The sequence below is a fragment of the Ornithorhynchus anatinus genome, chromosome X1 (genome assembly GCF_004115215.2).
Source record: "Ornithorhynchus anatinus isolate Pmale09 chromosome X1, mOrnAna1.pri.v4, whole genome shotgun sequence".
Lineage (NCBI taxonomy): Eukaryota > Metazoa > Chordata > Mammalia > Monotremata > Ornithorhynchidae > Ornithorhynchus > Ornithorhynchus anatinus.
In genome coordinates, this window is record NC_041749.1 from 75179595 (window position 1) to 75294402 (window position 114808).

The 114808-nt window shown below is 42.0% G+C and overlaps 1 protein-coding gene and 1 non-coding gene across 2 annotated transcripts; one reads left to right on the forward strand and one right to left on the reverse strand.

Annotated features, from left to right (window-relative positions):
* Positions 1–3675: 3675 nt before the first annotated feature.
* DCP1A (decapping mRNA 1A) lies at positions 3676–97120 on the forward strand. Its single transcript, XM_029051095.2, has 9 exons — positions 3676–3803; positions 48223–48363; positions 54962–55002; positions 56142–56269; positions 69756–69822; positions 74831–74972; positions 79708–79842; positions 91490–91711; positions 93781–97120. Exons 1-9 carry the CDS (start codon positions 3696–3698, stop codon positions 93859–93861), a joined length of 1065 nt encoding a protein of 354 aa, XP_028906928.2. The 5' UTR covers positions 3676–3695; the 3' UTR covers positions 93862–97120.
* On the reverse strand, positions 93242–93379 carry LOC114806867. The gene has a single exon (XR_003754923.1). It is a non-coding gene; the product is annotated as a small nucleolar RNA SNORA7 (small nucleolar RNA).
* Positions 97121–114808: the final 17688 nt, after the last annotated feature.

Here is a 114808-nt window from a genome sequence, read left to right on the forward strand (position 1 = left end):
TCTACGCAGATGACACGCAGATCTACATCTCCGCCCCTGTCCTCTCCCCCTCCCTTCAGGGTCGCATCTCCTCCTGCCTCCGGGACGTCTCCACCTGGATGTCGGCCCGCCACCTAAAACTCAACGTGAGCAAGACTGAGCTCCTCATCTTCCCTCCCAAACCCGGTCCGCTCCCAGACTTCTCCATCACCGTGGATGGCACGACCATCCTTCCCGTCCCGCAGGCCCGCAATCTCGGTGTCATCCTTGACTCGTCCCTCTCGTTCACCCCACACATCCTATCCGTTACCAAGACCTGCCGGTTTCACCTCTACAATATCGCCAAGATCCGCCCTTTCCTCTCCACCCAAACGGCTACCTTACTATTACGGGCTCTCGTTATATCCCGGCTAGACTACTGTGTCAGCCTTCTCTCTGACCTCCCTTCCTCCTCTCTCGCCCCGCTCCGGTCTATTCTTCACTCCGCTGCCCGGCTCATCTTCCTGCAGAAACGATCTGGGCATGTCACTCCCCTTCTTAAACAACTCCAGTGGTTGCCTATCGACCTCCGCTCCAAACAAAAACTCCTCACTCTAGGCTTCAAGGCTCTCCATCACCTTGCCCCTTCCTACCTCTCCTCCCTTCTCTCTTTCTACCGCCCACCCCGCATGCTCCGCTCCTCTGCCGCCCACCTCCTCGCCGTCCCTCGGTCTCGCCTATCCCGCCGTCGACCCCTGGGTCACGTCCTCCCATGGTCCTGGAACGCCCTCCCTCCTCACCTCCGCCAAACTGATTCTCTTTCCCTCTTCAAAACCTTACTTAAAAATCACCTCCTCCAAGAGGCCTTCCCAGACTGAGCTCCTCTTCCCCCTCTACTCCCTCTGCCATCCCCCTTTACCTCTCCGCAGCTAAAGCCTCATTTTCCCCTTTTCCCTCTGCTCCTCCACCTCTCCCTTCCCATCCCCACAGCACTGTACCCGTCCGCTCAACTGTATATATTTTCGTTACCCTATTTATTTTGTTAATGAATTGTACATCGCCTTGATTCTATTTAGTTGCCATTGTTTTTACAAGATGTTCTTCCCCTTGACGCTGTTTAGTGCCATTGTTCTTGTCTGTCCGTCTCCCCCGATTAGACTGTAAGCCCGTCAAACGGCAGGGACTGTCTCTATCTGTTGCCGACTTGTTCATCCCAAGCGCTTAGTACAGTGCTCTGCACATAGTAAGCGCTCAATAAATACTATTGAATGAATGAATACAGTGCTCTGCACACAGAAAATGCTCAATAAGTAAGATTGATTGATTGATTTACGTAAGTACTGCGGGCCTGGGGTAAGTCCCAGATACATTGTACACATAAAAAGGTTGTCCCTTATAATGTTTAATATTTGCAGCACCTGGTGCTGTTTTCTCTCTTGCCTCCTTATCGTTTGATTGTTACAAACTTCATCTCATCCTCTACTACTGGGAACCCCCAAGCCCAACACTGGGCTTGGCTAAGGAAAGGATTTTTTGAAGAAACATAAGGCATCTCACCCAAAGTTCTACCCCATAAGTTTCCCCAATCCATGATTTGCCAGGGTCAGGTGACTTAAGATTGTATCTCAGCTTGAATGTTTCCTTTGAAACTATTTGCTTTGAGTTTCACAAACCACAGTTATATTAAAACCATAAGTATTTTCTAAAAACTTAAATGGCAGTTTTATTAAAAGCTCCATGAAAACAAATTCAGTGCAGTATCTATAGTGAATTTTTATGAAAAGTGTCATGTTCCATAAAGAAATGTGTATTGCTTCTCATATAACATTAATATTCACAGCTTTATTGCTTTTTAAAAATTTGTAGTTGGCCCAGAGGCACCTTCCACTAGCAACCTGGCTTTGAAACCCCAGAAAGTTCAAATAGAAATTCCCCTTTCCTTTTTGTGTCTTTGGGAAAAGAGAATTATATCTAGTGAAGAAACACACCTAATGTACCCTGCCACCTTTTCAGGCCTCCAGCCTGCTCGATGGTGAGAAATGCTGACACTTTGGAGAAGTGATGGCTTAGCATTTCATTTTGCTAATATGACAGATGGCACACTGACATAAACTTAATGAATGGATGAGCAATGAGGAACTCACTTCTGGTTATGTCAACAGGAGTGCTTCCAGTAGTTCTGTCTAAGAGATTGAGCTTTTTATCTCTTTGCTAGATTTGCTCGTTTGGTTTATCACTGCACAGCTGGTAGGAGAGTTTCTATTTGGAAAATACATTCATGAAAAGAAGTGATGCAGAAGTCTCCCTGTCCACTTGTTTACTCACCACTCAGCAAGAGTGAGGGCCAGGAAAGGGAGTTATATTTAAGTCGGCTGAACAAATCTTCAAATATGATAGTTCAGAAAATATCAGCTTAAGCCTTCTTTGCCTCTGGCAGAGCTACAGTTTGGGTGACGGTGCCTAGGGAAGGGATTAGAGAGTGCAGGAGACTCAGCCATCTTAGCATTAGGTTCAGAATCACGAGATGCAGGCATTGGGTTGTCTGGTCTATGTCCAAAGTTCTCTCAAAAAAATAAATTCATCTCTGGGGCGCAGTTGCATTACCTATGGAGTGGAATTTCCTCCCCACAAATGCACGAAAGCCTAAATCAAGAAAGGAATAAACTTGTAAAGCGAGAAAAAGAGACAAAGTGTCTATGTGTGTATGCGCACGTGTGCACGCATGTGAGTGCTGTGTAAATTTGCTTGCCATGAGCATGTGCAATTGGAGCCTGAATAGAGATAAAATGTACTCTCTCAGCAGCTTTTCTCTTGGGTGTTCAAAAATCAGCTCTGTGATTTTGACCTTGAAGTCCACAAAATTACAAATCACAGTAAGCACCAAGCATAGGCTGATGCAAAGCAGAAATAAGGGAAAGAACAATATGTCAGAGGAGATTCAGGAACCTTTGAACTTTGAAATACTAATAAATGACAAGCTCAGTTTGATGTGGGAAGAGGATGACTTTGACAGGCCTGTTTCATACATGCACAGCATGTATGCTCAATAAGTAAAAAAGTGAAAGAATAATCAGTGCCCTGTTACTAATGATGATGAAAGGAAGGCATGGTAAGGTAAAGACATTGAATAATGAGAGCTTTGGTAAATCAATCAGTGGTATTTAATGAGCACCTACTTTGTACAGAGTATTATATTAACACAATAGAGTTGATAGACAAATCCCTGCCCTCGAGGAGCTTACAATTTAGTGGAGAGATTGCCACTCAACTTATAGGTGTGCTTGTAAAGTCTTAGAGAGAAAAGAAGTGAAGGCCAAAAGATAGAAGAAGGCAAGTTGACTCCACACCACATCTAAGCCAATAGAGAGAATCATTCTTCCTAAGGTAATGAGCCTGATAATGCATGTTCTGTTGAAACACATCTAAGTGTTTATCCATAAATATCCTAATACAAATACACTGAGAGCAAACAGAATTCCAAATAGGGTAGCTTCACTGAGCCCAACAGCAGGAGAGCTAGCTGTTTTGAAGAAATAAGTAATGGGAGCTGCCAGGCTCACTAACTAGATGTGGCTTTGACCTTTATTTAGAAGTCTGAACTGAATGAGGGCAAAAGGGAGTCATAAAAGGGGCTAAATTACCTTTGAATAATAAATTATTTTTCAAGTGTGCAATATCAGGGAGACTAATATAACTCACTTTTATATGTGATAGAGGGTGCCGAAGAAGAAAAGAAAATGGCAGAAGCCACCCCGGAATCTGCTGGACTTCTGCAGGATGAGCCTCCCATGATGCCGGTGGAAACGGACAATGCAAAATCAATTCGCAAGAAGTCAAGAAGGAGGGTAAGCCATGTTTTTGCATCCACTTTCATGTCTTTCCACACTTGCTTAGCTCTGGGAAAGGGGTTTTCTGAACAAGTGTGAATCCCTGTTCTTATGTTTCCTGACTCCCATGGAGGAGTGTGACTAGCCAGTTCCAAATAATTTAATTGACTTTTCCTTTCTCACTACAACCAGCACTACTACTTGTGAACTTCTAATTGCCAGTACCTTGTATATTCGTAGTACGTCTCATTCAAAAGTAGTCCATGAACACTGGAGCAAGGCCAAAAGAGGGAGGTAATCAGGGTAAGCCAGTTCTCTTTTTGATGTGTTCTTCCATTGGCCTGCCCCAGAATACACTTCTTTGTGGGCTCCTCCTCTGCCTCCCAACCCCTATCTGTAGGGGTCCCTTAAGATTCAGTTCTGAGTCCCCTTCTATTCTCCATCTACACCCACTTCCTTGGAGAACTCATTCGCTCCCATGGCTTCATCACTTCTATGTGGATGATACCCGAATCTACTTCTACATCTACTGGCCACCTACTTCATCACTAAAATTAACACAGTCAGGCCTGAGCTCCCCAAAGTCACCCCTCCCCCTTCTGCCTCCCCCCCGCCACACACAACCCTCTCCCCTACTTTCCCATCTTTCCCTGCAGTATCCTCAAAGGAGATCTCCTCCCTCCTCGCAAGTGCCACCCCCTCCACCTGTGCCTCAGACCCCATTCCCGCTCACCTTATAAAAACCATCGCCCCTTCCCTCCTCCCCTCCTTAACTTCTATTTTTAACCACTCACTCTCCAAGGGCTTCTTCCCCTCTGCCTTCAAACATGCCCATATCTCCCCCATCCTAAAAAAACCCCTCTTTCGACCCCACTTCCCCTTCCAGTTATCGCCCTATCTCCCTCCTACCCTTCCTTTCCAAGCTCCTAGAATGAGTTGTCTACACTTGCTGCCTAGAATTCCTCAACTCCCATTCTCTCCTGGACCCCCTCCAATCTGGCTTCTGTCCCCTCCACTCTACCGAGACTGCTCTCTCAAAGGTCACCCGTGACCTCCTTCTTGCCAAATCCAATGGCTCCTACTCTATCCTAATCCTCCTTGACCACTCAGCTGCCTTTGACACTGTTGACCATCCCCTTCTCCTCCACACCTTATCTCACCTTGGCTTCACGGACTCCGTCCTCTCCTGGTTCTCCTCTTATCTTTCTGGCCATTCATTCTCGGTCTCCTTCGCAGGCTCCTCCTCCCCCTACCATCCTCTAACTGTTGGAGTTCCTCAAGGGTCAGTTCTTGGCCCTCTTCTGTTCTCCATATACACTCACTCCCTTGGTGAACTCATTCGCTCTCACGGCTTCAACTATCATCTCTATGCAGATGACACACACATCTACATCTCTGCCCCATCCTCTCCCCCTCCCTTCAGGCTCGTATCTCCTCCTGCCTCCAGGACATCTCTACCTGGATGTTTGCCCACCACCTAAAACTCAACATGTCCAAAACTGAGCTCCTTATCTTCCCTCCCAAGCCCTGTGCTCTTCCTGACTTCCCGTCTCTCAAGCCCGCAACCTCAGTGTCATCTTTGACTCGGCTCTCTCGTTCACCCCACACATCCAATCCGTCACCAAGACCTGCCGGTCTCACCTTTATAATATCGCCAAGATCCGTCCTTTCCTCTCCACCCAAATGGCTATCTTACTGGTACAGGCTTTCATAATATCCCGGCTGGATTATTGTGTCAGTCGTCTTTCTGATCTCCCTTCCTCCTGTCTCTCCCCGCTCCAGTCTATTCTTCACTCTGCTGCCCGGCTCATCTTCCTGCAGAAACGCTCTGGGCATGTCACTCCCCTTCTTAAAAACCTCCAGTGGTTGCCTATCAACCTCCGCATGAAACAGAAACTTCTCCCTCTAGGCTACAAGGCTCTCCATCACCTTGCCCCCTCCTACCTCTCCTTCCTTCTCTCTTTCTACTGCCCACCCCGCACGCTCCACTCCTCTGCCGCCCACCTCCTCACCGTCCCCCCGTTCTCACCTATCCTGCCGTCGACCCCTGGGCCACGTCCTCCCGCTGTCCTGGAATGCCCTCCCTCCTCACCTCCGCCAAACTAATTCTCTTCCCCTCTTCAAAGCCCTACTGAGAGTTCACCTCCTCCAAGAGGCCTTCCCAGACTGAGCTTCCCCTTTTCCCTCTGCTCCCACTGCTGCCCCTCTATCCCCCCCTTCACCTCCCCTCAGCTAAGCCCCCTTTTCCCCCCCTTTCCCTCTGCTCCTCCCCCTCTTCCTTCCCCTCCCCTCAGCACTGTGCTCGTCTGCTCATTTGTATATATTTTTTATTACCCTATTTATTTTGTTAATGAGATGTAAATCACCTTGATTCTATTTATTGCTATTGTTTTAATGAGATGTACATCCCCTTGATTCTATTTATTGCTATTGTTTTTGTCTGTCTCCCCGGATTAAACTGTAAGCCCCTCATTGGGCAGGGCCTGTCTCTGTCTTTTGCCGATTTGTACATTCCAAGTGCTTAGTACAGTGTTCTGCACATAGTAAGCGCTCAATAAATACTATTGAATGAAAGAATGAATGAATGAATCTCTAGCCCTGATCTCTCTCCCTCTCTCCAATCTTGCATTTCCTCCTGCCTTCAAGACATCTCTACTTGGATGTCTTCCCTTCACCTCAAACTTAACAAGTCCAAAACAGTGCTCCTTATCTTCTCACCCAAACTCTGACCTCCCCTTGACTTTCCCATCACTGTAGATGGCATCACCATCCTTCCTGTCTCATAAACCCATTACCTTGGCCTTATCTTTAACTCCTCTCTGTCATTCAATCCACATGTTCAATCCATCACTAAATCCTGTCAGTCCCACCTTCACAGCATCACTAAAATCAGCCTTTTCCTCTCAATCCAAACTGCTACCATGTAAATACAGTCACCAATCCTATCCCTCCTGGATAACTGCATCAGCCTCTTTGCTGACCTCCCAGCCTCCTGTCTCTCCCCACTCCAGTTCATACTTCACTCACTCTGCTGACTGGATCATTTTTCTACAAAAACTTTCAGAACATGTCACCCCACTCCTCAGAAGACTCCAGTGGTTGCCCCTTCACCTCCACATCAAACAAAAACTCCTCACCATTGAGTTTAAAGCACTCAGTCACCTTGCCCCTCCTACCTCACCTTGCCTCTCTCCTTCTACAACCCAGCCCACACACTTCGCTCCTCTAGTGCTAAGTTTCTCACTGTGCCTCGGTGTCGCCTGTCTCACTGCCAACTCCTAGCCCATATCCTGCCTCTGGCCTGGAATGCCCTCCCTCTTCGAATCTGACAGTTACTCTACCTCCCTTCAAAGCCTTGTTGAAGGCACATCTTCTCCAAGAGGCCTTCCCAGATTAAGCCCAACTTTTCCTCATCTCCCACTCCCTTCTGCATCACCCTAACTTGCTCCCTTTGCTCTTCCCCCCTCCCAGCCCCACAGCACCTATGTACATATCTGTAAGTTTATTTGCTTGTATTGAAGTCTGTCTCCCTCCCTCTAAACTGTAAGCTCATTGTGGGGCAGGGAATGCAACTGTTTATTATTGTAGTGTACTCTCTCAAGCGCTTAGTACAGTGCTCTGCACACAGTAAGCACTCAATAAATATGATAGAATGGATGAATGAATGAATACGCATCCTCAAGAAACAGTGGCTTCACTTGGAGCAAATGGACCCGTCAGCTATAGTGATGGTATCACAAGCACTGGGCAAGGCTGCATGGCCACGTGAAGGATGGTTTACAGAGTCCGGTGCTGATTGCACCCTCTATTGGAAAGGTATTTACTCATCCTTTTGGTGGTTGTACAGTAAGCAACTCCTGAAAACAGGACTTCCAAATGTTGCTAGTAGTAGAATTAACTGTGGGGTGATGCTGCCTTGTCCTCTGAAACAATTATCTTTTCTTGCATAAGCCATGCTCTGGTGCTCCTGCTGTTTGCCTGCTCTTGTTTGTCCAGTTGTGCAGCTGAAAACTGCCTATAAAGAGCAGTGGCACCTAGTTGAAAGAGCATGGGCCTGGGAGTCAGAGGACTTGGGTTCTAATTCTGTCTCTGCCACTTACCTGCTGTGTGACCTTGGGCAAGTCACTTCACTTCTCAGAGCTTCACTTTCCTCATCTACACAATGGGAATTCAATTACCTGTACTCTGTCCAACTTAAATGAGGAACCTCATGAGGGACAAGGACTGTATCCGACCGATTAGCTTGTATCTTCCCCAGCGTTTAGAACAATGTTTGACACATAGTAAGTGCTTAACATATACCATTTTTATACAATTTCTTTGTTACATTTGTTATTCTTTCAGAAGTGGTTTGTTTCCTGTTTTTTGCTTTTTCCCTGACTTTCGTGAAAAAGTGGTAAAGGCTCCCCTGGCTCTTTCTATGACACTCAGCGTGTCTTACACAGAGTTGACTTGTGAAATGGGTCAGGGCCCAGTGATATCTGTTGCTGTTGCAGTCTCAGAGATATTCTGTTCTGTGACCACCAACGCTTTCATTCTTCCCACCAGTCATCTTGCAATGAACACCTCTGGGCGTGGGACGATTGGGCAAGAGAGTGTGGATGGCTCAGTGCAAACCATCATTATTGAAAAAGCAACTCAAGCCCATGTCTTAGAGAAAGAGTGTGGCTCAGCGGTTAAAGTACAGAGCCGGGAGTCAGATGACTTGGGTTCTAATCCAAGCTCTGCCACTTGTCTCCTGTTTAACCTTGGGTAAGTCACTTAAATTCTCTGTTCCTCAGTGACCTCATCTGTCAAATGGGGATTAAGACGGCGAGCCTTCTGTGGCGTAGGGACTGGGTCCAACCTAATTAGCCTTTATCCACCCCAGCACTTAATACAGTGCCTGTTACATAGTAAGCACTTAACTAACACCATAAAAAAGTCCTCTTGGCAATAGGTTATACCTTTCCCGACCTAAACACAGATGTTTGAGGTATGCACACTCATTGTGGGCTGGGATTCCCACTGTTTATTGTTGTATTGTACTTTCCCAAGCACTTAGTCCAGTGGTCTGCACACAGTAAGCGCTCAATAAATATGATTGAATGAATGAATTGAATGAATGAATGAGTAGAAATAGGGCCCTACTGTATTTTCATGGACATAGTGTGCAAGAAATTCTGTCAACTGATATATTCAAATGCATGAATGGAATCTCTCCATCAGCTACATAACCTTCAAACCGAGGACCCACTCTAACCCTTTCTGTCTCCTTTTCATCCTCTCCCACTCTGCCGTCCAATGGTGGGGTTGTCTACCCATTCTTTCCATTTCCTTCTGTTTGTTGTTATTCTTTTCATTTCTTTTTTTTCTCATTCCTAACCCTTTGATCTGATCTTTTTAAATTTTTAGCTAAATTATATTCAGTGCTCTAACAGGTGTCCTCTTTGAGTTCCCCAAAAGAGCCATTGAAAAATGGCTAACTCTCTGTAGCACACAAAACAAAAAGAATTGTCACATTCCTTTTCTCTTATTGTTCATATGTACCATATGTGTGTGTGTCCAACTATGATGCTATAACAAAGACACTATCCATCCCTGAAACCCTCTGGAAACTCAGATATGAGCAGTAATAATGCTCCTCTTTTCCCTGTAAAAAAAAAAAACAACAGTCTGAGCTTTTTCTTCAATTTATTTTGCGCTTGCAAAAATCAGTACTGCTTGCAGTGTTCAGAAATTCTTTCTCCATACACCCAACCACTGTGCTATTATAAATCCAGGCTGTACCACATGCCCTCATCTTGTGATCCACAACGTACCTACTCAGGCTGCTAAGTAATGCAAGGCAGGGTGATAAATCCATCACTGTTCAATATTCAGTTTAGAAAATAAACCTGCTTGAAGAGCAAGAGACAAAGGAGACATCAGCCACTCTAATATAATAGATATGCAAACTAGAATTTAACAAGCTGGAAATCTGGATCACTTCTGACACTCTAATGCCTCATAGAGTGCCTCAGCATTCTTTTTGTATAGTGACACATTTTTCAAGAGTGTCTCATCCAGGCCCAGGCTTTGTAGCTCCAATTTTTAGTTTTGCAGACCTTGGCATATATCTGTCTTGCATGGAAGACAAATGTTTGTGGTTTTTCTCCCTATAATTTGAGTGTATTTTGGTAAAAGATCAAGCGATTGTTTTTCTCCTTCCCACTGAACAATTAAGCAAGCAGTTGCTTAATGACTGCCTCAGAAAATATCATAGGCTTGGAAGAGACTTTAACAGAAGTCAAGTTTGTGGAAATACCCCATTCATTGATGGCATGATATATAGACTCTACCTGAGGTTTTCTCTACAGAAGTGATTGGTCAGTGGATCCTATAGGGCAATCAATAGCCCATCATATTGGAATGGGAAGGAATCTAAAATTGAAAACACCATTTCACACAAATTGTGACTTTCTTCCTTTTTCCAGTTTAGAATGAAATGTCTTAAAATGAATTCACTGTAACTTTCATGTGATGTCAAGGGATATATTGGATGTTATTTTGACCTTTTGCATTAAATGGCAGATTGTTGTATTTTTCTGGAAAATGTTTTTAAAAGAATTCCCTATCAATAAAAAAATTTTCCCTTATAGTACTGTTACTACCTGAACCTTAAAAATGGAAGCTGTCACTACACATTTCTGTTTCCTTTTTTTTCCACAATGAGAAAAACAGTTCTTTTAAAAGCAAGTTGTATTTTTTAAAAGGAACCAGAAATGATTGTCTTGTTCTGGGAAGGAGCATGGCCTAGTGGAAGGAGCATGGGCTTGGGAGTCAGAGGACCTAGGTTCTAATCCTGGCTCCACCTATGGGGTAGGGTGTGGGGTGGTGGGGTGGGGTTTAGCTCCCTATCGCCGACTGACTAAACTGAGTTCTCATGAGGAGATCTCAGGGAAGAAGTCCTGAAACTATGACATCTAACTAGCTCTGCCTGAGGAAGATTTTTCTGCCACTCTAGGGACTGACAGTAGGATCAGGATCTTTGCCAACCGCATGGCAGCTGCTGCTGCTAACCAGGGGGACCCCGTATCGATGTGAACCCACCCTCTAGAATTGTGCCTCTGACCCCACCCCCTCACATGGCTTAAAAACACCAACTCCCACTTGCCTCCTCTACCTTCCTGCCATCTTCAGCATCTCACTCCCGGATGGCTCCTTCCTCTCTGTCTTCATACATGCTCAAATCTCCCCCATGCTAAAAAATCCTTCCCTGGATTCCACAGCCGCTGTCATTCATGCCTGACCAAACTCCTGAAACAAACTGTGTACATTAGCTGCCTTCATTTCTTCTCTGTCAACTCAATCAGCCCCCCATCAGCTTTCCCCCTCATACCTTACCTTGCTGATTTCTTATTTTTTATGGCATTCATTAAGTGCTTACCATGTGCCGGGCACTGTACTAAGCACTGGGGTAGATACAAGCTAATCAGGTCGGATCCAATCCATGTCCCATATGAGGTTCACAGTCTTATTCCCCATTTTGCAGATGAGGTAACTGAGGCACAGAGAAGTAAAGTGACTTGCCCAAGGTCACACAGCAGATACATGGTGGAGCTGGAATTGGAGCCCAGGTCCTCTGACTCCTAGGCCCATGTTGTTTCCACTAGACCACACTGCTTCCCACTAGTGTAGACTAGTGTGTGAGCATCTCCTCACTGGTCCCTCTTCCTCCTTCAGCCTATACTCTATGTTGCTGCCTGGATCATCTTCCTGAAACATCACTGGACACGCATCCCTCCACTCCTCAAAAATCGCTAATGATTGTCCAATTGCTCAGCATAAAGCAAAAATTCCTGACCAGTGGCTTCGAAGCTCTCCACCAGCTTTTTCCATTATACCTATCAGCTCTCTTCACCCATTATTCCTCAACTCTTATGCTTTGTTCATCCCAAGCTCAGTTTCTCACCCTAATACTTTTTTTTCAAATCTACTGCTTCTGACACCTTAGCCTGTTCTCCTGACCTGGAACTTCCTCAGCTATTTGGCTATTTCATCCAGACGTATTCGGATTTTACTGTATCCTTGTTCTTCCTACTGTGTCAACTCCTTGTAAATCATTTTTTTTGTCCTTCTCTTCTATTACATTGTAACCTCTGTGAGGGCAGGAAACGTTTGTCTCGTTTCTGTTGTATTCCCCCAAGCACTTAACAGTGCTACTTTTGCACTCATTAGATACTCAATAAATGCCATTAATTGGTGGATTGATTCCTGGTTAGAGAGTTAGAGAATAACTGACGTATTATCTGGGGAACTTGGGTGATTAGCTTTTGGGATCCTACAGAGTTTCAGTAAACCGTCTTTATCTCATGCTTGGGTATGGACATGCCCATTAAGGACTCTTAATAACAGTTGTTGTCCTAAATTTCTAGGGCGGGGTTTGGGCCAAGTGTTGGGAGGAACCTCTAGAATATTGAATCCAATCATTTTTTGCCAAAGAAGGTGATTCTAGCTGCTAAGGAAAAATATTTTAATGAGGGAAGTCCAAAAGCTGATCTCACTGTGTGCTTGTGCACAGAGTCTGCAGGAACTCCAAGGGGTGGCAATAGAGTAATTGCTTAATCCTTGATAATCATCTTTTTTATAAATTAAATGTTCCATTTAGAAAATGGGTTTGCACATTTATAATGCCAAAGGGATGATAGGGAAAAAAATCGCAAGTACTGGCATTTACCTGTGTTGATGAGCATCCATTTTCCCAAATATCTGAAGCAAAATTCTTTAAGAAGTTGGAGATATGACCTAAGTTTCTTTCATGGGCCAGGCCTGGTCAATAGGTCCCAGGGGTCCTGAGTCTCTGAGCCAGGTTGAGCCAGCACCAAAGCAAACCCAGTATGTTTGGGTGAGTTTAGACAGTCTCCTAGTTCCCTACAGACTCTGGCCCCCTTTTGGGAGTTTCAAGTTGGACTAGCCAGGAATCCACTTTCCCTTCCTGAGTTGCTAGGACTACAACACCCAGCACTTCCAGGAGTAAGTTATTCATTTATATTAATATCTGTCTCCTGCTCTAGTGAAGGCATTGTGAGAAGGAATGTGTCTGTGGTTATATTGTACTCTCCCAAGTGCTTAGTACAGTGCTTTGCACACAGTAAGTGCTCAGTAAATATGAATGAATGAATGAACTGACCATACAGTACTGGCCCAGATGTTTAGCCAGATCCATCACCGATTTGGCCTGGACTTGCTTCTAGTCTAGCTCCAAACCCAAGCACTGGGGACCAGAGCCATAGTGGGCTGGTTCTAGGATGGAAGTGGATCAAGTACTGAGCAGGACTCTAGCAGGAACATCCCCACATTAATCAGATCCCCTTCCAAAGGATTAACAAGAATGCCAGTCACTCAATTTGCCAGGAGGTCCTCTCCTATGCTTCTCACCCAGGGGATCCAGTTCTAATCAGCTCAAAACACACATCTAATAGAGCTTTTCCATCCCTCTAATTAGCTTAATATGGTTATTCATCTCCAGAAATCCAGCTGTTGAATGCTTCACGAATTTCCTAAAGTGCTCCAAGAATCAGTGAAATCTTAATAGACAATGAAAGTTTGGCAGGTTCTGCCAGGGACCAGCATCCAAATCCTATATTGTTATATTGGGTATCTTGTCTTTGTGTGTTCAAAGTTATCCAGACACCACACTTCCACCACTGATTTCTGAGACTAAGGCAATGCCTTATCATAAACTGTTTCCTCCTTCCTTCTTCTCTTTGCCCCCAGCCACCTGACCCTTGGAGTATGGAAGTTCTGAAGTCAAAGTTTTCCAAGGAATCACTACATGTATGCTAATATACAGTCCACAAATATAGCCACTCATTTCTTAGACCAAAGGACATACATACATCTCCTTCCCACTCCCACCCTCCAGGAACAGAACCCTGAGATAGGCCATATTTTGCTTCTCTTGGGGAGCATTTATATTTATTCCACCAGTATTCAAGGGGATGTATTAGGCCAGGGTTGGAGTGAAAAACAGCCTTGCTAAATTGTAAACTCCTTGAGGGCAGGGATCATGTCTATTTATTGTATTCCCCAACACACTTAGTAAGTGCTCAGTAAATACAATGGATTGGGGAATTGATTGATTAATTTGTTGTGCAGATTCATGGATTTCTAAATGTGGAAAGGATGATGAACTTGAAAATGGTTAGCAGTTTCCAAGATATTCGTAATGCCATTTCTAGCTTGTTGATTTTGCCACTTTGGCAGAGCTATTTGGGCAGTTGTCATTCCAAACATAGTATATCAAAACTCTCTAAGTGTTTTAGGCTTTCTCCTTGTTGGTTGGCATTACATTTTAAATCACTTCTATTGTTTGTTTTTAGCAAGTGGAAGCATTCAAGTCAGTTTTCCAGTCTGCGCTCCATTCCATGGCAGCCCCCTGGGTTGGAAACCTGGTGGGTGCTTTCACACTTGATGATTTTGAGGAATGTCTGGACCAAAAATAATCTGTCCATTCTTGTTTGGCATTTCTATCATAAAATCAATTTCCCCCACCTCCCAGAATGGAGGGACAGTCAGAGCCAGCCTCATAGAAGGACATCACTGCTGGAAGCTGAATGACACTGTGGGAATTTGAAAAGGAGGTATGGAGGCTAAGGTTCCTAGCCAAGAATGTCTAATAGCTCTGTCCTATAAACCTTACATGTCTGCAGTCACTGGGATATGTTGACACTAATCCAGCCTGAACTTCAGGAATAAAAGCAGAAAAATATATTCTAGGGAGAATCCTTAGTCAGTTGTATTTATTGAGCATTTACTGCGGGCAGAGCAGTGTAGTGAGCACTTCGGAGCGTACAATATGACAACAAACAGACACATTCCCTGCCCACAATGAGCTTACAGTCTTGACCAGGATGCAAAAAGAGGCAATTTTAGGCCATCTGTGTTCTGTTTGGGTGCCTCTTTGGGAGAATGATTTGGGGAGAGTGGATTCCACTTAGACTGTGAGTGCCATGTGGGACAGGGACTGTGTCCAATCTGAATATTCCATATTTATTCTAGTGCTTAGTACCTTGCTTGTCACATTGTAAACACTTAACAAGTACCCCATTATTATTATTTATGAGCATTATCATTATTATTATTCCACTGCAAGTGCCAGATTGGGATGCAGCTAGAACATTTTCCAGATGACAAGCTGCCAATGGCACTAATATTGCCTTTGATAGAAGAAAATCCAAGCCCCCTTTTAGAGGTGTTCTATTTGGATGAATCCCAGAAAAGGGTGTGGCTGACATTTCTTTATTATAAAGAATATAGAGAAGCAGCATTACCTAGTGGATACAGCACAGGCTTGGGAGTCAGAGGACCTCAGTTCTAATCCTGGATCCACCACTCATCTGCTGTGTGACCTTGGGCAAGTCAGTTCACTTCTCTGTGCCTCAGTTACCTCATCGGTAAAATGGGGATTGAGACTGTGAGCCCCATGTGGGACAGGGACTGTGTCCAACCCGGTTAGGTCATATCTACCCCAGTGCTCAGCACAGTGCCTGGCACAGAGTAAGCACTTAATGAATACCATAAAAAACATAAAGCACTTTCTCCCCATGGAATCTAGGTATTTGATCTAGGAACCATCCTACTACCTTGATTTGGAATTTGTGATTGTGAGACTTTTTACAGGCACTTTAAGAGGAGATTGGATAAATTAATGGCTGGGAGTTTCATAATGGATTTTTGATAGAAAGTGTGGATTGTGAAGGAGCAGCAGCGTAGCAGCAGCATGATTATGAGAAGCAGCGTGGCTCAGTGGAAAGAGCATGGGCTTTGGAGTCAGGGCTCATGAGTTCGAATCCCAGCTCTGCCACTTGTCAGCTGTGTGACTGTGGGCAAGTCACTTACCTTCTCTGTGCCTCAGTTCCCTCATCTGTAAAATGGGGATTAAGACTGTGAGCCCCACGTGGGACAACCTGATTCCCCTGTGTTTACCCCAGCGCTTAGAACAGTGCTCTGCACATAGTAAGCGCTTAACAAATACCAACATTATTATTATAGAGAAGCAGCGTGGCGCAGTGGAAAGAGCACGGGCTTTGGAGTCAAGGCTCATGAATTCGAATCCCAGCTCTGCCACTTGTCAGCTGTGTGACTGTGGGCAAGTCACTTAACTTCTCTGTGCCTCAGTTCCCTCATCTGTAAAATGGGGATTAAGACTGTGAGCCCCACGTGGGACAACCTGATTCCCCTGTGTTTACCCCAGCGCTTAGAACAGTGCTCTGCACATAGTAAGCGCTTAACAAATACCAACATTATTATTATAGAGAAGCAGCGTGGCGCAGTGGAAAGAGCACGGGCTTTGGAGTCAAGGCTCATGAATTCGAATCCCAGCTCTGCCACTTGTCAGCTGTGTGACTGTGGGCAAGTCACTTAACTTCTCTGTGCCTCAGTTCCCTCATCTGTAAAATGGGGATTAAGACTGTGAGCCCCACGTGGGACAACCTGATTCCCCTGTGTTTACCCCAGCACTTAGAACAGTGCTCTGCACATAGTAAGCGCTTAACAAATACCAACATTATTAAGGAGGGCAACCATCAACTGTCTATCCATGGCACCCTTTGCTGCCACTGACAGAGACAGATCATTGGACTAGATGGACCATTGGATTGACCCAGCATGACCTTTCTCATGTTCTTCTGTTCTTATGGACTTTGGGATTTTGTCCACATGGCTCAATCACTGGCATATCAGGTATTTCTTATTAGGCTTGTACTCTTCAGATTCAGGAAAGAAAATGATATTTTCTATTAAAAATTGTTCTTCTCAAGCATGCTTGACTCATGGAGACATGAGCTCTGGCTTCAGTTAGTTTATGCTTCTGTTAGATGACCGAATTTCAATTTCATTGTCCAAGCATATTTTGGAGGCAAGCTACGGCTGAAATAGAAAACAATTATTTGCCAAGAGCATGCTTAAATCTTCCCTGTTTTCTCAACTGTTGACAAGCATCACTGAAGTCCGAGAGGGTGGGAAAAAGAGGAAGAGAAGGCGACAGCCTCTTTGGAGCTGATTTTCCAACTTCAGAGGACCTGCTGCTGAGCATTTGCAATGTGTAGGAGAAAGATCCTTTGCCTTGAATCCCTGCATGTTTTCCCTGCTAATTTGCATTCTGTCCACTGAGGCTGCAATTGTACCATTTGTTCCATCCCAGAGCTCAGACCTTGACAGGGACAGCAGCAGAAGTCAGGAAATGGGAGAAGCCTGGATGTGCTAGAGCTGATGGTAAAATGGGGACCTGGGTGAGCACCCCATATGCTCTCCTTTAATGTGATCTTCCTGAAGCAAATTCTGAGAGGTTGAAATTGTTTTTTATTTTTTCCTTTTAGCATTAATTGTAATATTGTAAATATTGCAACGGGTAAATATTTACAATTGTAAATATTAAAACGGGTGAGGTTTGAGGGTGTTGGTTCCCTCCCCAGCACACACCATTTGGGGCTCTGTTTTTCAGATTGGGTTTATGTAAAAAAAAATCAGGTCGAAATCCTAGAGCAGTTAGGTTAACTGATTCCTATATCTGTTCTTATTCATCTTTAAATTACATGGAAATTGTTATTGTTTTGCTGACTGGAATGTCTGAAATTGCTCATCCTGCCCCTTTGTTTGATTTTCTAAGCTAGGAACAACCTCAGAAACCAGGTTCTTCCTTCATAATGGATTGTTTTCCTGAGAAAATATTTTAATTAACTAGAGTACAGAAGGCTTTTTCCTCCCTGTTGTGTGCATTTGTTTTGGATTGTGGAGAGTAGTCAAATAAGTGTGTCTACCCCATCTGCTCACTACTCCTGTAGGCCCTTAGAAGACCACCTAGGCAATTGTATTTTTAAAAATTAATTTCGCTCGAGGCTGGAGCCCTGTGATTGCCGAACATGCACTTGTCCTTGGCTGGCACTTTTTAATAACTGTCCTCCTTTGCCACAGCGGGCCTCTGCTCAGGATTTTTCCATTCTAAATAGCTATATCCCTCAATCAGCTCAGCTGGTTTGTAGCCAGTGAATCCTGGTCAGCCCTCCCTGGCTTATTGATGTGAATGGCCAAGAAGAAGCAGCGTGGCCTAGTGGAAAGTGCACAGGCTTGGGAGTCAGAGGACCTTGGTTCTAATCACAGCTCTGCCAGTTGCTTGCAGTGTGACCTTGGCAAGTCACTTTGCTTCTCTGTGCCTCCATTCTCCTATTTTCCCTCCTATGTAGAACACGAGCCCCATTCTTTCATTCAGTCAATCATATTTGAGTGCTTACTGTGTGCAGAGCACTGTACTAAGCACTTGGAAAGTATAATTTGGCAACAGATAGAGACAATCCCTACCCAACCACAAGATCACAGTCTAGAAGTGGGTGAGACAGGCAACAAAACAAAATAAGTAGACAGACCTCAATAGGATCAATATAAATAAATAGAATTGTAGATATATACACATCATTAATAAAATAAACAGAATAATAAATATGTACATATATATAAGCGCTGTGGGGCGGGGAGGGGGTTAGAGCAGAGGGAACGAGTAGGGGCAATGGGGGGGAGGAAGAGGAGCAGAGGAGGGGAGGTAGAACAGAGACTATGTCCAACCCAACCCACTTGTATCTACCCCAGCACTTAGTTCAGTGTTTGACACATAGTAAGCACTTGGAAGCATGCTTGGCAGAACTGTTATTTTTCACTCGATCAATTATTGGTGTTTATCAAGCATTTACTATGTGCAGACTGTACTAAGTGCTTGGAAAAGTACAATACAATAGAGTTGGTAGATGTGGCCCCTGCCCATAAGGAGCTCACAGTCTAGTGGGGGAGCAGACATTAAAATAAATTACAGATATGGGAAATGGCAGAATGTAAGGATTGTATTGTGAGGCTGGGGGTGGGATGTGTATCAGAGTTCTTAAGAAGTACACACCCAAGTGCATAGGTGACACAGAAGGGAGGGCGAATAGGGTGAGGAAATAAGGGGTTAGTCAAGGAAGGCCGCTTGGAAGAGATATGAGTTTATTAAGGCTTTAAAGATGGGGAGCATGGTAGTCTGTCAGATGTGAAGGGGGAGGAAGTTCCAGGCGAGAGGGAGGTAACCAATTCTCTGGGAGGTCGGTTTGGTTCTCCAGAATACCTGACCCTCCTTGCTCAAATTCCTTTCCAAACTCCTCAAAAGGGTTGTATACACCCTATTGTCTCACTTCTTCCACACCAACTCTCTTCTTGACCCGCTCCAATCAGTTCCTCCACTATGACTCCGCTCTCCAAAGTCACTGGTGACCTCCTCATTTCCAACTTCAGTGGACTATCTACGCTGCCCTAAACCTCCTTGACCCCTTAGCTGCTTTTAACACTGTGGACGTCTCTTTTCACTTGAAAAACCTTTAGACCTTCATCTCACTGATATAGTATTCACCTGATTATCCTTCTACCTCTCCAATCACTCCTTTTCAAGGTCATTCTCTGGCTATTCTTCCACCTCTCATCCCCTGACTTCGGGTGTCCAGCAAAGCTCTGTTTTGGGTCCCTTACTCTTCTCGCTCAGTGCTCACTCTGAGAGAGCTCATTCACCCAAATGGCTTCAGCTACCACCCCTGTTCAGATGACTCCCAAATTTACCTCTCAAACTCCCCAACTCACACCTACTCTACAATCCTACATTTCCTTTTGCATTGGGGCATATCCACATGGATGTCCCACCAACTCCTCATAAACATAGCTAAAACTGGACTTATCTTCCCTTCTAAAACCACTTCTCCTCCTACCCATCCCATCTCTAGTAATAACACTACCATCTTCCCTTTCCCCAAAAACCTGCAACCTTGGTGACATCCTCAACTCCACTCAGTCTTTCAGCTCTCAAGTCATTCAACTGCTAAATCTTGCCAGGCCTTTCACCAGGATTTCCTGGATCCATCCAAACAGTGACCACCCTGATCCACCCTCCTAACATATCATAGTTAGACTACTGTATCAGCCTCTTCACTGCTAATCCCCAGCCTCCAGCCTCTCCCCATTTCAGTCTCTTCTCTGTGATGCTGCCCAGATCATCTTCATGGAACATTGCTCAAGACACGTCTTTCCACTGCCTCTAAACCTCCAATGACTATCCATTTCCCTCTGCTTCAAGCAAAAATTCCTTACAGTTGGCTTAATGGCTCTACACTACTTTTCCCATCTTCCATATGAGCTCTTTTCACCCACTAATCTCCAGCCTGCACTTGTGCTGTTGTCCCAGCCTGGAACTTCCTCCCCCAAATCCACCAGTTCCTGTCTCTCCCCTCCTTTAAAGCCCTCCTAAAATCCCACTTCCTCCATGAAGCCTCATAATATGCCAAGTTGCTTCAACCCACCAGCCATTCTTTGCACTTATGCATTTCATCCCCATCCTCAGCACGTGTACATATGCATATTCACTTATTTTATCATGACATACGCATTCTTCCTCCTCTCACTTTTCATAAAAATGTTTTATCTGTCTCTCCTATTAAATTGTTATCTCTTTAAGGACAAGAAGCATGTGCCTTGCTTCTGTTGCACCATCCTAAGGTAATTTGTACAATCTTACTTTGCACTCAGTAGCTGCTGAGTAGATATCTTTGATTGATTGAATCCTCTACAGTATTGTAGACTGTAAGCTCCTCCTCTGGACTGTAAACTCCTCCTCTAAACTGTAATCGCCTTATGGGCAGGGAACTTGTCTACCAACTCCGTTATACTGTACTCTCCCAAGCGCTTGGTTCAGTGCTCTGCACGCAGTAATAATAATGTTGGTATTTGTTAAGCGCTTACTATGTGCCGAGCACTGTTCTAAGCGCTGGGGTAGACATAGGGGAATCAGGTTGTCCCACGTGGGGCTCACAGTCTTAATCCCCATTTTACAGATGAGGGAACTGAGGCACAGAGAAGTTAAGTGATTTGCCCACAGTCACACAGCCAACAAGTGGCAGAGCTGGGATTCGAACTCATGAGCCCTGACTCCAAAGCCCGTGCTCTTTCCACTGAGCCACGCTGCTTCTCTGCTCAATAAGTATGATTGATTGATTGAATGACCCAAACACCAAAGTCCATTCCTCTGGCCCCAAGACTCAATTGATGTCAATAATTTTCTACACAGAACCAGTATTTACACTAGCTGTTTCCCTTTCAACAAATGCTCTTCCAGGCTCTTGTTTGGCATATAAAAGGTGAGAGATATAGAATCTGTCTAATCATCATGCCGATGGCGCATGAGTTAACATCTGCCATCTGTTTCTACCTGACTTATCAACATTTATCCATGAGGGGCAATTTTACAGGGGCCGATTTCTCTGGACTCGGCAGTAATGAACCGTCAAACCGAAAAAAAAAATGTGAAAGCTAGGCACCTACTCTTCTTTCTCTAATTGTGATTCATTTCTATTACGTAAACATCCCTGTACTGCCAAACGGCACTGGGGAAGGGGCTGTGCTTTTGTGCATGTTTTGCAACTGAATTGGGCAAGATGGGACTGTTGGATTGAAGTATCCCAGCTGTATTTGCAGGCACCAGAACAGGTCAATGACTCCCTCCTTGAGTTGCATTTGGTTACTGTCCCAAGTTTGGTGGTTTTTGTAGGGCATGTTGAACAGCGGCTGGGACCCGCTATCGGGGAGCAGTGCTAGGATCCAGAGGCAACGCTTATGATCCAGGGGCTGTGGTGCTGGAACGGGGCTTGGCCTGGTGGCTCCGGGAGAGTTGGGATGTGAAGTGGGGGATCCAGAGCCAGGGATCAGACCCCCGAGCGGCAGGGGAAGCCACATGGGCAGGGCCCATTATGCTGCTCTCTCCCAGAGAGATGACCTCACCCTGCTGGTTCCTGCAGAGTCACATGGGAGGTCCTGGGCTTTCACAATTGGACTATGATGTGGTTGGTCATTGGTTCTCTTGCTACGTACTTCATTAATAAAATTGAAACCATCTAGTGTGATCCCCCCAAAAAATTACCCCTGCTCCTCCCCCCTTTGACTCTCCCATCTTTCCCAGCAGTATCTCAAGAGGCAATCTCCTACCTCCTCTCAAAACTTACCCCTTCCACCAGCGCCTCTGATCCCATCCCTTGCACCTTGTCAAAACACTCACCCCTGTCTCTTCTTCCCTCCCTCCTGACTGCCTGCTTCAACCATTCATTTTCCAATGGCCCCTTCTCCATTGCTTTCTAAGAGGCTCATGTATCCCCTATCCTAAAAAAAACACACCACCTTCCTTGACCCCACAGCTCCCTCTTACCATTCCTCTCCAAGCCCCTTAAGTGAGTTGTCTACACCCACTGCCTCCACTTCTTCTCCTCTGATTTTCTCTTTGACCCCTCTCCAGTCTGGCTTCTGGCACCTTCGCTCCACAGAAACTTCCTTCTCTAAGGTCACCAGTGACTTTTCTCTCACCAAATCCAGCAGCCTCTACTCCATCTCCAGCCCCTACCTCTCTCCTTCTCTGCAGTCTCACATTTCCTTTTGTCTTGAGGACATCTCTACTTGGATGTTCTGCTGACACCTCAAACTTAACATGTCCAAACCAGAACTCATTTTCCCACCAAAACACTGCCCTCCCCACCTTTCCTATCACTGTAGACATAAGTGTAGACACCAGTATCCTCCCTGTCTGACAAGCCAGAAACCATGGCTTCAACTCATCTCTCTCATTCAACACACATATTCAATCTGCCACCAAATTTTCTCAATTCTACCTTCACAATATCACTAAAATCCACCCTTTCCTCTCTATCCAAACTGCTACTATAATGAGCCAAGCTCTTATCCTCTTCTAACTTGATTACTGCACCAGCCTCTTCAGTGACCTCTCTGCATCCTGCCTCTCCCTACTCCTGTGCATACTTCACTTGGATGTCTAGGTCATTTTTCTAAAAAAAATTCTGTATCTTCCCACTCCTCAAAAACTTCCAATGACTACCCATCTACCTCCACATCAATCAGAAACTCCTTACCATTGGCTTTAAAGCACTCAGCTCTGCCCCTCCTACCTAACCTCACTGGATTACTACAACCCAACCTGCACACTCCACTCCTCAAACACAAATCTACTCACTGTACCTCAACCTTTTATATCTTGTTGCTGACCCTCTGCCCATGCCCTCCCTCTGGCCTGGAACTCCCTGCCCTGACAAACCACCACTTTCCCCACCTTCAAAGACTTATTAAAAAATCACATCTCCCCCAAGCAGTTTTCCTCAACAAAGCTGTCATTTCCCCTACACCCTCTTCCTTCTGCATCGCCTATGCACTTGGTTGTGTACCCTTTGAGCACATAATATTCACCTCACTCTCAGTCCCACAGCACTTATGTACATATCCATAATTTATTCTAATGTGTGTCTCTCCTTCTATAATGTAAACTCATTGTGGGCAGGGAACATATCTATCAATTCTTCTGTATTTTTCCAAGCACAGTGCTCTGCACAGAGTAAGCACTCAGTAAATGTCATTGATTGATAATGGTTTCTCTTTATCTCACATGATCCAACTTTGAGACCAGGACTCTCCAGTCTTCAGTAGTAAAATAGGTAGAGGCAGAAGAAGGAAGAATATTCTCCTTTAGTGTAAACTCCTGGCCATCCCAGCACTCTTCTCCCCCTTCAAAGCCTTATTGAAGGGACATCTCATCCAAGAGGCCTTCCCAGACTAACCCAACTTTTCTTCATCTCCCACTCCCTTCTGTGTTGCCCTAACTTGCTCTCTTTGCTTCCCCCCCGCATCCCCTGCCCCGCCAGCCCCATAGCATTTATGTATATATTTGTAATTTTATTTATTTGTATTGATGTCTGTCTCCCCATCTCTAGACTGTGAGCTTGTTGTGGGCAGGGATTTTCAATGTATATTGTTGTATTGTTCTTTCCCAAGTGCTTAATACAGTGCTGTGCATGCAGTAAGTGTTTAATAAAGCGCATCACACCCCACCTAGCCTCCATACCTAATCTACGTACTCTTGAAGACCAAATAGATGCTCTCAATACCACCCTCTCTATTCAACTCAACTTGCTCTCTCCCCTATCCCTTCGTCGCTCTCACACCACTAACCGACAGCCCTGGATCACCCGCACTGTCCACTTCCTTCGCTCTTATGCTCGAGCTGCCTAATGCTGCTGGCAGAAAATCTAAATGTCAGGCTGACCCTGTCCACTTCAAGTTTGCTCTTTCTTGCCTTAACTTCTGCCCTCTCGTCTGCCCGGCAAAACTATTTCTTTTCCCTTATTGACACCCATGCCCATCACCCTCGTCAGTTGTTCTGAACATTTAACTCCCTCCTCAGGCCCCTGTCCCCCTGCCCCCAACCCTTACCCCCAACAGTCTGGCAATCTATTTCATTAAGAAAATTAACACCATCAGGTGTGAGCTCCCCAAAATCACCCCGCCCTCTCCTCCCTCCCCCCTCCTCTCGGCCCCCTTTTCAACTTTCCCATCCTTCCCAACAGCATCTTCAGAGGAGATCTCCTAACTCCTCTCAAGTGCCACCCCTTCCACATGAGCATCGGACCCCATTCCTTCATATCCCATAAAAACTCTCACCCCTTCCCTTCTTCCCTCCTTAGCTACCATCTTCAACCGCTCACTCTCCAATGGCTTCTTCCCCACTGCCTTCAAACTTGTCCACGTCTCCCCCATCCTAAAAAAACCTCCCTTGACCCCACAGCCCCCTCCAGTTATCGCCCCATCTCCTTCCTACCCTTCCTCTCCAAACTCCTTGAGCAAATTGTCTATATTCACTGCCTCGAATTCCTCTCCTCCAACTTTCTCCTGGACCCCCTCCAATCTTGCTTCTGCCCCTTCCATTCCACTGAAACCTCCCTCTCAAAGGTTACCAGTGACCTCCTTCTTGACAAATCCAACGGCCCCTACTCCATCCTAATCCTCCTCGATCTCTCAGCTGCCTTTGACACTGTGGACCATCCCTTTCTCCTGAATACGTTACCCAACCTTGGCTTCACTGACTCCGTCGTCTCCTGGATCTCCTCTTATCTCTCTGGCCACTCATTCTCAGCCTCCTTGATGTTCCCCTTCTCCCCCTCCCATCCCCTAACTGTAGAGGTCCCTCAGGGTTCAGTTCTTGGTCTCCTTCTATTCTCCATCTACACTCACTTCCTTGGAGACCTCATTCGCTCCCACGGCTTCAAGTATCATCTCTATGCAGATGACACCCAAATCTTTATCTCCTCCCCTGTTCTCTCTCCCTTCCTCCATGCTCCCATCTCCTCCTGCCTTCAGGACATCTCTACTTGGATGTCCTCCCGCAACCTAAAACTCAACATGTCCAAGACAGAGCTCTGTATCTTCCCTCCCAAATCCTGTCCTCTCCCTAACTTTCCCATCACAGTGGACAGCCCAACCATCCTTCCCTCTCGCAAGCCCACAACCTTGGTGTCATCCTTAATAATAATAATAATCATGGTATTTGTTAAGCTCTTACTATGTGCCAAGCACTGTTCTAAGCACTGGGGTAGATACAATGTAATCAAGTTGTCTCATGTGGGGCTCACAGTCTTCATCCCCATTTTCCAAATGAGGTAACTATGGCACAGAGAAGTTAAGTGACTTGCCCAAAATCATACAGCTGATAAGTGGTGGAGCCGGGATTAGAACCCACAGCCTCTGACTCCCAAGCCCATGTTCTTTCCACCAAGCCACGCTGTTCCTTGACTCTGCTCTCTCATTCACCCCACATATCCAATCCATCACCAAATCCTGCCGGTCTTACCTCCACAACATCGCCAAGATCCGTCCTTTCCTCTCCATCCAAACTACTACCACGTTAGTACAATCACTCGTCCTGTCCCAACTGGACTATTGCATCACCCTTCTTTCTGACCTCCCAACCTCCTGACTCTCCCCACTTCAGTCTATACTTCACTCTGCTGCTCGGATTATTCATTCATTCAGTCACATTTATTGAGCACTTACTGTGTGCAGAGCACTGTACTAAGCGTTTGGAAGGTACAGTTCGGCAACAAAGACAACCCCTACCCAACAATGGGCTCACAGTCTATAAAGGGGAAACTGACAACAAAACAAAACAAGTAGACAGACATCACTACCATCAAAATAGTTAAATAGAACCATAGATGAATGCACATCATTAGTAACATAAATAGAGCAATCAATATGTACAAATATATACAAGTGCTGTGGGGAGGGAGTAGGAGCAATGGGGAGGGGAGGAGGAGCAGAGGGAAAGGGAGGTCTCAGTCTGGGAAGGCCTCCTGGAGGAGGTGAGCTCTCAGTAGGGCTTTGACGAAGGGAAGAGAGTTAGTTTGGCGGATGTGAGGAGGGAGGGCATTCCAGGTCAGAGGTAGGACGTTGGCCAGGGGTTGACGACGGGACAGGTGGGAACGAGGCACAGTGCGGAGGATAGTGGCAGAGGAGCGGAGTGTGCGTGCTGGGCTGTAGGAGGAGAGGAGGGAGGTGAGGTGGGGGGGCAAGGTGATGGAGAGCTTTGAAGCAATAATGAGTTTTTGCTTCATGTGAAGGTTGATAGGCAACCACTGGAGATATTGGAGATTATCTTTCTACAAAAACGTTCCGGGCGTGTCACCCCGCTCCTCAAAAGTCTCCCTCCTCAAATCCGCCAAACAATCACTCTTCCCCACTTCAAAGCCCTACTGAAGGCTCACCTCCTCCAAGAGCCCTTTCCAGACTAATCCCCACTTTTCCTCACCTCCCCCTCGCTTCCCTATCCCCTTGACTCACTCCCTTTGCTCCTCTCCTCCTCCCCACCCCAAGGCACTCGTGTATATGTATATATCTATAATTCTATTTATTTAAATTGATGCCTGTTTACTTGTTTTGATGTGTATATATTTGAGAAGCAGTATGGCTTAGTGGAAAGAGCACAGGCTTGAGAGTCAGAGGACATGGGTTCTAATCCCTGGGTCTGCCACTTGTCTGCTGTGTGACCTTGGGCAAGTTACTTAACTTTTCTGTGCCTCAGTTACCTCATCTGTAAAATGGGGATTAGGACTTTGAGTCCCATGTAGGACAGCCTGATTACCTTGTATGTACCCCAGTGCTTAGAACAGTGCTTGGCACATAGTAAGTGCTTAACAAATACCATCATTATAATTCTATTTATTTATATTGATGCCTGTTTACTTGTTTTGATGCCTGTCTCCCCCTTCTAGACTGTAAGCCTGGAGTGGGCAGGGATTGTTTCTCTTATTGCTGAATTGTACTTTCCAAACGCTTAGTACAGTGCTCTGCACACAATAAGCTCTCAATAAATACGATCGATGACTGTATGAATTGTTTAGTCCAGACAAAAAGACTTCCTTAGAAAAAGAGTGTGGCATCTTCCCTTGCACAGCTATGATATCTGACTCCAGTTGGAGCTCCAGAGTGAGAGTGCTCCATAGTCTAGGACTCAAATAGCACATTGGAGTTCAGTGGCGTAGTGGATAGAGCAAGGTCCTGGGAGTCAGAAGGTCATGGGTTCTAATCCCACCTCTGCCACTTGTCCGCTATGTAACCTTGGGCTAGTCACTTCACTTCTCTGGACCTCAGTTACCTCATCTGTAAAATGGGGTTGGAGACTGTGAGCCCCATATGGTACAGGGACTGTGTCCAACCCGATTAGCTTGTATCCATCCCAGTGCTTAGTACAGTGCCTGGCACATATTAAGTGCTTAACAAATACCATAATTATTATCAATTATTATTATAGTTAAAAATCCATTACCCCTGAGGGACTGATACTAGGATGGCCATTTGTCCAGTTTTATAGTGGACAGACTGATTTTTCAGCTTGATTTATCCCCTTCCTGGTAAGGATACCACACCAGATGGCCACTATTTTTATTTTAAGAATTCAGCCTCCCTCTGCTTCAGCTCCTCCACTGCATTTACCAACTCATACTTGAAACAAGTTTTTACAGGATCCTGGAAAGGGAATTCCATTGCTCTGGAGCAATGGAGGAAGTTTGGGCTCCTGGAGAAATACTCTAAGTTTGGATGAAATTGGTGGAGTCCCCCAAAATGGGGCATATGACATCATTAAATTGTGCTGTGTGCATGACACACCTCCTGAGTTGTCATGTACATTTCAGTGTCCATTATCTGTGACGGCCATCACTAGCCAGCTTCATTTTCTTCGTTGACGTTTGTCAGTGCTAGGGTTTATGCAGTTATGATTGTGGGAAAGCACTTTCATTTTAGGAATAGGCATAGCCTTATTAGTTGGTCAGTTCTACCTCTGGGGAGATTTGAAGGGCCTGATATCAGTGATTGTCCGATTGTAAATCCAACTCCTGATAGTCATCTTTCAGAAGAGTGAAGGCCTCTCCAAGAGAAGGTGTATCCAGTGCCTACCTGTGTGAGCTTTCTTTCATCTGGAAGTCTGGTCTTGCTTAGAGCAATGAGATCTGTTCCACTGCTAGCCAGTTCATGCACTATCTGAGCTGTTCTACTTACAGGGCAATGACCATTTCCATTATCACGTAGCAAGCCAATATTCCATGGTGCGAGAGTTATTTTTTAGAGTAAGCCCTTTTTCTATCAGTTTTTGCACTGCAATTTGGTCCCTCCTCCTTGAAGCCTGCCTCCCCAGAGTGGACACCACATCCCCTTGAAGTTGCACCTCCTCAAAACTGCCACCCCAAACTTGCCCCTCACATGCAAAATACAACCTTGGCAACCTTGCCCCCCAAGAAGGAAAGATGAGCCTTGTGATTAGTAGCAAAGTGGATTCAGTTTTTATGCCTTGCTGTCATATAGCAGAGGTCTGAGATGCCCCTTCATGGTGATTTATGCTGTAGGCATTATTTTCATGGACAGAAGTGTGCAAGTGATTCTCTCACAGGGACACTAACTCATTACTTATAATAATAATAGTAATAATAACAATAATTAACAATAACAATAAAAACAATATTTTTAAACAAAAATTTAACACTTTCTATGTGCCAAGCACTATACTAAACACTGGAGTACATACAAGATAATCACGTCAGACATAATACCTGTCACAAAAGAGGCTCACAGTCTGAATAGGAGGGAGAACAGGAATTTAATCCCATTTTGCAGGTGAGGCAACTGAAGCACAGAGAAGTGAAGAGACTTGTCAAAGGAAACACAGAAGGCAGGTGGCAAAGCCAAGATTAGAACCCAGGTCGCCTAATTCTTCTGCCTGTGCCCTTTTCACTAGGCCATGCTGCTCCCCAGTCTTGAATGCAGTCTCGCAGGAGATCTTTGGTGATCTTTGAGAGGGCAGTTATGTGGAGTGAAGGTAATGGAAGCCAGTTTGGAGGGGGTCAAGGAGAGAATTGGAGGAGAGGAAGTGGAGAGAGCTGGTGTAGACAGCTTGCTCAAGGAGTTTGGAGAGGATTGGTAGGAGGGAGATGGGGCAATAACTGGAGAGAGCAGAGGAGTCAAGGGAGGGTTTTTTTTAGGAAAGGGGAAACATGGTCATCCTTGAAAACAGTGGGGAAGAAACCACTGTAAACAGTTGAAGATGGCAGTTAAGGAGGGAAGAAGAGAGGAGACAAGCGTTTTGATAAGGGGCGAAGGAAGGGGGTCGGATGCACAGGTGGAGAGGGTGGATTTTTTGAGAAGGCAGGAGATCTCCTGTAGAGATACTGCTGGGAAAGATGGGAGAGTTGAAGAAGGGGCAGGAGGAGGGAGGAACTGGGAAAGAGCAGGAGAGATTTTAGGGAGATCATGCCTGGTAGTGTCAATTTTCTCAATAAAGTAGGTGGCCAGGTCATTAGGGGAAAGGGGTGAGGGAAGTGGGGGCCGGACATGGGGTTTGAGGAGGGGGTTGAATGTCTGGAACAACTAGTGAAAGCAATGGGCATATGTGTCAATAAGGATGGAGCTTGAGCTGCCCCAGCCACTCTGCAACATAGGTCTGCAGGGACATCCCGAACTCTGGACCCTGTGGACCTGGCTCACTAAGCTACCATGACAGCCCAAGTATGAACTTCACAGGCCTGGCCTGGCTCACTGAGTCTCCCCTGCTCCCCAAATTCCTCTCCAGTTAATGAGAGCCTTGATCTGCTTCCATCCCCCACCATGTTGAAGTGGACATAACAATGTTGGTATTTGTTAAGCGCTTACTATGTGCAGAGCACTGTTTTAAGTGCTGGGGGAGATACAGGGTAATCAGGTTGTCCCACGTGAGGCTCACAGTTAATCCCCATTTTACAGATGAGGTAACTGAGGCACAGAGAAGTGAAGTGACTTGCCCACAGTCACACACTGACAAGTGGCAGAGCCGGGAGTCAAACTCATGACCTCTGACTCCGAAGCCCAGGCTCTTTCCACTGAGCCACGCTGCTTCCCAACATGCTTCTCCAACCCTCCATCACCTTTTCCAACCACTAAGATGTACAAACATTTAAGCCGGCCTTTTTGTTTTTCCTAATAGGTGATGGTTTTTGAGGACTTTACTTTTACTTTTGGTTAGTACAGGAGAAGAGATTGGGTATAAACTGAGAGTCTGTCCCTTTCCCTGCTTCCCTGCTATCCACATGAGAAGGGCTGGGCTGCTTGCATATTGATAGTTTTTTTTATTTTTAACCTAACTCCAGGTCTAGTAAAGTGGTAACTACTGAGCCAATATTGATTTTTCCTATAGCTGAAAATCAATTAAGAAAACCTACTTATGTAACGATTTACATGTCACATTATAATAAACTCTTCAGAATCCATATGGTGAATAGTGAATAAATAAGACCCCTCCCCCCAGCAGAAAAATCAAAAGGCAAACTATATTTAAGTACACAAAAAAATCAGCTCTGGCTAGTATTTCCAATAGAGATCATATGAAAATAAAGTAAAATTGAATAGATGTTTTAAAAGATTAATCCCACATGTTTTAGCCACATTTTCTTATTTTCGTTTATTAGCATGAAATGATTCCCAGGTGAAAAGAAATATTTCAATAATGCTACAGCTATGAAAATCCCACAGGACAGAAGAGCCACTCCTGTGGGGCTCTTCCCTATAATAGTAGAGTTGTCCTTGCATGTCCAGTTCCTCCTTCCTCCTGCCCCTTCTTCAACTCTCCCATCTTTCCCAGCAGTATCTCTAGAGATGTCCCTTCTCTAAAAATCCACCCTCTCCACCTGTGCATCCAACCCCCTTCCTTTGCTCCTTATCAAAACACTTGTCCCCTCTCTTCTTCCCTCCTTAACTGCCATCTTCAACTGTTTGCTCTACAGTAGCTTCTTCCCCACTGTTTTCAAACATGACTCCAGTTAATGCCCAATCTCCCTCCTACCATTCATCTCCAAACTCCTTGAGCAAGTTGTCTACACCTGTTCTGTCCACTTCATCTCCTTCAGTTCTCTCCTTTGACCCTCTCCAAACTGGTCTCCGTCCCCTTCACTCCACAGAAATTGCCCTCTCAAAGATCACTAATGATATTGCCAAATCCAGTGACCTCTACTCCATCGTAATCATCCTCGACTTCCCAGCTGCCTTCGACACTGTTGACCACCCTCTTCTCCTGGAAACGTTATCCAACTTTGGCTTCACTGACACTGTCCTCTCCTGGTACTCTTTCTATCTCTCTGGCCTCTCATTCTCAGTCTATTTCACGGGCTCCTCCTCTGCTTCCCACCCCCTCACAGTGGGCGTTTCTTAAGGTTCAGTTCTGGGTCCTCTTTTATTTTCCATCTACACCCACTCCCTTGGAGAACTCATTTGCTCCCGTGGCTTCATATACCACCTCTTGGAGGATGATACCAAAATCTACATCTCCAGCCCAGATCTCTCTCTTTTACTGAAGTCTTGCATTTCCTCCTGCCTTCAAGACATCTCTACTTGGTTTTCTGCTCATCAACTCAAATTTAACATGTCTAAAATAGAACATCTTATCTTCCCACCCAAAACCCTGCCCTCCCTCTGGCTTTCCCATCCTTCCTGTTTCACAAGCCTGTACCTTGGTGTTATCCTTGACTCCTCTCTCTCATTCAACCCACATATTCAATCCATGGTTAAATCCTGTAGATTCAACCTTCACAACATCATTAAAATCTGCCCTTTCTTCTCCATCCAGACTACTATCACATTTATCCAATCACTTATCCTATCCCACCTTGATTACTGTATCAGCCTCCTTACTGACCTCCCAGCCTCCTCTTTCCCCACTCTAGTCCATACTTCGCTTGGCTGCCCAGATCATTTTTCAACAAAAACGCTCAGGCCATATTTCCCCACTCCTCAAGAACCTCCAGTGGTTACCCATTCGCCTTCGCATCAAACAGAAACTCCTCACCATTGGCTTTAAAGCACCCAATCACTTTGCTCCTTCCTACTTCACCTCGCTACTCTCCTACTCTCTTCAGGTCAATACAACCCAGCCCTCAAACTACGCTCCTCTAGTGCTAATCTTCTCACTGGACCTTGATCTCATCTATCTCGCCGTTGATCTCTCGTCCATGTCCTGCCTCTGTGCTGGAACATCCTTCTTCTTCATGTCTAACAGACAATTACTCTCTCCCTTCAAAGCCTTATGGAAGATACATCTCCTCCAAGAGGCCTTCCCTGACTAAGCCCTCTATTCCTTTTCTTCAGTGCCTTTCTGCGTCGCCTTGACTTGTTGTCTTTATTCATCCCCCCTCCTAGCCCCACAGCACTTATATACATACCTGTAATTTATTTATATTGGTGTCTGTCTCCCCCTCGAGACCGAAAGCATGTTGTGGGTAGGGAATGTGTCTGTTGCTCTGCACGCAGTAAGCACTCAATAAATACAGTTAACTAACTGAGTGACCAAGAGCCTGGCTTGCAGTTGAGCTAGGACTTCCATCCTCTGCCAGCTGATCTCTGGAGAGGAAGTAACTTTGGTGGCCCTCAAACAGGGGCCACCCAAGTGGAAGGGGCAGCAGTCCTGGAAGTTGAACTGACCCGTCTGAGCTTCTGAGTAGTGATGGAAGCAGGGGAAAACAGAGCCTGCAGCAGAGGGTGAGCATCCTCTTCTTCTCTTCTCCTTTTCCTTCTCTTCTCCTTTTCCCTCTTCTTTGTTTCTCTTCTTTATCCCCTCTCCCATCTCTTCTTTTCCCTAGGCTTCTGGTAATAAAGTATGTATATGGTTTCTTTTCTTTTTATGAACTACATTGTTTATGTCCGGCTTACATCAATTTATTTTCTTCCTCTCTCCCTACCCAATTTTCATTCTTCTCTTCTAGTACATTTTTCCATTATTTTCCTCCAATCACTGTAAGCCCTTCAACTTTGATTAGTTTGCTTGTCTCTTCCTCTCTTCATTTACCTGTCTATTATTTGTCCATTCCATTGTCCTTGTACTCTGCTTTCACTTTCCCTCTTATCCCTTATGGACATCTCTCCCCATTGCCCCTTCTCATTCTCCTTTTCTTCTGCCATTCAATGGCTCTTTCCTTGCTGTTGCAATCCTTCGTCCCTCTCCTCTTCTGTTCTTTTCATTTCCTTGCAGCCTCTGCTTCACATTCTATTCCCCTCTCTCTCTCCCTGTTACCTTCCCCTTAATCCCCCTCTGTCTGTACCTCTTCATATTTTTTTCCTCTTTAATTTGGTCTACTGCTCAATTCCCCTCCACGTTTCTCCTCTCTCTTTCTCATTCCCTTTACTCCCCTCTTTAAAACTCTTGCTTACTTTGTTCCTTTTCTGTTCTCTCTCTCTCTCCCCTACCCTCTCTTTCTCATTCTCTCTTTCTCCTCTCTTATCCATTCCCATGTCAGCCTTTAGTTTGGGCAGGAGGAGGTGGGGTTAGGGGCCCATTAGGGTGCTGCTTTCAGGTAGGGTGTGGAGTCACCTAGTCTTATACCCAAAAGTCTGGTTTTCAGCTGGTGTGTCCCAGGGGTAATATGAACTCAGCACCAGATGCATATGTCTGCTGTTTTATTTTCAGCACCTAGCCTCCTCCACTGTGACTCCTGTCACCAAGTTTCATGGCCCAGATGTTGTGCTCATGTTCAGGGTGACTGGAAAGGGGAATGCAAAGATTCTGGAGAAAATGGGGGCCGGAGCCTCCCAGAGAAACACTCTAGGTGCAGGTGAAATCAGTGTACTTCCACAAAATGGTGTGTATGACGTCTTCACATTATGCTGTGTGCCCCACATAACGCATGTAATATTGCATGTTTTACAATATCCGATGTACTTGACAACCGCCAGTGGCCACCCTACTGGCAAGACGGTAGATAGAGTGGCCAGTGATGACTCTCCAAAAAAACAGACCCGTGGTGCATGTGACCGCACACAGATTATGCCGGCCCATGATGTAAGCACACATAGCTGCCATTTTGTGATATTCTGCTTGATTTGTTGAGAATTATCCTAAATGTAAAGCTTTTCCCCAGGCTACACTGCCATACCTCCTCTAAGAAAGCCTAACTGCTTATCACCCCCACTTTTATTTTTCCTCTCCCTCCCTTCTATGTCTTCTGTGCACTTGGATCCATACCCCTTTAGCACCTGATATTCACCTCAACCGAGCCCATAGCACATAATAATGTTGGTATTTGTTAAGCGCTTACTATGTGCAGAGCACTGTTCTAAGCGCAGGGGTAGACACAGGGGAATCAGGTTGTCCCACGTGGGGCTCACAGTCTTCATCCCCATTTTACAGATGAGGGAACTGAGGCACAGAGAAGTTAAGTGACTTGCCCACAGTCACACAGCCGACAAGTGGCAGAGCTGGGAATCGAACTCATGAGCTCTGACTCCAAAGCCCAGGCTCTTTCCACTGAGCCACTCTGCTTCTCATAGGTACATATCCTTCTACTCTGTTGCTTCCCCTTCCTGTCATATCTGTCTCCCCAACTGGATTGTAAGCTTCTTGAAGGCAGAATTTGTATCTACCAACTCTACTGTACTGTCCCAAGCAGTTAGGACAGTGCTTTCCACCAGTCGGTACTCAATAGATGGTATCTATCTAATTGCTTCTCCTCTGTGAAATATGGCTTGGTATTGGAGTCATGAAACTCGATGGCAGGAACCACAGCAGAGGGAACCTAAGGACCAGAGGACCAGAAAGGAAAAGACAGATATAATAGTGTCCAGTATCATATCTAAACCAGGACAGGGGTCAGGCCAGTGGAGAATCCAACTCTCTGGTATAATACTGGATCTCTGGCCACTCTAATGGTAGGAGAGGATCCAGTTGCTGCAGAAGTGCTGCAGCAAAAGGAAGTGGAGAAATACAGGAGAAGCCTACCCAGCCTCTTCCATTTCCAGCAAGGGGTTGACGGCAGGATAAACGACATTAGGTATTGAGAGAAGTTTGGTTTTAGAGGAGTGGAGTATGTGGTTTGGATTATAGTAGGAGATCAGTGAGGTTAGGCAGGAGGGAAAGGGCTGACTGAGTGTCTTAAAGTTGATGTGGGTGATTTGGGGTAAGAGGCTGGAGGCCCTTAATGGAATTCCTGAACCAAGCCAAAGAATGTATTTAAAGGGGCCTGTCAGGTTTTTTGGTTTGTTTGTTTTAACCACCATGTCTATTTAAAAGCTCTTTTCCACCAAACTGGGGCCTTGTGTGTCAGGTTTTCCTCAAACAGCTGTCATGGAATTGACTCAAGAAATAGTTCTGATTAGTTGGGAATGAGGATCTCAACTATTTCGCCACCAACCTCTCACCCACGCCCTGCCTCTGCTCTTCATATAATAATAATTATTATTATTATTATGGTATTAAGTGCTTACTATGTGCCAAGCACTGTTCTAAGCACTGGGATAGATTCAAGGTAATTGGGTTGTCCCACATGGGGCTCACAGTCTTAATTCCCATTTTACAGATGAGATAACTGAGGCACAGAGAAGTTAAATGGCCTGCCCAAGGTCACACAGCAGACAAGTGGCGGAGCCGGGATTAGAACCCACGTCCTCTGACTCCCAAGCTCGTGCTCTTAAAGCTTTATTGGAAGGTACATTTCCGTCAAGAGGCCTTCCCTGACTAAACCCTCATTTCTTCTTCTCCCACTGCCTTCTGGGTCACCCTTGCACTTGGATTTGCACCTTTAATTCACCTCCCTCAGTCCCACAGCACTTATGTACATATCCATAATTTATTAATTTATATTACTGTCTGTCTCCCCCTCTAGATTGTAAGCTCGTTGTGGGCAGGGAACTTGTCTACCAGTTTTGTTACATTGTACTCTCCCAAGCACTTAGCACAGTGCTGTGCACACAGTAAGTGCTCAGTAAATATGATTGATTGATATTGAGACTTATTGAGGTGTTGGTGGCAGTTCCTTCCTCTCCTCTTGTTCTGGTCTACTCTGAAAATGGATAAGAAAACTTCATTTTCGAATGAATTTTCTTTCCCCCAAATGTCTAGATTGTTTAAAAAGTAGCATTCAGGTGTTTGCTGTTGACTTATACCCAATTCTGAAAGAAAACCAGGTGACATTTTATTGACAAATCCATGAATTTTCAGTAAAAAACTGATGGCTGGGGAGGGAGGTGCTTAGGTCCACTGTGGTAACGGGGCTGTAAAGATTGGTGTATTTCCTCTCCCCAAGCCCTCTCCCTGTTCATGCTGCTTCTGGGGGCATCGAGAGAGTAGCAGGTCTCCCATGATGTGACATTCCACTGATAGTCGCAAACCAGAAGTAAGCCAACAGCACCAGTGTGGGTGCTTACAGGAAATGGACATTTCTGGTGTCCCTAGCCATGTCACCCATGGAGGTGGCCTGGGCAGGGGATTGCATAGGGAGGTATTAACTAGCTCTACAATTCCCCAGAGCCCGTATATCACATAAGTAGGTTGGGGGCATTAGGTTATTTCCAGGTTCGCAATGTTTGGCGCCATCAGAACCAGCAGGCAAACTGTGCTCCCAATCTGGCCTCTCCTAAGACTCTTAGTACAGTGCTGTGCACAAAGTAAGCAATCAATAAATACAACTGATTGATTGATTGATATTAATTGACTCACTCATCACTTGTCCCAGGGCCCTTGCCATCCAAGAGATGGCATGGCAGCCCAGTATCTAGGTATTTTCACTTGGAGCAAGAAAATGTATGCCCTGACTAGGGCCAGTTTTAAGAACCAGTACGAGCAGTTTGGCCGCCCCAGGAAAGCCAATATTTTTCAAGAATGTGAGATAGGGGATGGACTGTTTAAAGAAGGTGTGAGATATTCATTCACTCACTCATTCATTCAGTCAGTCATATTTATTGAGTACTTAATGTCTGCAAAGTACTGTACTAAGCCCTTAGGAGAGTACAATATGAAAATAGGAAGACACATTCCCTGCCCGCAACTATGTTAGGGGAGGGTGTGTTTAAAGAAGGAGCAATCTGTTTCTTCAAGAGAGCTTCAATTACTCCCTCCTTCAGTCAGCCCCATGGACCTTTGATTCCAGGGTCCAAAGCTACTCTAGACTCAGCCCGGAGATGGGGTGGTTTAAGGTGAAAAAGTCCTGCAGTAGTAGAGAGTTGTTTTTACACCCTTATCAGCCTAGGACCATGAAATTCTGGCTTGGCGAGCACTGCCAATTTTATACCCCCTTTTCATTGCACCCTCCAATACTGCCCCATTTGCAGTGCCCTAGTGAGGGCCTAAGGCATGGGCAAGGAATGGGTATCTGTAGCAGAAGCACTGCTTCCTGAGGTCCTTTTTTAAAACCAGGTTTTTTTTATCATTTTTTGTGGCAAAGTATTTCCCCCCCACATCTTTGGACTCCTGGGAAAATTTTAATGAAATAAAATTCCAAAATTAAGAGCCCTACATATGTGATATGTGAGCTTAATAGCTCTTTGGCCATCCTGTGGCACCTGGCAAAGCTTCCTAGATGAGAGCAGCTGTTGAGATTATGTAGCCAAGACTATAACAACATAGAGCTAAAACTTTAAAATTCAAATTTCATAAAAGACCATTTCTCTTTCCCTTAACTATTTAGAAGTTTCTTTGTTTTCCTCATGCTAAGGGTGAAACACATCTTCAAAACACATACTTATTCCCTATCCTCCAAGAAACCTGACTCAAACTGTCAATTTTCAGTTTGGAAAGGCAAAAGACAATGCCAGCTACCTTGTATGGCACTGAGGTCATGCTCGTGGTAAGAGTCCAGTCTCCTTATTTTAAGAGGCCCAATGCTAAACCGACCTGATCGTAAGAGTTTGTAATTTTATTTTATTCTGATAAATAAATGTGGCAATTAATCCCAGATCCAAAAATGAACCTAGATCCTCTCTATAACAAGATATTAACGTTAAAGTGTTGTGATTCTACGTTAAGATTCTATTTCTATCAATTGCAAGCACGTTTTGAAGGCTTTTGGAGAGCATCCATTTTCTTTCTCTGAAATGCCTATCTACCGATCAGTTGCTGTCGACAGTGTTATTTAGAGGTGCTTTTATTGTGTATTAAGTATTTTATTGATAAGTATTATACCCACACAAATTGCAGAAGTGCATTTTTTGGTCAGGTCTTATTGTTTTATTGAACTCTTTTAAAGAGAGGTTCATTAGCTGTTGAAGTGCTGTGCTGAAATGGCTTCCCTTAACTATGTAACAGATTGGTGTTACTACTCCTAAACTATATTTCAGTTCATCTGAGAAAGCATGTAAGTAGAAAGACTGAACCACATGCTTTTGAAAATTGAAGGGCTAAAGACCCATCAGTGGAAAATAGAAATAGTCTCCTTTAATAAGAATTCAAAAATATGCATATAAAAAGGCCCAATTTAAGCAAACAGCACAGTGCTATAAAAATGTTATGCAAAAAAATCCTTTACAAATGAAGAAGTATAAAACTATTCCATCATAGTCCTTAGCTCTAACTAATGTATACTCTTAAACAGCCTACTCCCAATATTTTGTGTTATTTTTCTAAGTACTGTACAAATGCTGTAGGTACATATGAAGTTGTCAATAATAGCAAAAAAGGCCTCATAGTGATTCAGAGGTTGAACAAACATGAACAATTTTGAGCCAGACAAATAAAACCAAAAATAATGTTCTACCTATGTTTTCACAGTAAGCTTAATGGTTTATCAGCACTGCAGGATTTCATAGAAATTTTTTTAAAGACTATTATATTATTAGTATGTGTTTTAATGATGACTTCACATTAGTTTTCATCAAAAGAAAATAGAATTTCTAATCCAAATATGACACAGAAAGCAAGTGAATTTGAGCTGGTTTTCTATTCAAAGATGGTGAGGTTTCCTCTGTGTATAATAAATTGGTTGAAAAGCACACAATATGACTGCTTCTCTTACCTTTCTAAAGCATCAGCCACCAAATTTCCAATTGAAAATCCATCGGATTGCAAGTTTCCATATTTCCCAATGGATAATTTCTAGAACTCTTCCTGAAAAAAGTTGCCACTCTTAACGATTACAAAACAAAATGGCATATACCAAGTAAGAAAGATATAGGAGATTAGATATTGGATTACCTGTCTGTGCCGGATCATATTTTCGAGGCGATAATCCATAAATTTTTAATCGTTCTAGTGTTCTTGAGCAACATAAAGAGAACTGCCTGTGACCTACTTTAATCCCCCATGCCCCAGTGGGAATAATTTTACAGTGGAGAAAAATGTGCTATTCACTTATCTTTTGGTTTAACAGTTTATTGAATTACAAAGTGTAATTTATTGCTTTCTCTTTAGATAATGAATTTTGAAGCTCTGCTTGAAGGCCTAGAGCAGTTGATACTCTTTAAATCAAATGCTATCAGCAATATACAGATGAATAAATGCTTTTCATATTGGTGTATTAATTGTAACCTACAATTTTAATAATTCAGTTCTTAATGTTTCCTACTCAACACCAATTTCTACTAAGTTAATAAGTGGCCCAAGATAGAAATTTTTTTTTTAATCTACTGAGTCATAAAGGTGAGTTGATTCAAATTGGTACATATAATATCTAATGATTAAGGACTCTCTTTTTGTTTTGCCATTAACAAGTTATGAGTGATTAACACAAGATCATTAAAATATGCCCTTTGGATTTTTAGCATTTTTGAAGGACAATTGTTTGTCAGGCGAGAGCTAATGAGAAAAAAGGATCATGTAATTTCACACTAGTTATAAAAACACAAAGTGAGCCTTTATGTGCCTTGAAGCCAAGTTCTGACTCAAAGAGCCAGCAAATGAGGCAGGGCTTTGCTGGCTGGGAAGGGAAAGTAAGAGTTCCTTTAGGGGTAAAACATCCCAACTTTGCATTAAAATGGAAGGCATCTCAGCATAATGATAGTTTTATGTGTCATATGTTTACTATGTGCCAGTACTAAGCTCTGGGGTGGATACAAGCAAATGAGTTTGGACATAGTCTCTTTCCCACATGGGGCTCACAATCTCGATCCCCATTTTACAGATGAGGTAACTGAGGCATAGAGAAGTTGAGTGCTGTGCCCAAGGTCACACAGCAGACAAGTGGCAGAGCAGGGATTTGAACCCATGACCTTCTGACTCCCATGCCAGGGCTCTATCCACTACACCATGCTGCTTCTCTTGAAGGAAGGCATTTCATTCTTTTCCAGACTACCTGATGGTTGGAGTAAGGCTTTGGTTTTCATAGGAACTCTGGCCAGAACGTGTCTCACCTTAGCTTATATCACCATCACACAATAATTATCTCCTCTTTTCCTTTAACTCCCCAGATTGCTAAGGCCAGCTCTATTCATATAAAGTTCAGGAAGTTCAGAGGTTTATCATTATTCAACAGTCACTGAACATTGAATATTGGATGCATCTCAAATTTGAGATTCAGAGGAGGTAAAAGTGAGCATATGTATTATATTCATATGTAATTGGGGCTTGGGGAAGCATAATGTAACCCATTTTATGAATACCAGATGAATACATGATTAGCTATTAAAGGCGGCAATGGGGAAATAGGAGAAGGAGCAACTAAGGTCTGGAACTGGCCAGAAAAATTTAACATGGAAAATAACCCATTAACAGAAATGGCCATTTGATTCTATTATCAGTACTCTTCGTATTTCACCTTTAACTTAAGACTCTGCAAAAGGAACTTTCATGCTTGAGAAGATATGGTGAAGAATAAAGATGCCTTTGGTCAAAATCTTCTCCTTATGTTAGCTTCAAAGATTTGCACACTTTAGAGCCAGCATGTCTGAACATGACCATGGAAAAAAACAGAAAAGAGATCAGAGCAGCCTCTGGAGGAACTTTCCAAGCTGGCAGGGATGGGTACATTATAAAATGGTGGCTTCTGAATTTGACTTAGCAGTTCTACAGACAATCAATCAATCAGTGGTATTACACTGAGCGCTTACCATGTGCAGAGCACTCTTGAAAGTGGTGCCAACTTTGAAGCCCACGACATGAAGAACTAAAATATCACCAATTAATCAGTGGTATTTATTAAGTACCTGCCCACAGACTAGATTAGAGGGGCAGACACATATTAAAATAAATTACAGATGGATATGTATGTAAGTTTTCTGGGGCTGGGGGCGAGGGGTGAATATCAAAGTGGAAAGGACCCAGTAGCATAGGTGATGCAGAAAGGAGGGCTAAGACAGGGAAGTGAGGGCTTAGTCAGGGATTTATTATTGTGTTATATGCTCCCAAGCACTTATTAAGGAGTAAGTGCTCAATAAATTTGAATGAATGAATGAATGAATGGAAGGCCTCTTGGAGGAGATCTGATTTTAGGAGGGTTTTGAAGGTGAGGAGGGTGGTGGGCCGTGGGATATGAAGATGGGAGGGAGTCATAGGCAGTCACATGTATTGCCCTTTGTAGCTTTGTTCTCTCCAAACTAGAGCCTACTTGCACATGCAGTGCTAGTAAGGTGACCGTATAGGCCATTACTTCTGTATATCAGACGCAGAGGCACATGTGATGTCATAATGCATCACGCCAGACACACAATGCAAAGTGGTAATGTCACATGCACTATTTTGCATAAATACATGAAGTTTGGGTAATTCAAGAGCATTCTCCAGAAGTACCCCTGCCTCCCCACCCCCTGCTTACTCCAGAGCCTTCGCATTTCCCTCTCAGGTCCATGTAAATTTGGGTGGTGCATCCTGCCTTAGAACTCTGTGGCAGGAGCCACAAAGGAGGGAAGCTCAGTGATGAAAATAAAAATACTGGACCTAAAAGCATCCAGTGGTGAATCTGTACCAGATGGGGGATAGACCAGCTGAAAACTAGACTGTCCACTCTAAAACTGGATAAATGGCCCCTCTGAATCCGAGGCCCTGACTGAGCCTTGTTAAAATTTTGCTACGTGGGCTGTATCTGCATAGGGTAGACCTAAAGGCAGGCTAAAAAGATTTTATGGGATCAACTTATGTCTTAGTGGCATTATTAGTATCTTGTTAGCCAACTGACTGTAAGAGGCTCTTGCCACAATTCAGCATGGCAGGGATGAAAAACATTAATTTGGGGGTGTGAAGAATGGCTGAATTTTCGCACTGAATTGTGACCTCCCAAGAGCCTCTTAATTGGCTAGAGAGTCTGCCTGTTTGACACCTGCTGCCCAAGCAGACTATGCTCAATTAGGGCAGGAAATGTGTCTACCACCTCTGTTATGTTGTACTCTCCCAAGCTCTCAGTACACAGGAAGAGCTCAATGAGTATCTACCATTAATTGATCTTCCCCTCTCACCTTGAATTAGTCTGCCTGGGCTATGGGGTTTCTCTGAGCCATCCATAACTGGAAAGTGGAAAATCTGATATGCTCTCTGGTAAATCCATTTGCTGTGCAGGTGGGAAGGTGGGCATAGGAATAAGTGACTTCCTAGTATTTGTTTTGTTGGCATGGCTCAAACACTGACAACACTAGGTTGGTACTTGCCATTAGGCACTCCTCGGACAAATTTCAGCCACAAATGGATTTTTCTATTGAAACACTACCTCAGAGAGACCACTTGTCCTCTGCAGATGTGTCCACAGTCAAAACATTCTGCTTTGGTGGACAGGGCACTGAATTAGGATTTAAAAGACCTAGATTTGATTCCAGCTCTGATTCTGACTTTCTGAATTATCTTGGGCCAGTCAGTTAGCCTTGCTGGGCCTCTGAATTGCTTCATCTGCAAAATGGTGGCAATGATATCTATGTACTACCAACTTTGAGGGGTTGTGAGCATTAATATTTGCCAAGCACTTAATGCTCCTTAGAAACAGGTGCTTCATAAGTATATGACATTGTTATTCATTTTCAAATCGACTTTCCAGGCTCAGGCTTCTGAAGATGTGGTAATGGCAATGGCAGAAGAGGCCACAGAGGGCCGAGTAATCTCCCACTGCCCCCTACCTTATTCTCTGTTTGAAGCAGGCATATTTTTTCTATGCCACCTACTTTACTTCCCTTCCCACTAAAGTAGCTCTTTAAGCCGCTTTGAGAAGATAATGAAAAAGAAAGATGAATTCTCTCCCTTCCTCTCTTCCTCCCCCTCCAAATTAAATTTGCATACGTTGCTAGGCAGACTGGGGGGGGGGGATGAGCAGGATCCATTCATTCATTCAGTAGTATTTATAAAGCACCTTCTGTGTGCGGAACACTCTAGTAGGTGCTTAGAAACATTCAGTAAAAGTAAAAATCAAAGATTTTTAAATCAAATTGATTACAATAGACTCCAGCATGTTATCATTTTATTGCAAGAATAACAATACTTGGTTTTAAGTAGGAGTTGGGCTAAAGAATTTCCCCTAAAATAATTAGTTCAGGAATGAGTTATGGGCATTCCAACGTTCTAATTCCCTTGTAGGAAGATTCTAGTGGCACCTTCTAATCCTCTCTTCTTTTATGATTATCGTGTATCTAACCCAGCACTTCGCAGTATGCTGTGGCACATAGTAAGCACATAAAAAATACCACAATTATTATTATCACTGTTATTTTACTTACATGATCTTCAGGGCATTGAAAAAACAATAGCAGTTTTGCTGAGAGGACCTAAGAGAAAAATCTCTTCCAATCAGAATGGCATTACGGGGGCTATAAAATGCCTTAGCCTTTAAATAAATATTCTTGTAGATTGGAGTGAAACTTTAAGGAATGCAATTCTCCCTCTAAAGTATGTTGTAAAAACACAGAGAATTAAATCGCTGATTGCCAAACTTCAGGCCAACAGACCAAATCATGAACTTTCTACTGTAAATCTGCATTTGCTTTGTACTCCTCATTACAGGAGAAATGTTAACTAACAGGGACCATTACTAGAAGTAACTCTCATTCATTCAATCGTATTTATTGAGCGCTTACTGTGTGTAGAGCACTAAACTAAGTGCTTGGAGAGTACAGTTCGGGAACAGATAGAGACAATCCCTACCCAACAACGGCCTAACAACCCACAAACTCTATCTTGCCAATGCAATTTGAGATGCCATGTAGTTTGATAATGGGATACACACCCTGCCTGGGAGTCAGGATTCACATTTTTTAGTCCCAACGCTATGAGTCAGTCAACCATATTTATGGAGCACTTACTGTGTACAGAGCACTGTACAAAGCACTTGGGAGAGTACAGTATAACAAACCTGGTAAACATGTTCCCTGCCCACAAGGAGCTACAACTGAAATTCATCTTCAGCAAATAAATTAACTTTGGTCAGCCCACCGGAAAAGACAAACAAACTGACTTCACCTGAGGTTATGGGGCAGGGCATTAATCACTCAGTCAATGAGTGGTATTTATTGAGTGCCTACTGGAGAGAGGGCATTGTGATCAACGTTTGGCAAAGTACAATAGAACAGGGGTGATAGGTGTGGTTCCTGTTCCAGGAGAGACTTAAAGGAGAGGGGAAGTTGAGACAAAATAGTGGGATGAGTGGTGTTGAACAAGGGACAGAAAGGCACCAACCCCACAGCAGAAGTATCTGTTCCCGCAAGTCTGTCTGAAGCAATGGCATGGTGAAATTTTACTTTTTTTAGTTATCAGTTATGAACACTTGCTGGGTTTAGTGCTGTACAGAATACCAAAAGGACAATTTGTATGCTCTCAAGAGGGAAAAATAAGGAGATTCAATGTTCTTCAGAGATACCTATTTTGTTAGCCTTAGTCCATCTGGAAATCATCTCTCAAGAGGTATTCGTGTTTCTCTAGATTTTTTTTTAACTTTCTGAGGGACACAGCTCATGCCTTGCACTGTAATAATAACGTCCCTAATGGTTAGGACATACTCTGCATAAAGTAGTTGCTTAAATGCTTGCTGCTCAGTGAAGGGCAGTGGTTCTGAATAACTAAAAGGCCCAGAGCAAGCTTGGTCATTTTTAACATTCAGAAAGAATCTTACTGAGTTAAGGTGGAAAATATACCATTCACCTTACCCCAGCCCCTCAATACCTATGTACCTATTCTTAGACTCTACTATTTCCCCTAAGCTTAATTTATTTTAATGCCTGTCTTCCCCCATAGACACTAATCTCCTTGGGATCACTTTCCCAAATACAAAGTGCTCAATAAATACCACTGATTGACTAGGAGTAATTTGATATACAAGTGGGTTCCCACATGCATATTCTCAACCTTGCTCTATCTTGAGAGCCATTCTCTAGCTCAGTATCTAGCACTCTGGGCCACCCTTTTCTCCTGGAAACATTATCTAACCTTGCTTAATTAACACTCTTCTACTGGTTTTCCCCCTATCTCTCTGAGTGCTCCTTCTCAGTCTTTCAGGAACTGCTCCTTTGCCTCCTACCCTCTGAGGGGGTGGAGGGGGGTGGGGGTCCCTCAAGGCTCAGTTCTGGGTCCTTTTCTATTCTCCATCTACACCTACTCCTTGGACAACTCATTTGCTCCCATGGCTTTAACTACTATCTCTACACAGATGATTCCCAAATCTACCTCTCCAACCCTCATCTCTCTCCTTCTCTGCAGTTTCATCTTTCCTCCTGCCTTCAGGATATCTTTACTTGGATTACCTGCCGACACCTTATACTTAACATGTCCAGATCAGAACTCCTCTTCCCACTCAAACCCTGTCCTCCGTCTGACTTTTCCATCACTGCAAACAGCACTCCCATCCTCCCTTTTCTTTTAATGGTATCTGTTAAGTGCTTACAGCCAGGTGCTATAGTAAGCACTGGTGTAGATAGAAGGTAGTCAGGTTGGACACAGTCCATGCCCCATATGGGGCAAACAATATTAATCCCCATTTTTCAGATGAGGTTACTGAGGCACAGATAAGTTAAGTGACTTGCCCAAGGTCACACAGCAGACAGGTGGTGGAGTGGGGATTAGAACCCAGGTCCTTCGGACTCCCGGCCCGTGCTCTATCCACTAGGCCACAGTGCTTCTCCCTGTCTCACAAGCCCAAACCTTTAGTATTATCCTCGGCTCATCTCTCTCATTCAGCCTACATATTTGATCTGTTCCCAGAATCCTGTTGCTTCCACTTTCATAACATTGCTAAAATCTGCCCTTTGATCTTCATTCAAACTGCTATTACACTTATCCTATCCCACCGTGACTACTGCTTCTGCCTCCTCTCTGACCTCTCTATCCTTCCCATTCCAGTCCATGCTTCGTTCTGCTGCCCAGACCTTTTCTAAAAAAAGTTTCAACCCATGTTTCCCCACTCCTCAAGAACCTCAGATGGTTGCCCATCCATCTCTGCATCAGACAGAAATTCTGTACACTAAGTCAACTTCCCCCACTCTTACCTTACTTCTCTGATCTCCTACTGTAGTCCAGCCCACACACTTCACTCCTCTAGCACCAACTAACTCATTGTACCCCAATCTCAACTATCTCACCGCCTATTTCTTTTTCCTGTCCTTCCTAGGCCCCTGGAACTCCATCTCCTTCCAAATATGCCAGACCACCACTCTCCCCATCTTCAGAGCTGTATTAAGGTCACATCTCCTCAAAGAGGCTTTCCCAGATTAAGCCTTCTTTCCTCCAACTCTCTCTTCCTTCTACGTTGTCTATGCACTTGGATCTGTAGTCCTTGGGCATTTGATATTCATTCACCCCATCCTCAGTCCCACAACACTTACATACATGTCCATGATGTATTTATATTAACATCTGTCTCCCCATGTAGACTATACACTCGTCGTAGGCAGGGAACATGTTTACCAACTTCCTTGTATTGTAATTTCCAAGTGCTCAATAAATTCTATTGATTGATTGATTAATTGATTGAGCTTGCAATACAGAAGTAAGAAGTTCTGGAAAATTATTCAGGGGTCTTTTTTCTTCTAGTCCTACTTAAGCTTCTTCAACAGAAAATAAGGAATTCTTTGATTATTTTAGGAAAATGTAGAAGGAGATACAAGAGACCACAAAAAGAAATAAATAACCCACAGACTTACAAAGTGACTGAGTGAGTTATCCAGAAGGATCAACTGTGCATTCAGCAGGCTATTATATAACTCAGTTCTGTTGAAACAGAAATGTTCTCAGATTCTCTAGAGATCTTAGTCTAATGCCACAAAATACCCTTCAAAGACTGGTGCTTCTCAAGAGAAAGGAGGCCGATCAGAGCTATCAAAAAGTGGTAATTAAAAGATAATTTAAAAATCACCACGGTAAAAATACATGAAATTTCTAACACTATCATTGTCTTCCTTTGTATCAGCAGTAATTTTGAAATGTCTGGTATTCTGCCTGGTCAGCATCCTTCTTACCACTTCCCCTTCCCTCCTTTACCCAACCCTCCTGTTCCATGCCCCTCCCCTACCCCCATCTCCCTTAACAATAGATATTCTAAGCTTCCAGGTAGAACAGCAGAGGGGGCTAAGGAGAAAACAGGTATGAGAAGCTAGGGCAGGCTGGCTTTTTCCCTGGCTTGGCAGGGGGCCTTCGGCATAGCTTTTTTTTAAATCCACTCTCCTGCCAATTCTCCCCCAAACTCCCCTGAGCAGATTCATCCCTACAATGGATCCTACCTTTCAGTTTCCCCTCCCGACTTCTAGTCATTTGTCAGTGCCTTTAGAAGAGTTATATCTATCCATTGGAAAAAAGAGCAACAGCAGGATGACAAAAAGGATGCTTCCCTTAATACCTCATTTCTACCAGACCATAGCTTGGGGCATATGATGGTATGTGTCAATTTACAGTACTATGTTAGCATTTGTTCTTTCCATTTACTTTCCTACAAACTAAAACCTTTTGTGATTGTCATCCCTGTTAGACTGTAGACACATTGGCTTCTTCTGTTGTACTCCCCCAAGAGTGCCCATGTTGCTGTTCTCCAACCATAAAGGCCTAGAATTTGAGGGAGTGTGCACACAGAATAATGGAGTGAGAGAGGTGGTGCATAGGGTGGGAGCATGCCCCCTCCATGGGCCTTTGTAGAAACTGAGAGTGCATAGGCCCTTGATGACCATAATATCTTGAGGTTGAGAGGGCTAGAATGAAGACCGTTTCTCTTGCTGGTGATGACTTTTAGGCAGTTTATGAGCAGGACTATGGAGAGGAGAGGAAAAATGGAATCAAACTGTGGTTTAGGTCACTTGGGTGGCAAGTGAAAGAGTTGTGGCACTGCCATCCCAAGGTAAGGCTGAAAGGGGAAAACGGGAAGGAAAAGTTTAAATCAGTGGCACTTTATCCCTATTTCTCTTCCCTGCTCTATCTCAGAATCGCAAACCCAAAATGAATTCACTGGAACAGGATATTGATCTGAAGGCCCTGAAGCTATGTGACCCTAACATCATCGACATTACCGACTTCACGGGCCAGGTCGTGCTGTACACCTTCATCCCGGACATGCAACAGTGGGTGAGTCTGGGGAAGCAGTGGTGGAGGAAGGGATTGGGGAAGAGTTCAAAAAGGGGGAAATCCAGGAAGCTGGAGGAGCCAAAATGAGTTGGGAACTGTAGAGCCAGTTGGGGGTGGGGAGGGAGGCAATGAGGATGAGGAGGTGAAAATATTGGCTTTGAGGAGAGACAGAGACAACTGGCAGATAACTATATTTATCAGTAATTTATTTATTTATATATTTATGTATATGAATGTCTGTCTCCCCCTCTAGACTGAGCTCATTGTAGGCAGGGAATGTATTTGATGTTGTATTGTAATCTCCCAAGTGCTCACAGTAAGTGCTAAATAAATGTGATTGTTATTATTAATAATAATTATTATATAATTATTTGTTATTCATTTATATATTTATTTATTATTTATAATTAAATAATAATAATAAATGGGTTAGGGGTGGGTAGGCATGGTTGAGTCTGGGGTAGAATTATCTGGGAGCCTTTAGGAAGGCAGCCCATTTTCTCTGTAGGAGATGTGACATTTTGGAGTTCGTAATAGTAGTAGTATTTGTTAAATGCGTACTTTGTGTCAAGCACCATACTAAGCACTGGGGTAGATACAAGATAATCAGGTTGAACACATTTCCTGTCCCACGTTGGGTTCGCAGTCTAAGTAAGATCACGGGAAAGTGATATTTCATATTTTGTGTTTGTACATTATTTTCTGAAGGAGGGTTAGGGGATAAGTGCCAGACTAAGGACTCTTGCCTGGAACAGTGAGATACCGGATCCTCCCTCCAAGAAGTATTTACTTAAGGGAACAGTTGCCAGTTTGTTTGTTGTAATATTATCATGGTTTGTTTGCCTCTTTTTGTTAACTTCACTATAATTAGTCTTTGAGTCTGTCTTCCCCCATTTAGATTGTGAGCTCTGTGTGGGACAGGGAGATGTTTATGCTAATAGTCTTGTATTCACCTCAGAGTTTAGCACAGTGCTTTCCATAGTGAGTATAGTATCATTACTACCCCAGAAAAGATCAATCTTATTTATATCAAGTCCAACAAATCTGTCCCAAGGGATTAGTAGAGATCTTTTGGTTTAAAAATAGACTAAATCAGGCATTTTTGAAAAGGTCCTCTTTATTACCTTGATGACACTTGGATTGTGGATTTTAAAAGATCATTCGGAAAAAGAATCACACAGACGTTATTCTAAGTATGATACAAAAATGAAGTCATCTCTGAATATTTTGATAAGTCATTGAATTCATATTTCTCCCTTCCTCAATCCTATGAAGCATACTCTTTAAAAAATATATTTTTTATATTCAATTTGTAAGGCATGAATGCCTACCAAGCCTTTATTTATTGCATCAGTAAAATAGCTGACCAGTTCCTTGTACTAGTTACTTTTAAAAATCTTTTTAGCTGTGCCAAATAAATGTCTCTCAAAACTATGAAAGACAACCAGGCAGTGATCTCCATACTGTACAATAAAGCTGGTACACATAATTAAGACCATGCAGGGTTTGGGGTTGGGTTTTTGTTTTTCATGTTTGTGAATTTCATAAATTTCACCATCTGGCCAGAAGTAGTAAGGTAAATATGAAAGCAAGAGAAGTGTGCCAGTCCCTGCTGTTTTAGAAGTATCCCTCTCAGTATAGGACAGCCCAAACAAAATTGGTTTGTTGTTCGATTGTAACTTAAAATTTTTTCCTGGGTCCGATTCACAAATCTTCAGAATCAGACAAACCTGTGGATAACCACAATATAGGGAAGATGTGGTACTGGGGTTCCACAGTTAACTCAATTTTATTTAAGTTCCCTCACTTTGAAAACTCAAGAATATAGATGATAATAACAGCAATAATAATAATAATAATAATAATAATAATTGGGGCATTTGTTAAATGCGTAACATGTGTCAAGCACTGGCATAGACACAAGATAAATAGGTCCTACGTGGGGCTCATAGTCAAAGCAGGAGGGAGAAGTACTGAATCCCCATTTTGTAGAAGACAAAACAGATACAGAGAAGGTAAGTGATTTGCCCAAGGTCACACAGCAGGTAAGTAGCAGACAAGCTTCTTAAAATACTTCCTTGAATTTGTGAAATGAAGTATAGTAGCATTGGTTCAAATTCATTTTCCAGCCCCAAGTTGCCAATTTTCTGCATTTGTCTTGATTAAGGTGAGGAATACTTGCTTCATTAGCCAGTATTAATTTTCTATTTTAATTGTCAGTGTAAAAGAATTAAAGTTTTCTTATGTTTTGAGGTATGGTCATTTCATTATTAAATTTTAAATTCCCATAGTCTAATTTAAAACCCTCATGGAACTAAAATAAGGCCAAACCTCTCAACAAAATAACAGTTAAACCAAACGAGGGTGTATATAGGTAAAGAACTGAAGAAGCTAGCACAAAAAGAGCTCTTCATCCCAATCTCTTCTCATAAGTAAAAAAAAAAAAATCAGTAAAACTAAAATCAAGTTCTGGATGTGTATCACAATTTAAATGACAAAATCAAAAACTATCTTAAGCATCCTTTTAATTGATAAATTATCTCCTTTAGTAATTAGCAAATTTGGTAATACCAACATCCCTAGGTAGTCAAAGCAGATGCTACCAAGAAAAGGTACATAAAATAAAATTCTGGGCACTGAAAAATATATTTAGAATAGAAGACTGTTATAATTAGGGATATGTAAAAGTCTGAATGTGAGCTTAACATAACATCTATTTTATTTTTCCCTAATTCTAAAATTTCACTTTATGCCTGTGTTTGTTGCTACACTTTTGTATGAGTAATCCCTTAAAATATTTACATCATCCTATTTGAACTCCATAAGCTTTTGACTGACTATATAAAATCATTATGTTGCTTCTTTGTTGAGGAAAAGATCACTCTTTTTAACATTACCAGCATATCTCAGGTACTTGCAAAACTAAGGGTATGTTCTGCAGTAGCTTTTGACTTATCTTAGCCTATCTATACCCCACCTCAATATTATATCCAATCACTACAGGCAAATCAGTTAATTCCCTTCCAGCCCCAGTTTCCCCTTACCTCCCCTCTTCCCAGTGGCTTATCTCCCCACTTCCCACAATTCAAACTGGATTCCTCCTCTCACTTCTTGCTTCAGTAGTATTATTTTTCAAACTAATAATGACACCTGCTGTTGTGAGCATGCCAGACACTGTACTAACTGCTGGGGAGGGTACAATCAAATTGGTTTGGATGCAGTTCATGACCATATGGGGCTCACAGTCTTAATCCCCACTTTAAAGATGAGGTAACTAAGGTACAGAGAAGTGAAATGACTCACCCAAAGTCACCCAGCAGACAAGTGGCAGAGGTGGGATTGGAACCCAGAACCTTCTGTCTACCAGGCCTGTGCTCTATCCACTAGGCCAAGCTCCTTCTCGCCTCCCTACTCATATCCATGTCTCCCCACCCCAATCAAAGCCATGGGAATGGATGAGGGAAGAATGGGAGGAAAAGGTGTGTATGCCAACAGCATCCCTCCCTGCCTCGATCTGTCCTTCTTCACACTCCTGGGGCCAGGTGGAGAGGCAGGTCTATAAGCAGGAAGGGAGTGGGTGGCTGGGCTCGCAGAAGCAGCACTATAATAATGTTGGTATTTGTTAAGCACTTACTATGTGCCAAGCACTGTTCTAAGCACTGGGGTAGACACAGGGGAATCAGGTTGTCCCACTGGGGGCTCACAATCTTAATCCCCATTTTACAGATGAGGTAAGTGAGGCACCGAGAAGTTAAGTGACTTGCCCAAAGTCACACAGCTGACAAGTGGCCAATCTGGGATTCGAACCCATGACCTCTGACTCCAAAGCCTGTGCTCTTTCCACTGAGCCACGCTGCTAGTTTTAAAAAACAGAAGAAAAAATACCTGGTGTGCAAGGAATGTGGAGGGACTGGAGAGATAGAAGATGTGGGGAAGCAAGTTTGGGACTGCAGACTGTAGACTGTTAGCTCCCTCTAGACTCTAAGCTTGTTATGGGCAGGGAATGTGTCTGTTTATTGTTGTATTGTACTCACCCAAGCGCTTAGTGCAAATGCTGTGCACACAGTAAGAACTCAATAAATACGATTGACTGAATTGTGGGCAGGGATTGTGTCTGTTTATTGTTATAATGTACTCTCCCAAGAGCATAGTACAGTGTTTTGCACACAGTAAGCACTCAATAAATATGATTGCATATGCTGGTAATTCATTGGATGAATGAATGAATGGATGTTGGGAACTAGGACTCTGGGAACAGGGAAGGGTGGCGAGGGAGGCGGGATAAGAAAGGGGGAAAGAATGGGGAGCGATTTATAGTCATTTTTAATAATTATAAAATTAAGGTATTTGTTAAGCGCTATGTGCCAAGCACTGTACTCGAGTGGATACAAGCCAATCAGGTTGGACACAGTCCCTGTCCCATGTGGAGCTCAGTCTTTGCTTGTAATCCCTTGCCTACATATCAAGGTTGGTTCTGGAACTAATCATACCTAACTGATTCTAACTAATCATATTTAAGGCTGTCGGTAAATGTACTCTACTGTACTAATCAGTTAATCAATGGTATTTTTTGAGTGCTTACTGTATGCTGAGCACTGTACTAAGAACTTGAGAGAGAACAATACAGTAGAGTTGGTAGACATGATCCCTGTACACAAGGAGCTCACAATCTAGGGGAGATACAGACATTAAAATGAATTACTGATAGGGGGAATGGCAGTGTGTGAGGGTAGGTATATGACTGAGAAGCAGTGTGGTCTAGTGGATAGGACACAGGCTGGGAGTCAGAAGGACCTGTATTCTAAGTCTGGCTCCACCACCTGTCTGCTGGGTGACCTTGGGGAAGTCACTTCAGTTCTCTGTGCCTCAGTAACCTCACCTATCAAATTGGGATTAAGACCGTGAGCCCTGTCTGGAAATGGGCTGTGTCCAACCTGATCATCTTGTTTCTACCCCAGCGCTTTCTACCCCAACTGCTAATCCAGCAGTTTCTACTGCCAAGTACAGTGCTTGGCACATAGTAAGCATATAACAAATACCATAAAAAAAAAAAAACAGCGGTGGAGTGGGGTAACTATCAAGTGCTTGAAGGGTACAGATATGTGTACAGCATAGTGTGGGAGGGAGGGCGACTAGGGGAAATGAGGGCTTAGTCAAGGAAGGCCCCTTGAAGGAGATGTGATTTTTACAGTGATTCTGAAGCTAGGGCCAGTTGTTATCTGTCATGCAGTTCTTCCAGTACTGGAAAGCAGCATGGTCAGATGGAAAGAGCACAGTCTGGGAGTCAGAGGACCTGGGCTCTAATCTTGACTTGTCACATGCCTTGGGCAAGACACTTACCTTTTCTGTGCTTCAACTACCATATCTGTAAAATGGAGATTCAGTACCTGTTTCCCCTCCTAGTTAGATTGTAAGCCCTGTGTGGGACAGGGACCATGTCTAATGAATACTTATTTTATCATTATTATTGTTATTGTTATCACCGTCATTATCATCATCATCAGTCTCAGCCCTGTCACTTGCTGTCAAGTCACTTAACTTAGCTGTTCCTCAGTTTCCTCATCTGTAAAATGGGGATGAAGTGCCTGCCTTCTCCTACTTAGACTGTGAGCCCCATGTGGACATGGACTGTGTCCAACCTGATGGTCTTGTGTCTACCCCAGGGTTTAGTATGGTGCCTGGCACATAATAAGGGCTTAATAAATGTCATCATTGCCATCATTAGTATTACTGCATCTCGTAGTATCCAGAGAAACTTGGATCACTGGAAAAATGTTCCCTAATTCTGCTGTTGTGTTCTAGCTAAAATGCACAGTGAAATCATGAGTTCTGCCAGAACTGTTACCACAACTACTACTTTTTTCTCTTCCTGCCACAGCTTATTAAATAATGACAATTGTGGTATTTGTTAAGCACTTACAATGTGTCAAGCACTGTTCTAAGCACTGGGGTAGATACAAGGTAATCATGTCAGTCACAGTTCCTGCCCCACATGGAACTCACAGTCTAAGTAGGAGGGAGAACAGGGATTGAATCCCCATTTTGCAGATGAGGAAACTGAGGCACCGAGAAGTTAAGTGACTTGCCCAAGGTCACACAGTAGGAAAGTGGTGGGGCTGGGATTAGAATCCATGTCTTCTGACTCCCAGGGCCATCTTTCTGCTAGGCCATGCTGCCCCTCTAAAGTGAAGAACTCATGTTTAGTCAGCAATCAACAACAGCATATATTGAGCAGCCTCAGTATGCAGAACTCTCTATTAGAAGCTTTGGGAAAAAGTAGCAAGTAGAAGTCTTATCCTTTGATCAAAAAGTTTACTAATAGAAGAGTTTATAATTTTAATGGTGCACATGAACATAATATTAAAACTAGTAAATTTTGTAGAACCTATTAAATTCTGCTAATGAAAAATACATTCTCTAATGTCAAACCTCTAAATTCAAATAAAATACCCTGCAGAGCCAGCAATGGCTCAGAGCATTTAGAATTCACTACAATATGAGGATTATTGCGTATGTTTTTTGGTGGAAGACAGACTGTTTTGGTTTCCTTGTATAAATGCAGGTTGATTGACTAAAATGTAATTTCTGTGTATTGTAGGACAAGACGAGCAATGATGGAATCTTATTTGTCTACAAAAGGTAAATTCTTTAGAAAATCTCCATGGGACGTTTATTTTATATGTTTATGGAAGGCCAGAGGCTTTATGTCCTCTGAGGCTGATATTGTTGAATATTTATTCTGTCTTCTCAGTTTGCTCTTTCCTTTTGCCATTTCAGTAGAGAGAGAGAGAGAGAGACACACACACACCCAGCCCCATCCATCCGCCTCCCTTCCACCCCCCACACCCACATACACTTGGTTATACATCTGCGGGCCCCATATGGGTCAGACACAGTCCTTGTCCCACCAGAGTTGCTGTTTCTACTCCCTTCTAGACTTTGAGCCTGTTATGGGCAGGGATTGTCTCTATTTGTTGCTGAATTGTACTTTCCAAGTACTTAGTACAGTGCTTTGCACACAGTAAGTGCTCAGTAAATATGATTGAATGAATTTGGGGCTCACAATCTAGTAGAGAAAGAGCTGATTGAGAAGCAGCATGGCCTAGTGGAAAGATCACAGACCTGGAAGTCACAGGACCTGGATTCTAGTCCCAGCTCTGACACTGGTGTGGCTTTGAGCAAATCACTTAAACTTTCTGTGCTTCAGTTGCCTGTGAGCCCTATGTGAAACAGGAACTGTGTCCAATCTGATTATCATGTATCTACCCCATGCTTATTATAATGCCTGGCACACACTAAAGTGCTTAACAAATACCATTTTTAAAAAGAAAAAAAAACAGACATTGAACACCCATTTTACAGTAGAAGAAACTGAAGCATGGAGAAGTAAAGTAATTTGCCTGAAATCATACTGCAGGCAAGTGGTAAAGCTAGGATTCAACCCAGGTCCTCTGACTCCCAGGCTGGGGCTCTTTCCACTAATCCAAATTGCCCGTCTAAGAGTGAGAAGGAATTTTAGATGAAGTAGCTAAGTGTTATATATAAAATTCAAGTAAACTGCTAAAAGATATGAAATATGATGAATAGCAGTTGTATTAGTGAATAGATGTCATAACTGGGTAGATCTGGACAGTGTACCTTATAATATGCTAAATCACTGTATTTTCTCTTTTGATTTGCAAGTGGAAATCAAGAGTGAAAAATATGTATACAGTTTAAGTAAAAATTGGATATATTGTCATGGTTACCAGCTTTTTTTTTTTAAATTAAAACTTCAGGTCAACTGCTCCATGTTATGGTTTTACAATTGCGACTCAACCGGACATTTTCTGTCTAATTGAACCAGTGAACAGAGATTTGGAATTTCAACTCGACGAACCGTGTATTCTTTATAGAAATTCAAACGGTGAGTTTGCCTTTTAAAAGTTATTTGCATACAGATTTTGAATTTGGTTTAAATATAGAATTTTCATTTCAATCATTTCATTTAATGCTCTAACATTAAAATGCAATTTTGCCTATATAATTGACCATGACAGGTAGTATTAGATCTAATTAGGAAGTACTCCTTTCAGAGCCCTGTGTTTTAACAGTTTTGCACCAAAATACTCTTTCACACTGCCTTTTCAGACATCTGCCCCATTTGGAGGCATGCCATTAAACATGGCAGATTTTTATTTTTAACAGCATGGAGCTGAATTTGGCTACCTTGCCTTACTGTGACTCTCTTTGTTATAAATTCTGAATGAATGTCACGAAAACTGTATGCCAAAGAATTTACTTAATGGAACATGGGGGAGTAGGGATAGAAGCAAAGGTATCTTAACAAACTTTTAGGAAGACTCATCAAATATTTATTTCTTATGCTTGAAATAGTGATGCTTTAGAATGTGCCTCTGCATTGAGATGAACAATACAGATCACCTTTCCATTTGCAGCTTTAATTACTTTATTGTTATCAAGTCCACCTACATTGTTATTCTTTGACCTTTTCTATATTTGGCAATTTGTTTTTGTTCTTTCCCCCCACATGATTGATTCTAAGTGCCTTGTGGTCAGGAGCAATGGGGTTTGTTTTGTTTGGTGGTGGGTTTTTTGGGGTTTTTTTGTATCCAAAAGGTTTGCTAACCTTCCTCTAGAGCTGTGATAAGCATCAGCTTGATCTTGTGAAAGAAAGGGAGAAATGAATGCAACTGTATGGTCAGTTGGAAACAGTTAGTGATAGAATACAAAGAAAAAAATTAACGTGATTTTTAAGAATCAAAGTAATTATTCAGTTATTGAAAATTTAGATTAGCTCTTATTCATTCAATTATATTATTTAATATTTTCCCTTAAAAAAGACTTTTTGTTTGTGTTGCAAAAGTTCTCCACCACATAGCAGTTCTGCCAGTGAAAAAAATCTGGATCTTGCTGAGATTACTGAGTGCATTAGGGATTTTATTTTTAAATAAAAAGTGAGTTTGTACTTAATAATTAGATTAGACTGTAAACTTGTTATGGGGAGGGAACGTGTCTGCTAATTCTTTTGTATTGTACTCTCCCAAGTGCTTAGTACAGTGCTCTGCACAGAGTAGGCACTCACTAAATACCATTAATTGAAAATGGTACTAAAGTGCTTATTTTGTGCTAAGGACTGATCTAGATACAGTCAGATCAGACATAGTTCCTGTCCTATGTAGAGCTCACAGTCTAAGGGGGAGGGAGAACAGGTATTTAATCCTTGATTTGCCCAAGGTCACCCAGCAGATGCGGAATTAGAATGCAGGTCTTCTGACTCTCAGGTCTGTGCTCTTTCTACTAGGTCATGAAGTACTTGATAATTAAATGGCTAATTAAACCAGATTGTATAGTAATTTAGCCATTTTCCTGGTGAAATTGTCACAAATAGCTCATCCATTTAGGTATAATAAGGAGAGACCTTCAATTTGCAATTTTAGTACAATATAAAATTGGAATTATGGGTTTGTGGGGTTTTATATTATGTAGGAAGAGCGATTTCTGCATTTAAATCTGTTAGGTTTCTCTGTTTTGTCCAGAACCAAATATTTCTGTGAGGAAATGGCAAGTACTTTACACCCATGTGGGGTTAAATTTGGGGTATTCTCCACATTTGCTTTTTCCCATGTGCTTTCTCTGGCTGTGCTTGCCTTAACACCTAGCCATCTCTCTGTTCATATGTCACGAGAGCAACCAGTAGACATGTTTTGAACTTTGATATACTGTGTTCTATATCATGAAATATTTAACTGTTCAGAACCAGCTCAGCACTTATGGGGAAAGATACTGAGGCGGGGAAACATCAATCCTTCTGATTAGCCGAGAGCAGAAGAAAACTGGTGGGATTCTATTGAGCTTACTGTATCTGTAAACTAGGATTTTCTGTTTGTGTGAATTCTAGGAGCAATTTTTATTGAAAGGGCTTTTTAAGTGACAAGAATGACTTGTTTGTCAACTCTTGAAAGATGTTGTGCCAGTGATATACAGAGAGGACAAGGGCGAAGAAGTGGGGCAGAAAGTATTTTCCAAAAGTAAATATGCATGTTTATAGCCAACCTGTAGGGCCTAGTTTTTTTAAACGGTGATAAAGAAAAATGCATAGGAAGAGAGAGATCATATTACTGAAATCTAAGGAAATTTCTCCTTTTCTAGACTTTAACAAGTCCTTTAGCAGTGATGATTATGAACTATGGGTATAATTTTGGTGAATCCTGAACCATGCACCTTACGATGCTTTGCCATAAAGAGTTTTACATTTATAACTGATAATGCATTATAGACTAGCCTTCGATAGCTTAGAATTCCAACTCATGGCTCACAAAACAAACTTTTCTCATTGAAGAACTACTGCTGAAATAGAACCTAAATAATGTGACCACACACTCCTCATAGGCAGAAAGGTTACAGATTTCAGGCTCTGGCATGCTGCTCAGAAAGCCTAAAGTGGGACCCATCTCCCACCATAGCTGCCATGGCTGTTCTGGCCTATCCCTGGAGCTCTGCACAGTGGGAGTTTCCAGTACAGGCAGTTACTCTCCCCCTTTCAAAGCCTTATTGAAGGAACATCTCCTCTAAGAGGGCTTCCCTGACTAAGCCCTCTTTTCCTCTTCTCCCACTCCCTTCTGCGTCACCCTGACTTGCTCTTATTCATCCCCCCTCCCAGCCCCACAGTACATATGTACATATCTGTAATTTATTTCTATTAATGTCTGACTCCCCGTCTAGACTGTAAGGTCATCATGGGCAAGGAATGTGTTATATTGTTAAATTTTACTCTCCCAAGCTCTTAGTACAGTGCTGTGCACACAGTAAGCACTCAATTAATACGACTGACTGATTGACTGACTACAATACAACAGAATTAGTAGGCTTGTTCCCTGCCCCTAAGGAGCTTATAGTCTGAAGGGAATGAGATATATTTTTCCATGTCAGAAACTTCTTTACATAGACAACCTTAGGATGAGCCAGGAGAACCTTGGTTGGGTGGTGGGGAACCAAGGGCTAAAGTGGAAGGGGGTGAGGGGGAAGGGGTCTTGCATTCTGTTTCTGTTGCCACTTCCACAACCCCCAAAGTGGCCACGGCCCCTCGTGCCTCTGCCACACAGATAAAAGGAGCTCTAGCTCTCTACCCAAACCCAGGGCTCCACAGAGCTTGGTCCTCAAGGAAACTGTCTCGTAAGTGCAGTCTGGCAGCTGCAACCCCCTCCCAACAGCATTCTCTTCTCCTCTGTCACCCTTGCTCATCCGATGAGATGCACATACAACCGGATGGTCGTTAACAAAAACAAAGCTATATTCCCACCTAGGTTTAAGTTTTCAGGACATAGATGTTTCCCAAAGAACCTACACCAGGCGAAAGAACAGATCCTTAAATTTCAGCATATCTAATCAATTTATTCGAAGGAATTCTGCTGCTGTTCAAGAGCACCTCTGAACTGAGTTTCACTGCCTTATTTTTATACCAGGACATCAAAGTCAAATAAAATATTTCATAAAATCTGAGTCATGAAAGATAAATCTTTTGATCAGTATAATGTTCTTGGACAGTCTCCCAAGTTGTAAAAAGATCATGAAGGTTTGGTCACCTTTTCACTTTATAGGGAAGTAAAGAAGATGTGTAGATTTTCAGTGTAATCAATCAGTTGTATTTATTGAGCACTTAATGTGTGCAGAGCACTGTTCTAAGCACTTGGGAGAATACAGAGTTGGTAAATGTGTTCCTTGCTCACAAGGAGCTTATATAAGAAAATTGAATATTGAATTGAATAAGTTAACTGTGGGCAGGGAACATGTCTATCAACTCTATCATATTGTACTCTCCCAAGTGCTTAATACAGTGCTCTGCACACAGTGCTCAATAAATCTGAATGATTGAATATTCTGTAATTCTATGAGGTAGCTTTTATACTCCCTATTTCTGAAGCAAGCATTACCACTGGGTCAAAGTACTCTAACAAGGAACTTTGAGGATAGAATGATCTGGAAGTTCAGATTGGGGGCTTGGGGAGCAGTAATGTGGGCACTTGAACCCCCAGGGAATACAATCTGAGGCAGCAGGATCTAGTGGAAAGAGCATAAGTCAGGAAGTAGGAGACCGGGGTTCTTCTTCTGGTCTCATATGACCTTGGTCAATTATTCAACCTCTCTGTGCATTAGCTTCCTCCTCTGTAAAATGGGGATGAAAAAACCTGTGCCTCTCTATCTTTCAGAAAATATTAGGACAAAATGAGATTTGCAAGTTTGGAAAAAAGTCCTATATATGCATGATATTGTTAAAATTTGGTTCAATGTATGATGGATTACCTTTTTTTCTATTTTTAAATTTATGGTGTCTCAGGTTAAGATCTATTTTCTTAAAGTAAGACCAGTTTAGGCATGGTTGAACACATTTCCTATCCTACCATTGGTGGGGCAGATAATTCTCACCAGTGTTACTTTGGCTCTTGATGCTTCTCCCAGCCTATTTGGGAGGGGAATAAGGTGCCCGAAGAGCTAGGTTCTGATTTTGATTTCCATATTGCTAAATAACATTTAGTGAATTTCCTCTATTTTGTCAAATTGACCTGCTTCATTACAGGGGCAGATAGTTCCAATGGCAGAATGGCTATAAATATGAAATAAATTATTTTAAATGATCAAGGGAACCTGATTAACTAGCTGAAATTCAGAACTAAAAGGAAGCAGGAAAATGTTTCCCCATAATTAGTCTGCTACACAACTTTTTTAAATGTGTAACAGACTATTATCTCTTCAATTGCCTGTGAGGTAATATTCCAATTAGGTAGATAAACTCGTAAATTTAATGGTTTAACATCACATTGATCTTGTTTCAGACTTGTTTATTTTGATGTTCATTCCTGGACATTGTATTCATTTGTAACATTCTTCTTTTCTTTTTTTGGGTGCCACAGTTGAAAATTAAATTCCCCCAGTTACAAGATAAATTAATTGTTTCATTTACAAATGTGCACTACACTAAGTAACCTAGAAGTTTGTAAAAACAACCAAAAACATTCCTTTAAATAAAGATTTGGCTTACTAGCTAAAGTTATTTGTATAATCAACATAATGAAGTTCATAATGTTGATAAAGCACATCATCACATCAGCTTCCAAGCAGCTTGTTGGGTTTGGGGGTTTTTGTTTGTTTCTTTGTAATGCTAATTTATTCCTAATTGTCAAATCCCACAGCTGGCAAGCATGATAAAGATTAATGATTTAAAATCTCCAGTTTGACAGAATGCAAAGAGTTATTCTTTTAATGCTTGAGTTATAAATGCTTTTGCTTTATTCATTCATTCAATAGTATTTATTGAGCACTTACTGTGTGTAGAGCACTGTACTAAGCACTTGGAATGTATAATTAGGCAACAGATAGAGACAATCCCTGCCCAATGATGGGCTCACAGTCTAAACGGGGGAGACAGACAGCAAAGCGAAACAGAACAAAGCAAAAACAAAGCAAGACACACATAAGTGCTGTGGGGCTGAGAGTGGAATGAGTATCAAGTGCTCAAAGGGGAGCGATCCAAGTGTCTTGACTTTCAGGGGAAGGATAGTGGGCTTATTTGGCCAATATGGAGCATACTGCATGCCTCTTCCTCATAGCACTGGGAGACTATCTGCAGGGAGCTGTTGTAGACATGTGGGAAAACTGGAGTTAATACTATTACTACTACTAATAATAATGATAGTAATGCTTGTTAAGTGCTCACCATATTTATACTAGGTAACTCAAAAACAATTATTTACCAGTAAGTATATGTAAATTTTCATATTTCACCTAACATTTGCAGTTAAGAGAAGAATACAATATCTCTCCCTGAGTAAGGAACGTAATACATGTTTTGGGTAGTATACTTGTCTTTCAAACAAAACAGTTTTCATTCTGTCATTTGAACCAGGTCCCATATTGAGTAGATACCAGAAAGTTATTCTTTGTGTTTCACATTTTTTATTTGAAGGTAGTCATTTAATAAGTATGACAGTCCACACTTCTTTGACCCCTTGCTAAAAGTAAACAATTCATTTAATGCTTTTAATGTATTTGAACAAATCAAACTCTGCTTTTACTTCAGCCAGAAAAATTGACTTATAACACTTTCATTTCCTTCCAAAGCAAACTAAACATATTCAACTTTTTTGTTGACTGGTGTATTTTAGCAATATGCCCAAATATGTAGCTTACCAAAGCAGTAAAATGATTGTATAGTTGGAATCAAATCTTTAATATCCTAAAGAAAATGTTTCCTCCCATGTGTCATTTGCTTAGATATATTTGATCTTGAGCCTATTCTTCGGGAGAAGAAAATGAGAGACCAAAACAAAAGCAATTGAATATGTAAATATCTTGAAAACTTACCTTTAAAGTCCTGGGAGAAGAATTCCTCTTTTTCTGTTTCACTTATCATTTTTCCTTTGTATTGGAGATCGGGCTCTTGACTTGGAGGATTTTGAATCAAAATGAGTTCACTTGAGAGGTCAGGGAGATTCATTTTCACAATTTGGAAAATATGAACGCCAGTTGAAAAGTTTCTGTAGTAAGACGAGGATCAAAATTCAGCACTGCTTTTCCTTTATTTCTCTTCTTCTCTTTAGTCTCAGAGCAGGAGTAAGAACAACCAAAAATGTTGATAGTCTTTGCCTTTTGGCACTTATAAACCCAAAATGCCATGCAAATTCTGTAAACTGCCTTACAGGAAGTTTTAGGATATGTTAAAATACAAGTTCTGTAGCCAAAGTAAAACTATGCAACTCACTTCAGGTATTTATAAACAAAAAGAAAGCTTAAATCGTCCGCCTTGTATCCTTGACCTCTGTTCAGTGCAGTCATTTTAGTTAACCTGAAGAAAGGCAATCTTCCATTACCAGCCACAAGAGTACTGATATTGTCATGTCTCTTTGATTTGGTGACGGCGGATAGATCTATGACAACAGCATTAGCTGGACCAAGATAAGAAGGAAGCTATTGCCACATTTATAAAGAGGAAAAAGCACCAACACTATGAAAAGCTTAGTATGAGACTTAATTATACCAATCTAGATTTTTTTTTTACATGTTTGGTCTTTTTTTAAGTCATACTTGTATTAGAGTAATTGTTCCTCTTGAGTACCTTCTTTGTGTCCTTACAAAATCCATTAGCATTTCAGTATTTTTGAAGCAGAACATTTTATGTGCATTTGCTAACAATTTGAAATTGCTACTTAGAGATTTGTGTTGTCAGGGGACAGTTTAGTTTGTCTCTGAAGTTAAGGATTCAAAGATAATTGTGGCATACTTTATGATATGCTGTTTTGGATCATCAGTCATCTTTTTTAAATCAATTATTTGAGGTTTTTGCACTCTGAAAAGACCCCTCTGAGGAGGTAATCACAATTACTTACATAAAAGGAAATCTAAGTGGCAGAGTTTTCCAGCATTAAATTTCATTTTTTGTTATTTTGTACTTTAAAAATTGTTCTCTTTTCTAATTCAAAAATTAAAACCTAATCTGCAGACTTTATTAACCACAACATTAAGCCCCTTCAGGTTAGGCAGTATAAATAAAGATGTCCAGTATAGTGCCTTGAGGCTCAATAAACTAGAGCTCTTTCTTCAGGATGGTATTTCATTTAAAACAAATTCTACTTTCAGAGTCTTAAAATAATACGTATAGTTACCTTATTTGGTATACAGAGATTTTTTTTCTCCTTATACCAGGATATGAGCTTGGGGGAGGAAGAATGGAGGGTGCCAAGGCTTTCCATTAATACTTGATAAATATGGTGTTTGTAAAGCACTTACTATATGTCACGCCCTGTTCTAAGTGCTGGGGTAGATACAGGTTAATCAGATCAGACACAATCCCTGTGTTGCATGGGGCTCACAGTCCAAGTAGGAAGGAGAACAGGTATTGAATCCCCATTTTACAGATGAGGAAACTGAGGCACAGAGAAGTTGTGTCTTGCCCAAGGTCATACGGCAGGCCAGTGGCGAAGCCGGGATTAGAACCCAGGTCCTCTGACTCCCAAGGCCCGTGGTTTTTCCACTAGACCATGCTGTATCATTAGTTGCCTTTCTGCTCTCCTCCCCTGCCTAATGCACCTCAGATCGTTTAATTGTCCCACACGTTCAACTTTCCTGTTTCTTACCCATTGCTCCCTGATCTTATGTTGGATTGTCCATCTGTGGAGCAGGGTGGGCTAGACCCGGAATCTAGTCTCACTATGTATTTGCCCACGAGCCTCTCCTGCTCTACCATCTCCTTTAAATTAAAAACTCCTTGAGGGAAAGGGTCACATCATGGACTACTTTTTTTTTCTCTAAGCACCTAGTACAGTGCCCTTGACACAGTAGGCACTCAGTAATCAATAGTTATTATTGAGCGCCTATTGTGTGCAAATCATTGTACTAAGGGTTTGGATGGTATAGAATTACAATTGGGTAACTATTAATTACTCTGTAATTTTTGAGTTAGAATAGAGTTAGAAGACACAATCCCTGCCCTCAAGGAGCTTACATCACTAACCAGTATTGAAGTTGCAGATACTGGAAAGGAAAAATTACTCCCATCACCTTTCTTGAACTACATTTTGGCCACAGCCATGACCGTGACTTGGAAGTTTTTGAGGCAGGGAGCCAGGGTGCCCTACCCAGTGAGGCTTTAGGATTTCCTAATTGGTGGCAATAAATACTCCAGTGGAATAGTCACAGTTAGTAGAGGCCTCTCCTGAGGTAAGATATCTTGACAGTTTGTGGTTTAGATGAATGCTTCATATATTTTGGTCTTTCATGTTTCCTTGCATCTAGCTTGAGATAACATTTGACAATTTAAAAGGAATGATAGTTTTTTATGTATGTTTACTTATATTTCAATGCTTCATTGAAGCCATAGCCATTCCACATTAGGTAGTGACTGCATTTAGATGTCTTGTATGCTCGGTTCATATTGATTTTTCTTTTACAGCAGAATTATGTTAAAGCAACCAAATTTGAATATATCAACCACATCTGTTGTATGACCCATTTCTGACTTTTAAAAAAAACAACAACTAGGCAAATACATAAACTACAGCAAGGGAATCTGCCTGATGATAATAACTACCTGGTTGTTTTATGTGTTGATTAGCTTTCAGGATGGAATAGAGAGATAATTGGCACATTTTATTTTGGAAATCAAATGCATTATTTACATGTTAGTAAAAAGGGACGAAGCTGCTGAATTAATTCAAATAGTGTCCTTTGGGTTTTTTCCTCTCGTTAACTCGCCAAAATCATACCAAGCTCAAAATAGCCTCAGCCCTATCAACAACCGTTGTGAATATCAAAGATCCCCTTGCCTCGGCTGTCCTTTTCCTCCCTTCTATTCCATCAGTGAGGGAAGTTGCATGTGTGCTTGTGAGCTGCAAACATGTAGAGGGGAGCTAGTTACCAAAAGGTCTCTTATCCCTCTAAATTGGGTGCAGCTGGAAAGGCAGTCTTGGTACTATATATTTTTCACAAATACCCTTGCCCTGAACAGACATGAGGAAACCCAAAGGTTGCATAGTTGAGTTCACTGTCTCCATGTAACACTTCCCTCACTGAAGACAAATGTATTTTTATTCTCGTTAAAGTTCCCGTATTTAATCCCATTTAACTTTAAAAGAAGCTTTTTACATGACTTAGCAAGTGTTCCTTGATATAATTTAAACTCGTTTCTCTAGGCATTTCCACCTTGGAGACCAAGAGCAGTTAGACATCCTTAGAAAAAAGAAACTATTAAGCAGTAGGACATTCTTGGCTGAGTCACCAACCTAACCGGACCATACTCATGAGGATGCAATATGGCCTAGTGGAAAGGGTGAGGACCTGGGTTCTAAATCCCGGTTCTGCCACCTGTCTATTCTGTGACCTTGGACAAATCACTTAACTTCTCTGTGCCTCAGTTACCTCATCTTTAAAATGGGGATTCAGACTGTGAGCTCCACGTGGGACATGGACTGTTTCCAACCTGATTATCTTTTATCTACCCCAGTGCATAGTACTAGTACCTGGCACATAGTAAGCGCTAAAACAAATACCATTTTAAAAAGAGGAAAGGGAGTGTTTGTAGTTAGAAAAATGTCACCTCAAGCTGAAGACATTTTTGACTATTTTGACTGGACTCCAAGTACATGCGTATGCTTAAGAGTCTGAGACATTTTTTATTGTTGATACTGGTGGAGATCTCTGCCCAGAACTTTTCGTGCCTCTAGGGCCTTTCAGTCTCTGGTCAGTCTCTCACTTCTCCCACCATCATGACTAGTGCTGCTGGTTAGCATCTTGATCATTATAATTAGTCCCTTACATAATAGAAGTCAGTCAAGTTGCCCCTGGCCCTTCTTTCCCCTTCGATGCTGAGGACTAAATTTAGTCATCCCAACTCCTTCAACTTTTCCTCAAAGATGCAACCTTCCATCCCCTTAATCATTTTTGTTCCTGTTCTCTGGAGTTCTTCTGTGGAAAAGAAATTACTTTATGGTTTGCAATCGTAGGTATAAGTGCAGTATGTATAGAAGATCTTGATTGTGCATATATTAAATTGCACAATCAGAAAGGGCATGAATTCACAAATACAAGAAATATCTAAATTAAAAATAGTCTTAAAGAGAGACAGATATTTAGCATCCCCCTAATATTGAATTTGGAATTGTATTTTGAGACCAAACACCGTGGGCTTTCTCTCAAGTATTTTAAGAACCATTGTTTTACATTCATTACTATCATGTATAGAAATATGAAGTAAGCAGCATTTCTCCAAATGCTCAAAATACTGAGCAACTTTAAGATACATTTGATGTGTTGCAAAGTGTGAGCTATGCCTTCATATCTTAAAGGAGAAAACACTGTAGGTTTAGTTTGGAGATCACTAAAATCCTTGCAGGACACTATCTGGCTAGTTGTCTGTATTTTCTCATGAGTGACATTGACAGACTTAATGGTAACTCCCTGCGACTCCTTGCCAGTTGCATGAAGTGAAGCATTTGATATGTTGGCAGACAGAGCTGGTTTTTGGATGCATCTCTGAGCCTCAGCAGGTCTGCTTTTGGCAGAATTGAGTGTGAATCTTATCATTTTACCCATTAAGCTATCATTACAGGTTCTTTATCTTTATTTCTTCAACAAACATGCTTTTGAAGAAGCTCTGTTTTAGGCCTCCTTATTGATAATGTGAGACAGGAAGGCATGCTTTTTTATTATTAAATTATGATGTGTCCCTGCTCATATAGAAGAAAGAAAAAATTGTTTGAAAATGAACCAGGGTTTTCTCTCTCAACAACCAAGATAAAATCATATTGTGTCATCCTTTTTTAAGGGGTTACTAAAACCATACAAAATTGCCTACATATGAGATACCACAAGCATATGTGTATCAACTCCATTACTGACTAAAAAAGTAGATGTTGTATACCGTCCAAGTTGTGTTTGTCTTCAGGCCATCTCTATTGATTTTTTTTCAAGTAACTTAAATTTGCTATTTGTAAAAGCTATGCTGTTGTCCCTAAAGGTTAAAGTCTGTTAGGAAAAACAGACCCTTAAGGGTATTAGGTATAGTAGAAATTCTGAAAAGTCTCTTTGTAGCCTTTTTAACACTAGCAAGAAGTTACTTACTAGAGATTTCCAGTCCTTGGACAATATTTTGAACTAGAATTTTTAGAAGAAAGCCTCTTCTAACCTGGAGATTCCCTAAACTCAGATTACAGATGTACTTAGTTGGCTTGTGCCTTATTAGTGGTGTTTCTCTTGTACACTTTTTTGCCTCATAGAATTTCAAATTCCTATGTGGTCAAATACTAGTTCAAATTTTTTTCATCCTGGTGCAATGCTGCCAGATTTGAATGCATTATCATGGTTTTGATTGCAAGAATGAGTTCCTGAAAAGTCAGAGTGTAGGTCATTCCTTCATATTTGGGCAAGTTTTGATTACTTCATCTTGCTTCAACACTGAATTGTTACCATCTCTGTAGAATTTCCTCCCAAGCTGCCTGCTAAAAAGACAGGATTTTGTCCATTTTCTTCATGCTGCACTTTAGTGGTGGAATCTCCCATCTAGAATGGCAGATGCGCCTGAGGCCTCCAACTTCAGGACTGAGAAAATGAAAGGAATTCAAAGGAATTGATTTCAGTGATAGCGGTTTGTACAGCACCACTTGCACACTTCCCTACAAGCCGTGTTCCCAATGGCACCTGGAGCGCAGTGAGCGAGTAGCCATGTAGGATTACAGTATATTGTGTGGTGCACAAGAAGGTTTTTTACATGCAAGAACCCATGTTCTAGACAGTGAGCTTGCTGTGGACAGGAAATGTCTCTATTGTTGTATGGTACTCTCCCAAGTACTTAGTACACTTATTTCCACTCAGTAAATAAGATTGAATAAATGAATTTCAGCTGAAGTGATTATTCAGTCATTCATTCAATAGTATTTATTGAGCACTTACTATGTGCAGAGCACTGTACTAAGCGCTTGGAATGTGCAGTTCGGCAACAGATAGAGACAATTCCTGCCCAATGATGGGCTCACAGTCTAATTGATTACATCATGGGGCCATTTGCTGTGCTCTATTTAGCTTCATGATCTGGAAGACAGCTGCCTCAGTAGCTGCTGCAGTCTTTGCTTGCGTAATAGTAGAAATTTAAAATTAATAAAAAAACACAGGTTTTCCCTAATCAATGGCATTTACTGACTGAATGGCAGGCATTGTATTTAGTCTTGCAAAATTACTTTGGTGCTCAAAATCTACTTTTTGGAAAGTTGTGAGTGATTTACTTGGTACTGTTACCACACACTTGCATTTAATTTGCATGTAGCTCTAAGATACACTAAGATATTGCTCTGTTACAGAATTTTATGCCCTCTCTTCTTTCCTGAATTCACTACCCTCCCTTGGATACACTGATTTATGTGCCAGCACCTTTCTTATAGTATTCAAAATGACAAGAAATTCAAAGCAATGAAAGGAAGTAACTTCTTTTCATCTTCAATCATAATGTACACCAGAGGTGGAAGACCTCAATTTTCTATTGTTTGAAGGTATTTTGGCTACTTTAGGTTTGAAAATCTTGTGTGCTTGACATTTTTGAAATGATTACTCTCAAGATTAAAGTGGCTCGATTTGTCACAACATGGATATAATTAATTATATGTCTGAAACTATTTCTTTGTTTTTCCTCTTAAATTTTACTTGTAATCCCAATTCAATGCAACATAATCCTTATTTTGAACATGTACTATATAAAACAGCCCCTCCCCATTTCAGGATTCTTACTTTACTGGGAAATATTACTTCTTTATTGAACAACTATGTATAATAGGGCTGCCTAAAATTTGGAATAGCAAATGTTGGGATTAAATAGCCCTTTGTTTCCTGACCATCTTCTCTTCTTTTTCAAGGGTCAATTTACAATATCTGTTTTGAGGACAAGAGGGACTGTGTGCGCATTGCACGCTTCATGTTTGAGTAAGTAACTTCTCTTCTGACTTTTCCAGAATTGTATTTGCTAGTGAATGAATGGTGAGTGATAAATAGCACTCTTTATGCATTTATCATAAAGTTAATTTTATATTGCCAAGATTCTAAATCGTTTTATCTGGTAGTAGAGTAGGCTACTATACACTTGTTTCTACCAGACTTCTCTATAATGGAATGGATGTGTGCTGTCTCTCCCCATCCCCCATCCCCATTTTAACTCTAGAAAAAGAAATCACCTTTAAAGTGTGTCATGATGAATTAAAGTATACTTTCAATTGCTTATGCTAAGGAAAGGTGCATCATGCAGTCAACTGAAAATCCAAAGAATCACTTTCCTCTCTTGAGGTGGAAGGAAGGGAAACCTGCTCTTTCAGTTGCAACTTCTGTCCAGCTTTTGGAATCACTTGGACGCTTAGAAAAGGTGGCTAGAAACTGTTGAGCCACATAACTGAATCCATTACCTAAAAGATGCCCAAATGATTCTAAATTCAGCACAAGGCCGACCATAGAGTCCTCGACCTGTCATTTTGCTCTGACAGGTAAATTTATATGTGCATAATGTCCCTGCATATGCACTTGCATAGCCACTCAGATCAGGGAGTGGATATATGCGGGAAGATGAAGGGCGATGAGTAATATGGGCTTCAGTAGAAATGATGACAAAGTCTGGGCAACTGACCAGGGAAAACTTAAGAGCCACATTTTATTAATATTCAGGCAACATTACATCAAAATTGAATGCTTGCTAAATACTTTTGAAATTTTGGGTGATTTTACTATGTAAATAATCTTTCCTATTCGGAAGAATCAGATTTTTTGAGAGAACCTAGGGGCCTTTTTCTTGGTTTTGGAACAATTTTTTATGGCTTCTTCCTATTCTCACTCATTTCTTCCTTGAGCTTAGTTTTCCAATAGCCTTGTATTTGGCTGTTAGAGGCTAAATCCACTGGCAGGGGCTCTTTACAGAGCTCAGCACCTATCATATTATGGATGTTCAATATAGGTATTTATTTCAGAAACTTGAAAATGTGTCAGCTGCCTACCTAAAATACCTTTTATTTTCAGAATCTCTTTTCTCCCAAGAGCTCAGGGGTCCTTTTAGGTATAATGGTTTTATTTACCCTCAGAACATCCCATCAGGTAAAGAAAGTGAGGACCAGGATTACTCCAAGAGAGAAAATGACATGCCTAAGATTGCACAACCGGTTAATAATGAAATAGGACCTAGTTTATGAGTTCTCCATTCCTAGGATTTAATCAAGAAAAATTCTGTTCAAGTATCGAAATGCATGGTTAAAAAAAATTCACTTAAACTTCACAGTACCAGCATCTACAGAAGTGCAGGAAAGTCCTAAAACAAAAATATCTAGTTTACTTTAACAACCATTTATGCCTGACTAAAGAAACAACATCCAAAGGAAACAATATTGAGCCCCCCTCTTCATTAAGGAAAGTCACAGCAGTTCATTCAAGGGGAAGAAGGTGATAAGTGGATTGGAGGGTAGGATTGGAGTCCTAAGGATTAGAGAGAGTAAGAAATAGGGAGTAGGAAATAAAACACATAAAGGGACAAAAGGGAAATAGCTTTATTGAGTTTGTAGGGATGGGATCAGGGAGTGATATAAGTGATTAAAAAGAAGGTTATGAAGTGTCCGCGTTAAAGTATCCTAGTGTCTGACCTAGTTAACATGGAGGGAGCAAAGCCTTGACAAACATTCACTCCCTGATTAATGTCTTGCTGGTCACAGAGAATGAGAAAAAAACTATTTTTATCTTCCTTCCCTCAGTCAGCCTCTAGAACCTCCCCTTGTCCAGGCTCGGCTTGCTGCAAGTCAGAGTCCTGGCACCCCCTCTACTGACTGGAACTTAATAGATAGAATTTAAGTAAAGTTTTTTTGGTGCATAAGTTAAGGTGACTATTAGACCTTGCCCTATTATATTTAGCATTTCTCATCACTGTTTGACAGGTGCAGTACAATCAAAAAAATCTCACTGGAGACAACTGAGATTTATTCTGAAATTTTTTTTATAACATTGAAAAAATCTGTATGGGGTGGGGGGATGGGGGGGAGGGTGCATCACTCTCTGCCTGGAATGGAACTATTCCTAAATTTGGAAATCATCTTCAGGTCATTGGAATGGTGAGGTTAAAAATACAGGCTAAACTTGGAGAAAGCATTTTCAAATATTTACCCTCTTAAAAATTATGTTCATAAAGGAGCAGAGAAATTCTAATCTGGCAGAAACTATATTTTTAACAATAGGAACTTCTACAGAGTAGTGCAAGAAATGGAAAATCGTGAAAATTCCTATACTAATAACCACTTCCCTGTGAATGCCAAAGAAATAATCAAGAATGCTAGTTTTGTTCATTTAACCCCCTTGGGGAGTATTTAATCATAAACACAAATTATTAACTTGGGAGAAAAATTATTGAGGTGATAAATCTACATATTTTATAGTGTTTGAATATAATCATTTTATGATACAGCTGTCCAAAATCAAGTATCACACCAGGTCATGATTAGAGAGGTGCCCAGATTTTCCCTCTGGCCTTTAGCCAGACTATTCAGTTGAATTCTACTTGCCCAAGAACCATCACCTCCAAGACCTTTCACACTCTTCTTCTTTGTAGCCTATTTTCCCCTCATGAGTGTGCTTTTGTAGCTGTCACAGTTGTGACACTTCATGATATGATGGCCTAGCCTTCTTGCAAAAATCCTGTTATATAAGTTCTCTAAAACTGAAATAATGCACTAAATCATACCATCCACTACTTCTAAGCTTACTAGAGAATTGGCTTTGCCCCTATGCTATAATATTTTTATAATTCGTTTCAGTGACTTCAAGAGGGCCTTTGGTTGTCCTAAATTAGTTGCTTTGTGACCTTGAACAAGCCATTCATTCAGTTGTATTTATTGAGTGCTTAGTGTGTGCAGAGCCCTGAACTAAGCACATGGGAGAGTAAAATACAAGAGTAAACAAACACATTCTCTGCCCACAATGAGTTTATCATCTAGAGTCAAGAAGAGTTAAGAAGTCACACAGCATTCTTTCACTCTGATGACACATCCTGCCCTGATATTGTCCAGTTATGAAGCCATGTTAGTACATACTTGAGTCTTTTAGGGAACCTAATGGATTTAAAGGGGACATATGAATTGTAAAGTTATGTAACTATATTCCTGATTTTTTGCTCAGTATATCAGGATGAATCCTTCATTTTTGTCTTACTAAATATGAAATATGTCATTTTCATTCATTTGAATGAAAAATGGCAAAAGCTCCAACTTCTAATATTCCATAGCAAATTCAAAATGAGAAGCAGCATGGCATAGTGGAAAGAGCACAGACTTGGGAGTCAGAGGTCGTGGGTTCTAATCTCAGCTCCGTCACTGATCAGCTGTGTGACTCTGGGCAAGTCACTTGACTTCTCTGTGCCTCAGTTACCTCATCTGTAAAATGGGAATTAAGACTGGATAACTTCATTACCTTGTATCTAGCCCAACACTTAGAACAGTGCTCGGCACATAGTAAGTGCTTAACAAATGCTGTCATTATTATTATTATTATTATTATCTCAACTTCAGTAAAAACTCATTTATTCAATATAGCTCTGAATTTCTTGGAGGAGAATAGGGTTTTGTTTTGTTTATAAGTACTAAACATTCATTTGTTGTGAAATAGTTATGTTAAGAAACCAGTGTTTTTATCACAGTTGTTTTTGAACAACTAGAACAGAGCTACCACCTAGTAATATCAAATTTGTTGATAAAGAAGCAGTGTGGCCTGTAGTGGAAAGAATACAGGACTGGGAGTCAAAGGACTTGGCTTCTAATTCCAGCTCCACAACTGGTCTGTGTGTGACCTTGTGCAAGTCACCTAATTTTTCTATGCCTCAGTTACCTCATCTGTGAAATGGGGATTAAGACTGAGAGCTCCATGTGGGATATGGACTGTGTCCAACCTTAGGACAGTATCTGGCACCTAGTAAGTGCTTAACAAATACCCTTAAAAAAAAATTTGGCTCATGTGAATGTGTTTCAGAACCTAATGCTAGTTCTAGAAACATTCACCACTGACCATTGCTCTATTGCTATACATCTTGAAATCAACTCTATTTTTTGGTCTAGACCTCCCAAGGGGATTACAATGCACCCTTGAGAGATATTAGGGGGTGGGTGTGAAACTTCCTCCATCTTTTATCTTCTGATTAAGTAAGGGTTATGTCTCTGCTGCTCTCCAGTCCACTCCTCTGTATTTTACATGTGTTGAAGAGATATCAGGAAAGTAGGGAGGCAGTAACATATATGCTTCCAGAAAATATTGTATGTCTTCATAAAAATATATTATACTGATAAATGATGTAGTGGGGTTTAAATGCTTAGAGATGGAAGAAAACCAAGTAAACTTACTCTAGATAGTAAGCTCCTTGAGAGCAGGAATCATATCTACTAATTCTTTTGTACACTCCCAATTGTTTAGTACAGTGGCCTGAACACAGACATTCAGTAAATAGCATTGATTGATTGTTCTTTAGTACTGTAGACATTCCGCCCTGCCCACCCCGGCCTCAGTTCTCTACCACAGGAGGGAGAGTCAGGCAGAGGCATATCCATTCCATTCCTAGCTTGGGCAGTGGCTAGCGAGTGAAAGGCAATCTGCTACAAGTCAAAACTTCCCTGTGCTAGGCAGCAATGGCATGGGAGAGAATCAAGGGTGAAGATTCAAGTTTACTGCTTGGAAGGAAGCAGTGGTAAATCACTTCTGTATTTTTACCGAGAAGACTCTGTGGATACACTACCAGAATGATTGCAGATGGAAGCGGGGCGTTCTGGGAGAGATGTGTCCATGGTGATGCTATGGGTCGAAGACAACTCAACAGCATAAGACAAGACAAATTGTAGACATTTTCATGGTATACTACACCATTTTTGTTGCAGTGTTGTATGTATTAATGCAGTTTTACTAAACTAATTTTTTTTCCACATTTCAGAGCTGTGAGACAGGAAACTCGACTGTACCACCAACTTATTCTTGCTGGACAACTTGCCAACCAAAATCCTGATGATGATGATGAAAATAAACATGTTGATGTCCTGGAAATGCTGGTTAAAGCCCGGGAAGAATATGAACGAGTAAGGTTTTTGGGGCAGTTGGTTTGAGGGTTGGAGAAGGAACTAGAGAGATTTATGTGTATGAGGATATTATGTATATTAATGTAAAACTTTCTTCTATTTATTTTTCTATTTATTTTCTATTTATGTCTTTCATATGTCACATCTTCTTCAAGAGGCCTTCCCAGACAAAGCTCCACTTTTCCTCTTCTCCTACTCCCTTCTGCATCACCCTGACTTGCTCCCTTTTCTCTCACCCCCATTACCCCCACAGCATTTATATATCTATCTGTAATTTTATTTATTTTTATTAATGTTTGTCTCCCCACCTCTAGACTGTGAGCCCATTGTGGGCAGAGAATGTCACTTTATTGTTGTATTATACTTTCATTCATTCATTCAGTCATATTTATTAAACACTGTGTGCAGAGCACTGTACTAAGCGCTTGGGAAAGTACAATACAACAATAAAGAGTGACAGTTACCCAAGCACTTAGTTCAGTGCTCTTCACACAGTAAGCACTTAATAAATGCTAATGAATGAATGAACAAAATAAACAGACACATTCCCTGCCCACAAGGAGCTTACAGTCTAGAGATAAGCTGTTCGATGGCCACAGACTACCCGCATACCCTATGCTACCATTTTGCCAAACTTGCTGTTAGTAACTGGGTGTCCAAATGAGAGAGTACCAAACTATCACCCTTAAGGAAAAAGAACACACAGCCAAGTCCTACAGGCAGTGGGATGCTTTTATACCTGCACTCCAAATCTTTCATGCGCAGGAAGTTCAAGATATCAGTCTTTTGATTGCTGAAGAGGCAGCAGCCTCTCTTAGCAGCACTCTGGATATCTGTCAACCCTATCTAGGAATGTACTGCTCACGTCAAATGGGAAAAGGGAATAAAAAAAAGTTGTCCCTAAAAATTGCCTGCCTCGCCAAAGTAAATTCAGCTCATCAGTAGAGTGTGCCGAGTGAAATGTCCCCTTGTGGGGCAGCACAGATAGGATTTTTGCACCACATCAGGTACAGGAAAAGTGCAGGGAGCTGCAACGATACTTTTATTCAGGTTTCAGAGCCCTTAGGAGATCACTTGACACTGTCAGTAAACTATTTAGTAAATTTGGCTGCCCAGAAATGTTCCATCAGATTCTGCGTTGACTTCACGATGGCTTGGCTGGCTATGTCTGAGCAGGTTTGTCATAGGAGTAAAGCAGGGTTATGAAGTGGAGTTGGCCCCGTTCATCTTATTCTGTGCAGCTTTGCTGGAAGATGCTATAAGAGACTTATATGCAAGTGTTCAAACATTGCTTCCACCTCTGGGAAACTCGGCAATCTGCAAGCATCATCCAAAGTTCCAGAGACAAGTCATTCAGAAATTACTGCTGTAAGCAGATGACTGCACCCTAAGGGCATACACCTAAGAAAACATCTAAATGATAATAACCTTGCTTCACTGAATCGGCCAAGTGATTAGGGCTAACGGATAAGTGTAAAGAAAACTGAGTTAATGGATCAGTCTGTCCCAGGGAGGCCATATCCACAATAGATAATCTGTATTGGCAACAGGCTGTCAAATAATTCTATTATTTAGGAAGCACACTGACCAAGAGTGTAACAATAGACGAGGAAATAGAAAACCAAATCAAGAAGGCCAACACTTCCTTTGAGAGATGTGAGGAGAATAGATGACAATAAGGTCCCTAAACAACTGCGGTATGGTGAGCTGAAATTGGGAACCTGAAAGGCAGGAGGCCAGAATAGATGTTCTAAGAGTATAACGAACCAAAGCCTCAGGCAGGAGGCCAGAATAGATGTTCTAAGAGTATAACGAACCAAAGCCTCAGACAACGATTGATGCATCCCAGCAGGAAGGTAGGAGTCTATTTCCTGCAGATCAACCGACGTGGCATAATAATAATAATAATTGTGGTATTTGTTAAGCGCTTACTATTTGCTAGGCACTGTACTAAGCGCTGGGGTAGATGCAAGCAAGTTGGGTTGGACACAGTGTCTGTCCCACGTAGGGGTCACAGTCTAACAGTCCCCATTTTACAGATGAGGTTACTGAGGCACAGTGAAGTGACTTGCCCAAACACACAGCAGACAAGTGGCAAAGCTGGGATTAGAACCCATGCCTTTCTGACTCCCAGGCCCATGCTCTATCCACTACACCATGCTGCTATCAGCACTTCACCCCATTGAGACTACTCTCTTCAATGCCACCAGTGATCTCCAGCTCACTCAATCTAATAGACTCTACCCTGGCCTGATCCTCCTCGACCTCGTGGCTGCTTCGGACACTGTGGACTACTCCCTTCTCCTGGAAACACTATTCTGTCTTGATTGCGCTGATGCTGCCCTCTCCTGCTTCTCCTTTTTTTACCTCTCTGACTAATCCTTTTCAGTTTCTTTTAGAGACTCTTCCTCTGCCTCCCATGCCCTAACTGTGGATATCCCTCCAGGCTCTGTTCAGGGTCCCCTTCTCTTAAAGAATACTCACTGCCCTGGGGAATTCATCAGCAAGTCTCCAACACCTCACAGGATCCTTCCCTGGCTAATCCTGGAACCTTTCAGAACATCAGAAACCTGCCTTCCAAAATTCCTTACTTGGAAAACTTTGTGTCTGAGAGCAATGGTTCCAGCCGGCCACTCTGCCTGTTGCAATGACCACACCTTCTAAATTCTCCATGGCAGCAGCTCCAAGTTGCCATCCAAGCAAAGTTGGGTCCTTCTGATCAATTTTTGCTTCCCAAGACTCTGGTTTGAACTCTAGGAATATCTCTTTTCATGTGTCCTCCAAATCTTGGGCCAAGTCTATTCATGGTTTTCTTTAAAAATGTCTTCACTTTGTAGCATTTTGTTTCTCGGGGAGGGTCTGAGTCTTGATTGCCACTTTTCTCCCTCTGCCTGGAGAAAATTGCAAGTTCAAAGAAAAGCTGCACTCGGAGCCATTGCTGGAGTGTTGCTGATTTCTCATCTTTTTCTGGGTTTGAGAGGCATCTGGTAATGAACGAAATGCATTGAAAGAGCTTTTTTTTAAAAAAAAAAGTGTTCTTTAGCTTACTAAGTCATCCAGAGAATAACAGTGAACCATATGGTCCTATCTTTGGTAATTTTTGATTACATAAAAAATTTCAAGGAGAATAATATGCAGAATTTAATAATGTCTGTTGAGAGAAAATACCCAAAGTGTAGGCTGAATAAAATAATACCTAGGAGTAGATTAGAAACCAAATTTCTAGCATAGATTGAGAACAGAGCCCAATATTCGATGATTTGTTCCTTTTCGGCACATTCTCCTATTTGAACAGTAAATAAACAAACATGGTTTCAATAAAAAAGAATTCTTCCTGTCACAGCGTGCCTGCCGTCTTTCCAAATAGTGCCAGAGCATTCAAGTTGATAATGACACATGCATTTGTATTTTAATATTTGAGAGGGAACTACTTATCTGTCTGGTACACTCCAGATGGCTCATATAGTAATCCTCCTGGGCAGCCCATATGAGATTGGTAGAGAGTCTGCAGGAGAAGGCAGAGAGAGATTTAGAAAGGCCTCAATGATTTAATCTAGGATACTAAATCAATTTAATCCCTCAAACAACTCCCTTCCAATCAAGTCCATGTGAGAAAATGAAAGCATATTGTCTGCCTCCTAGGTAAGGGGGAGGGGGCAGTTTGAGCCCTGAAAATGTGTTTACCAGTTTAATCTTCCCCAGAAATAACATGAACTTTGCTTTACAGATAATAAAGTAAATACAGCCAATGTCTGTTATGAACTCACCCTAAATTATCATTAACCATGGAAATATGTGCACATGTGTAAATTTGATATAGGTGGTTCTTGTTAGTGGAGGTTCTTGAGGAAAATTTGAAGATCTCTAACTTCAGCATCATTTAAGAATTTTATTCTCTCAAATAAAAAATTCTAGGTTTATATGATATTGCTGAAATAGTAAAAAAGAAAACACTCCAGAGCCTGTTTTCATGAGGGGCACATAGGGAACAATATCTTGGAGTTCATTTGTTTCCTTTTTAGTAGTACTTCACTGATCAGCACTATTCCCAGTATATCAGTTGACCATGCTTTTTGCACAAAAAAGCTATCTTCCGTGAAAAAGCTTTCCAGAGCCTTGAACTCACTGAAACATTCAATGTCAGTTTCAGTTCTGTCAAATGAGTACACCCAAAATAATACTAACAATGTAGCTAATATTTGAACATAAAAATTGTTCCACCAAAATATCACAAAAACTGGAGTCTTGCTACATTACAGGTAGAACATTTGCCTGTTTCTCACCAAAGTGAATAAAGGCCTCAATGGTATCTCTAGGCTGTAAAATTTGTTTTGTGCCTCTTTGTATAAGGACACAAAGCCAGGGCTTGAGAAGCAGTTTGGCCTAATGGATAGAGCATGGGCCTGGGAGTCAGAAGGACTGGGGTTCTAATCCCCATTCCTCCACTTGCCTGATGTTTGACCTTGGGCAAGTCACTTCACTTCTCTGTGCTTCAATTACCTCATCTCTAAAATGGAGATTAAGACTGTGAACCCCATATGGGACATGGACTGTGTCCAACCTGATTAACTTGTATCTATACCATAGTTTAGTTCAGTGCCTGGCACATAGTAAATGCTTAATAAATACTGTAAAAAAAGGGGGACATGCTCTTAAGAGCAGCTGTTTTGCTGTTGGGGGATGTTTGGGGAAAGAAATGAGAGAAAATTAACTGCCTCATGCAATATTCTTTTAGAAATACTCTCCTGGCTTGAGCACCTCGAGCCCCCAGTCAAACCCAGGAGTCCCAGAAGATGATCCTCTCCCAGCACCAACAAACCTAACGTCTCCAGTAGAAGTGTTTCCAGTGGTTCCGGGAATTCAAGACAGGGTTTGTATAAATAAAGCCACAGCCTTTTCAGAATTCCAGTATCATTTCATAATGCCTCATGAAAAAATGGCTGTTTGATATGTTATTTATGTTTATCTTCAGTCTGTATGTACATACTCTTATCACTACCAGACCTAGATCCTCTCACACTTCGAGGAGTCCTGAAAAATTAGTATCTCTGCTTAGAGAACAAGCTTCACCTGCTCTGTTCATAGCGGCTAATAACTTCCCTAATTATTTTATATTTGAATGGATCCTTTCAGAGCTATGGCTGGGCCGCAAAGATTTGCATAAATCGATAGTGACCCTTTACAAACTAATTTAAATTTTTTTTATAGAGTGGTGTCTGCACAAAGGTAAGCCTAAGGAATGACAGGTTGAAAAAGATGTCATGAAATCTGCCTCTTTATTGGTCGCACTGATGATGTCACTTGTTTACTAGATAATAATGGAGTTGTTTGTTATTAGTACATTTTATCACACTTCAAATGGCAACACAAAAGATTGGGGTCCTAGAGATAGAAAATTTTTTGCTCTGAGATGATCGACCTGAGGTATACCTCCTGATCAGCCCTGAGTGCCGCCTGATTGATGACTGACTCCTGCCCCATGGGAGCAGTAAAGTGACAAGAGCTGAGAGAAAGGTACATTCAGCAGCATCCCTAGCCAGGAGTCAATTCTCCTGACACTTGGAAGCCAGAGACCTAGATAGTGACCACAAAATTCTACTTGACCTTCTCATAAAAAGAGCTGAAATCTTCTAAGGAGATGAACACCTTAATTTGAAAATAGTAACATATCCCTGTTTTTTTTCCCCCTTTCTATTTGCACCTTTTTAGCTTCCGTGCATCATTTCCCCTTCTTCGTTTCAATGGACATTTTGGGGGTTGGATTCAATTATTTTACCGAACTCATTTCTGATTATCCTAAAGGACAAAGAGCTGGTATAATTTTCGTTTGGGTATTCACGGCTGCTAGGTCCTTCATTAAATGTTCTTAGAGATATATATCGTCTGTTCATAAAACTTTCTTCTTTAGAAAAGATTAAATTTAAAATGATTCTAATGCACCATAATTATCTCCCACTCATAAATTAAGAAGTTGTGCCTAGTAGCTGTGCCACCTAGTGGTAGGAAGTAAATACTGCAGTAATGTCACAGGTATCGAAGGTCTACTTCGTAATAATAATGATGATAATGATGGTGATGATAAAATAACAATAATGATGATAATGATGGTGATAATAAAGAATCTCAAGTGGAAAAATATCACTCTTTAAAACTGTATTTGTACATTACTCAACTGCAGTCAAGTACGGTTCCGAACAATCACATTATGTAAAATCCAGAGAAACAGCATGCAATAATTGATTATATATTCTAGGATATTTGAGCCCCACCCGACATCCCATCCAATCAGTGCAGGGAAGTATTACAGAAATCAAGACTATATTTTCCCATTTTAAAAAATGATTCCAAAGATAAGAAAATAACTAAAAACAATAATGATTTGATATTTGTTAAGTGCTTACTATGGGCCAAAAACTGTACTAAATCCTCAGGTAGACACAAAATAATCAGGTCCCACATGGAGCTAACAGTTCAAGTAGAAGGGAGAACAAGTGTTGAATCCCCATTTTATAAATGAGGGAACTGAGACAGAGAGACTCAATCAATCAATCAGTCATATTTATTGGAAGTTATGTCATTTGCCCAAGGTCACACAGCAGGCAAGTGATGGAGCCAGTACTCGAACCCTGTGTACTTTCCATATCATGTATGGTAATACCAGTAACAGTAGTGGTATTTCTTAAGCAATTACTATGTGCCAAGCACTGTACTGTTTGCAGGTTGGGCCCAGAAGCTACGTTCTATCAGCCCAGAGCAGGAGCAGTGGCAGTGTTGGCTCACATTGCCCCTGTGTCCCCCCTGGAGTGCCCCGCCTGCCACGCTCCGACCAGACCCATACCGGCTCGTCGAGGGAGCCCACAGCACAGCTGATGGTCAACTGGCTGCCTGGCACACTGCCTCTGGGCCCCACAAGTGCACAGTGGCCCAGTCCACTCCTTGAGCACACACGGCCAGTAGATCAATATTAAGCACTTACTATGTGTCAAGCACTGTTCTAAGCACAGGAGTACAGACAGGTTAATCAGGTCGGACACAATCCCTGTACCACATGGGGCTTATGATCTAAGTAGGAGGGAGAACAGCTAGTGAGTATTTTACAGATAAGGAAACTGGAGCACAGGGAATCAATCAATTAATCGTATTTATTGAACACATTGTGTACAGACCACTGTAGTAAGCACTTGGGAGAGTACTGTATAACAGAGTTGGCCGACACACTCCCTGCCCACAATGAGCTAACAGTCTAGAGGGAGAGACAGACATTAATATAAATAAATAAAATTATGTATGTGGATCTAAGTGCTGTGGGGCTGAGGTAGGAATGAATAAAGGGTGCAAATCCAAGTGCAGGGGGGACACAGAAGGGAGTGGTAGAAGAGAAATGAGGGCTTAGCCAGGGAAGGCCTCTTGGAGGAGATGTGCCTTTAATAAGGCTTTGAAGGTGGGGAAAGTGATCATCTGTCGGGTTATGAAGGGGCAGGGCAAGGGCAAGCGGTCGGTAGCGAGAGTGACAAGATCGAGGGACAGTGAGTAGGTTGGCAATTAGAGGAGCAAAGTGTGTGGGCTGTGTTGGCCAAGGTCACACAGCAGGCAAATGGCAGAGTCAGGATTAGAACCCAGAGCCTCTTGACTCCCAGGCCCGTGCTCTTTCCACTAGGCCATGCTGTTCCTTTGAAAAAAATAAATAACATAAATGGAAACAGAATTTTTAAAAAGTGAAGCAAAATTAATTCATGAATTATGCCAATCTGCAGTGAGAATGCAGCCATGTTTTCTTAAGACCGGCACAAAGAAATGACATAATGAAACTAGTCCCAAATTAAGAAAGCTTTCATTTTCCTTCCACTCATATACCAACTGACAGTTATGCAGGGCATCTTTGTCTATGTATTTAATCAATTATTTCATGTCAATCAGTAATATTTTTTGAGCTTGGACTATGTGCAGGGTACTGTAGTAGGTGCTTGGGACATGTTAGAGACAATCCTTGCCTTTGGGTAGTTAGGTCCATTTGGCACTGAAAAACTTTGAGCACTCATAGGAAAAATTCTACTATGTTAAGACAACCAAATGATTTGAGTATGTATGTATATCCTTGTGACCAAATTGCTAAATAGATGACAAGTCTCCTCATGTTCTCTAATCTCATTCTCTGTTTGTCCTGTAAGACTCTGTTCTAAGTTCCATGGGCTTCTCATTTTTCACTCATTCTCTCAGGCAGCTCATCTGCTCAAAAAGCTCCAACTCTCCTCTCTATGCAGAATATGTCCACATCTACCTAACCTCTCCAACCCTGACCTGTCACCTATTTAGGTATTTCCAGTTAGTCACTAGTATTTTTTGAGTGCTGACTGTGTGCAGGGCACTGTACTAGGTGCTTGGGAGAGTATACTGTAACAGAGGTGGTAGACACATTTTCTGCTAATCTTGCCTCCAAGACATCAGCGCTTAGAACAGTGCTTGGCACATAGTAAGCGCTTAACAAATACCATCGTCATCATCATCTCTACTTGGATCCCATCAACACCTCAAACCACTCTTTCAACTTTCAGAACCCTGTGGACCACACCACTATCCTCCATGTCTCAGTAGCTTGCAACTTTGGTGTCATCTGTTGTGTCTGTTTATTGCTGTATTTTACTCTCCCAAGTGCTTACTACACAGTAAGTACTCAGGAAATAAGGTTGAATGAATGAATCCTTGGCTTCTTCCTGTCTTTCAGCTCTCACTTTCAATCAACTGCTAAATCTTGCCAATTCTTCCTTTACGTTTTCTAGATCTGCCCCTTCCTTTCCATCCAAACAGCTACCACCCTAGATGTATCTGACAATTGCCCTGTTGTCAAATTATTTAAACTACTGTCAGCCTTCCTACTGTTTTCCTGTCTCTATCCTATCCTCCCCTTCACTCTAGCCTCCATGCTGCTACACTCAAATCAATCAGTGGTATTTCTTGGGCACTTATATTGTGTAGACCACTGTACTAAATGCTTGGGAGAGTACAATACAACACTAGCTTACAGTCTAGAATGGGAGACAGATATTAATATGAATAAATAAGTAGTTCATAACATACAAATTATGTATTTGTTGCACACATCTCATCCTGAAGATTCACTCAGTTCATGTCTCTACATTCTTAAAAAACCTTCCATGGATTACCCTCTCCCTCTGCATCACGCAGAAACTCCTTACTTTTGGATTCAAGGCTCTTCTCCAGCTTTTATCCATCTTTTTACCTACTCTCTATGGTCATAGTCCTTCTAAAATCCCACTTGGTCCAGTAAGTCTTCCCCAGTTAAAACAACCCAATTGCATCAACCCCAACACCCATCCTTACCACTTATGCACTTTATTCCTATCCTCAGCCCTTACAAATGCATGTATATTTTTGTTTGTATGTTCATTTTATATATCCAACTATTTCATCCTGATATATTTGCACTACTTCTTACTATATCCTTGTTCTTCTTGCTCTCACTTCTTGTAAATATTTTTTGTCTTTCTATCTCTTCCATTAGATTGTAAGCTCCTTGAAGGTGGGGAATGTGGCTCTTCTATTACACCATTCCAAGTGTACAGTGCTTGACACTCAGGTGTTCAATACAAACTCTGAATTGATGACAATGAAGGAAATGACTTTTTGTAATTAAAATGTCCTCTGATTTTCTAAAAATCTAATTCCAGTGAAATATGGAGATACCTAAATAGATATAGATGGACTTTTTCCATATCTGATTTTTTGTGTGTTTGTTTTAATGCCTCAGAATCAGGGGTGCATTGGCCTAGTTCAACAGTGGGAGGCCTGAACCCTCACTACTAACTCAGAAATTAGAGTGGCCGGCTGGTTCTTTTCAAACTACCCCCATGTGAATTAGCAGACACATTCCCTGCCCATAACGAGCTTACAGTCTAGAGTGGGAGACAGGTGTTAATATGAATAACACCTGTCTTTGACTTTGTGCCTTTGTGACTTTGTGACTACAGTGCCTTTGACACTGTAGACCATCCCTTTCTCCTCCACACCTTATCTCACCTTGGCTTCACGGACTCCGTCCTCTCCTGGTTCTCCTCTTATCTTTCTGGCCATTCATTCTCGGTCTCCTTCACAGGCTCCTCCTCCCCCTCCCATCCTCTAACTGTAGGAGTTCCTAAAGGGTCAGTTCTTGGCCCTCTTCTGTTCTCCATCTACACTCACTCCCTTGGTGAACTCATTCGCTCTCACAGCTTCAACTATCATCTCTATGCAGATGACACACAAATCTACATCTCTGCCCCTGTCCTCTCCCCCCCCCTTCAGGCTCGTATCTTCTCCTGCCTCCAGGACGTCTCTACCTGAATGTCTGCCCGCCACCTAAAACTCAACATGTCCAAAACTGAGCTCCTTATCTTCCCTCCCAAGCCCTGTCCTCTTCCCGACTTCCCTATCACTGTGGATGGTATGACCATCCTTCCCGTCTCGCAAGCCCGCAACTTCGGTGTCATCCTTGACTCAGCTCACTCATTCACCCCACACATCCAATCCGTCACCAAGACCTGCCAGTCTCACCTTTACAATATCGCCAAGATCCGCCCTTTCCTCTCCACCCAAATGGCTATTTTACTGGTACAGGCTCTTATAACATCCCGGCTGGATTATTGTGTCAGCCTTCTCTCTGATCTCCCTTTCTCCTCTCTCTCCCGGCTCCAGTCTATTCTTCATTCCGCTGCCTGGCTCATCTTCCTGCAGAAACGCTCTGGGCATGTCACTCCCCTTCTTAAACACTTCCAGTGGTTGCCTATCAACCTCCGCATGAAACAGAAACTTCTCACTCTAGGCTACAAGGCTCTCCATCACCTTGCCCCCTCCTACCTCTCCTCCCTTCTCTCTTTCTACTGCCCACCCCGCACGCTCCGCTTCTCTGCCGCCCACCTCCTCACCGTTCCCCTTTCTCGCCTATCCCGCCCTCGACTCCTGGGCCACGTCCTCCCGCTGTCCTGGAATGCCCTCCCTCCTCACCTCTGCCAAACTAACTCTCTTCCCCTCTTCAAAGCCCTACTGAGAGCTCACCTCCTCCAAGAGGCCTTCCCAGACTGAGCTACCCCTTTTCCCTCTGCTCCTTCTGCTGCCTCTCTGCCCCCCCTTCACCTCCCCTCAGATAAGCCCCCTTTCCCCTGCTTTCCCTCTGCTCCTCCCCCTTTCCCTTCCCCTCCCCTCAGCACTGTGCTCGTCTGCTCATTTGTATATATTTTTATTACCCTATTTATTTTGTTAATGGGATGTACCTCCCCTTGATTCTATTTATTGCTATTGTTTTCGTCTGGCTCCCCAATATTGCCATTGTTCTTGTCTGTCCGTCTCCCCCGATTAGACTTTAAGCCCGTCAAACGGCAGGGACTGTCTCTATCTGTTGCTGACTTGTTCATCCCAAGCGCTTAGTACAGTGCTCTGCACATAGTAAGCGCTCAAGAAATACTATTGAATGAATGAATGAGTCCTCCCGCGGTCCTGGAACGCCCTCCCTCCTCACCTCCATCAAACTGATTCTCTTCCCCTCTTTGAAACCCTACTTAAAACTCACCTCCTCCAAGAGGCCTTCCCAGACTGAGCTCCTCTTCTCCCTCTACTCCCTCTGCCACCCCCCCTTTACCTCTCCGCAGCTAAACCCTCTTTTTCCCCTTTTCCCTCTGTTCCTCCACCTCTCCCTTCCCATCCCCACAGCACCGTACTCGTCCGCTCAACTGTATATATTTTCGTTACCCTATTTATTTTGTTAATGAATTGTACATCGCCTTGATTCTATTTAGTTGCCATTGTTTTTACGAGATGTTCTTCCCCTTGACGCTGTTTATTGCCATTGTTCTTGTCTGTCTGTCTCCCCCGATTAGACTGTAAGCCCGTCAAACAGCAGGGACTGTCTCTATCTGTTGCCGACTTGTTCATCCCAAGCGCTTAGTACAGTGCTCTGCACATAGTAAGCGCTCAATAAATACTATTGAATGAATGAATGAATGAACTGTAAGCCCGTCAGTGGGCAGGGATTGTCTCTATCTGTTGCCGAATTGTAATAATAATAATAATGTTGGTATTTGTTAAGCGCTTACTATGTGCAGAGCACTGTTCCAAGTGCTGGGGTAGATACAGGGTAATCAGGTCCCATATGAGGACCACAGTCTTCATCCCCCTTTTACAGATGAGGGAACTGAGGCCCAGAGAAGTGAAGTGACTTGCCCACAGTCACACAGCTGCCAAGTGGCAGATCTGGGATTCGAACCCATGACCATTGTACATTCCAAGCGCTTAGTACAGTGTTCTGCACATAGTAAGTGCTCAATAAATACTATTGAATGAAAGAATAAGTAATTCTTAACATACAAAGTATGTATTTGTTGCACACATCATCGTGCATTACCCCCATTTGAAATCCCAGCTTCAGAGAACAGGGTGTATATGGTGAGCACCCACACACAGTAGGAAGAAATTATAATCCCTGAAAATTAATGTACTTGGTATTTGGAGGTGTAAGCATTTTTACTGCATTATTGAAGCCCTAATTTGTTTCCCTGTGGTTGGAGGTACTCTCTCAACTTACTATATCTGGATATTTCGGACCTAAAAATAGATACCTTGGCCTCAATTATATATTGCAGGCCAAAAAATAAATGAAAATAGCACTTCTAATAAATGAAGTAAATTTATGCCTATATACAATGGGAATGCAGCCATATTTTTTGATGCAGTCACACAAGAAATGGTATAGTAAAGGTAGCCAAAATAAAGACTAAGCAAAGCTATTGTTTTACCTTCACCTAATACCAGTAGCTGGATAACTGAAAGGAGGTTTTTTTTTCATTCAGAACTCTCTAGATGGCTTGCTAGTAGACCCGGCCTGTGTGTGTTTCCATAGAGTTATAACATATATGCTGACTTGACCCAAAGGAAGCCTTGCTTTACTGAATGAGTATAGGAGAAGCGTTGGCCATCACAAAAGCATTGAGAAATGGCAAATGTTTATATAATTCAGTGTTTTGAAAATTTCTGTTTAGAGCTCATTGTGGGCAGGGAATGTATCTACCAACTCTCTTATCTTGTACTCTCCCAGGCACTTAGTACTGTGCTCTGCACACAGTAAGCACTCAGTAAATACCATTGATTGATTGATTGATTAATTCAAGTAGTGGTTTCCTAATGAGGTCACCCCAGTCCTGTTTTAGAATTGTCAATATAGGTTTCCCTTGCCAAGGGCAGAGGTTAGGGTCCTGAAAGGCCCTGGGAATGGCAAGACCAGAGATTTATAAGACAGAGAGGGTTTAGGAGCTGCCCAACTTTTGTCACACTGGGTAAAATTCAAGAAAGTTTGAGGTGTGGGTTTGGGGGTGGGATTCAGTTGATTAACACTGCACCATGAACTTAAATGCAACCGTTTAAAGTTCACTGTTACTGTAAATTTACTGATAATAATTACTTTTAAATTCCCTGTGGATTAATGGGGAAGCACAATACATCACGCGGCTCAGTGGAAAGAGCCTGGGCTTGGGAGTCAGAGGTCATGGGTTCGAATCCCAGCTCTGCCACTTGGCAGCCGTGTGACTGTGGGCAAGTCACTTAACTTCTCTGTGCCTCAGTTACCTCATCTGTAAAATGGGGATTAACTGTGAGCCTCATGTGGGACAACGTGATTACCCTGTATCTCCCCCAGCGCTTAGAACAGTGCTCTGCACATAGTAAGCGCTTAACAAATACCAACATTATTATCATCCACCCTCCCCTCTGTGTTGACTATGCCCTTGGCTGTGAACCCCTTAAGTACTTTGATACTCACCTCAGCCACAGGGCACTTATGTTAATATCCCTGTACTCTACTAGTTCCTCTATCTGTAATTTATTTTAATATGTGTTTCCTCCATAAACTGTAAGCTATTTGTGGACAAGAAATCATGTCTACCAACTCTATTATGTTGTACTCTCCCAAGCGCTTAGTACAGTTAAATGAGAGGTATTTTTATTCTCAGATGCAGTCAAAGTAGTTCAAAATTGTAGGGCCATGGCAGCTAAAAAGGTATTTGGAAAGTTGAGCATGGTTACTCAAACGCTGAATTGGAAAAACACTAGTTGGGAAGAGAAAGCACTGTAGTCTTTCTTTGAGTAAGTATAAATTTATACAACAGCAATGAAATCTAATATCTATATATATTTAAAGACACTTGGGCGACATTCTGAATACAGGAAATCCCTTAAAGAAGTACAAACTATTATGACAAGCAAATCTTCCTGGTAGCATAATCCAGGTGGTCTTTAAATTTTCCATTCTGTTGAACTTTGAATTAAGCAAGAAGCATGCCGTCACATTAACTTGGTAAAGTATATTTTATTAACTTCTAAATAATAACAGTTCTTTGTCAAATGCTACTCATTAGTGATAGAATGTAATAATAATGGCATGATTATGATCTAAATGTTTCAGAGCTAGAGGGTTTTGTTTCCCCATTGTTAAATTAAACATTTGCCCTCACTGGAAATTATTGAAATTTAAATTTAATGCATTCTTCATGATCCAGATTTTTGCTGGTGGTTGCTCTTAGATACTTGTGGAAATTAAATGTACCAAAAATATGATTTTGCATATTGGTAAATTAATTATCCATAAGCATGTTGGCAAATCATTGATTCAAGCTATTATTCTGGAATGGAGTGCTGTCAGTTTATCACCGGGGGAATGATGATCTGCATTCTGTCCAACTAGGAGGGGTAGGAAGGGCATAGGGGAAAGAGGTGTGGCCCTTCCCTCTTCCCTTTCCCCCAAACCCAAAAAGTTTGGGAAAAATCCCTGGGCAGCATTTCCCATATTTTTTGTTAAAATTTAATGGCATTCCTCCAAGTTTCACCTCTAAATATCAGATGCCTAGTGTTGCTGCTCTCTGGAGTGCAAGTATCTTGGGAGCAAGGAATAGGTCTTTTTCCTTGTTTTAGGGGAGGGGACACTTGGGCACATTTGAAGGAGCTATCAGAGAATGAGCAGGTGATGATTGTGGTCAGGGATGGAAGCAGATTGAGGAAAGATGTTTTTAGTAGGTGAGAAGGGATGAGATCAGACACACCGGGAGAAAAGGGTAGATTTTGAAACCAGGCAGGAGTTCTCTTGAGAAACACCTAAGAAAAATGAGAGAGTGCTTGTGGGGGTTGGGGAGAGTTGGGACGATGAGAAGAAAACTTCAAATACTTGATAGTCACCCTACCCTCAGCCCCCCAGAATTTATGTATGTATCCTTTTAATCTGCCATCTCCCCCATCTGTAATTTATTTTAAGGTCTTTCTCCCCATCTAGACTGTAAGCTACTTGGGCAGGTATTGCATCTCACCAACTTAATGGTGTTCTGTACACATTAAGCACTCAATAAATGCCATTGATTGATTGAGTGACTTAAGGAACTAGCCATGGACAACCGAGTACAAATTCATAAGCAAGTACTCCAATACACACCTTTTATGGGAGTTGATCTGTCAAATGGCTTAATGGTGGAAATTAGAACTTTTTCTACTATTCCACATTAATGATAATTGAGATGAGGGCCAATGGCAGTAAATCTTGCTTTTGCCTTTTATCTTTTCTGTTCCTGTCCCACTCCTTGATAAGCAACAGGAGTTCAAAACTAGATATTTTGCTACTGCCCAAGAGATAAACTATGAAACACTTATAGCTGTGGTGGATCTCCATTGATAGCAGTAAAATAGGTTACAGAAGAAAAATGGTTGTCAATTTTGTTATATTTTCTCAGACTTCTCTTAGCATACTATTATTGCCCAGATGGTCATTTGCCTTTCATGATATATCATATTTACATAAGAGTTTCATTGTAATTTATAGGCATTGTGGTTTTACTACCACTACAGTGATAAACAAGCAGTCACCTAGTAATTCAGATGGCCAAGAGAGATGTGATTTGGAATACTTTCCTATATACTTTGCTTTCAGTTCTCCTAGGTATTTATTTTATAAAAGAATTACTTTGTAAATGCGTTACATGCCACAAAACAAACTGAAACTTCAAATAACAAATGGGTCTTGATTTTTGCAATTTATCATGGGATTGTACCTGTTGTTCAGGCTAGGACTGTTTATCAAATCTCTGGGACTCTCATAGAGACTGATTAAAAACAAGCTTGATAATTATCAGATTTACTGCGCTCTCACATGATGTCCTCCTTTCCTAATTCGCTTAATTAAATGAGTTGAATTTTATATCCTATTTCAATTCCATGAAAATTGTGTGCTGTCATTCCTGTGAACTGCGTGTCACTCGGGGACATTTCTAATAACACAAACGAGCTGTTCATCTGTTTAACTTCTCAGTCAATTTGCTAAATTGGAGAGAATTACTCATAACAGTGTATGAGATCTATTTCCTTGAAACATGCATATCTTTAAATTTGATCATCCTAATTCCTGTCCAAAGTAGCTTATTTTGGTTGCTTGTCATGGAAAGTGTCTACTTACGACAACTGTACTAAATTTTGTCTACCCATTTTCCGTCCTTTAGCAGGTTCACCTTCCGCAGTTGGTTACCCAGCAGCCAAATCCTCTGCCTTCTCCGGTTCTTTGGTCTCCTTGTGTTTTCCAGTCACCACCCTCAGGGTTCCCTCTGCTCCAGGGTCATGCCAGCTCCCCTCCTCCAGCAGTTTCTTTACCACCTATCCGGGCATATCGTCCCATCATTCTCAACAAGTCTGAGCTCCAAGATACACTGATACATCTATTAAAGGTAGCTATCTTTAATTTGATGATTTTTAAAAAAATGTAAATGTAAAGAAGTGAAATGATGCATCTATTTTGCAAGAAAGTGATTCAGAGGGTAAATTAAGAATGTTCGAGGTACACTCGCTGATGCTTCCTTTATCAGTTTTCCGGCAAAATGATTTGGTTTGGAGATATCTATCTTCAATTCTCGTTTTAAGAAAGTGCAAGAAAATTTCAGTGCATTTTCAGAGTTGCCCTTCCTGTGTTTTTTGAGAGTTCTTCTGACTTGTACAGCTATCATTTTCAGTGAATTCCAACCTAGACTTTCTAGAGCAGTCTTAGGTTAAGTGAGTTATTTGGCCTTTCTCTCCAGTGCTCATGTAGGAGCTACTTGGCAGATTATTAAAAATTTAAGAAGTGTCATAGTGGGTCAGAATAGTGGTCTATCCAGCCAAGCATTCTGAATCCTACAGTGATATGATGATTGCCCTCCTGCATACCCATCCTAAAGGTTAGGCCGTAATCATAATGATATAATTGTGGTTGTCATTAAGCATTCCCTATGTGCCAAGAACTGTACTAAGTGCTGGGGCAGAGTCAAGGTAATCAGGTTGGACACAGCCCCTGTCCCACATGGGGCTCAAAGTCTTAGGGGGAGGGTGAATTGGCATTTAACCCCCATTTTACAGATGGGGAAACTGAGACACAGAGCAGTGAAGTGACTTGCTCAAGGTCACACAGGAAGCAAATGGCAGAACTGGGATTCAAACACAAGTCCCCTGACTCCCAGGCCCGTGCTCTTTCCACTAGTCCATGCTGCTTCTCATCTGTATCATCTATTATTCTTAAATTTTGTCTCTAGTAACTCATTAGGAATCACCCATCCATGAATTTGTCCAAACAATCAGAACCTAATTAATATTTTCAGCCGGCACAACTTCCCGTGGTAATGAACTCCATGCTGGGTAGGTTAGCCTGGTTTGCTAGTCTCTGTCCCTGTCTTCCAGAAAACTATAGTAAGTGTTTTCAGCTGCTCTGGTTTCAAGTGGAAGGAAAAAGCAAAGAATGTAGTTCTCAAAATCAGTTGTGGGAAGAGCAAAGTACTGGTAACCTGCATAATACGACTTAATACATGAAATTTCACTGCAATGTAACTTCTAAAATCAAAAACAAATGAAAACAAATGCAAGGTTTTAAGCTGTTCATTAGGCTCTGGGCCACTGCTGAAGATTTAGATGAGGAAAAGCTGTGAGACTCACAAGCTAAGCCTAGGGTCTGTGAGTTCCAGTCCTACCTTATATTACTAGTGTTCTGAACTAGGTTCACCTCTAGAGAATTTTCCCAAACCCCAATCTTGTCATCTTATGCTTTCGAGTCATCTCCAACCAATAGCGACACCAAGGGCACATCTCTCCCAGAATGCCTCACCTCCATTTGCACTCATTCTGGTAGGGTATCCATACAGTTTTCTTGCTAAACATACAAAAGGGTTTACCATTGCCTCCTTATGCACAGTAAGCTTGAGTTACCACACGCCCAGCACAGGGGAGTTTTGACTTGTAGCAGATTACCTTCCACCCTCTAGCCACTGTCCAAGCTAGAAATGGAATGGGTATGCCTCTGCTTGACTCTCCTTCCCATAGCCGAGACTGATAGAGTACTGGAAACTCTCCAGATGCGACCCTGAGAGGGGAAGCCCCAATCAGAGGTGAGGAAAGCCTCAAAGGGCAGTGAGGCACTGTATCTTCCCCTAGCCATTTCTATAGGAATTCATCTCCCATCATGGAATTGAAGTCAATGGGAAAGTACAGTTTAGTGTGCAAGATTGTAATTTATAGACAACTTTTCAGGAATGTGTTCTCGATATTTATAGCTGTAAGCTCATCGTCTAGACTGTAAGCTTGTTGTGGACAGGGAATGTGTCTGTTTATTGTTGTAGTGTACTCTCCCAAGTGCTTAGTACGGTGCTTTGCATACAGTAAGTGCTAAATAAATATAAATGAACGAATGGATATGTATGCTTTATATAGATAGGTATAAATATAAAATCCATTATTATAAGCATAAAATCAATAGCTTGTTTTTCTCCTGCAGAACGATTCCAGCTTTCTCAATACGCTGCATGAAGTCTATCTGCAAATTCTGTCCAAGAGTCTGAGTAACGTCAAACTGTAATTGGATCTAAATGTTATTGAAAGTATACCCATTTCAAAAGCCAGTGTGCCTCCCTCAATAACATATTTTCATGTTTTAAGGCAATTCTTTGTTATGAAAGTTTTGAAATTGAATCTTAATGTTTTGAGTAATACTCTCAGAAATGCATTTCACTGGTGAAGTTTCACCAGCAAATATTTGTTTTAATGAAAAAAGTGAACATTTGTTTTGAATTTCATTTGTATCTGCATGAAGAAAGTATGCAAAATGCAGTTTTAATTTCTCATTTTCAATAGTTCAGGAAAAGCAGTGCCCAGTCTTTCCGGAAAGTAAATGAGGAAAATGCAGAAATTCTCCTGGAAGGAAACTGCTCACCATTGCTAAGAAAAGAAAGTGGTCATTTACTTCCAAGAGAGACAAATTTTATTCATTGTGAACCTTAGAATTTGACCCAATATTTGTACTCTGATCAAAATTTAGCTGGGTGCAAAAGAGCTTCCAGTTTTTGAAGACCAAGGCTTGAGCTGGAAAGCAATCCGAGACTCAGAACTCAAAGTTCTGACATCTCATGGTAAGAATTGGGTTTAGGATTGCAAAATTGCCTTCCCCATTCCATCGCAAAGCCTGTTTTATAGTATGCCACATTTTGCAGCATTCTGCCTGGCACCCAACTCTAGGTGAATCCCAGTTTGGGTAAAGCCAAAACTCTGTTAGGTGAGGAGAAAATATGTTTCTTTTTACATGTGAAGGGTACTGTGGCATAATCTAATGTTTTTTCTCCTATGTGAAAAAGTAAAAGTTAAAGTAAAAAAAAAAAGGTTAAAAAAAGTTTTAAAAAAGTGAAAGTTTTAAAAAATTTTGTTCCTTGACACTGTAACAAAAGGCCAGTGGAATAATACCTCATATTTGTTCTACATTCAGCAGTTGTGCTGATAGTAATGTATTTCAAGCCATGAAGAAAAGGATTAATTTGTTAACCTTTTGCCTCATTTGTTAGTGTTAGTGTTCAGAAATTTGAAACTTTTCATTAAGTTTTGCCAGTCTGTTCATTAGGTTAATATGTCTCCATTTCCAGACAGAAGTGGGGAAATAATGTGGTCCTATTGGCCTGTTATGATTTGCTTATTATTTTAGGACTTATTGTGTTTAGTATTGTTTTTAGTTAAAATAATTTCTATTTACTTTATGTTATCTTGTGATATTTAGCCCATTGAGATAGTGCATCGTTTACATTGTGGAGGCACTATAAGAATGAATAAAATAGGTAAAATTGACTCTACCAAGCAGCATAAGGATGGGCTGTGATGATAGCTGCCAGAAACAAGATCTTTCCTTGGAAGTGATCAGATTAACCTTTAATGGCTACACAATCACAAATTGAAGGGCTGTTTTTTTATTTTTAATTATTATTTTTCTTTGGCCTTCAGTTCTGAGCAGAAATTACTATTTTTGTTTTGCTTGATTTTGTTTAGCTAACTCTGCTTCCTGAATAATTTTTCAGCCTCTCAATTCGTTGTTTCCAGTGGATTTTCATTAGTACTCTGGTGAAAAAGTGTTGATTTCACTAAGATTTTTTTGTGAGTCCTCAATTAGACATATTTTGTGAATAAATTCAATAACCAAAATTTGATTGTCACCTGAAAATAGGAAGTTATTCTCAGATGACTTTGACATTGGCTGAGGTAATTATCTGGATAATTTTGTCAAAATCTAGATAGTTTTGGTAGGGTAAATGAGACCTAAAATTTGCCTTATCACTCAATCTTTCTCTTCAGGAATGTTATACTCACTTACATATTTAAACTTTTCTCTACTGATTTTTCTAGAACCTTGTTTTTAAGAAAACTGAAGATTGGTGTTAATTCAAAAAACAAAGCATTCTTTCTAGTGGCTCCAGGATATTTACATGTTCCCTAAACTTTGTACACCCATTTTCACTTATATGTGTCACCTACTCCAAAAAATAAAAAAAAAACTTTAATTCTCAGTTACTGTTCTTTACAATAAGATGGCCTTTAAGAGAATAACATCCAATAAAGGATCTTTTCTTCCTAGACAGAAGTTCCTTTTCCTTATGTTTTCTGAGCTAATGCTCTTGATGATGAGGAGGAAGAAGCACTTTTGAAATGTGAAATTTAGTTTTCTGGAGATGGGTAACTGCATTAATCCCAAATTCTCAATTTGCTCTCAATTTTGAGGACTCGACTCACATTAGTTCTGTGTCAGATACCAGGAATCATCACACAGGATTAACGTCAACATGAAAGGCACCACTTTATTTTTGCTAAAATGTACAATAATTTGTATTTTATTCTAAGCATGAACCCGTTTTCTTTAGACTATGTTCCAAATGAATTCTGTGTGTCAAAGCACATGTAATTTCTACATACAACATGAGATCTTCTAAAAAACAAATTGCATTGAATTTCCTACCAGTGAAATATTTTAAAATATGCAGCTTTATTATTTCTCCAAAAAATGTAGTTTTAGGTTATTTCTCAGTTTGGCAAAAGGTAGGAACTCCTATTTTGTTTTTACCACTTCCAAAAAGTTACCTAACAGCTCACATTTCAGCAGCCAACATAAGGTAAAATTGAACAGAATATGCAAATAAAAAGGAATAAGAAGCAAAAGGAATAATATTGGTACTATTATTAGCAATAATAAGGTTGGTAAAAATACATTTCATTAGATAGATATAAATAGCTTAACAAGTATTCGTGTGCTGCATTCTCACTGAGCATTTGCTGCCAATTGTTTTATATTTATGTTCATATTGTTTTGCTTATTCTAGTTGACTTCTTGGAAAATGTAATATCCTGTGCCTTCAAGTGTTTAAATTATAAGAGAGGATTAAAAAAAAAAGTTTAGATTTATTTCAATGAATCTGAAAACAACCAACAGTTAGATTAAGGAGTTTAAGGTTTTCAGTAGAACTCACGGAAAAATGGCTCACTTCAGTTTGGTAAAATCTTGTTAAGATGTGATATCTCTCCATTTTAAGCTTAAAAGACATACACTTTTAAATGTACAAAAGGGTTTTACCACTTCAGCCTTTTCCCTTAAATGTTCTTTGCATTTGAAGATGCTTTACTTCCTGAGAGTTCTAGTGAAGAAGGTTTGTAAATATTAATTCTTTAAGGTTTTGTTGAATAACATGAATTATAGGCCATCAATATGTTTGCATATTTCAATTCAATTCTTTTCAATTGAACCCTTTTCAACTTAAAATTTGAGTATTTAAAATAAAGTTTCTAAATAAAAAGTTCATTACTAAAAATTTATTGGTCTTTCCTTTCATCAAACAATGGTATTCTTTGAGCGCTTCTGTGTAGAGCACTGTACTAAAGCTCTTGGGAAAGTACAATACAACAGAATTAGCAGACAAGTTCCCCGCTCCTAACAAGCTTACACTCTAGAGGGGGAGACAGGTTAATATGAATAAACAATTTGTAATATATAATTTAATGATAAGTACACAAGTGCTGTGAGGCTGGGAGTGGGGTGAATATCGAATGTCCAAAGGTCACAGACCCAAGTGCATAGATGACACAGAAGGGAGAGTGAGCCGGGGAAAAGAGGGCTTAATCGGCTAAGGCCTTTTGGAGGAGATTTGTCCTCAACAATGCTTTGATGGCAGTGAGAGTGGTGGTCTGGTGTATATGGAGGGGGAGGGAGTTCCAGGCTAGGGGGAGGACATGGAAAAGGGGTTGACGCTGAGATATTACTGCATTTATAGAAGTAGGCATTACTGGCTATGGTCACAAACTTAGATAGTGTCAGAACCAAAAAAAATTCCCACAGCTGCTATTTCCATCCCCAGTTCTCTGACCACTAAACCATACTGATTCATACATGTTTAATTTCTACATATAATGGGCCCAAATTAAATAAATTGTCTTCAATGCTGATAGTTCATGATTGGGTGTGCTTAGTATGTGCATGTACAAGAAGTCTAATGTTGAACCGTTTAGTAATATTGATTTTGTGCTTGTCACCTGGCACGTGAAAGCACATTTCCAGGAGGATTTGCAAGATACTTCAGTAGCTTCTGCCAGCTTATGCAGTTGCTTTGTATTCTTTTTTGGAGCTTGAGAAGTGGCTTCCTTTACCAGCTTGGAAGAGTACTTGGAAGTCGACTCAAGATGTACCTAACCCACAAGAGACTCACTGACTACAGAGAGGGGACAGGTACATCATGTAAGTTCATTCAAAATAGCATTTAGAAGGTATTTCAAAATTTGACAATTCAGTAGATCCACCAGTAGGAAGTTTTGATGGTGGCAAGTATCAGTCAGTCAGCTCTCCCCACACCCTTCCCCCCCTTTTTCTATGGTATTTGTTAACTGCTTATTATGTGCCAGGAACTGTACTAAGTGCTGGATTAGATACAAGTTTATCAGGTTGAATACAGTCCATGGCCCACGTGGGGCTCACAGTGTTCATCCCCATTTTAAAGATGAGGGAACTGAGGCACCTACAAGTGAAGTGACTTGCTCGAGGTCATGGGGCAGACAAGTGGCAGGGCCAGGATTACCCCTCCTACCTTAGGTTGCTGATTTCATACTATAACCCAGCCCACACACTTAGGTCCTCTAACTCCAACCTATGGTCTGTACCTCAATCTCATCTGTCTCGCCACCGCCCCCTCACCCACATCCTGCCTCTGGCCTGGAACTCCCTCCCTCTTCAAATCTGACAGACAATCTCTCTCCCCACCTTCAAAGCTTTATTAAAATCACATCTCCCTCAAGACGCCTTTCCCAACTAAGTCTTCATTTCTCCTACTCCCTCTCCTTTCTGTGTCACTTATGCACTTAGATATGTCCCCTTTAAGCACTTTAAGGATATTCATCCCATCCTCAGCCCCAGAGCACTTATTTAAATATCTGTAAGTTATTTTCATGTCTGTCTCCTTCTCTAAACTGTAAACTCCTGGTGGGCAGGAACATGTCTACCAACTCATATTGTACTCTCTCAAGTGCTTAGTACAGTGCTCTGCCTGCAGTAATTGCTCAGTATATACCACTGATTGAAAACCTCTTAGCCAGGTCACAAAAAAAAAAATTTCTGGTACTTGTTCAGCACTTCCTATGTGCCAAGCACTGTTCTAAGTGCTGGGGTAAATCCAAGTTTATCAGGTTGGACACAGTCCCTGTCCCACAGTGTGGCTCATAGTCTCAATCCCTGTTTTCCAGATGAGGTCACTGAGGTCTAGAGAAGTGAAGTGACTTGCCCAAGTGGCAGAGCCGGGATTAGAGCCCATGGCCTTCCGACAGGTGGTTCGGGTCAGCTATCCTCCACCCCTCATGGGTTATTTGGATTATTCTGGGAGAGGACTGGCTTTTGGCCAATAAGGTGCAAAGATCCATGCCCCCTCCCCTTGAGAAGGATGGAACTGTGAGCTGGGGAGTTTTTTTCCATTTTTTGGAGTGGCTGAGAATGGGGCTGCAGTCCTGACTCCTGTACCTGAGTTCCTGCCATTATGACCTGCACTTGGTAACATATTAACTCTAAATTATGCCTTGCGTAGGAAGCATTTAGTGTGGGTTAATTTGATCATGAGCATAATTTATGGATGATTTAAGCCTAAACCTGCTTTCTCAGAGTTCCCCACGCAGCCATCCTGGCAAAAACACATAGTCTGGCAATCAAACAGTCTTCTAGGTTGGCTGATTGATGGTCTTAAACCTCCAGGAGCTTTAAATAATTACCTTGCACACCTCTCCTTTTCTATGTTGTGAACTTTACATTTGTGTTATTAATTAAATCCAGAATTTGATCTTGCCCAGATTGGGAGTTGGGTTTAGTCTTGGCCACTGGGGCCTATACAGAATGTTTCACTAAATTCTGAATGGAGTTGCTGACTCCATACCTTCCCTTGATAGCTTTAAATGCAGCTTTAAATTCAGCTTTAAATGGCTGATCTTGCACCCGGTTTGTGGCTATACAGCAATGCTGCCCCAAATTCAATCTGATGAAAGGAAAATATTTGGATTCTAACAGCATCTACTGGGTGCAGAGCAATGTACCTTCAAAGCCCTATTAAAAGCACATCTCCAAGAGGCCTTCATTTCCTCTTATCCCACTCCCTTCTGCATCACTCTTGCATTTGGATTTGCACCTTTTATTCACCCTTCCCTTAGCCCCACAGCACTGAAGCAGCATGGAGTAGTGGATAGAGCACGGGCCTGGGAGTAAGAACGTCATGGATTCTAATCCTGGCTCTGCCACTTGTCTGCTGTGTGGCATTGACAAGGTCACTTCACTTATTTGTGCCTCAGTTCCCTCATTTGTAAAATGTGGATTAAGACTGTGAGCCTCATGCCGGATAGGGACTGTGTCTAACCCAATTTGCTTGTATCCACCCCAGCGCTAGGTACAGTGCCTGGCACATAGTAAGCACTTAACATACCACAATTGTTTTTATTATTACATATCCATTATTTATTTATATTAATGTCTGTCTCCCCCTCTAGACTGTATGCTCATTATGGGCAGGGAACGTGTCTACCAACTCTGTTATATTGTATTCTCCCTGGCACTTAGTATAGTGCTCTGGGCATAGTAAGCACTCAATAAATATGATTGATCGATTGTTTGATTGTACTAAACTCATGGGAGAGTAGACATGTTCCCAGTCTTCAGGGATTTTACAATTACCAGCAAGCGAGATAGGAAAATCCCATTCCTCATTCTGCTACTCCTGCCAGAATTGTCAATGGTCACCATAACAGTAATAATAATAACTGTGGTATTTGTTAAGCATTTACAATGTGCCAAGCACTGGGGTAAATACAATATGACCAGTTCGAACACAGTCCCTGTCCCCACATGGAGCTCGCAGTCTAAGGGGGAAGGGTAATAGGTATATTAGCCCCATTTTTACAAATGAGGAAGCTGAAGCATGGAGAAGTGAAGTGACTTGCCCAAGATCACAGAGGAGGCAAGTGGAAGAGTCAGGGTTAGAACCCAGGTCTCCTGAGTCCCAGGCCTGTGTACTTTCCACTAGGCCACTCTGCTTCTCAACTGCCAAATCCTTTTCAGCATTCTAAATTTTCGGCTACCAGTGCTACCCGCCTTCCTTACCCAGAGCACACCCACTCCTTCTAGGGAGTAAGGTTTCTGACTTGGGGTAGTCAAAAGAAAGAAGAGAGGGGTACCTGGACCATTAAGCTCTTCCTGCCGCTTTGCCCAGTGAGTCTTATTGTTCCTCGTAGGAATAGTGAAGTTGCTTATTTTGAGTTTGGAGCAGAGGGCTCGATGCTGACACTTGTGCAAATTACACTCATTTTGCTATTGAGAAAATCTTTGCTGATTTAGATTATATATTCCATTCCATGGAATGAACTATGCTGAAGGTCTGTTATCCTGAATCCCAAATGTATTTGCTGTGTGAAAAGTCTCAGCAACCTGATCCAGTGGAAGGAGCTCGAGCCTGGGAGTCAGAAGACCTGGTTCTAATCCCAGCTCTTCCACTTGCCTGTTGTTTGACCTTAGGCAAGTCATTTCACTTCTTGCTGCCTTAGTTTCCTTATTTGTGAATGGGGGTTAAATACCTGTTCTCCCTTTCCCCTTAGACTGTGAGCCCCATGCGGGACAGAGACTCTGTCCAATTTATCGTATATCTACCCCAGTGCTTAGTACAGTGCTTGGTGCGCAGTAAGCATTTGACAAATCCTACTATTACTATCATCATTCTTTCTTGTCTGCTCCTCCACTTCAAGGGAAATCATTACTTGTAAAGAATCCTTGCCTCCGCTGCCAGTTTTCTTGATGTACCCATGACCTTGGTAAAGGAGATACAGATCTATTTCTATCATCAGTGGTCTATATTGAGCACTTACTACGTGCAGAGTGCTGCACTAAGCACTTGGGAGAGTTCAATACAACAGAGTCGCTAAACACATTCCCTGCCCACAGCAAGCTTACGGTCTAGAAGGATCGAAGGATCGTGAAGATAAAAAGGAAAGTATGCCCTCTGTAATGGTCATGTTATTCATTGCTTATCAGCGACTTTGAAATCGGGAGATGAAACAGGAGCTGAAATAGAAGCTATTATTAATGACCCAGCACCTTTATCAGAACAAGCATTTCCTACAACTGATTAAGGAGGCTCCTAGAGAGTGTAATGTCTCTTTTTCAACCACTAAAGGGGTTTGAATGAGAAAGCTGAACAAGTAGAAAGTGAAGTGATATTCACACGGTCAAATCCCAGAACTGTTTTTCTTTCATTAACAAATATTCGTGACTCTCCCACTGCATGCAGACAGTATAGGCAGAAGAATAATATGATCTTTGCTACATCCTGGATTCACAAAAAGTCCAGGGAACAACATCAAGGTAGATGACATTCCCCAGATCACTGTCGACACATTTCAAATGGCTGTGGCCTCAAAATTGTCATGGGCAGAGCACCAATTTACTCTCCTTTTTCCCCTACTTTATCTCCCCATGCCCTTCTTTGTGCCCTCCAATTTAATACTATGTTTTCATCCTCCTATCCAATCTCTCCCTGTACCCTTCTTAGTTATCGTGAATCCCAATCGTATTTGCCATGTGAAAAATCTCAGCAACCTGATCCAATTCGGGCTTTTCCTTCCCTTCTTGATCTCTGCCTCCCAAACAGAAAATTTCCCCTCTGCTTTCAAACATGTTCATGTATCCTCTATCCTAAAAAAGCGCTCCTACCATTTCTCTCCAAACATCTTAAGTGAGTCATATGTACCCGTTGCCTCTACTTCCTCTCCTATTCTCTCCTTGATTCCCTCCAATCTGGCTCCCGCCCCCTTCACTCCACAGAAACTCCCCTCCCATTCATTCATTCAGTCGTATTTATTGAGCAGTTACTGTGTGCAGAGCACTGTACTAAGTGCTTGGAAAGTACAATTCAGCAACAGAGACAATCCCTACCCAGCAATGGGCTCACAGTCTAGAAGAGGGGAGACAGACAACAAAACAAAACAAAAACAAGTAGACAGGCATCAGTAGCATAAAGGTCACCAATAATCTCCTTCTTGCCAAATCTAACAGTCTCTACTTCATCCTAATCTTCTTCAACCTCTCAGCTACCCTCAACACTGCAACAACCCCTTTTCCTGAAAACATTATCTAACCTTGGCTTCACTGACACTGCCCTCTCCTGGTTCTCCTAACTGTGGCCGTTCATTCTCAGTTTCTTTCACAGGCTCCTCCTCTGGCTCCCACCCCTTAACTGTGGGAGTCTCACATAGTTCAGTTCTGGGTCCTCTTCTATTCTCCATCTACACCCACTCCCTTATAGAACTTGGTCACTCCCATGGCTTCAACTATCATCTCTTTGCTGATGATTTCCAAATCTATCTTCTCAACCCTCGTATCTCTCCTTTTCTGCATTCTGCATTTCTTCCAACATTCGGGACATCTCTACTCAGATATTCATTCATTCAATAGTATTTATTGAGTGCTTACTAGGTGCAGAGCACTGTACTAAGCGCTTGAAATGTACAATTCAGCAACAGAGACCATCCCTGCCCAATGACAGGCTCATAGTCTAAATGGGGGAGACAGACAGCAAAGCAAAACAGAACAAAACAAAAACAAGACATCATCAAGATAAATAGAATCAAGGGGAGGTACACTTCATTAACAAAATAAATAGGGTAATAAATAATATATACAAATGAGCATAGTGCTGAGGGGAGGGGAAGGGGGAGGAGCAGAGGATTGGGGGGAGAGGGGGAGCAAAGAGAAAGGGGGGGCTCAGTCTGGGAAGGCCTCTTGGAGGAGGTGAGCTCTCAGTAGGGCTTTGAAGAGGGGAAGAGAGTTAGTTTGGCAGACGTGAGGAGGGAGGGCATTCTAGAACAGCTGTAGGACATGGGCCAGAGTTTGACGGCGGGATAGGCGTGAACGGGGCACAGTGAGGAGGTGAGCGGCAGAGGAGCGGAGTGTGCGGGGTGGGCAGTAGAAAGAGAGAAGGGAGGTGAGGTAAGTGGGGGCAAGGTGATGGACAGCTTTGAAGCCAAGAGTGAGGAGTTCCACTGACATCTCAAACTTAATATATCCAAAACAGAACTCCTCATCTTCCAACTCAGACTTTTCCTACCCGTGATTTTCCCAACACTGTAGACATCGCCACCATCCTCCCTGTCTCACAAGCCTGTGAACTTGGCATTATCCTTAACTCATCACTCTCATTCAACCCCCATATTCAATCTTTCACAAAACCTTGTCAGTTTTACCTTCCCAACATTGCTAAAATCCACACATTCCTCTCCTTCCAAATTGCAGTCATGTTAATCCAAGCACTTATTCTATTCCACCTTGACTAATGCATCAGTCTCCTTGTTGATCTCTCTGCCTCCTGTCTCTCCCCACGCCAGTCCATACTTCACTCTGCTGCCTAGATCATTTTTCTTAAGAAACATTCAATCATCATCTCCTCACTCATCGATACTTCCAGTGATTTCCCTTCCACCAGTCGCATCAAAGAGAAACTCCTAACTGTAGGTTTTAGAGAACTCAAGCACTTTGCCCCCTCCTATCTTATCTCACTGATTTCCTAAGAAAACCCAGTAAGTTCATTTTGTTCCTCTAATTCCAACCTACTCACTGTACCTCGATCTCGTCTAATGCATTATCGACCCCTCGCCCATGTCCTGTCTCCATCCCCCTTCATATCCAACAGACCACCACTCTTCCCACTTTCAAAACCTTACTAAAATCACATCTTCTCCAAGAAGCCTTCCCTGACTAAGTCCTCATTTCCTCTAGTCCTCTCTTCTGTGCTGCACTCCTACTTGGATTTGCACTCTTTAAGCACTTGATATTCACCCCATCCTCAGGCCCACAGCACTTACATTTATATCCATAGTTTATTTTAATGTCTGTCTTCCCTCTAGACTGTAAGCTCCTTGGGCAGAGAACATGCCTGTCAACTTTATTGTATTTTACTCTCCCAAGCACTTAGTTCAATGTTCTGCACACATAAGCATTAAATAAATATGATTGATTGATTAATTGATTCCCTGAGTCCTTTATTTTCCTACCTCTCTGTTTTCTCTCCCTTTCCCTCCCTTCATCTCTTCCAAAATCCTCTCCAATGTCTCCCAACTAGTCAAAAACAATGCAGATGCCCCAAAGCAGATGGGGTCAGAAGAGAATTTGGGGGGAGAAACTAAATGGATGCAGGGAAAGGAAGGGGAGAAAATATGATAGGGACAAAGAGAAGAAACTTTACTCTGCTGGCCAGATTCTTTTTCTCCAAAAACTTTCAGTCCATGTTTCCTCTCTCGTCAAGAACTTTCAGTCATTGCCCATGCACCTCTGCATCAAATAAAAACTCCTTACCATCAGCTTTAAAGCGCTCAATCACCTTGCCCCCTCCTACTTCACCTCGCTACTCTCCTACTACAACCCAGCCCACACACTTCTCTCCTCTAATGCCAACTTTCTCACTGTACCTCGATCTCACCTATCTTGCTGCCGACCTCTCACCTACGTCCCTCCTCTGTCCTGAAACGCCCTCCCTCTTCATATCCAACAATTACTCTTCTCCGCTTCAAAGCCTTATTGAAGGCACATCTCCTCCAAGAGGTCTTCCCTGACAATGGCATTGATCAATCTAATGATCGTTTCAGCCCAGAACTCTGTCTCCAACAGTAGCATGGGAGGCTATGTGATGGTTGCCCTCTTTAAGGATATAACATCTGGAAGCTTTAATTTTCCCTGTAGTGACCCATTATGGGATATTCATCCATTAATTTATCCAGATCAAAATGGTTCAATTCTCCATCTTTGCTGAAGGAGACTGGGTCCAAATGCCCAGCTCCTTAAACTGGATTTTTTATTTTTAATGAGGTTAATAAACTAGCCCCTATTTTTTTTCCTAATTCACATCCAGCTTTCTGATTATGTCCCTGCACATGATGCCTCCATCCACTGGGAGCTGTGTACTGAGGGCTCACAAGAAATGTCTTACTCAATTCCTCTAAATGAATACTGACTCTCTAGCCTTTGGTGCATGTAATGATGACTCTACGGCATTCTTGCTTGCTTTAAATAAGTCAAGGTAGCTTTTTGTTAAAAATTTACATAATGAATGAAAACTGTTGATTGAAATCAATCCATCAATCAGTGGTATTTATGAGCCCTTACTGTGTGCAGAGCACTGTACTAAGCACTTGGGAGAGTACAATACAACTGAGTTGGTAGGCACGTTCCCTTCCCGCAACCAGCTCATAGTCTAAAGAGACTGTAAATTGCTCTGAGCTTCCTGGAGTGACTCAACAAAGCAAATTCCCCATAGCCGTTCACTGACTTTACACACCCATGATCACAATTTTGCTTATATGGCTGATAAGCAGTAAAGAATAGCTCCCTATAAAACAAAATCCCAGTTAAAAACTATTCAGGCAGTGGTAGAGATGTCTTGGACCAAGAAAAGCAATGCAGTTATGTAAGATGATTGTAAAGACATGTCTCAGTTGCTCTTTTCGTGCTATGCCTTGAAAGATAACTCATAGTCACCCACTCTTGAGCATCTGCTGCAATGAGGAAGAGCAAGAGTCAGAACCTGTCACATTTTGCTTGGAACTTATGGCAGAGAGCTCTGGGTGGAGCATGGAACTCGTCTGGGCAAACTTGTCCATTCATGTTGAATGTTTCCTTTCTGTTAAAAGAATTGATGGAAGGGGGAAATACTTTGCTTATTACACCAAGAGGGCATCAAAGTGATGTTAAAACTCCCCCAACAAATCTTGAATACTATTTGGAGAATCTCAGAAGTAAAAATGGCAGGAATTGCTGTAAAATAATAATAATAATGTTGGTATTTGTTAAGCACTTACTATGTGCAGAGCACTGCTCTAAGCGCTGGGGTAGATACAGGGTAATCAGGTTGTCCCACATGAGGCTCACAGTTAATCCCCATTTTACAGATGAGGTAACTGAGGCACAGCGAAGTTAAGTGACTTGCCCAAGGTCACACAGCTGATGAGTGGCAGAGCTGGGATTCAAACCCATGACCTCTGACTCCCAAGCCTGGGCTCTTTTCACTGAGCTATGCTGCTTTGGGGATTCAATATCTATTCTTCCTCCTACTTAGATTGGAAGCCCCATGTGGCACGTTGATTATATCTAACCTGATTATTTGTATCTACTCCAGCTCTTAGAACAATGCTTAGCCTGCAGTAAGCACTTAACAAATACCTTATTAATAATAATAATAATAAGATGACATTGGGTGTGTGGGCTGGCTTGCCACCCAAGGTTTTCCCATGTATTGGCAATTCATTTGCTCTTCATCAGGGGTATTTAGTAAGCACTTACTGTGTGCAGAGCACTGTCCTAAGCACTTATACTTTGCTCTTGTAGGTGAAGTGCCAAATGAATGAACCTAAAACATTTATGTCCTTTTCATTCGCAAAATGCTTTTCATCACTAACGATTTCTCTCGTGTATCACAGGAGGTAAGCTGTTCCTGCCATTTCCATTTTTAAAGTTCTGCCATGAAAACCCAGAGAGATTAGAATTGTATTGGGTCAGAGGGCAGAGCTAGAATCCACAGCTTTGATTCCTTGAGTCAAAGTGTACCAGCTGAGCTTTCTGTAGGGGGCTGTAGCTACCAGACCTGCTGAGCTTTAAGGGGTGGGGAGAGAGGACAAGAACTGTTTAAGTGGTGTCAGGGGGTGGTTCTGTGTCAGCGGTGGAGTTTGAAAAAAGCTATTGTTTCAGACTGTCAGGGCTGCAGTTCAAAAGGTTAGAGGATAAGCAGGCTTCCGGTTGGAAGGAGTTTTCAGAAAACAATTTCAAGAGTTGACTAAATAGTAACTGAATAGAAAGTGTGTGCTATGCGTAGTTGTAACATATAGACACACCCAGACACACATAGCATAAAAAAGGGGCAGGAATCGCTAAGGGGAGTAGAAATTGGGCATATTAAACATGGGAGGAAGGAAGAATTATCAGGGTCCTGGAGTGCTGGATTGTGGGTAGGAAAGTGGAGCGAAGTCAATCAATGGTATTAATTGAGGGTTTACTGTTTACAGCGCACTGTACTAATCACTTGAGAGAGTACAATACAATAGAGTTAGCAGACACAATCCCTGACTACAGTCTAGGTGTGGGAAGAGGGGAACTGAAACGCAGGTAGGAAGACATGGAAACACAGGGGACTGGAAAATTACTTCTCTTGTTCTGCTGATCTCTGGGGCTGTTCTGGGTCTCCAAAAAGAGCTTCTGTAGTCAGAAGTATCACCACTGTGGCTAGGGTGGTCTCAGGGGTATTACAAACTGGGACAGATGGCCCAGGTCTTGCCCTTTAGTGGAGCCCATCACATGGGGTGATAAGCTGTCCTGATTTAGCCTAAAATTTCAGGGTTCAGCCTCCCATATTTATATCCCAAAAATCTAAAGGGAAAAAAATAGTGTGCATCTCACCTAATGAGAAAGATACATGTCAGGCATTTCCCTACATTTAGTGGGAGGGGAAAAAGAAAGAAGAAGAGAGTGGAGGTAGGCACTGCTACCTGAGCCCAGGATCCTCTTATCCCCCTATTGTTGTATCAACATCTTCCTCTTTGTCCCTTCCCTTCTATGTTCCGTCTCTCTCCTTCCCTCCTCTCTTTTTCTTTCTCCCTTTCTCTTTTTTTTCTTTCCCTTTCTATCACCTTCTATCTATCTTTCTCTGGTTTTTTGTCTCCACCCTCTGGCCTGGCCCCTTGTCCCACTTTGAGCTCTCAGAAATCTGCCCTACCTCACTCCATGAAAGACCTATGTGGAACTAAATAGGCCCCCAGAAACAATGGTTCGCAGGCTTGGTCCACGGGTGCCAACCCTGCCTGCATTGGATACTGTAACCTTGGTTCCATGCTTCTCAGCAACTGCCTTGCTTAATGGGTCCCAATGCAGTCCCTGTCCTGTTTCTGAGGCCATTACAATGGTGGCTTCCTGGGAAGCTGGAGCTGTATATGTGGTGTGTGTGTGTGTGTGTGTGTGTGTGTGTGTGTGTGTGTGTGTGTGTGTGAAGGGGGTGGGGGGGAGGTGTGGGGGAAGGTGGAGAGATGACCATGCCCACCCAGGATCATCAGAGCCATAGCTCTGCTTCACTGAACAACAGGGCTGAGGTCAGCAGGAGAGAGACATTTTAGGGCACAAGGAAAAGTTCTTTGCAACTGCCACTGGGCCATTGACCCTGAGAGCCAATCAGGGCTCATTAGGACTACCCCAAGAGCAAAATTGTCACTTGTGTGAGCCAGCATGAGTGTGTGTGTGTCTACAGTAGAAGAAACTGATGTATAAGTTCGCTAAGCCACTTACTAGAAGCCTCGTGCCCAGGAAAGAGTTCTCAATTTGAACAGCTTTTCTGTATCCTGACCACCCTAGTAGAAAATAAAAAATTGCAGGCCATCCTCAGGTATCCTGCTAGTGTAGGTGTAAGGGTCTCCCAAAGAACAAGCAGTCCCTACAACCTGTTTCACCTGAGGCTTTCCCTTAGAGAGTACAGGATTTCAGAGCCAAAGGCAAGAATGTGGGAGAACATGCTTGCTGTCTATCACACCTTGTGAGAGCTGCTGAAGTCAAGACAACTTGCCCCTACGGCATTTTTTAGAGAACACAAAATCGGACCCTACACTTATCCCAACAACTGAGTTGGCTGAAGGGGAGGGGAACGCCAACCTGGTTTTCCACGTTCCCCTTCCTTCCATGGCTGGGGGCGGGCACTCATGTGCTCCAGCCTTACTAAAATCCCATTTCCTTCAACAGGCCTTCCCCAACTAAGCCCACATTTTCACCTACTCCCTCTACCTTCCGCATTGCCTATGCACTTGGATCTGCACCCTTTAAACACCTATTCACCCCACCATCAGTCCCACAGCACTTATGCACAGATCCATTGGTCTCTCCCTCTAGACTGTAAGTTCTGGGTGGGTAAGAAACGTGTCTACCATCTCCATGTCTTTTACTCTCCGAAACTCTTAGTACAGTGCTCTGCACACAATAAAGACTCAATAAATGCCATTGACTGATTGATGGATTGATAGGCAAGAGCCCAAAAAACAGTAATTTGGGGGAGAGTACTAAATGTTTTGTTTTGTTCTGTTTTGCTTTGCTGTCTCCCCCATTTAGACTGTGAGCCCGTTATTGGGCAGAGATTGTTTCTATCTGTTGCCAAATTGTACATTCCAAATGCTTAGTACAGTGCTCTGCACATAGTAAGCGCTCAATAAATATACTATCGAATGAATTAATTAATAATTCATCTGTAATGTTACTGGCACACATTCTTACTTAAAGTCATTGTACCTTTTTGAAATCTGCAAGGCAATCATTCTGATCATATTCTGATCATCATTCTGATCATAGAGAAGCAGCATGGCTCAGTGGAAAGAGCATGGGCTTGGGAGTCAGAGGTCATGGGTTCTAATCCCAGCTCTGCCGCTTGTCAGCTGTGTGACTTTGGGCAAGTCACTTCACTTCTCCATGCCTCAGTTACCTCATCTGTAAAATGGGGATTAAGACTGTGAGCCCCAAGTGGGACCACCTGATCACTTTGTATCCCCCCCCCAGTGCTTAGAACAGTGCTTTGCACATAGTAAGTGCTTAACAAATGCCATCATTATTAATATTATATTCAGACCATCCCCTTTACTTCATTCCAGAGGTAAAAATAATGAACGTCACACAGACTCACTTAGGAGTGGTTAGGGAGGTGGTAGCTGCTGAGCAGAATTGAGGGGACAGGGAATCCTGAGTTGGAGAAGGCAGGCACTTCAATGTTATGATGTTTCAGAGTCCAAGTTACCTGGATTCCTAGAGTCAAATTCTATTTAATAGAGCTTTGCACAATTACCTACATAATGGAGGACAAAGAATCATTTCTACTGCCTAAATAAACCAGATACAATGCAAGCAGAGATCGATTTGCATTTGCATTCATTTTTACTAGGTCTTTCTAAATTTGGCCTAAGGGCAGAGACAGTTCACATCTAGCACAGGAAATCGAAAAGTGAAACTAAGTTATCGCTGGGACCCCCAAAGGTATTTCAGACACTGATGTTTATTGAGTGCTTACTGTGTTTAGAGCCCTGTAGTAAGTGCTTGGGAAAGTACAACACAGTAGGCTTGGTAGACATGATCCCTGCCCATAAGTTTAGTTTTCTGAGTTACTGAACATACAAAGTTCACAGTAGTGAGAGTCATCCAAAACAACAACATCTGTATTTCTTAGAAGCAAGACATACTGCTGTTCTTGTGAATGTTTCTCTTTAAAGAACCCCTGTCCTACTTGTTCTCAGCCCTAGGGGAGGGAAGTTCTGGCTAAAAACTCAACTGTGCCTCAAGACCTATATGTAGTTTGCTTGAAAACAGTGGTCTGTGAAAAAAAAATATTTTTTCAGCCATTTTTTCAGTTATCAAATGCAGGCAGATTAAGCTTTCTTTCAAATGTACTCCCAAATCTGTGCCACAGGGCATGTGGATTCCATTTCACTCCAATTTTTACACAAAACATCCTTTATTTAGGATGTAAAGAAATGATACCTTATAAAATTTAATATTTAAGACCTTTCACAATGTCCTCAAATCTGTACCACAATTCTTGTGCTGGTTCTTCATCTTTATGCTGTCAAAACAATTCTTGCCTAGTGTTCTATAGGAAGTTTTCTAGTCTTCAGTAAAATAGGTGTGAACTGAAAATCTAAGCAGGGACCGTAGGAGCCAAATTGAGTGTCTTAACAATCACAGAAAGACAGTGAAATACAAAAGTTATAATGGTAGGAGCAGAATAAGAGTGTGCACAGTTCTCAGTTTTTCTTTTAATGTGTTCTTAGGTTCAAGGATCTTGTCTTCTTCCTGTTGACTGATTTTTTTCTTCCAAGAATGGAAAAGGCTAGGAAAATTATTGTCAGCTGCCATGTAGACAGGGAAAAAAAGCAAATGACCTCTCAAATTGCTATCACGTCAACTGGTTTTAATTGATAATGAGCTATTCTTGCTCCCTACCAACCACTTTTGAACTAGTTTCTTTTGGGTTTTCATTTGCCTTTCATGAAGATATTCTTTGCCCGGACAGGTGACTGAGTTTTGCCAGAGGTTGAGGATACCCTCTGGTGCCTCTCCTGTGGGTGTCTCTGAATTTTCTTCTCTTCTTTTGGGAAATAAAATTGGAGCTAGATCTTGACAAATGAATGACCTGCTTCTCACAAGTGCAGGCAAGGTTTCCAATGTTCTACTCACCAAATCCCAGCACAACAGAACAAGGGAGCACCCATCCCTTGAAGCTTGAAGGTGATTGATAGGTTCAAAGCAAATAAAAGGAAATGTTGCTTCATCAACTGGGTGGCAAAGCATAACAAATTCATTACCATAGAAAGTTGTGGCAGCTGAAAATGTCAGTAGGTTCAAGAGGAATTTGGAAAAATTTAATGAACACTATGGGTTATAGAGGCAAAGTTATTTATGCATTTATAAATATATATTATATATTCATATATTTGTGTCCAACCTGATTATCTTGTATCCACCCTGATGCTTAGTACAGTGCCTGGCACATAGCAAGGACAAATACCACTATGATTAGTATTGTGTATTTTTCCTCCATATTCCTCTCTCTCACTCGCTCTATATAGAAAGTGAGAGAGAGGAACACAGAGGAAAAGTTAGGGATGTCAAATTAAGACCAGGGTCAAGAAAGGCAACCATCAGGTTCCTCCAAACACCCTGTCATCTTGGCCAGAGACAGAATACTAGGATGGATGGCATTCATTTATCTGACATAGGAATGACATTTCTTGGGATCCTATGAAATTGCAGAATTGTAGAATCCCAGGATTGGAATGAATTTTGAGAGGTCATTTACTTTCTCCCTGTGTATATGGCAACTAACAATACAAATCCTAGCCCTTTCTCTCCATGCCCAGTAGAAAAAGTCAGTCAAAACCATTCACTGAGCAAGAGGAAGACAAGATCATATATAAAGATAAAAATTGCTGTACCTTTGAGTGGCAACCTAGTTTGCAAAGGATTTTGATTCTGGTTTTCCTCTTTGATTCTGGTTTTCATTAGTCCAGTGATTTTCAAGAGAAGCAAGCATGACCTAGGGGAAAGAGCATGAGGCTGGAAGTCAGAAGACCTGGGTTCTAATCTCGGCTCTGCCATTTGTCTGCTGTGTGATCTTGGAGAAGTTACTTAACTTCTCTTTGCCTCAATTAACTCAGCTGTAAAATGGGGATTAAATCCTACTCTGTCCTACTTAGACTGTGAGCCCCAAGTGGGACAAGGCCAGTGTCCAACCTGATTTACTTGTAGCTACCCTAGCACTTACTACAGTGCTTGGCACAATAGTAAATGCTTAACAAGTTAAGAAAATGAATCAATCACTGGTAGTTATTGAGTGCTGACTCTGTGCAGAGCACTATAGTAAATGCTTGGGGGAGTATAATAGAGACAGCAGACATAACCTCTGCCCTTCAGAACCTTACAGTCTGTTAGGGGAGACAGATGCTAAAATAAATTATGGGTAGGGGGAAGCAACAGAATTTAAAGATATGTACACAAATGCTTAGTGAGACGGGGTAGTACCTGAGTGTTTGTGTGACTCCAAAGTGCTGAAATGGTGTGAAGCAGGGAAATAAGTTGAGGAGAAGAGGGATTAATTGGGGAAGGCCTCCTGGAGGAGGTGTGATTGGAGATAGGAGATTGGCGAGCTGCTGGATGTGAAGGGGAGGGAGTTTCAAGCAGGAGGGAGTATGTGAGTAAGAGGTTGGTGACAAGAGAGATGAGAAGGAGGCACAGTAAACTGACTTCACATAATTGAAATGTGAGAATTAAATTGTAGTGGAAGAGGAAGAAGGATAGGTAGTTGGGGAAGAGCTGATTGAGAAACAGCATGGCGTAGTGGATAGAGCATGAGCTGGGAGTCAGAAGGTCATGAGTTCTGTTCCTGGCTCTACCACTTGTCTGCTTGGGCAAATCACTTCACTTCTCTGTGCCTCAGTTTCCTCACATATAAAATGGGGATTAAAACTGTGAGCCCCATGTGGGACAGGGACTAGTGTCCAACCTGATTTGCTTATATCCACCCCAGCACTTAGTACAGTACCTGGCACACATCAAGTGCTTAACAAATACAACAGTTACTATTTTTATTACTATTATTATTATCATTATTAATCCAGCTCTGTCACTTGTGTGATCTTGGGCAAATCACTTCATATCTCTGTGTCTCAATCTCCTCACCTATAAAATGAGGATTAGATCCTGCTCCCTAATTAGATCCTATTCCCTCCAATTTAGACTGTGGGGGCTGCCTGAGACAGGGACTGTGACTGGCCTGATTGTCTTGTATCTACCCCAGTGCTTAGTACAGTACTTGGCATAATAGTAAGTGCTAAACAAATACCATTAGTATTATCATTATTGAGTGCCTTAAAACAAATGTTCAAGAGTTCCTGCTTGATGCAGAGAGGAACAAGCAGCCATTGGAGGCTTTTGAGGAGTGGAGGGTGTGGACTGAGTGAAGATGAGGCGACTTTGCAGAGGTTCCACATCAAAAAGACTTTTTAAAAATCTGAGTAGTCCATCACCAGTTAGTCAATTGTATGCATTGAGTGCAGAGCACTTGACGAAGCACTTGGGAGAGTGTGATATAACAATATAGCAGAAACATTCCCTGCTCATGACGAGTTTACATTCTGGAGGGGGAGACAGACATTATTAGAAATAAATAAAATTACAGATATGCACATGAGTCCTGTGGGGCTGGGAGTGGTGATGAATAAAGGGAGCAAGTCAAGGCAGCATAGAAGGGAGTGGGAGAAGAGGAAAGGAGGGCTTAGTCAGGGAAGGCCACTTGGACATGTGCCTTCAGTAAGGCTTTCAAGTGGGGGAGAGTAATTGTCTGTTGGATATGAAGAGGGAGGGTGTTCCGGGCCAGAGGCAGGACGTGGGCTATTGGTACTTGGATTAAGGTGATAGCAGTTTGGATGGT

What these genes read in the sequence shown, in the direction of transcription:
- DCP1A (XM_029051095.2), top strand. Translation starts at nt 3,696, where the DNA reads ATGGCAGAAGCCACCCCGGAATCTGCTGGACTTCTGCAGGATGAGCCT. An exon ending in TCCCGGACATGCAACAGTGG is followed by an intron (nt 48,364 to 54,961) that starts GTGAGTCTGGGG and finishes TGTGTATTGTAG; the next exon opens with GACAAGACGAGCAATGATGG. An exon ending in ATTGCACGCTTCATGTTTGA is followed by an intron (nt 69,823 to 74,830) that starts GTAAGTAACTTC and finishes TCCACATTTCAG; the next exon opens with AGCTGTGAGACAGGAAACTC.